Genomic DNA, 144,179 nt, shown 5'->3' on the forward strand with positions numbered 1-144,179 from the left:
TAACACTGTTGACACTTTTTCAGTAGACTTGACAAGGTTGGTGACTAGGTTTTCCAAGCTGTCCGGTGTGAATCTGAAGGTATCGATGAATCGTAGGTGCAGTTGCTGGGAAATTTGTTTGGTGAATGATATGTACTTTTCTGATGTGCTTGAGATGACAGACAGCTGCTTTTTATCGGTTCCAAGGTGCGGTATGATCAAGTGAGTGTCATAATTGGAAGAGTTGTGAAGAAAAACAGGGATGAATGTTGTACAACATCTTTGAAGGTTGCACTTGTTGCACAAAGTGTTCCGGTAGACTCCTGTTATATGACAATGGTCATATACCTTGTCACCATTGAATGGTTTCTCGCAGGCTTCACAGTTGGTGGCAGCATTGTGTCTGGCTTTCTCCCTCTCAAAAAGTGGAAGCATCTTTATTTGATGATGATTGATTGCCTCATCCAGATCTCTCGCATGCATGGTCAGAGTCTTGATGAAGTGTTTGGCTGCATCAGGTCCTCTGTAGACAATTGGTTCCTGAGGGATGAGGTTGGTGATTGTCAGCCATGATAGTGATAAATTCTTATTTCTAGCAAAGTAGAGGCAGTAGCTCATTGCTGTGTGACGCTGGATCACTTTGGTTGCCTTCCCAATCCATTGCTGCTCTTCCTCAGGCTTCTCCAGTAGACATTCAAAATCTGCATAGGCCAACAATGGTAGTCTAAATTTATCCAAATGTTTCTTAAATTTCAATGTTGGTGAGCTTCCATCTTCCTTGAGTTGAAGCATGATGATCCTAGCAGTCTGGTTGTTGGCACAGTACTCCTCATGATCTTTCATCCTCTGCTCCCCATTATTGTTGATGGTGTAGTGTGTGAAGCATCTACGACAAATGATGATGTGGTGTTCATCTCTAGTGAGCCGAGATCTCACAAGTCTCTCAATGTTTTTCATGAAACAGTAGTGACTGGTGATATTTTCCTATTCTTCATGAGTGCTGGTGGTGGCTTCACTGATGTCCTGAGTGATGGTGGTGGCTTCACTGCTGTCCTGAGTGGTGGTGGTAGCTTCACTGCCATCATCAATGTCATGGAGGAGTAGTAAATCAAAATGATCCTCCTTCATTTCTTTTGCAACATGTCTTGGATAAATAATACACTTGAATCCATCCTATATATATTAACAGGTACACTCAGATTATCCCTCTCAAAACGGTCAATTTGATTGATCATGGTGGGGGAAGAAATTCTGTTGAAATTGTATTTCCCAACGAGCTGATTATATCTATCATTGATTCATTCAGGATGTGCTCCTTGCACATGTTTGGCGAGGATTGCCCACTTGAAACATTGTTGATCGCTATTCTTCAGATTGATGATGGCTTTTGCTGCAAATTTGGCTGGCAGTTCAATATAGGAAGATCCTCGAAGTGGTTTGTGCTTGTTTATGCATATGAGGAGACCATCAATGATGAGAAGGCTCCATCCTCTAGAGTTGCCCTCAAACTAGGCCTCTTCTTCCAACAGCTTCTTGCACACCTCCCTGATAATTACTGCAAGATCGTTGACATTTAATATGGAATAGTTCGGAGTCTTGAAGGCCACATTCTGAAATTCCTCCTGCTCAATGTTCTTCTCATCAAGGTGGCTGCGTTGATATGTAGCATCCAACACCAGGTTGACCTTGATTGGCCCGTGTGTCTGGAACTCCTGACCTATCACATCAACAATCTTTGTCTGCAGGCTGTTCAGCAGAGAGTGGAAGTCCTTTGCTGGTTTGGGTGAAGAGATGTTGTTGTAGAAGAGTGTCTGAAAGTTGTTGTTGAATGCCTCCTCCAATGTACAAAACTCTCCTGACGAGCTGGCATTTGGTAGCTTTGTTCATCTGTAACATACATACAAGAAGATTAATAATAGGGTGCAATGTAGGCAGCAATCATCTAGAGTGACACAGTCATCTTGAATGATATGTCTTGCACACAATCTAGATGTTCAGCATACAATTATTACTACTATATATGATACTGAAACCAATCATAGGATGGTGGTATGTTTAGAAAAAACAATGTTTGAAATCAATATTTTGAGGTTAGGTTAGGTCAGAAGCAGACCTAACCTAACCAGAGTTCATTGTCTAAAATTGTTGACTTATTGTTCATAGAGCTTGTGATGTACCAAAGGATTGTACAGCCCTTGAATTAAAATAATTTTATGTTTATTTATAATATCTGTCTTATATTATTGCATGGAAGAAGAATGGGATATCGACCCATAACCTCAACAATATGAATTGGTAATTTGAAATTGTGAAAAGAATCAATCCCTTCAGCCTGTATCAAATTAAACAGCAAACCATACTTACTGATTAATGTAAATCCAGCCAAAATTAAACGTTGTAAATGTTCTATGTATAATCTTGTGTAAGGGTCATTCAGGACAGGCGGTATCAAATGAAAACATCAACTCAGTACACACGATTGCTCGAATGAAAAGTAGCCGCAAATTAGCTACCCGATTCTTCTGACGAGCCGAGAAGAATGAGGTATAGTAAGATGAAATCTGAGCATTGTGTCAAAAGTTATAAGTGTTTGAAATTTTGATCCTTGAGGTGTCCTTAAGCGTGCCTCTCCACTAGGAAATACTGAAATGAAGTGTATCTAATGGGTGATTCTCATAGAACATGATCTCATGAACTTATGTCATTGTGCGAAATATCAATGTGAGGACAATGTAGTTGGTGATGATGGTTGGAGCTGAAAATCAGGTGTTTTTCACAATACAAGGAGCATTGTTGTCAGGTGTACCTGGAAATCTATTTGAGACAGAACGCTCTCCCTGATCTCAGATTGTAGAGCACAAAAATACGCCCAAAGGGATTTTGAATTATACATCTAAAATGTTAACAATCGGAAGATATTGTTGATCAAAAACTAAAGTTCATCAAAATTGATTTTTCCTTCAAATTTCACTCATTTTTGAAAAATCATAACTCAGTACTCATTGGAGATAGAGAGTTCCGAATGATCTCATTTTATTCATAATTTTATAATCTAAAAAAAAGGCGAGAGCGCATTTTTCTGTCCGATTACGAGATTTGGCAGAAATAGCTGAAAACTGGAAAATGAGCCGAAAATACGAGGTTTTTGGACCACTTTGTATCTAGCACAAGGAAATTTTGCATGAAGAAATTGGTTCTGGACTTCTCTTATGTACCCAAATAATATATTACAAAATCAGAACTACAATATAAATTGCAAGCACACCCCCTTTTTTATGTCTATATTGACTGGACTATAAAGTTATTGTGGAATATAGGGACTGTATCATATTCAGCTGTTATCACTCTCACAAAAATCTCTTGATAATACCATTAGACTAAGCTAATAGGTTATAGGTTGTGGTTATAGGTTAGATCTGTAGTAATCCTTGCAGTTTATTATATCAGTTCATCAGTTTATATCCTCATATATAAATAGCAGTTTTATATAATTAGCAGTTTATATCCTCAGTTCTATCTGAGAGTTGGCTGAAAGCAGACGCATTTCGTTCGTTATCCCTTATCAGCTACCGTTCAAGTTATGAACCGTTAAGAATAGTCGGTCATCTTTTCGCTTGCCGGTTACTATAGTTATTAATTCCAGTTTGTGAACCAAAAATTAAATAAATTACGTGATTATTTTTTCTTGTATATATATCGACAAAAAATGAGTGTGTGCGCGGAATGTAAGTTGGCTGTTAATAGATCTGGCAAGAACACGGCGATAGTTTGTAAAGGTTGCAGTTCGATTTTCCACGGAAAGTGTATTCGTGATGAGGCGAACGGATCTCTGAGTGAAGCTGAGATCGAGATTCTGGCGAAGGGTACCTGGAGGTGCGACGGATGTACGAAGGGACTTCGGCTCCAGCGGGCTACTGACCCGAAATCAACCCCCGTAAAAAACCCTGGCCCTGGTTTGCCGGCTCATTCCTCAGGCTCTGTGGATCTCACGAATTTGTCGTTGTCTGACTTTAGGACCGAGGTTATGAGCACTCTTAAGGATCTACAAATATCCCTGGATATGTGCAATAAAAAACTTGACGAGAATGCAAAGACTTTGCTCAAACAGGGAAATCTTATAGCAGCGCAGCAGGAAGAAATTAAGGCTCTGAAAAGTGACAACGAAACACTAAAAAAACAAGTGAGTGATCTGAAAAGTGACTACGTAACTCTAAAAGAACAAGTGAGTGATCATGCGATGCGAGAGTATGATCGGGAACAATACGGGAGGAGAAATACTCTGGAGCTGCACGGTATTCCAGTCACAGTTCAAGAGGACGTCTCCAAAGTTGTGATTGAGACCTGTAAAGCTGTCGGTGTTGGGATAAAAACAGAAGATATTGATATATGTCACCGTCTCAAGAAACGACCGGACTCTCGAAACCCGCCGCCGCTCATAGTAAAGTTTGTGCGACGCACCATCACCCACGAGATAATGCAACGAAAGCGCAGTGTGAAAAAACTGTCAACTAATCACATAGGCATGCAAGGTGAGATCCGTCCAATCTACATCAATTTTTCTCTGACGTCTCAACGAAAAATTTTATTATCTAAAGCCAGGAAGTTACAGAGAGATTTTGGTTTCAAATATGTTTGGGTGGACAAAACTGGTACTATAAAGATACGTATTGTTGAAAACGGTGAAATCTACACTGTAAAGTGTGAGAAGGACTTACTTGCCGTACCAACTACAGTAAGGGTCTAGTTGAGTGATAGGGTTCCTTCTTTAATTGTTTTTCTCTATACTGGTTGTAGGTCTGTCTATTGCTTTTTTTTTTTTTTTTTTTTTTTTTTTAATTTTGCTCGTTAAATACCCATTATTAGATGAGATTTGGGACATTAGACTGACTTTTTACTGATCTTTGACCTCATCTTACAATATATATCGTATATTTGTATTAGCATAAGAGGGAAAAACACTTTCTTGAAACTATTAAGTGATTGATCATAATGAGAGTAATCTTATCAAGTTATGATTAGTTCATAGTTATAACTGTTCTATATAATGTTATCTGAAGTCTAGTGACATTCAGATCGAAGCGAAGGTTTTATAATTTAATTTCATGTTTTTATTTTTTTTTTTATTCTCTGTTTCTTGTCTTACAGAAAGCTCACTTCATGAATGTAATAATCTAAATAAATGATTGCCAACTTCATTAACGATTGGCAAAATATTAATATATTCAAAGCGAATCAATCATAAGAACAAGAAAAAATTTTCCATTTTAAGTAGAAATTACTACTGAAATTTACAAATAGTATAATTAATGATAATATGGATGAGGTCTGTACGTACCTCATCTTTTCTCTCTCTTTCATCCGAAATAGCTAAATTTACTGCCTTTAATCAGCCTTAACCTTACATACTTTCTCTTATTACAGTATTTTTCTTTCCAACTTCAATATGCTTGTAATTAATTATTAGGCTATATCATATTATCAGATATCAATGAAATATAGTAGCGTGGGCTACAGTAAAAGGACCGTTGTCTTTGAACGGACAATTATGTGGCTACACGAGATTGAGCTGTGGAATAAACCAATCTTTTAGAGGTCTGATTGCCAATAAACAAGAAACTAATCTTATCATTCTAAACGAATTCCTCTGCTTATCGTTATTACGGCTCTTTCGTCTTCATTTTGCGCTAGTTATTCTTGTTTTGAGGAGGCTAGTATCAATACAGAATATGGCAACAATTTTAACATTTATCAATATCAACCCTATCTTGTTTATCATGGCAACTTGGAAACACTTTGTGCTCTGACATCGGTTCTCCACTGGTTAATCTTTTAGTAAATAAATTGATTTTTCTTCTTTCCGTGACATCTATTTACTGACGCTTAAATTTTATCTTTTCATTTATTTTTCACATGAATAATATAGGTATTCACACGAATAATTTCAAATTTTATTTTTCGGAAATCTTTTTATTTTATTAGTACGGTTCAGCAATGAATTTTATCACCGGTAGGTTGAGATGATCGACTTATCTAAAAAAACAACCTTTTTTACTCCTTTTCCTTCCAAAAAGTTTTTCTCCTCTAACTAATATTTCCCCTCCTTTTTTAAAAATAAATCTAACTTTTACTTCAACATTATGTCAGTTTTTGAAGGTGATGAGGGCATAGGCTATCATGATACTACTGAGATAGATGACATATTCTTATTCGAACCACAGAGATATGAATTAGGCCTAACCAATAACAACATGTTAAATGTTTTCCATACAAATATTCGGAGTATAAATAGGAACTTTGAAGAGTTATTACACTATTTAAATAATGTTAATTTTAAATTCCATGTGATCACTTTGTCCGAGACTTGGATTACAGATGATGCACAATTTACCTATAATCTTGAAGGCTATAATGTTATACAGAGAAAATGTAAATATACAAAATGTGACGGAATATGTTTATTCATAGATAAAAATTTTGATTATGAAATCATTGACTTGAACATTGATGAGTCTAACACCATATGCATCTCATATTCATTGAATTATAAGAAATACACAATTATTTCTATTTACCGATCACCAGCTCGTAACATAAATAATTTTATTGCAAGTTTGGATGCATGCCTGGAAAGAATAAAAGAAAATTCCAATGTAATTATACTAGGTGATATTAATATAGATATTCTATCAAATAATAATTTATCAAATGAGTATTTGAGCGCCTTACACATGAAAGGATTCAAGTCTTTTATCAACAAACCAACTCGGATAGGTAATGTGAATGGTTCATGTATTGATCACATTTTTTTCAAGGAGGATAAGAACAATAGAGATGCATTGTATGGTGCAATTATAAAAACAAACATAACTGACCACTTCAGTATTTCACTGCATCTGAGTGAAACCATTAATAATAATGCCATCAGAGAGGAATGGACAAAAAACATAATAGATTACGATGGACTAATTACAGATTTACAGAGAGAAGACTGGAACAAAGTTTATAATGAGGAAAACATTGATACAATGGTTAACATTTTCATAGAAACACTAACTACACTTACAATAAAAAGAACAAAGACCATCAGATTAAAAAAGAAAAACCAGCCACTTAAAAAATGGATTACGCCCGGTCTAGTGAATTCAATACGTGAGAGAGATAAATTACACCGTAAACTTACAAGACAGCCAAACAATATTCAACTAAAAACACGATATAAAAACTACAGAAATACTCTTACAAATTTAATAAAAAAGGCTAAAATTGATTATTTTAATGAGAAGTTTGCAGAACATGAATATAATCCGAAAAAAACATGGGAATATATTAATGAACTCCTGGAAACTAAAAAAAGTACCAAGGAAATAAAATTAGAAGCAAGTATTTTAAATCAATATTTTGCTAACGTAGGTGAATCTTTTGCTAAAAAAATTACAGAAAATATAAATAATATACCAATTCCTCAATCCCTATCTAACATAAGTCAACAAAGTATCTTCCTCTACCCAACAAATACAAATGAACTAAAAACAATTATAAATCAACAAAAAAACAGATCTACACCTGGGCCAGACAATTTGACACGACATTACATTGAAAAAATATCAGGGGTAATAATTGAACCATTAAAATATATATTTAACAAATGCTTGAGCGATGGGTATTTTCCTAATAAATTCAAAGAAGCCAGAGTTATTCCTATCCCAAAAACTGGAAACCTAAATAAACCAGAAAACTATAGACCAATAAGTTTAATAAGCAACCTTTCAAAAATATTAGAGAAAATTATAAAAATTCGAATTTTGAAATTTTTAGATAAAGATAATGTAATATGCAATAATCAGTATGGTTTCCAACAGAACAAATCCACAAAAGATGCAGTCATCCATTTTAACAAAATAATTTTTGAAAATTTCAACAGTAATAAAAAAACCCTGGCAGTATTCATGGATTTATCAAAAGCGTTCGACACGATACCCCACAATATATTGTTGGATAAATTAGATAGATCTGGAATAAGAGGCACAGTAAAGAGACTTTTAGACACATATTTGGGTGGAAGAACACAATGCCTCTCTCTCCATGGACAAACGGATGTCAGATATACAACAAGATTCGGTTTGCCACAAGGAACTGTGTTATCACCGCTTCTTTTCCTGATTTATGTAAACGACCTTCTGAAACTAAACTTAACAAATTGTACAACTTTATCCTTTGCAGATGATACGGTATTGGTTTTCAGTGGCAATACTTGGGAAGAAACTTTCAACACTGCAAACACAAACATAAAAATTGTATACAAATGGCTCCAAGAACACATATTGACACTAAATGCAGATAAAACAAAATACATGACTTTTTCACCCAACATAACAGGTCAACCATCAACAGCTTTCAAACTTTCTATTACAATGGAGACACATGAAAATAACACAGCATATAATCCAGAAGTTGCAAAAACCCTAGAAAGAGTTCAAACAATAAAATATCTAGGTATTCTACTGGACCAGCATCTCAAATGGGATAAACACATTGAATACTTATGTTCCAAATCCAAATACCTCATCTATGTTTTTTATAAAATTAATAGATTAAAGAACCTTGATATAATAAGAAAGATATATTTTGCTTATGCCCACTCAATATTTCAATACATTATTGAAGTTTGGGGAGGTGCATATGATACACATTTAAACAAATTGTTCATTATCCAAAAACACATGATAAGAGCGGCGCTTGGTAAACCTAGATTATATCCAAGTAGAGAAATCTTCCTTGAGTTTCAAGTTCCAACGCTAAGACAAAATTATGTAAAAAAGGTCATTCTCCATATAAATAAAAATAAGTCTCAATATGTTTTGCGCGAAACGCCCTATAACACTCGTCCAAACAATAAATACAATATCAATCTCATAAAACTTACAACATGCAGGCATCAATTAACTTACTTTAGCAATTACATGGTAAACAAAATTCCCAATGATTTTATAACCAAAAAAATCACTCTTGCTCTACACATCAGTATGGATAATTGGATATACCAAAATATTTTCTTTAAGCTAGCTGTATAGATCTGTGATTTGGATTAATATTATATTTTTTAGATATTTAACATTTGGTATATAAATAATAAACAATCCGGATTTAATCCTACCCAACAATTTTATAAATTCTTTAAAAAAATCATGGTGGCCTCCCTACATCGACTTTCAGCTAACTTTTCCTCTTTTCTTCTTTTTTTACATCTCCTTTTATGTACTTTCGTTTTCGAAATCATTGTCACTGCATAGCAAATAGTGTAAATGAACTACAACTCACTGCCAACACACAAGTGTTACTTATGTTGGCAGTGCCAAAAAGGAAAATTGCTTTTACAATGAAGTTAACTGAACATTTCATTTCATGGAGTCTTTGTACCATGTGACCGAGTTAGCCAATCAAAATTCCAACATAATTTTATGTCCAAATTATGATTACATACAGTATCTATAGCATTGACAAGTCAAGACCATAGAGTGAAGATACTGTTCAAGTATCTTTTATTGAAAGCCTATTTATTTGTGTCTGTCAAGATCTTGTATTATTTGCAGGTGTACTGCAAATAATCTAACTTTCTCCACTAACTCTCCCCTTCTTTTTACTGCTTGTCATTTCATTTGTGTTTAGTGGAACTATCAATCAGCTTATGATAATTAATTTGACCTCAGAATGGGTTAATTCATCCAATTTGGGTAATGTGAGTGGGTAATGTGAGATGACTCAGACACAAGCCTCTCCATGCAAATCCCTAAACAAATAATAATTATTCAGAATACGAATTGCATGCTTGAAATAATTACTTCATACATTATCTCTGATGTACAGTATCACTAAAAAAAAAAAAAAAAGGGAGATGATGATAGAGAGATGGAGGAGATGATCACTTAGAAGACGTGATACGGCTACAGCTCGCAGTTCGGTTGGCATGCCTACGGACTGATCCAGCTGAACCTGTTTTTCGCCTGCAGACGACGGGTTTCAGCAATCTTTGTCCCTTCATGGCTAATGATGTATTTGAGCTAAAGTTTTCTGAAGGCAATAATGAATATTGAGATTCTCATAGCCTACAGAATGAACATAAAAAACAAATATGAAAAATAAAATAGCTCATAGCCTACCTGTATTTTCAAAAAGCTCTGAATCAGAGTCGAAATTGTTGCTGACTTCCAGTTCTGAATCTGAATCATCATATAAGATTTCAAATAATTCTTTATTTGAAAGGATTTTTTCATTCCCAGACATTATACTTTTCCACGGTCTTAGAACTAGACTAGGTCTAAGTTATATCAAACGATAAAACGCCAGGAACACGTTGGTTGTTGATTGAAAACTAGGTTATAGACCAACGTCGACTGTGAACTACAGAGAAGAAGAAAAGAAGTAACAGCTGGTTTTCAATGATGACAAAGATAATATATAGAATGGCCTGGTAATAGTTTTGAACAGCCTGAGAACGAGTATAATACGTAGTGAATCATTTAAAAATGTGATGTAGGCTGTGCGAGCCAGACTCGCACTGCGTCTGTGAGTGTAAATTCTGAACTGCGAGCTCTAGCCGTAGCACGTCATTTCAGCCATTTAAGATGTTTCCGAGACAGTCCGAAATGTGTAAATAGAATATTGTAATTGTGAGTAAAGTGACCCTGCCCATAAATGTTCATTTGATTATAATAAGGTGCACGTTATGATGGCAGTGTAGGAAGATAGGAGAAAAGGGTCGCCAGATCTCAGCCTTGCCACCCAAACAGCTGATACTGGTATATCTTGAATGAAAAAGACTGAGAAATTGTCAAAAAACCACAGATTTATTGATACTTAGAAAGACCGGTTTCGGTTAACAATGGTGTAATAACCGAAACCGGTCTTTCTAAGTATCAATAAATCTATGGTTTTTTGACAATTTCTTAGTCTTTTTCATTCAATATGAATAATTACCACAATATCAACTTCTCAACTACACAAAAAGTGACTGGTATATCTGATGAATTTAACTGTTCATTATTGTTGAAAATAGTTAATTTGTCAAGAATTTTTTAAAGATGTAATAATAAACTTTCATGATTGAGATAAAATATTTTGTCAATTAGTTGAATTTCTACATTGTTGATAAACGATGTGGCAACATCGCAAAGCGTGAAAGAGTAATTGTTCCATTTGTACAGTTATTATTATATTAAAAAATGTATTCCTTATTTCTAGAATCAGCTCCCAGATGATAAATACAGATTATAAAAAAGCTAATTCCCATTTCAAGAACTTCCTAGACGTTCCTCACTGCATAGGGTGAAATATATTTTTGATATAACAAACATTGGATAGGGCGATGTTTTTGGTGTGTAGTTGTAATATGTTTCATCATTGAATCATTCACAATCCCAACTGATTGCATTATTTCAAATCAACTTCCATTTAAATTATTTTAATGGAAGTATAGCTACTAAGTTAAAGTTACTCAAATTTTCAAAAAAAAAATGTTGTCTTAGGAGCTTAACATTTTCATAATATTACTGAATAATTTCTTGTTTTCAAGTAACTGAAAAATAGCAAAAAAACAGAAAGTATACGCCATTATTTTTTAGGAATATTCAATAGTTGAATTAGGGCCAAAATTATATTCTTATAAAGTACAATACATAGGTGAAAGATTCCGTGAAGAATCTCTCAGTTGAGCACTAAAACATCAAATAATTGGACTACGAATTGGATATTGTAAATAAAAAATATTCTTGTTTGTAAAAATGGTATATAATTATAAAGATTTCTCATCATTTACATATGTGATTTTTATTATACATAAACACATTTCAAGGGAAGATGATCATTAATACTATTTAAAGAATGACGTTGATTATATTTCTTGAGTATACTGATTGCAATCTATATTGATTGATTTCACACGAAGCAAAAAATAATATGGAACTAGAAACCATACTAAACAGCATACAATGTGAAATAATAAGCTGAAAACATAGTGTTTTTGATAAAATGTTGAACTAAAAAGTTTTCTTTCACAAGAAGCAAAGGAAATGATACACAAATTTACATTTGATTGATTAATATAGAACTAGAAACCATGCTAAACTGTATAGTGAAATAATAATGAGCTGAAAACATTTTATATGTTTCGATAGTTTGTGGAACTAAAAACTTAATAAAATAAGAATTGGTTACCTATAAAGAAAGCAATATCAAATACATGGTAGTAAGAGTTGCAGTATATAATGCGTTAAAAAATAAAATTATACATAATAGTCAATATCCTTATAATATGATTCAATAAATTACAAATTCATATTCTAAATAACAAAGCTCAATTGAATATTATTGCTTTGCTATTTAAGAATGTGAGCAGTGAACGTTACAATTTTGAGTATTGAAGATTGCCAAATTATTTTTTTATTATATTTATAGCAGAATCATACCCTGGTAAGCTAACTTATCCAGACACCCAACTTCCTGATAAATGAGGACGATTGAAGTTTTAAACATGGTTCCTTATAAAGTATTGAAATTACCTGATAACATAAAATCGTTATGAATAAAAGCTTAAGAACCGAACTTGTATTAGCGGAGAAAGCAGGAAATATTTTGAACAGCTGGATGTCGAAATCAAGAGCTACCAATGCTTATTGTTATACAAAAACGAAACAAGAAATTCACAAGGTAAGCAAAACAATATAAATTCCTTAATAGTATTTGCATGTTGGCCTAATAATAGTAACATTGGATAAGTATAACGAGTCTGATGAATGGTCAACTTGAAATACTAACATTTACAATATATATTACAGAAAGTGATTACACAAGGACTTTACAACTTCAAAAGCACCTAAAACATTAATCAAATTACAAACATAATTGAGAGGTGACTTTTTGTTTTAAAACACAAAATAAACTGGAGATTGACACTCTACAAGCGCCACGGTAGAAAGTTTTGTTTAAATGGAAAGTACAAAATGTGTGGAAAGACTCCTAGTACAGCAAATCAAGCACAAGTATATTCCAGGTGAACAAGTATCCTTTTATTTTAAACACGACGGTGCATTAACTCCTTCACTGTAAAGTTTGGAATTTCCTACATGAAAATCTTTTTCAGATTCAACACCGTTGGATTTCTCACTGTGGGGTTTCATAAAGAATAAATTATGTTTGACATTAACTAGAAAATTTCAATGACTTGATGAATAGTTAGATGTTATGTTTGATATACTGGAACAAGTGTGGCAAAAAATCAATTTTAATCATGGGTATCACAACAAATCAAAATGACACTGACGTTACATTTGAAGTTTCAAAAATTCCATATTTCTGAGTTGATGTTGTTTCAATCAATACTTATACGCTACGGAATCGAAGTGATGCAATGATCCAGTACCTCTTTAGATTAGTTGTAGAAATTTCTACAGTTAATTCTGATTGAACGGAAGGTTATTAAAATTGGCAGAGTCAACTAATCACATTAAATATGTATCATGGAATGTCTCATTAAAAATAATGATAATCGACTCCAGCTGGAGAATAATTAAAATTGATATTTAACAGATTTTTAGGCTAATTGAAATTTAGAACATTTCTAATGCATCTCGAGTATGCTAAAACATATTAGAGGAAAAATTCAGGTAACTCATAAGTTGTTAGCTACCATACTTCTCATGTATCATGGCTAAGAATGGTATTCAATCTAACTATAATATTTTTCTCAAAAATCATACATTTTCCATCCAAGAAACATTGAAGTAGACAAGGCTACGGTAACTGATCTGATTCAAGAACACAAATGTATTGTTTAGTTAATATAATTTATTAATAATCATAATTCCAGGATAATCAAGAGAGATTTACAATGAATGAATTTTACTCAATGTTCAGCTCTTGGAGTTTCCTCAATGTTCATGTGTTTCAACATTCAAGGAGTAGGCCTACTGGTGTCTATTGTCTCAAAGTTAAGCTCATAATTTATTATGCAGCCTACCTGCACTGAATAAAACAAACTGCACTAATATTAAGTGGGAAATCTTTGAAAGACGGGAGAAACAAGGTATTAATTATTAAGTCGGAAAGATAGGAGAAACAAGGTATTAATTATCAAGTCGGAAAGTTCCAAGTTGGCAAAGGGACTACAATGACCTATAGTAGATTACCTCCCATTTTCAATTCAACGTAAACTGCACTAATATTAGGTAGAAAATCTTTGAAAGATTGGAGAAACAAGGTATTAATTATCAAGTCGGAAAGTTCCAAGTTGACAAAGGGACTACAATGACCTATAATAGATTACCTACCATTTTCAATTCAACGAGATTTTTTTTCAAGAACTACACAGACAACGCTAATCTATGCAAAGCGATCTCGCCTATTATTCAAATTTGTTTGAACTTCCAGATGGACAATTTCCAATCAAAATTGAAGCAATAGATAAAATCAAGTTGAAAAGAGAATTCGTAGTTTTCCAAATAAGTAATGCTTCCAAATTAAGTTTGAATAGGACATTTGAGTTTAGAATACGTTTGGTTGATAGATTGTGGTGATCATATGACATTTAATTTAAATTTTGCTACATTTAAAAGTCAGAAGCTCCAGTGACAAGCTTTATAGTTATTCAACTAATTGACAACGAACTGAAATTTAGCGTGTAGAGTAGATAATACAGAAATAATTCAATAATTGACAAAAGCCAGATTGAGAAATAGACTCAATGAGAACACTATCTTAATAATTCCTTCCATATTATTATATTATGCCTAATCAATGAAAACGTTCGTCAGGAAAGGATTGGGGATTTCAATAAATGTTATCTTTATATACATTAATATTGAAATAAAAGCGTAAAAGCTTTGTAAAAATGTAAAATTCCAGTAAAAAATGCATCCTCCATGGATGTGTAAAAGAGGCACAATACTTGTTCTGACATTCAATCCTGTCAATAATAATCACGAATTAGATAACTGAAATAAATTCAATATGCAAAGCTCAACTATTCTAAAATGGTGTTTACTTTATTACAGCCCTGATCCTCTTCACAGTTTTAGAGAGATTTAAATATTAAGCTATGTTCAGCTATGTTTTGTGGAGACATCTGGAGAATTTCACTTTACAAAATTATCCGCGGAATGAAGATTTTTTTAGAAATAAGCGACATTAAGTCATAAACATTCACAACATTATCTCAACACAGCTACCATTAATTAACTAACACTTCCTTAATAAACTATTCCGATGTTTTCAGCTTCGGAATGTAATCTTATCAAATTGATGTATATTAAGTGCATTCCGATTAATAAAACCAATGTATTATTTCATCAACTCATACCGTACACAACTATTAATCATAACATATAATGAGACATTAAATATTCTACAATATATAGGCTAGTAAAATAATAATTGAAAGTATTATCAGAGACGAATAATGCAATTAACGGTATCTTTTCTCTATGATATTATGATTTAATGCACACTTTTATTATGTATACAAGGTTTATCAATAATTATTGATAAAATTACCATTCAGGTGTAAATTGCAACGAAAATTACAGTAATATAATAAAAGAATAATAATGAGTGGCCCAATAACAGTACACGATTCAATGAACTCAATTTCAAAATAGATAAAACAAATTAATAAAATAAATTTAAAAAACCAATAATAAGAATGATGAATGAATCACAGGCGGTGTGTATTATCTGGTAGTTGGAGTTTCTATGAAGTTGAATCTTGTATGGGAAAAGGTTCAGTATAAGTTCTCAATTTAAAATTGTGAGATCAATTCCCCATCCCGTCTTTTGAATTTTACAGCAATATCTTCCAAAGGGCAAAAATGTTAACAAATTCAGAATCGTGCACTCTTATTTCTATGATATATTCATTACATTCTTTAAACATTACTTTAGTTCCTTGGTTGGATACTATTAATAAAAGTTCATAACTTCTAAAATAGATAAATTTTCCTATCATGTTTTTTTTATACTCGTTTGTATAGCAATATTGAAATTATAGAAACGGCATTAAATTCATACAGGAGAGAATGCAAGGTTCACAAACAAGCATCTAAATTTGTATTACAATTTACAATAAGCGTAAATTCAAATGTTTCTACAAAATGAAGCTGAAAATCTCAACCACCCAAAAAAGGTCGTTCTGCTATTGAATGAAGTAGCAGATTTTCTCTATCCAATGTAATTTAGACCTACTGCACAAGCAATTCGACTACATTCTTGAATACATCGAAATTAGGCTGAATCCTTTTCCTTATTAGGCTGAATTAACCCGAATGCACTTGAAATATTAACTCAGATTAAGCAACTGATAACATTGAAGAATTGAGCTCAGATAGCAGAACAAAATGATGATCACATGAATATCTTCGACCATTGTCTAGTTATTATGAAGTGTTCATCTTCTCCTCTACTATCAGCTTCAATTCATAATTATAGATATTTACACTTGCAAAACACGCTATATACTTCACATGCCATGCATGAAAATGCTTTCATTGTGGTACACAATTAAAATGTACATGAGTATTTCCATAAATGCAACCGAAGTCATAACTTCTATCTAATAAAACTGCTAACAACATTTGCTTTTTTTCGGTTTTTGTCTAGGTCTTATGATGACTGTATCAGTAGGACGCTCCTTTAGTTCCTTCTTAGTGCGCAGTACCAGCCTAGTTATTGCCATAAACATCTGAAAAAACAATACATCATTGGATACAGCAAAATCAAAGAGTTCCTTACAGAAAAAAGTATAAATCTGAGTACCCTTTTAAATTACTTAGTCACATGTTTCGGCTACTAATGCCATTTTCAAATTATTTGAAAATAAATAAATACTGTATTTATTTACAAATCTATTGATTCATATTCAATCTACACATAACAATCTATTATGATTTATCATAAAATCAATCCAATTTACATTGTAATCTTTATTCTTGTGAATATTATTATGTGATTGTATGTATGAATTTGCACAAAGAACAAATATAAGCCAACATGTTTCACTTGAAACATGTCAATCACTTGAAAATGGCATTAGTAGCCGAAACATGTCGTGACAAAATAATTTAAAAGGGTACTCAGATTTCTATTTTTATTTATATTAAAAGTAGGTAGCCCTAAAGAAAAAATACATTCCTTACAGAGTACAGAAATCCGCACATTGAACATTCATCAGGCAGTTTTTGCAGATAATAAACGATGCAAGTTTAGGGCTTGACAGTTGAAAGCATTTCATTAGATTTGAGTTTGAAGAAAAATAGGAAATTTGGAATAAAAGGTAACAATTACTACCGTATGTTGGTGGTCGGCAACCCATCTACAAAGGCAGGACAGTTTTAAAAATGTTGGTTCATTAGGCGAAGGTTGCACAAAAGCCGGTTAAATTTTAATCGTGATTAATTCCACGACAACCAATCACAAAAGGCGTTTTTAAAAGACGGCTTCTCAGATTGAGAGACTCCGTCTTTTAAAAACGCCTTCTCTGATTGGTTCTTGTGGAATTGATCACGATTAAAATTGAACAGACTTTTGTGCAACCGGGCCTAGGTGTTGAAAGTTACAAACATTTCATAGACACAACTTTTACCAAAACATCTGAAAACTTTAATTCGAAGAACATTAAAAATCACGCCAATTTTTCAGAATTAAGTAGTCAAAGATTACGGATAGATGAAAATTAACTTCAAAATTTTAACTAAGGAGAAATACAAAAATGGAATTTGAACAATATCCTAATAAAATATGAAATTTTAATGTTACAAATTGTACTGTGCTCAAAGAAATAAATTTCAGAGCATGATAAGAACCGACTTTGACCAGTTTTTTGCTTTTTGAACACGATCGGATGATGGTGAAATCCCAAATTCAAATAAAACTTTATCATATTAATATGTTAATCATAAGATGATTAGGTTCCTACATGAGTAGGTTCTACTACCAAACTACACTAAAGCAATAATATTACTGAAATTTTTAACTAAATATACTGTTAGCTTCCACTCTGGATCTAAGTTACATAGGCCCAGTTGCACAAAAGCCGGTTAAATTTTAATCGTGATCAATTCCACAAGAAGCAATCAGAGACGGCGTTTTTGAAAAGACGGCTTCTCTGATTGGTTCTCGTGGAATTAATCACGATTAAAATTTAAGCGGCTTTTGTGCAACCGGCACATAGACATTTATCTGTTTGTTTTTACTGGGTAGCTATCGAATATTTTTCTACGCTTTTTTATTTGACTTCATTTTTCCAGTTAGGAAAGTTACATTTGATGACACAACGTTTACAAAAACATCTGGACGCTTTAATTCGAGGAACATTAACAATCACGCCAATTTTTCAGAATTAAGTAGTTCTGATATGCGTATTTTTTTAAAGATAAATGTTCAGAAAAAAAATTCTAATAGAACTGAACTTGCAGCCAGGACAACCTGAAATGATATGGAGCAACGCGCACTAGTCAGACCGCGCAAGACAAACGCACGACCACAGCAGTAGGCTCTGGTCGCACACAACAATTGCCAGACTAGTATATTTATTAATGTAAAACTTTGGTCTTGGTCTTGGTCGAGGTTGTGGTCGTGCTGTTCCAGACCAGTACTGGTCTTGGTCTTGGCCGTGCTAGTGCGCGTTTACCCTTACCCTTCAACTTGATTAAGGATTTCAGAATGTCGTTAAAACATAATATAAATAAATATCACCAGTGGCGAGGTTAGTATGGAATAGCATAGATTGGCATTATATAGAGTGGCGAAATATGGGGGAAATTTTGAAATGGCATTTCCAAAAAAAATTCCATAATACTAGTAGATTACACATGCACCCATAATGTTACTACAGTCAAAATGCCCAAAGGTACTTCTTTACTTTCCAAGATGACATCGAAAGATATAATCAAATGCGGTGTTCACACCCTGGGTGGTGCAAGGAAACGGGAGACTTTGTAAATAATGTCAAATCCACGAATAAATTCCAAAAGCCACTCATTACTTTTCAAGATGACATCGGAAAGAAAGATTCGACGTTCACAGCCTGTTATGAGTGGTGCAGGGAAATGCAAGAATGATACTGAATTTGGTTCAAATATATTCCTTCAATTTATGCATGGTAGGACATGTACGATGTACTTTGCCTTCAAATGTGGTAATGACGTCATAATATTATCTGTACAGCAGTTATATCACCGCTATAAAAAATGTATATTAAATGCTATCACCGCTGTTGCAAGTTCAACAACAGTCCAAAGATCCATGATTCAATGCGTTATTCGTAATTCGAACAGTCACAGGCTCTACAGTGATGCAAACTGTAACATTCAAAATTTCCTGTTTCCCTGCGCCACTCTGTAGTACAGCTCGGATATGAGCTAGTGCCCAATCAGCGATGGATTTTGGCACTCCTTGCATGTTTACAATCACTTTCCGTCTTTCAGAGGAGACGATAAGCCGTCGGTCCCGACTACCTAAAAAGTAGTCGTCATCTCTCATCATCATCCCTCTCACTCATTACCCACGCACAAGTTTGAGAGTTTGTGGGCATCACCCTCAGTATAAAAAAAGTTGAGAATTTTATAAGTATTGTTTAAACTACAAGTCAGGAATGACTCTGCGCAACTTACAGATTTGAATCATCTAATGATTCATGCCCATATATAAAATTTCAAGGTAAAAGTTTAGGGCAAAAGAATACCACAAAATTCCTGGGATTAGTGATAGATGAACACCTGTCATGGAACAATCACGTCTGTCATGTGGTTAAAAAAATATTACCAGGCCTGTATGCTCTTAGGCGAATGTCCAATGTGTGCGGTCTCAACGCTTTAATAGCCATTTACCATGCATTGATACATTCTAACATAGCTTACGGTCTATGTATCTACGGCATCACTTCCGAGAGAAATCTCGATAAAATACTAATTCAACAAAAAAGAACACTAAGAATTATTATGAAAATCAAAAGGAATGACTCTGTTGAGCATATTTTACCCCGACTAAGAATATTAACAATTTATGGGCAATATATTAATGATGTTATAATGTACTATAGAAAATCTACTGATTTTGAACTAAGAAATAGTAAATCACATTGTCATAACACTCGATCAGCAATTGTTCAAAGACATAACTTGGAAATCTTTAAAAAGAGGACAACTTATAGGGGTGATAGATACTTTAGCATGCTGCCCAGTAATTTTGAAATCTATAGAAAATATAAGTTTTTTTTAGAGCTCATCTGAAGGACTATCTGGTGGGAATGTCTTTGTACTCCTTTCAGGAATTTGTTCAGGAATAATTTTATGCGATTACGACATTGACTGTATTTGTGTGTTGGTTTGTTCTTCTAATTTTCTCTGTTTAATGTGACAACATAAGTAATGTGGAAATATTCAATGTACTTGTACATTTGATGAATAAATAAGATTGATTGATTGATAATCTATTTTGACTACTGTAATAGAATCAAAGACAAATAGTAACTAGCCTATATACTAGATATAAATGTCATGAAAAATTATTGGTGTCTCGCTTTTTGCTAGCACTCTGACTTGTCTGACGCCGTTGAGGCCAACCAGACATAATATATATCGATCTAAGAACAAGCCATAGTTTAAGGGATTATGAACGAATAAAAAAAACATACCTCGAGGAGGCGATAAAATAATTAAATAAAACTAAACTGAAGGTTAACTTACTTCTTCAACATTAATGTTATCTTTGGCACTAGTCTCAAATAGTTGTATTCCCATTTGGTCAGCGAATCTTTGGGCATCTTCTGTCAAAACTACTTTCTGGTCGGGGGCGTCGTTTTTATTACCAACTGTAAAATATAAAATAATATTAGATTTCAACACATAAATTTAAAAGCCACACAATCCAGTTGATATAAACTGAAATAAAACAAATCATAACAAATTACTAGACCTTATACAGGAATGACTCCTGAATGAGTCCAGAATATTAGTTTATGCCGATAACGTAAAAATATTCAGACATATGAAAGATGCAAATGACAAAGCTACTCTGCAGAAAGATATAAATAATCTGGCTCAATGGTGTCATTCTAATAAGCTCAAATTGAATATTAAAAAATGTTATGTAGTTAGTTACTCCAGAAAAACAGACCCATGTTTCATAGATAATAAGTATTCGGACAGGAATTGGAGATATGCAAAACAACAAAAGATCTTGGCATCATTTTTGATGAAGCTTTTAGATTTGATGTTCATATTGATCATGTCGAGAATAAAGCTTTCAAGATTCTGGGATTTGTGTGTAGGCAGAGTAGAGAGTTCAGAGATAGTGTCCCTGTTATTAGAGTGTACAGTGCTCTGGTGCGCAGTGGATTGGAGTATGGTTCAGTGATTTGGTCACCTTACCGGACCGGTACGGCTCACGACATTGAAAGAGTGCACAACAGATTCCTGAAATACCTACACTGGATAAAATATGAAATTGTATGTCCATTTGATTTTTCTGTAACAGGTCTCAGAGAACAATTCCAATTACATTCGCAGGCTTCTAGAAGGGATATGCATGGCATTACTTTTCTATGTAAGCTAGTGAATGGTGCAGTGGACAGCCCTTCCCTTTTATCATTGATTAATTTCCATGTTCCGCGATTGACAGCTAGATCACGCAATGCATTTTCAATTGCCTTCTGCAGAACGGACTACAGTTATTATGAACCAATTAAAAGGATGCAGCGCCTATTCAATGTGAGCTGTGTCGGTCTGGATATATTTGGTGGGTCGGTTAATTCGATTGTGCGCGCGTGTCGAAGTAGGGTTGGTGCCTATGTGGTCGGTGACGCATCAGTTGTTTGGCCTGTCTCTTGATGGTAGTTTTTAATTGTTATAACATGTATAGTATAACATATTATTACTTTTTCTCTTCTATTAACTGTCTTTCTTTGGAGTGGAACGAAATTCTGTTTTATTGTACTCTCATATTCATAAATCATATTCTGTCTTATTTGTTAAATTAGTACTTATTTTTATTCATATTCTTAATATTTCTTATTTTTAATCATTTTCAATTTTTCATAATTCTTTTTTCTTGATAATTATGAAGAACTTTGTGATGTTGAATCGGGAACAGTTTTGGGCTATAATGCCTGTTGTTCCCATACCTGTATGTATTTTTTTGTAAATAAATAAATGACCACAAGAAACAGATGGTTCTGAATCACTTGGCGGCTGGTGGAGGGGGAAACGCGCCGTCAAGTTCATTTGACTCCCCATCACCAACAGTCGCTATCATGCTGCTGTGGTCGAAAGATAATCGCGTGTTTGCAGATGACATTTATAAAAAGTGGCAAAACAATATTTGAAACTCAACTCTAGTCCAATAACGACAGTTCTGTTTATTAGCAATTCCATTCAGATGAAAATGAGCTTAATCATTCATTAACACAGTCAATTCTTCATTCTCTTCGAAAATGTGTTACATTCCATCAGCATAGATAGATACGACGTTGTTGATACTCCACTGGCTTCAACTTTTGGATATTGATTCACCACTTTTATAAATTCATATGCAAACACGGGATGGAACAATCATTTAAATAATACACTGCACAAAGCAAAATGGGCGCTTATGACGTCCAGGAGATTTGCAGGCTCCATGTGGGGGATAAAGCCTCACATAGCTCTGTGGCTGTACAAGGCAGTAATAAGGCCTCAGGTAACTTATGGATCACTGGTCTGGTGGACATTTACAGCCACAGCCAAACTCACAAGTCTACAAAGGATGCAAACACTTCAAGTCACTGCAGCTTTCAGGAGCAGCAGCCCGTCAGCAACTCTTGAAGTTGCTCTTAGCTTACTGCCATTGAACATTTTTATCACGGCAAAAGCACGAAAATCAGCCTATCGACTGAAAGTCGCAGGTCAATGGAGAGAAGGCACTGCACAATCACCAAAGCTGTTGCTCACAGCCCTGTGCTTGAAATAGCTTCAGATGTCATGAGTACACAAATTGAAATTGACAACCACTTTTATTATTATAGAATATTATAATATACACAGAACCTGATTTCGTGGCTTTACAACAGTTGCAAACAAACAGCTGATGATGTGGCTGGTAAAGCCACGAAACCAAGTTCTATTATAGTATTGTATAATAATAAAAGTGGTTGAAAATTTCAATTTGTGTTTTCATTATGGAAAAGTACCACAACATCACACACAACACAACTGGGAGGACTTCAGATGTCATGAGTACAGAACTGGTTTTCACTAAGCCTTTTTCTGTTAAATTCTGCTCCAGAGAGGAGTGAAAGTCTGAAGAAGGGCCCTATCTCAAGAGAGGCAGCCTTGTCTGGTGCACAGACGGTTCTCTCATTGAAGGGAAATCTGGCACCGGGGTGTACAGCGATTCACCCAGAACAGAACTCTGTGAAAGTCTGGGACAACACTGTACTATCTTTTTGTCAGATATTTGGGACATCATGGCTTGTACCAATATGGGCATTGCCAAACGTTATTGCGACAAGCACATAGTAATCTTGTCAGATTGTCAAGCAGCCCTCAAGGCTCTCGACTCCAATGAAATCATTTTTATAATGGCAGAAGCACGAAAATCAGCCTATCGACGAAAAGGCAAGTGTCACAAAACACACAGAAGGCTTACAACACGCAACTCTGTGTATCTTGGTTGGGTACCTGGCCAAGTAGGCCAGGGTAGTAACGTTCTTTGAACCTTTGGATCCTTGAATCCGTCCCTTCAAACATAACATAACATAAACACGGGATTATCTTTCGAGCACAGCAGCTTACTAGCGACTAAATGACAGGTTGTCGGGAGTCAAGTGACCTTGAAGGTACGTTTCCCCCCAACACCAGCCGCCAAGTACTGCGCGATTCAAAACCGTCAGTTTCCTGTGGTCCACCCTGTAAATGGTACAATCTATATGCTTCAACATCCATTGTTATTTTATTCATTTATTTCTTAAAGCAAACAATACAATACTCGGAAAAGAAAAATCTGGCGATTCCCCAAAACTTCTTCAATTTCCTAATTTTGTTTTAAATTGTCCAAATATTATGTAGGTTATGTCCATTTCAATTTATACAACAAATCATCAATCTGAATATACAAATAAGAATAAAACAAACAATTATGGTACATAAATTGCATAAGTTACATAAATTGTTGAACGCCAACTGAAATATTAAAAGGAATTTCATGTGCACAAAAATTCGACACTTTTAAAAATGTAAGAAAATTTACTAGTGACTGAACATTACAAAAGATATCTGTGAAATATGAATAACCTAGATAGTTGAAAATAAATATAGAGTATATCTGAACGTTTCATCAATAATAATAATTTTCAAATTATGGTATTACAAGAATTGATTCTCCAATATCAATATATTTAAACCAGTGACCTTTTAAATCGGATGCAGAATCACTACCACTGTGCTACTTCTTCACTCTACAGTTGGTATATTTTTCATAGTACTGCATGAGGCAAGGTCAATTTATAAGCTTTGTAAAATCAATAATTCAAACTTCACCATTGATCAATGATTCTACCGTTTTTCAACGCTTTACATTCAACTAAATGAAACTGTTCAACTGTCTTCTTGAAACAAAATACGTTTGTGACGATACAGTACAGAAACCTAGTACTGAAAATCACCACATGCAATTTGAGCTCTCTTCTATCTTTACCTAATTAAAATGTTTGTCTATAGAAAATGAAAAATATGCATTTTCTTGGTCCTGCTCTTGAAATGGAACAAATTTTATGTCTTTTCGCACCTATTTGAAGCAAATCGCATGCATATTGACTTAATATAAAGGCAACATAGGCAATGATTAATATTGCGAAAGTGTTTCAATTTATTAACCTACTAAACTATTAATAATTAACCTACTAAATTATTTTTTTACCTACTCCAGAACATGTTACGCCATAGTGGAGTAGGTCAATTTCCACACAGAAAAAAACTAAACATGTAGAGGACATATTATTAGAATTTTTTGCAAATAACTATTGTATGTAATTGTAATTTATCCAAAATTTTCTGTATTTCATGTTGTAGTTTTAGTTTTTTTTTTTGAAATAAACATTTATTTATTTATTTTCATTTATTTATTTTATTAAGGTATTATGCATTCATGCTTCAAGGCTTTCATTTGAGAGTACTAATGAAACCAGACATGCTGCTAAGACAAAATTATATACTATTCAATTCTAACGCTATTAAATAATCCGTTTTGAACTATTTTCGACGATAGAATGTAGAATGATATTCTAAATAGAATGTATTAGAAATAGTTCAAAACGGATTATTAACTTGCAGTTCGTCATGGATAGTGAAATAGATGAGTACTAACTGTACTATTAAATCGATTAATTAAATTTGAACGCGCAACCAATCAATCCTTTTTTCCACACCATCGATGAGTTACACTGAGCATTAAATTAAGACTCACCAAGAATCCGGCTGACAACTTCACAGTTCTGATCGATTTCATGCAACCACCGCTTAACATTGGCGAATGATTCACCGCTGGTTACATCATAAACTACTATGACTCCATGAGTCCCTCTATAATACCTGTGAAAATAAGTGATTGTTTATAATAATATGCATCAACATCTTGTCCCTAGAATCAGAATATTTTGGACAGATCACAATAAAAAACTTTCCCAGAGAATATTAGTATTAATGCAGCTAGAATTTAAGACACTGTTAACTTATTAGAATGAAAAGGATAGGTATAATAGAAGCTCTTGAAATGGAGCAAACTTACTAGGTGTAAAGAAAGCGTAGCTTAGAAATACATCTTCGCAATACGTAGCCATCCTATCTCCCAATGTAACATCTACGCTACGCTGTGTGAAATGGACACAGTGATTATTTATTTTTCATTTATCTATTTCATTTACATATTTATGCATATATTGACATTGGGAGATACAATGGCTATGTTTACCGAAGACTTATTTCTGGCTACGCTAAAGTGAGGAGTGAGATCCACGTTATAATGGAAGTGTTTGTTTAGCAATGGTACCCTTGTCTATCATTCAACAAAGCGGATAGCGCTATCTCTTTCTCGCTTTGCTTTTTTGCCAGATCGTCTTTTAACAATGTAGAATTAATAATCAATTAACAAAATATTTCATCTTAATTATGAAAACTCATAACATTATTAAAAAATATAATTTCTTGTTAAATAAAATATAATTGATTATTTCAAACGAGAATGAACCGTTAATATTACATTCAATAAACCTGTATCAGCTACCGTATATAGAAAGCATTGACAAGACAGAGGATCGGCAACGTTATTTTCTATATTTTTCTACTGCTATTATAACGTGGACCTCACTATAGGTGTGAAAGACCTTCCAGTATAAAATACTTACGTTGATGTGATTGTTCTAAATCTTTCTTGTCCAGCGGTATCCCATATTTGTAATTTTACTTTATCACCATCTATTTCCACCGTACGGATTTTAAAATCGACTCCAATCGTTGTGATATAATTTCCTGAGAATGTGTTATCTGCAAATCGTAGGAGCAAAGAACTTTTCCCAACACCTGTAAGCACAAAAACAGCCTCTATTATGCAAAACATTCCTTGATTTGGAAAAACATATGAATTGAAATTGAGTTAATATCTTAGTTGAAAAGTTTTATACACAGTGGTTTACACAGTTTCAGCCGTGATGTTGTGGTTCACAGTTACTTGTAAATAAAGACTAGTGACTTCATGTCACAACATAATGCAGCATTAACAATCAACTGTTGACTTGGTACTTGTTTAAAAAACTCCCAAAAACAAACTAGAAAAACTTTCACGAACATTGATGATTTATCATTGAGGATTTCCTAACTTTGACAGTTGATTCCGGCCGAATAGTTGAAGCTAAATGTGCCAATTTGGTTCTATCAATTCAGTACATCTTGCCAATTTACCATGAAAAGTTATAGCGTCCAACAAGTACAAATGATAAGATTGTTTTATCAAAACAATATTTTTTTCTGTGAGAGCAATGTCAGACTATTATCACTGGTTCGCTGTACGAGAGAATGTGCAGGAGAATCAGCGGCAGTCATCACACAGACATTGACTTCAACTTGACCTGTGAATGGAATCTGTTAAAATCTTTGGTTATAATACTAGATACCAACATAACTTGGACATGTCACATCGGTTGGGTGTGTGTACGACTCAACAGGTTGGTTTTTCTTCTAATACGGCTGAAAAATCATGTTCCTCATCAGTAATTGAGAATTTCATACTTTGTTCAAAAAGTGTAAAAATGTATCCGGAAGCAATTCAGAGATAAGTAACATTCTGCGGGGAAAAGATATAGTAAGATTCATAAAGTCTAGAAGAATCAGCTGGCTGGGATATGTGCAAAGAATGGAGTACAATAGGATGCAGAGGCAGATGCTTTTGGAAAAATGGAAGGATCGAGGAAAAGAGGTCGCTCGAGAACACGTTGGCTGCAGGATGTAGAAAAGATCTAGCGTGCCTAGAAGTGAGAAACTGGCTAATCAGAGAGATGAATTGAGGCGAATTGTTGAGGAGACCAAAGTCCACGCAGGGCTGTAGCGCTTCGTAAGTAAGTAAAAATGTATGGGCTCATTCGGCGTCATATGTGACATGGCCCAACGTACTATTCCAGTATTTATTGGCAAATAAAATATTTCTCTATTTCATACATAGTTATTTCGCGCAAAAGCGATATCAACTGGCTACTGAAAGATCGTGTGACTTGACTCCACTAAACCTTTCTTGTAGGGCTATGACATTGCTTGACAAGGGACTATACCAACAAGGCATTAATCATCTATTCCCGGAAAGTCTAAATTATTCAAGCCATCAATGAGATTCAGCATGATTTGCGCGCCTTCTCAGATCTCAGCCACTACACAAATCTGAGACGACCATAAAAACGTTATCATATTCCGTGCATAATGGGATTGGCAGATATTTGATTGATTGATTCAAGATGACAGTGAACAGTCTTGCGAGTCTTCATGTCGTAGTTGTTCGAAAATCGTTAAAAATAATGATAATGCTTTGGAATGTGATGGCTTTTGTCATATTAGATACAAGTGATATCATATTAAATGTGCTAAAATATCAGGGTTTTAAACATAAACAGATCTCATCAATAGCTCACAACTTGTTTATTCAATTTTAAAGATAGGTGCCACTCAATGACAATAGAACAAAATTTAAATTTTACAACTAACTTACATTTCAAAGCAATAGAATTGCTTCAAACTATAATTTCAGTTTATTTCTCAACATTTGAATGGATCTATAACCCAAATTTGTTTGAAACAAGTGACGATGTGTGTGACTTATCGATGGATCGATCATAACCTTACTATTATCATAACCTTACTATAAACTTTATATTCAGTTTTGTTAATTTGAGTTTGAATGGAAGTTAGGTAGGTTATCTTTTTTTATATGTAAACTCCTAACAAACGATGCCAGATTGAAATATATGTGAATTTTACATTAGAATGTTTCCAAAATATTGTATTGATATGGTCCATAGCATATTATGTTAGGTATCAAAGAGTGATTCATCATAGCAAAATGTTAGGTTACATTGAACATTTCAACATAACATTGTTTAAAAATAGTGAAACCATATTAAATTTTCTAAATTGAAGTAGCCAGTAATGAGAAATTTGTCACAGATCAGCAAAGGTGGGAATTCTATGGTGATCGTCAGAGTACTTAAAAAATCAAAGTAGTTTTCAAATTCACCTTTCAATTTGGAACAACGTTCTCATGGATCATAAACTAGGAATTCAAATTCAATACTAACATTAGCCTACAAAACTCAATTTCAATACTAGTTGGTAAAGAAAAGGTTAAAACAAAAAATTGCTCCAGCTGTCACTTGTTGGACCTACAAAATAACCTAGGCTATGTACTTGATCAACATACCACTATCTCCGATTATCAGCAATTTGAATAGGTGATCATATTCTCTTGCCATTGTACTGAAATTGGAATTCTCAATTCATTAAGGCAGATGAATTGATAAAGCTGGGGGTAAAATTACACGATATTGAATACAATAATGGAATAATTATTCAGACATGACCATTTCATTCTTCCTCAAAACATGACTTCACTGTTCACTGCTGTGGCTACTGCTCGTGTTCATTCTCCATGATGGGTGAGTGATAAACAGTTTTGCCAACAGGGAATATATAATCAAACCGATTGGAAATAACCTTCCAGTCAAACTGAATTATCCAGTAAATTTCCAAAAATCAGTTTCAAATCTCACATTCTCATTATTTCCTCCCATTTCAAAATTTTCTAGCAATTCCAATTTTCTATGGTCTGTTCATATCAGTGCCATTTTGATCACCGCCAATACTTTACTACCCCAGTGCAACGCGTCTATCGCACGGAACTTGTTGCCACCTTCAGCGCTCCAGGTGAGCGTTTTGTTAACTACAATGGAAAAAATCCTTATTTTCATCCTGAAATGATCAAATAATTCTTTATATTACTAGATTATTGTAATTTGAAACCTAAAATTTAACATTTTAGCCTGCAACTTATCCTTCCTTGAACATAACCTCATATTTTCCACAATCTACGCATGTGCAATATGAATACCAAGGTGCGGTTGTACAGTCACCATATTTCTTTTCACAGCCTTTTCTCGTCGCCTGTCGTCAGTGGTTAGTCCCCTCGCATTTCGCATTCGGCGCTCCATTTGTATTCTGCTTTCTGCTTCATTTGAAAACATGGCGTGGTTTAGGGATGAGTGAAAGCAATAATTTCTGGCGGTTTTTCAATTGTTGTGTGAATTATTTTGGGTTCATCTGTAATTTCCAGTTGTTACTGCATCTGGTGAGTTCATAGTTATTCTCTTTCATCATTAGCCATTATAAGCGTTAGCTTAGCCATTCGGCTATTTTTTATTGGTTAAGGCTCATGCGAACAGACGGCAGACATTCTATACCGTACCTATCCTACGAACAAAGACCTTATATGTTGATGTTAGTATCATGAATATCCAAATTGTCTTTCTTGACTAACGATTTTCCCTAAGTCTTACCGTTGGGAATCACATAATTAACTAATAATGTGTTTCAAAGTATACGGTAAGAATAGACCATAAAATATTTGTTCGATTTGGGTGTTTAGGTTATAGGTTATTGCAAATCAGTTCATAGTATGTCGAGTAGCTGCTTATTTTTCATTTCTGGCATTTAAACAGATATAAAATTTAATTTCTAGAAATGTAATCAGTGAACCTCCTCAAATCATTCGCCGCGGCTGTAAGAATGTCATTTAAATGATGGTATATACAAGCTACTTGACATACTATAAACTAGTCTGCAATAACCTATAAAACTCAGATCCAACGAATATTTGATGGTGTAATATAAAATATCTAGATAGATAGATATTAATAACATTCCTATGTCCGCCGCGGTTAGAGTAATGCTATTATTATGATGTAATATACATTTTTATTATGTCTGTTAATCGCATCTGTTGAATATACATTTTTATTTGGCCTGTAAACCGCATTTGTTATACATATTTATAACTTATTTTTTATTTACCCCTACAATTCAAATACAAGCTTGTAATTTGAGCCATAAGATATATAGATTGAATGTACTTCATACCTACATTTCTTTAAAAATACCAAAATGTATTCCAAATTTCCCTAAATAGGCTACTAGAAAAATAAATACTCTTTGATGTTTCAAATATAAAATAATATAATATTAGTGAACTTTCAATAAAATACTATTAGTAAGTAGCCGATGAATATTGAATAAGGTCAATAATCTGAATCATGTTAAATGATACATTATTTTAAAAACTTCTGGCTCTAGTACTCTGTTAGAAGCATAGTTGAAAATGGCTTTTTGTTGTACATGTGATTAATATATATCTGAAAATGAATATTCCTCAGTTTTATTAAATCTCTAAAAACTTTTGTATTAAATTCACTCTTGAAAATTACAGAAATGTTTGAAACATGTTGCCAAAATAAATACTAAAAGGGTGCTATGATTTTTTTAAATTTTCATTGTACACATCAGAAGCCCTAAATAACAAAATTAACCGTATTAAATTCCAAGCATTGCTTTTTCTTTTTCATCTACTCCCTCTTCACTGAAAGTTTCTCCTTCTGAAAAAGCACTGTGTTCTCATGATGAAAAATGTTATGTGTTCATTCAGGATATCATCATATTGTGCCAAAAAACATATTTAATTTCAAATAATGACAATCTCCAACGATAAAACCGTTATACACTATAGTGAGGTCCACGTTGTAATGGCAGTGGAGAAGGGAAGATCAGCGTTGCCGATTCTCTGCCTTACCATTGCCTTCTATAGAAGATAGCTGATACCGGTATATCTGATGAAATATCAATTGTTTATTCTTGTTAAAAATGATCAGTATTTAATTCGTCAAGAAAGTATATTTTTTAATTATTTAATAATAAATTTTCATAATTGAGATTAAATATTTTTTTCAGTTATATTTTTACATTGTTGAAAAACTATCTGGCAACGTTGCGGAGTTAGAAAAGGATAGCACCAATGTTAATCATACACTGCCATTATAACGTGGACCTCACTATATGCACACAGTTCCCATTTGGGAGCATCATATTTCAGATTATTGTGGATAAAAACTATTATTTTTTGTAGAAACTTGAAAAACTAACTTCTGTAATAGTTGAAAACATCAAACAGTATCCTGTACTCATGAAAAGCTGAGAATATAATGCTGGAATAATGTGATGCAAAATAGTTTCAATATCGTATTCTATTGATTAATTAGAGATTTTTCAAACAATTGATTATTCATTCTCTTTTCCGCCTCCATTGAATGTTGATTTATGAGGTGTGTGTTAGATATTGAATTAATAATACTCTTCATATCAACCATCTTTATTTTAATACATTCAAAACTGAACTGTTATTAATGTTTTGGCAACTAGTGTATTTAAATAATATGATAATAATAATCATCACTTGTTAACAGTGTGGGCGCCTTTCATACAAAAACGTAACTGAACATTTTTCTTTAGAATTCAACTATCTACAATCTCCTCTGATTCAAAATAACATTAAACAATAAGTACCTAGTCAAATCCCTCTTGAAAAATCAGTGTTTCTTCATAGTTTCCCCCATTATCTCAACAATAATATTGAATATATCACAAACTTCTAATTGGGCTTATTTGTTTTCTCAGCTGATTTTACATAAGAATTGATCATCTCAGTACCCTCATGAGTTTTCCAAAAAATAATAAGTTTATAACTTGGAAGAAAAATATTCAATATTCTGCAATAATTATCTCGATAACAAAGCATTCTAAGGTCCTTGTTTACTGGAGATTTTTTCATGTAAGGAAACTACTCACGAAGTTTCTCGGTTTATTTCAGAAACACTCTGTTTACATACATTAGTAAATTTAGAATAAAAGTAGGTGAATAGTTATATTTAATTATTTATTTCATCATGTGTAAAGAGTGAAGGGTGAAAGAACAGCCAGGATGTTTCAACTGTGTTCAAATATTTTTATAATTAATTTGATGGGTTATCAAGAATATCTCTTTTTTAGAAGCGTAGTATCTCTTGTTAGTGAATTAATTAGTGTCGCAATCTCTTAATTTGTACTTAAACTCTTTTATTTGTATTTTTCTTTAAAAATAATCACAATTACTTACATATTGCATTGAAATATCATGTATTATATGTAGTCCCTATGTTAACCTATGGATTTGCATTAATGTGTCAAGGTAATTAACAGGAACAGATTCATCTCCATAGATCCATTATCAACTTTCATTTTTATTTATATCTGTATTCACGACGTACGGTGATAGTACTTAATCATTCAGACATCATTGTCAAATGCGATACGGCACTGGACTGAACAATGTACCGGAGCTTCTCTGGTGACCTGGTTTATTGAGTGATACTTTCACTTTTGCCGATTCAAATTCATCCTGTATTTTTTAATTGATACTTATCTTAACTCCAACTGTTATTGGCTCTGATTGTATCAATCCGTATTATTCTCATTAAAGAATTTGTTTACTAGTTCAACAGGAAATAATTTGTATTATTTCTTCTATGTTTGGTTTTGAAGCATCTAAATTTGAATATCTGATGTGTGAACATATTTTAGGACTGAAAATTTTGTGAAGTGAAGAACTAAAAGACTTGACCTATTTCGGACTATGTGTAACCTCATCTAAATTTCGGAGAGGAATAGCACAAGGTTGCCTTATTTTTGCTCTCTCTATCATTTTGATGATGTAGTACTTACTGTAAGAATGAATAAATGAAAAAAGTAAAAAATAAAAATCTATTGATGGCGTTGCTATTCCTCCTCATAACTACTTGTTTTCTATGAGGATTTAAATCGTTGCATATGCTATTTATTACTGGAGCAAGAATCATTCTATTTGTAACTTTTAATTAAAATATTGTCCACTCCAGTTTAATAATTGCTTTTAATATCCCAGACATTAGAGAAGTTATGTGAAAAGCATCACGAGTAATAAATAACCTTTTTCTCATTCTGTGCAGCCTTTCCCTTGTTCAAGCAATCGTTTTATCAAAAAACACGTTATTTCTACTCGAATTAAAACTAGAAATAATTCGGGAATTTGAAATGATTAGGCTATACAAATTATACGACAAAAAAGTACAGCCCATTGCGAGATTCGAACCCTCATCACATCAAAGTCATCAACAGGTCGAGAATACACAAGTCAAATAATTTATTTTGCAATATTTTGGGTTAGAAACACTGCACAGAAACTAGCTTATTCATCCGTATTAAATGCCAAATAAATCAAATATCAATAGAAATCTCGAAAATCGATTTTGGTTGGCATAATTCGTATTAAGTCGACTCGCTAATTTGAACTTATTGATGATTTGATTTTTTATCTGGCCCCTTTGAAAACTATATAATATGGAAAAGTCCTTGAAATTAGGTCCCTTTGATAATTTGAAGCTATAGAATACCATCTTAATTCTTGATATCATCAATATTCTATGATTCAAATTTCTGTCCCCCACACTATAATTTTAAGTCTGATTTCAGTCACGCCACTCTGTAGTTTGCTCGATGAATCATATGAACATGTTGTGACATGTATTAATCTATCTACTTTAGTGAACATTAGTGTTATTAGAAAGCTTCCTGTGGTGTGTTCTTCTGGCATTATTGGTTTGAGGTTTGAGGTTTGAGGTTGGTGCTCTTTTAAATTCAAACAAGAAGAACGTTAATCTCAATATCATCTATAAGAAGGAGGGATTTATTCTGAGAGAATTTGGCAGGTAATGTTTCAAGCAACATTCCTAAAACTGAAAATTCATTGGACAACAATAAATGGGAGCTATTGAATTAAAATGATAATACTTTTTCAATACCTTGAAGTATTTCAAGAAATACTGCCAGTATTATTCAAGTACAGTAGTGATAGTATTACATGTAAATTTTAAATTAATTAAATAGCTCAACTTGGCAGACGACCAACAGGTCATGTCATAAAATATATATTTTTGTAATCATAAAACTATTATTGATTGTCATGTTATGTTTTTCTTGTATCAATAAAAAATATATTTTCTATTCTATTCTAGTAATAAATATTTTCATACTCTCATTACTGCAGTTTGGAAGGTGAAGTTTTAATCAACTCTTGTTCATTTAAATTTCTCTCTCGTTAATGAACTTTTATTGAGGCCCCTTGAATTTAAAAATACTGTATCGAGAGTAGACTGTAGTTGCAGTTGTAGCTTCAGATATTGCCTTGGACCTGGATGGTTGCTAAGGCTCGTTGTCTGCACTCAAAACTAGGTACATAGTTACTAGTAGTTCTGTGAACAGTAGACCTCGCGCTCAGTAAGCTACATTGAACTTTTGTTATGTTTTCTCGAAAATTAATAAATAATTTATCAATTTAAAATGTCTAGAAAAAATCCTAAATAAACATAGAGCTTTCTGTCCTATCGTGCCGTGACTTGTCGTTCCGGAATGTGAGTGTGAGCGCTGTTATCAGAACTGGTTGCCGTGATACGCCAATCCAATCAACTCATCAGAGAACATTCTGTGTTGTCGTGTTGGCGAAAAATCGGTGTGTTGAAATTAACAAAATAAGCTACCATAATGCTGATTTCCCACAAACTTCATTTCTCACTTTTCATGATTCTAGAAATCAATTTATTTTTAATAACATATTGGTTGCAATTTCAATCATCAGATTAAAAAAGAAAATTTAAAAAAAACGTTTTCTTTCAATAAATCCAAACTCCAAACTAGAATCATGGCCTCAGCTTATGGAAAGACAAAGTTAGTAGACAACTGTCTACTAACGTTGATGGAAAGATACATGTTCAAGATGTTCGATGTTTTTGAACGGGTAGTATTATAGTCCACTAGACAGCTGATTTATGATGAATAATTTCTAAAGTCTGATTTTTACGGCGTAAATATTGGCGTTAAAAGGAGACTCCTTTATTTTTGTATTATCTTTGAAATGCAAAATTTCGAAAAACCGTATGTATACGTCGACACGAAATTCAAAAAGGAACATATCTGTCAAATTTCATGAAAATCTATTGCTGCGCTTCGCTGTAAATGCGGAACATAAATATAGACATAAAGAGAAATGCAAAACCGTCGACTTGAATCTCAGACCTCACTTCGCTCGGTCAATTACAACTGATAATAACTTTCATGGTATGGGTCTCGGATCTGAATCTAATAAAACCCTTACACCTGCTACTCCCGTTGTAAGGGTAAACACTTGAAGAACCTAAATATAATTTATGATTTTAAAAATCGCTTCACGGTAGTTCGGAACTCACCTGAAGCTGTAGTCCACTCACCTCTCATCATAAACCAATTCATTACCCACGCACAAGCCTAGAGCTCATGTGGGCATCAGAATCAGCTAAAGAAAACTAGTTTTATACCACCGGTAGTAGTGTCTGTTCAAAAATTAACCCATATATTATAAATATTGTTGCTGATATTTTACGCGTTGCATTAGTTTATTTCTAATTTTATCTACGAGGTACTAGAAAATTGTCTTGAAATGTGTTATCGTGATCTATTTGGCTAGTATGATGTATATTGGCTATGTCTATTGAAACTAGACATTCATAATCAATGAAAATATTTGAATATTTTCGAATGCACTTTTCATTTTGAGAGCACTGCAGGCTAATGCAGTCACATTTTTAACAGTACAGTACGTTTTTCTTTTCTTATTTTTTGACGCGTTATTTTCCTGATTACAAAATTAATAACATCTGACATTTATTAAACACGCTAACATTTGTTTGGATGAAAACAGCTTGTAAATCGGTCCAATAAGCTTGTAATCGGTCGAAGAATACTGTTGGTCACAGTTCTGAAATATTCTGCTAATATAGGATGTTATGTACACTATGTAATATAGGCTGCCCAATAATTGTTTCACTATAATTATTATAGTGGTAATGATTTTAATTCTTTGGGCTGCAATGTCTGGCGACCTTTTTGTTTTCTACATTATTATTTTATGTCATTCATTTTTAACTTTATTACTTTCACCCTACACGCTTACAAACCATTCTCTACTGATATATTTATCTATATAGAATGATATACTGATATCTCATTCTATAAATATATCTTAATTTCATATGTCTAATGAAGTTTTAAACATAATTTTTTTATGTTACTTGGAACTTTTCTAATTGATGTTTCACGCCAATGTACCAATATTTCTTAACCAAATAATTCCCTTCATCAACATTATCCCGTTGATTTTACAGGAAGATAACAATTTAAAGCTTTATAGGCTGAATAAAGGAATATTTCATCTGAGTATAATCTCGTGAATTGGTTCGACGTTATTTTAGCTCATTATTTATTTTCCATGATTTAAATGGCATTGGGATTCAATTGACTGAAAATCAATTCAATGTCAAGTTATGCTTTGTTGTAAAGAGCACGTGAGGAGGAATCATATATGAAATTGGACATTTCCAATCAAACAAATGTGTTGGAATGCAAAGTAGGGCTGAGATAGTGACTCGACTATTTAATGAATCATACATTATCTTTTCATCAACAACTAACATTTTATTATGTCTGGGTTTGGAATGAGTCACTGACTTCACAAACAGTATCGTGCTGAAAAATGCAATAAATACTTCCGGGCATTCAAATGAGTAAACTGTCTGTAATGTAATCTGATTCAAGTAGCTATGATATAGTTATTTGATAACACTTATACTTTGAGTTGGCATTTGTACGTTGAGTACAAATTGAACTCAAATAGTTTTAAAGTTTTAACAAAATTTATATACATTAATCTAGGTGTATTTCTTTCCATTTTTTATAACGTCCTTATAATACCTTATAAACATAGTTTCTTCAGTGAAGATTGGAAACAAAATAATTTTATTTGTGTTATTGTCGTGCTTATTTGCTATGTTCCAATTTCTAGTGTGTGTTGATTGTTCCTTGAGTTTTCAATATTTTTATCAGAGCTTTGTAGTGTTGTATGTGTTATCTCTGACTCTCTAGATATTTTTCTTGAGCTTCGTTGTTGCTCTTCACTCTTCAGATAGAATATTTCTTGAGTTTTCAATTTTTTTATCAACATTTTGTAGTATTGACTCTGTTATCTCTGGCTCTTTAGATATTTTTGAATGATTTCAACAGACATTATGTACGTAAAATTAGTTTTAACACCAGTTTATATTTTGTCCTAGATTTTGTAGTGTCAACAAATTCTGTTGTTGTTGATTTGGAAAATCTCATTCTTATTATTTGGGCTTATAAAATTTTTTTCATCTTTGGTAATCATCTTTTACTTACTATCCTTATGCTTTATAATTTTTATCTACATTTTTAATTTGGTTTGCTCTAGTACAGTATTGTGTAACGCGTCATGTTTGATCGTCATGTCATCTACCACTCTCATTAATTGAATACTTCCTCCTTTTAAAGAGTCTTGTTTTCCTGGAACTTATAATTTAGAAAACTGAAATCGCACCTGTCAAATCGTTATCACTATTTTTATTGTTTTTAAATGAGCTTACATTGAAAACGAATTATGTTCTAAGATTTTATCTTTTAGTGGATCATTGATAAGTTGATTTTTTATAGGAATATCATTCAGAGTATTTTTTAGAATACTGTCTGTATTGCTGGTGCATGACATGAAAATCATGAATTATTTGAGAAGAGAATCTTGTGTGAAAGTTTATATAATTTGTTGGCTTTTTCCTAGAACTATAGCATGTTTTCGCAAAAATAATCTTTCGTATCCATGTTTCTATTTTCTGCACTATTGACCGTAACGTTTGTTAGTTTTGGTGAATCAGCCAGAATCGAAATCATTGAACCAATTATTTATAGTGAGATTTGCGTTATAGTCAGCACCTGATTAATATTAGTTTGTCATCAGATAAAGCCATTAGCTCCATCTCTTTGTAAAGTTACCAGATTAATTTATACTATGTACAAATATAATGAACTACCGAAATTATCACTTTTTGTGTAGTTGAGAAGTTGATATTGTGGTAATTATTCATATTGAATGAAAAAGACTAAGAAATTGTCAAAAATTTATTGATACTTAGAAAGACCGGTTTCGGTTATTACACCATTTTCAATCTCTGATAAACTATAAACTCCGAAATAAAACTACCGAAATATTTAATCTCAATTATAAAAATGTATTATTAAATCATTCGAATTAGGCAATATTTTCTTGACGAATAAAATAATTTTGAGATAGGATTAAACATAATTTTAATAATTTGTTGAAGAAATGTTGACTTTAATGTATTATTTTTATCTTGACGAAGCCTATTGCATGTTTGTACAATTTTTAATGGCTAATAAATATATTTATTTATTTTTATACAAAAAATATGTGGAGGCAAACAGGTAAAACCCCAAAACTTGCCTCCTTTACACAAGTTACAAAATACAAATGTTATAAAGATATATAAACTTAGAACAAGAACTTATACATAAAAAAATCATAATGATAAACTAATTATTGTAAACATATACAGTATAAATATTTAAATAAAAAAGAATACAATGAAATGAATGAAAAAAATAATTCCTTCGAAAATATAATGGAGATTAAAGTAGAAATAATTTTTTAATCTGTACTGGGGAAAAAAAGAATGAGATTAAATATTAATTATTTCAAACTAGGAACTCTAATAAACGAAATTGAAATAAAGAAGATACTAGAGAGAAAAAAATGTATTAAAGAAGTTGACATATAGAAGCAGCTTTCAAGATGAACTGATTAATTTAAACTCATTGGATTACACTGAATGCGCTTTCCTCTTGAAGGTGTTCAGACCATCCGCAAAAACATCTATTCCATATCCGAGACTATTCATTAATCTAGGGATTCTATTTAGAGGGGAGAAATACCTATGAACTGGTTTTTAAACCTGGGGATGAAGAACAAAGAGTGACATCTACGGCTTAAGACTGGAACGGAAAAAAATACTTTAGAAGTGAGATACTGTGAATCAATTCTGTTGTGAAGGATGTTGTAAAAGACAAGAATAGAAAATAAATCTCTCCTGCTTTTAAAGGAAGGCATCAAGAAGGTCCTTCGCAATTCATCTGATGGGAAATCAATAGCACAAGACTGTCCATATCTCAGGAATTCATTTTGAACTCTCTCCAATCGCGTGGTGGATACTACATATATAGTGCGGATTCCAAACTGGTGCTGCATACTCCAACACACTCCTGACCAGAGTTTTATAAAAACTTCTTATTCTTGAAAAGAATTAACAATTAATATAAACCGGGATGACTTGAATGCTATCTGCGGTGGAAATATATAAAAGTGACAACCCTGTAGTTCTATAATTTTCCAGTGTCTTCATAACGTTGATTTATTTAGTGACATTGACTACTAACATAGGTACCCAAGCTTTATTAAGACTTTTAGCTATTTCTTGATATAATCATCATCATCTTTGTGTCTTCCAATAATTAGAAATAAGAAAAATCTTCAATTTCTATTACCATGAAGGAAAGTGTTTTATTTTATTTATTACTGAAAAATTACATTTGCTAAAAAACAGTGAAAATTCAATAAGAAAGCTATTTAGAGCTGTGAGAGTGGCTGAATAAACTTTTTCCGGGTGATATTTTTCAAAGTTACTTGATTTGGATACTATAAAATTATTAAAATGAGCCATAATGATATATTTAACCATATTCATATATAGCGAAATCGCGCTAGTTCTTAGGCCTAGTTGTTTTTGAAGCGACCATGTTGTTCTCAATTACATTTATATCACCTCTCCGTGGCGGGTTCATTAAAGCTTATTGTTAGTACTAACTTGGGCAAGTACCAACTACTATCTTGTGAACTCTCCCAATGAAAACGTTAATGGTAGAGTAGAGTCATGGTAGAGTACTAGTTTTTAGTGAGAAGCGGTGGTGGGGGAATGCAAGTGGTAGAGTACTATCCTACTCTACTCTACCATTACTATGCTAATGAAAACAGTGTCGAGCTAGTAGAGTAGAGTAAAATTACTGAGCTAGTACTTAATTTTTCGTTTCTTCTCCTTCAATAGCCATAGTTATCTCTGCAAGCAAAAATATCAGCCGCATATATCAATGTTTTTTGTAAAACTTTTGTGGCTGAACGGCGATAATGAATGTTTCGTATTGACATTTTAAGGTTAGTTCTGTTCACTAGACAACACACTTCACCTACTATTCTCAATTGTAGTGAAAACAGTTACTCGACCATGTGAGTAGAGTAGAGTTAGTATGCCAGTTACTCGACCACTAACTCTACTAGTGAAAACCAGGCTTGAGGCTGTTCGGTACACCTTTTTATTTTTATTTGAATTGGATAATATTTGTCAATATAATTGTTAAGATCATTATAAGAGTGAGAAAAAGTGGCAACTGAAATTTTTAAGTGGTCTAGTACGCGAGTTATGGGTTGTTGAAGTGCTAAACTCCGTTTTCTTTCCAGATCATAAACGGTTTCGAATTTTCCATTGGAGTTTCTTTTAATACATTCATCATATCATTGGCTTTGTTCTAATATGCGTATTTTCGCGATCAATGCCAAAATAAACAAGTTATCGAATTTACAAAAAAATGTTACTTTCTTATTTATGAACGAAATGGGGAATAAAATGTTTTAGTTTGGAAAGATACATTTTTTGAATTTTTAAGAGAAGTTGTGTTAATATAGTCGAAACCGATTATGATCATAACTCGCTTATTATACCACTTAAAAACTTCAGTTGCCACTTTTTCTCACTCTTATAATGGTCTTAACAATTATATTGAAAAAGATTATCCAATTTGAATATGAACAAGTGTACCGAACATTCTTAAGCCAGGGTTTCGATAACTTGTTTATTTTGGCATCAATCGCGAAAAAAACGCATATTAGAACAAAGCCAATGATATACTGAATGTATTAAAAAAACTCAAATGGAAAATTTGAAGCCGTTTATAATCTGGAAAGAAAACGGATTTAGCACTTCAACGACCCATAACTCGCTTATTAGACCACTTGAAAATTTCAGTTGCCATCACTTTTCTCACATTCACTTTTCTCACTCTTATAATGATCTTAACAATTATATTGAAAAAGATTATCCAATTTAGATAATAAAAAAGTGTACCGAAAAGCCTTAAAGCTTCAGATTACTATGCTGATACATCCAAGTCATACCCTATAAGATTTTTGACGAATTGCTTTTCGAAATGTACCTTAATTATACCACTACTAACATACCACTTACTTTTTAATATTAGATATACTTTTTAATATTCATTTTGTATATATTTTTTAATGCTCAGGTATTTGAGATTTATTTTCTATTGCTCCAGTGTTCAATAACTTGAAATATATTTGTTGTGTTGCAGAGCAGTGACCAAACGCTTTTATGAAATGAATGGAAAAAGTGTAACCATTTGTGTTCTGTGCCTGCTGTGTGCCGCTCACACACGGTGCAATGTCAACAATGACATTCACATTAAACATAATGTTTCCGGTAAACTATCACCCACAGATCTCGACAAACTTCTACATATTTCATTGTGAGTATAGGCTAATGTATTCCATGGTTTTTGTCAGAAATTATAATGTAATTTGTATACCACTACACAATTTCATAGTTACATGAAACCTACTGTAGTACAAATATCTACAGGCAAGATGATACTTATTGGGCCATATGAATAAAACCAAAGCATATGCTCATGAGCATGGAGCATAAGGTTTTGCTCATGAGCATTAGGTAGAAGCATAAGCATTTGCTCATTTTTATATGAATAAGCTTTACCAGAGAAAACTCCTGTAATTCTGTGGCTTTACCTTATACTCTTACCTTATGCTCCTGAACTCTGGAGCAAATGCTCACGTATTTTAAAGATTTTTCACTGATTCGCCTTTGTGGCCTTACTTTGTTTTTATAGCTCACGTAAGCGCTAAATATGCAAGTAGGAGACACCGCTTGTGTTTGCGTCGTCTGCTCTGTTTTCTATTTATGAATTGAGTTTTAGGTTAGTTGAGTTTAGAATTTTGAAATAATAGCGTGAAAAAATGTCATCTCTATAATAATCTTCAGCATGATCTTATAATCTCAATAGCCTTCTTATAATCTTCTACACATTCATCTTCTTAAATGCCTATTTCCTATTCTGTGATGGCTATCTTTATATCGGATAGGTATCTTTTGTATTTATTCTTTTGTAGGAATAATGATGATATATATCATGGTTGAATCTAAAAAGAGTTTTATAGCTCTCAACTATTGGTTGTGATTGTATTGGTATAGTTTCCTATTACTCACACGAATTAGTTGTGCCATTTTACTATGAGCAAAAGGTGATAAGCTGCTCCAGACTAGACACACCTTTTTTGGAGCATTTGCTTCAAAAGTTGAGCAAATGCTCAAACTATTTTTTTGATGAGCATGAACAAAAGGTTTTGCTTACGTTTATTCATAGAAAATGAAGCAAATGCTCCATATTTTAGAAGCATAAGAAAATGCTCAACTTTATTCATATGGCCCATTGTCTTCTTTCTTCGGGGCTACTTTTAATATAAATAAAAATATAGATCTGAGTACCCTTTTAAATTATTTCTTTAAAATAAAAGACCATAATTTCACAGATATAAATTCCAATATGAAAATACTAAACTATGGTAATAAAAGTAGAAAACTGTATGTTAAAGAAGAATTTCATATTTATGCGGTGGCAAAATTAAATAGAGATAAACTAAAATGTATGAATTCAGGGCTACTCTCTTGTATTTATAAAATAGAATTATAATACCCTTTAAAATTAATAAAATAATCAAACAAGAATACGTTTCGGTGATCACACCATCGTGAGGTTATAAAAATAAATCCCAATAAATGTTTAGTAATAGTTTTGTTAAAATTACCAATTAAGTTTACTAATGCTATTTTAAAATAACAAAACTATTAGTAAACATTATTGAAATTTATTTTTATAACCTGACGATGGTGTGATCACCGAAACTAGTAGTTACAATTTGTATTCTTGTTTTATTAATTTTAAACGCTACTATAATTCTATTTTATAGAGATAAACTAATAAATATTATTCAACTATACATCAATAACCCCATTTTTGATAGAATCATGCAAATTTTAATCAAAAATTTAAAGTCCTAGTTTATAAAATCCATATAAATATACTAACATAAAATCAAAAATAAGAATCCTCCATCAGTATTTATTTATTTTCAAATCGCTTGAAAATGGCATTAGTAGCCGAAACATGTCGTGACGAAATAATTTAAAAGGGTACTCAGATCTATATTTTTATTTATAAGATGGTACTTATTATTTTACTAAATAATTTAAATTAGTTTTGAACAATTATAGTAGTATTGACAACATTAACGTCCTATTATTTCAATTATGGAGAAGTACCACACTATATCTTCCCATACAATAATAATAATAATTTAAAAACTGGTATCTTACTACGGTGGCTGGAGTTTTTCTTCAATTCATTCTCATTTGGACCTGTTATTTCTGAATCGACTTCATTGAAATCTTGAACATCATCCTTGTTTGAAGGGTCTTGTACTAAATCTTCAGTCATCGTATAATTTACGTAGTAGGATACCAGTAATTTTTAAGAAGATTTCAAGTCAAACCGCACAACTACAGATAATAATTTCTCTGATTGCAAATGAATTGAAACCAAGTCTTTCAGTCAATATAGACACAATAAAGGGGGTGTGCTTGCAATTTTTATTGTAGTTCTGATTTTTTAATAATATTATTTGGGTACATAAGAGAAGTCCAGAATCAATTTCTTCATGCAAAATTTCCTTGTGCCCAAAAACCTCGTATTTTCGGCTCATTTTCCATTTTTCAGCTATTCCTGGCAAATCTCGTGATCGGACTGAAAAAATTGCTCTTCCTTTTCTTAGATTATGAAATTCTGAATAAAATGAGATCATTCGGAACTCTCTATCTCCAATGAGTACTGAGTTATGATTTTCCAAAAAATGAGTGAAATTTGAAGAAAAAAATCAATTTTGATGAATTTTAGTTTTTGATCAACAATATCTTCCGATTGTTACCATTTAGATTTATAATTCAAAATCCCTCTGGGCGTTTTTTTGTGCTCTACAATCTGATATCAGGTAGAGCGCTCTATCTTATATAGATTTCCAGATACACCTGACAAAAATTCTCCTTGTATTGTGAAAAACACATAATTTTCAGCTTCAACCATCATCACCAACTACATTGTCCTCACATTGATGTTTCGCACAATGACATAAGTTCATGGATTATGTTCTATGATAATCACCCGTTAGATGCATTTCATTTCAGTATTTCCTAGTGGAGAGGCGCGCTTAAGGACACCTCAGGATCAAAATTTCAAACACTTATAACTTTTGACACAATGTTCAGATCTCATCATACTACACTTCATTCTTCTCGGCTAGTCAAGGCGGTCCAAAATCATGCATCATAAGTCAAATTCGGTCGAAAAATGGAAAAATTATTGTTGAGTGTACTTAAGCCCATATTCCAATACACAAAAAATGGCACGGAAATTGGTTCTGGACTTCTCTTATGTACCCAATGAATATATTAAAAAATCAGAACTACAATATAAATTGCATGCACCAATGTATATAGTGACTGGACTAAAGAAGTTTATTTACAAAACATTATACATAATTATTTTAATATTAGATTTGAGTGTTTCGCGGATGGATATATTATATTATATATATTATATTATATAATATGTAAAATAATTAATCAGGTACATCCGTTTGTTTTGACTTACTTGAGACACAAATAGAGACTCAGGTCCGGTTAAATTTTAACCGTGATTAATTTCACGAGAACCAATCAGAGAAGGCGTTTTTGAAAAGACGGCTTCTCTGATTGGTTCTCGTGGAATTAATCACGGTTAAAATTTAACCGGCACTCAGTAACTCAGAGACTTGAGATTCAGTTATAGTAGATAGTAGTAGTATAGTAGATATAGTAGTAGATCAAACGGATGTACCCGGTTAATTCTTTCATAATTATTTCACAATTACTATGTCCTAATTATGATACCACACTATATGTGTTGTGTAACTATCAAATTATTATTAATTTTACTTATTAACTCTAAACTAAAATGAACCGTTAATATTACATCAGATATACTGGTATCAGCTATCCTCTATAGAAAGCAGTGGCAAGACAGAGGATCTCAGGGCAAAGCTCTTCTCCTATCTTCCTTCACTGTCATTATAACGTGGACCTCACTATGAAACGAATAAATTTCACGTATGAACTGATGTATTTTAGATTATCCGGTGTCAAAGATATTGATTCTTTGGTAAATGTTTCATTGACGTCCACTTCACACCTTCCTTGTAGAATGTCTCACACCTTCAACATTTCCTTCAACATTATAGAATGTGGTTCGTTCTGTTAATCGTGAAATTGTCAAATTATTCGCCTATTGATTGGCTTGGTGGGTGACAAGTGTGACATCATATAAACTCGCATGATGCCCCTTCCATCCAATGCTCTATCGTTTGAACGGTTCAGTTGGTTTTCTTCAGCTTACAAGTAACTCATTCCAAATTTGTGTGATATCAGGTGTAACACTACAGTTTTCCATCGTACATCACCAATTTTGGTTCGTTAAGTCACTTGAGATACTAGTGTGAGCTTTCCAGGCAACTGACTATCGAAGATGCATTTTGCATTTCTCTGTTATGCATCTCTATTGATTCTAATGAATTTGTAAGTTTTGTATTTTCATGGCTCATTGTTAATTATTATTTAAAAATCATATCTTGTCTAGAAATTTGAATCGAATCATTTTTATTTGAAAATAATGCAATCGATTCTAGAATGCGACTTATTTTATTAGTTCAACACTATTTCGCTATGGATCAGATTTATTTATCCCTGCACATTAAGGCCCGCCGCAAATTAGACCCACGAAAAGCAACCCACGCCGAAGGATGTTTTGTAAACCATTGCTAAGCTTCTCCAGACATCTGTGTAATGCATGCAATGAATAATCCACTTGTCAGCTGAATTGATTATGAATAATTCTATAGCAATGGTGCACAAAACATTCCACTGCGTGGGCTGCTTTTCGTGGATTAGCGTGGGTCTACTTTGCGGTGAGCCTTATGGAGGAAAATCTGCTCCTTTTTTACACAAGTTTCACGGGGTGAACTATCTCAAGATCGATTCCCACACATGTATACCTCTACATATTAATTTACTGATTTTTGTTCCATGTAGAAGCAGCACTGACAGCGAAAACTTTTCGGTTGAACTAGTTGACAGAATTTTCGAAAACTTTGGAAATGGAAATTCGTTATCGAAAGAGGGATTTGAAAATGTAATGCAAAGAATCAAATTGGTTTATTACATGTCCAATAAGACTGTTCCTGACCACAAAATCGTGTTTGGTGAGTATCACGTCAGTTATTAATTTCTGTCACTCAACAAGGATCATTCATTTGGCTTGGTAATGGGAACAATTGAATATTATTAATAATGACAGGGTTGATACGGAAGCTTGATTCCAAGTATTGAACCCAATTCAATTCTAATATTATCTTTATCAATTCGAGTAGAATCAGAATAGAACTGTATTCCAAAACTAAGATAGTTGAACCTGTGTTATATTTTATTTATGTAACAAACAACACTGATTTGAAAATAGATCTTTCAAAAGAGCTTCATTTTCTTGGGTCCTAAATTTTTCAGTAGTCTGCCCGTCGAGATTAGGAATTCAAATAATCTTAAATCTTAACAAATCTAAATTACACCTACCTATAGTTGATTGATCGTTCTCCGGTTGAGATTAATGTGCTTTTTATTTTTCTTAGATGAATCACCTTGACAGTCACTTGTTTCAATTCTTTCAGTATTTTATTAATAATTATTATGATTTCTCCATGGTGTGTGGGTGTGTGTGTGTGGGATGAATTAAATTTAATTAAGATAAGTATTTTCATTTGAGTTTATAAAATAAGCATTTTTAGTTGAGTTCTGAATGTATTTCACTCCTGTTTGCAGACAAGATTTTTCTTAAGCAAACAGTATTGTATTCGATGATCTGTAATATCATTTGTCATTTAAGCGATATCATTGAATAAATCTTGATTTGATTTGAAATATTTGTGGATAAAATACTAAGACAATCCTTGTGTTATTTTCTCTTCCAAATTCAGGTGAAGATAACATTCCAAAAAGTAGGTTAGGCTATGTATCCTTCACATGTACAATTTTCAGTAAAATCACATAACATGAAATTTTGAATTTATATAGATTGAAAACCAAATTGCTTAACGAAATCGCAATCAATAAGTACTAAAAACTGTAAAAAAATTCGATAGCGCAAAGAATTTCGAGTGATACAGTTGTCAAAACGATAAAAATTATGTCAGAGCTTTAAAATGTATTTTTATCGTATTGAAGAACATTTAAAGCTTACTTCAATAATTATTGATAAAATGACTCATTGAGCTGAGTAACTGTTCGTGCTTAACTTTCACAGTTACATTTTATTATCTGTAATTATACTCGTAATACATTTTACGCGTTTAAAATCATCTTAAGATGGCAATTATTATAGAGTTTTTGATAACATTTTAGTGATCACAATTTGTGAACTGTAAGTCACGCGTCTGTGACATCAAGTCACGTTATTACTCATTCGTAATTAAATTCACCCATTAAAAACAGCGCTTAGCTGTTGATTTTCCCCTATAAATACACGGATTATGATATAGCTTAGAATTATGATGTAGATGATAGATCTTATAGAATTTGATGCACTTCTCTCGAAACAAACCATATGTAAACCAAATGTTTCCTATTTTTTTTTAATTTTTTTTTTTTTTTTTTTTTTTTTTGTTGCAGAACAGAGTTTATACTGTAATAATTACTCTGCAACTGAATTAAACTATTCTTCATCAGTAATCGAAAAAGGTTATACAACCTTGTCTCCTTAAATAACCTTATTATGATAGTCCTTCATTTTTCAATATATCACGTTTGGTTCATCACTGATTTTAAATTTCAGGTGGTGAGAATCAAACTGACCTTTTCGCTTCAAATGAAAATGTAAAAAATTATGGCACTGACATGACTGTAAGTATCCATGACTGCGAACTCCAAATTACAATAATTTCTAAATCCTGTTCTGGATTTCCTTATTTACCATGCTGTTATCAAAATGATGAGTTACTCAATTCAAAAATTAGTTTAATTATAAAATTTTTGCGTATGAGCCATTTGATTATCATATTCCTCGATGCTTTAATTACTCGATATATTTCTATTATATTCAGATTTCATCAGTTGTACAGATAATTTATATTTCTGCATTCAGTGTTTTTAATAATTATATTATTGTGAAAACATAATAATTTCTGTGGATGTTGGACGACACACCCAGAGGAGTTTATTTATAAATTCAAGAACATTACATATTTTTATACGTTTTCAAAGTTTTAAAAAATGATACCTCACTATATAATATAATATGTGTCGAGGCTATCATCAAATTAATACAAAATTATGCTAAAGACAGATTAATACAAAAAATTCCGATAATCTAAAACTATATCTATTACACTAACCATCACCTATAGTGAGGTCCACGTTATAATGGTTCTCCTGAACAGTGTTGCCGAGCTACCTTAATTTATTATGTTTCTACATTGTTAAAAACGAATTTGGCAACTTCGTGTAGCTATAGAAAGATAGCGCTATCTGTTTTGTCGAACGATAGACAAAGATAGCAACACCAATGTTAAATCAAATACTGCCATTATAACGTGGACCACACTATAGTACAATGATACTAAACCGAAAAACTATTTTTTACCTACAAATTACCTCAAGTATTAAGAATACTACTTTCACCCAAACCCTATTTATTTACTATTAGTTCTCACTACTATGTATTCCAATGTCTAATTTTTCTTTTGAAACTATTGAAAATTTTCCTCTCTTTTGATTTCTATTGGTATTCTATTAAATAATGTTGGTCCTAAATATCCTAGTGATCTTTGCCCAGATGCTGTATACATTCTTGGTACTTCTTGGTTATTACATTCTCTTATTCTAGTTCTTTAGTGAACCTTTAAGATTTTTTTTAATTCTTAATCTATCCTTGACTGAATGCTTGAACTTGATGCTTGATTAGATCTACCTACGTATGTTTATATTGTTACAGGACCCGAATCATCACCATCATCATATGCATATCAATGATGGCTCCAAAGACATGGCTGCAGGTGATTTTACTTTTATTTTTTAAAACTGCACTATATTCTCACATCATATTATTTCCGATCAATTGAGAAGGCTTATTAATTATTCAATTTCTATTTTAAGTTTTTTTTTAAGTTGTACCTACCATATTCAAATTTCGCTTTATCTCAAATATATTAATTTTTAGAATTTATCCTTCCGGCAGTCGCGCTGTTGTAAAAAGTAGAACAGTGTCAGTTTTTTTGCTGCACAAAACTATCCAGTGAATGAGTCACCTAAAAACTTTCTCCCTATCACTCCACTGAGTTGTAGTATCAACCGAGCAATGGTTCAGTCTTTAGTTGCCATTTAGTCGCGACAGTGCATAGGTTGCACTGTGCATAAGATAGGGAAAGACTGTATACGGGGACTGTAAACAAACCAATAACACAGAATTGATGGCTTTGCTTGGTGTACCTTATTGGGCTATGAAATGGTAATCATCCAAATGTTCATAGGCGTAAAATAATCAAAGAAGATGGAAAAAGTGATTATACAATTAATTAATATGTTTTGGCAGTAAACAGAGCACATAACACAACAGAGCACAAAATTGGGTGTTATAAAAAATACAACACGCGACTTCTCGTGTGATTGAGTAGGGCGCGACTACCGGAAAGTTAAAGTAGGAAATTCTGAATCATAGAATAAAAGCTACTATACACTTGAAGCTAATGATATTATGTTGAGTCAAATTTAGTAGGTCTGGTGAGCAGTAGTATTTATCTTATATTAAAAAATTCGATGAAAAATCTATGCCACTGGCTTGTTAACATTTCTAATCGAATCCATTTACACATCTTACATAACTTTTATTAGCTACCTAATCTAGTTGAAAAATCATTTATGTATTATTCAAATTCTTTATTTGTTTTATCTTTGCGATGTTGTTTGTAGTTGATTTTGTCAACGTTTTTATTTTCAAATCAATTTTTTTCGATTTATTTCTTCATTGAATGAGAAGGACCCGTTTTTGTCGAACCAGTGATTTATAAAAACAATTTTAGACACTAGTTTCGGCTGTTATACCATTTTCAATCTACAGTAGAATGGAAGCTTTAACACTGAGCAGCAGAATACATATAGTGAGGTCCAAGTTATAATGGCAGTGGATAAAGATAGGAGAACAGCATTGCTGTATGTCTGCCGTGATTAATTACATTTTCACATTGTTAAAAACGGATTTGACAACGATGCGGAGCTAGAAAAGGATAGTGCGATCTGTTTTGTCGACTAATAGTCAAGGATAGCACACCAATGTTAATCAAATACTGCCATTATAACGTGGACCTCACTATAGTATGGATGAAGCTCATACTAAAAGCTTCTGTTCAATGAAGGTTGAGCTCTACTGTCATTGGGCAAGACACTAAACGCCACAACTATTCCAAATATGGTCATCAGAACCGGTGAACAACAACCAATGAAAAGAAACTGATTAACTAACAAAACCAAATGGATAATAAGTGTAATTTTGTTAGTTGAGCTCCATTTGGTTTTGTTAGTTACTAAGTTTCTTTTCATTGGTTGTTGTTCAACGGTTTTGATGACTATATTTGGAATACTTGGGGCGTCGTGTCTCGGTTAATAACAGTAGTGCTTAACCTTCATTGGTCAACAGCTATTTGCCAATCGTAAGGCATCATCCATTCTGCTGCTCAATGTTTAAGGTTTCAGTTCAGTAGAGATATAGTGTAACTAAAGGAACTAGTTTCTCAAATTGTTTTAATAAAACAGTGGTTAAGAAAATATCAAGTTTGGTTTATTCAATTAAAGAATAAATAATAAATCGAAAATAATTTTATTTGGAAATAATTAGTGTGACAAAATCAACTTCAAACGTTGCAAAGATATAACTAATCATAGAGAATCTTATTTTTTTATAGGATTAAGATGTAAATAGAAGCAATGTAAGATGTTTGAATGGATTCGATCGGATATGTTTAAACTTTCAGTTTACTAGAGATTGATAATGGTGTAATAAAAAGTAGCCATTAGTTCTAGCTAGTGCAAACATTCAGTTGAATAATCATGTTCTTCTTCTAGATAGATGCAAGTAAGAGTAATTGAATAATCATGTTCTACTTCTAGATAGATGCAAGTAAGAGTAATCACATTTTTCCGGAAATTTCTTAGGGTATTTCCACTTTCACTAAGCACTCCTGGAGGTTTACACCAGATCTGTTGGCTTCTTCCTTTCCAATCTCCTCGTTAATGTTGAGTTGTCCAAAAGCTGGATTGCCTCAACATTTTGATGGTGATGTAGAGCCTCTTCATGGGTCCTTGCTGTTTTTACAATCTTCTCCTTGACTGTCTCCACCTGAAGGTCACTATGAAAGTCGACGTTCTTGATGAAATATGGAGCATTAACAGCATTTCACAGAAACTTGTTTTGGAATCGTTGGATGATGCCAATATTGCTCTCTGCTGTACAGCCCCATAGTTGTGTACCATACAACCAGACAGGCCTCAGTATTTGTTTGTAGAGTAGAATTTTATTATAGGTTGATAAGCTTGAATTCCTTCCTATCAGCCAATACATCCTACTATACTTGTCGTTGAGCTCATCCCTCTTTTTCTTGACATGGCTTTTCTACTGAAGTTTGACATCCAAAGTAATACCAAGATATCTTGCCTCATTTGCATATGGTATCACGTGGTTGTTGATTCTGACTGGTATGTAATCATGCGGTCTATTTGCGAAGGTCACATGCACAGACTTTTCATTCAATTTAATTTTCCAGTCTATGGTCTATTTTTCAATTTTTGTGAAACTTACTTGGATTTTTCTTGTTGTTTCTTCATTGCTGTCTCCTGGAGCTAGGACTGCTGTGTCGTCTGCATAGGTGGCGATGATGTTTTCTTCTGGTACAGGAAGATCATTTGTGTAAAGCAGGTAGAGAATGGGCCCCAAAACACTTCCTTGAGGCACTTCTGCTTCAATTTTCGTTAATTTTGAGTAGCTATCTTCTTCTTTTACCCTGTAGTACCTGTTTGAGAGATAGGATCTCAATATTGTTGAATACTGGATGGGTAGTATTTTCTGGAGTTTTCTGTTCAGCCCTCATGCCATACTGTATCAAACGCCTGAACTACATCAAGAAAGACTGCTGCACAGAACTTCTTCTCCTCAAGGACTTTTTCGTTGATGTCAGTCACCCTGTGGACCTGCTGGACAGTTGAATGCTTACTTCTAAACCCAAATTGATGATCTGGAACTAGCTTCCTTGTTTCGATTATTGGCTGCAGTCTCCTGAGTAGCTTTTTCTCAAATATTTTTGACAAAATCGGTAAAAGAGATATTGATCTATAAGATGAAGTCTCGTGTGATCATGGTTTTCCTGTTTTTGGAATCATTATGATTTCAGCAACCTTCCTATATGGGACCAACAACCAACCTATATGGGATGTACCTCAGTCTTAAAGCTGCATTGATGATGTTTCTCAATTTTTTCAGGGCTTTATTCCTGTTTAGAAGTTTTTTGAGCTCTGCACCAGTAATAAGGGCATAACCTGGAGCCTTCTTGCAATTTATATTTATGATAAGAACTTTCAGCTCATTTAACAAAACTTTTGGAATGCCCCCTATTTCTGTTGAAAATTCATCCTCATTAACGCACTCTTCTCCAGTTGGTTCATGTGGCTGAAAAGCCTCTTACAAAAGTTCAGAAAATCTCCTAGCTTTCTGGTTCTAGCCCAATCGCCATTTTTCCCCTAATAGGAGTAGCTTGTACAGATGGTTTCTTCAGATACTTTAGTGCCTTCCAGAGTGAATAGTCAGAGTTTTTGTCACTGCCCAGGTTTCTGAGATATTCGCTTGTAACCGAGTCCTTATGCTTTCTAATCCCATCTCTCACTTCTTGAACAAAAAAATGTAAATGGGTCTTGTCTTGTAGATTTCTTGTTCTCTGCCACTTTTTCCTAGCTAGGCTCTTCTCATGGATGAGATCCAATACACTTTGAGGATAATGTGTTCCATCTGGCCTTTTTATTTGGGGTGTGCATGGTGTACTTTCCCAAGCTGCCTCTTGAATATCTTGTGTGAAACTTTTGACTTCAGAATCTAGTTCCTCTTCATTCCTAATATTTACATTAAGGTCTATTCTCAGCTCTAGGGTCTTTTGGAATTTTCCCAGTCTGTTTCTTTATTCACTAGTTCTAGCTGACATTCTTTCATTATTAATTGTTCACTAACCTCACAAGTAAGCATTCATTATTAATTGAAACCATATCTTGGACTTTTTAAATGTTATCTAAATTTGGGAGAAAAATGGTACAAGGAATATCCTTAGTTTTTCTCTCCCAATCAGTGCTACTTTGTAAAAATTATAAATAAATAAGAAAGAAAATACCTCCAATATAACAGCGGTGTGATCTGAACTTAAATCATCTAATGACTAGTTTTTATTCATTGTGTTGATGTGAAGATGATGTGCTAGTAAAGCACTCATTTATAAAAACAATTTTAATTATAAGTTACGGTTATTACACCATTATCAATCTCCAGTAAACTGTTAGCTTAAACATGTCCAATCGAATCCATTTACACATCTTACATTGTTGTTTATTTACTTCTTAATCCAGTTAAAAGATACGCGTCTCTATGATTTGATATATCTTTGCAACGTTTGTAGTTGATTCTGCCACAGTATTTATTTCCAAGTCAAATTATATTAAAATTTGTTGAATGAGAATTGATATTGTGGAATTTTTCCATATTTGAAAAAACACAGTTTTATTTTGTCACATCCACATTTATAAGACATTAATACAGTACTGCAGTTTCGTGCATCGGAGAATGGTTTTCAACATGGTTTCAACACGAAACTGCAGTCCTGTATTAATGTCTAATAAATGTGGATGTGATAAAATAACACTGTTTTTTTTTTTTATTATAATCATACTCTTAAGCAGCTGTTGCTAGGATTTATCCACATGTATTGAGCGGTTGCTAGGGTGGCCCGAATATTTCTAGTTCCACCTAGGCCTAGTCAGTGCTAGCCAACATTATTCTGCCGACCTAATGAGTATTGTTTAATTTGTTTGAGTTGTTTGTGTTTTGCAGTGTGGCTGTACGCAACTGCCAGTATTATTGTGATAAGTTTGTGTGGTTTGGCGGGAGTGGCTGTGATCCCAGTAATGCAACAGGTGTTCTACCAACATCTCCTTCAGTTCCTAGTCGCCCTGGCGGTCGGCACTCTATGTGGTGATGCTCTTCTCCATCTCTTGCCTCATGTGAGTATCTAACTAGTAGCTCTGTGAACAGTACACCTCGCGCAGTTGAAAAATCACAGCCTCGTCCATCACAGTAAATTCTGTCCTGTCGGCGAGATATCGGTGTGGAAACGGCCAATGGCCTAGTAGTTCTGTGAATAGTACACCTCGCGCAGTTGTAAACCGCAGCCTCCTCCAATACTGTCCATCAGAGTGAATTCTGTCTGTCGTGTCGGCGAGATATCGGTGTGGAAACGGACAATGGCTGATTGGGTTGGCGTATCAACAATGCTAGTCATCAGATTAACTATCACCAAATTTTCTACATGACCTACTGTCAACTGGTCAGCCCGAGTCGAAAGCAGAGAAAGGTCGAGACAAAATACTATGTTACTTTGAGTTATTAATTGCATGCAATTATTAATAATCCACTCGACAGCTGATTATTTGTCCGAGCATTATGTCGTCTAAGATTAAAGTCGACGGTTTTGCATTTCTCTTTATGTTTGTATGTAAGTTTGTTCTGCATTTACGGTGAAACGTGGCTATAGATTTTCATGGCATTTGACAGGAATGTTCTTTTTTTAATTACGCGTCAATTTATATGTAAGTTTTTCTTGAAATTTTACATTTCAAGGATAATATTAGAAGAAAAGAAATTCCTCCATACTCCAGTATTACTGTAAAAATCGGACTAGAGAATTATTCAGCTGTCGAGTGGATTATAAAAAATTGCATGGAATGAAACATGCGATTAATAACTCAAAGTAATATAGTATTTTCTCCCGATCTTTGTTTGCTTTCAACTCGGGCTGACCAGTTGACAGTATGACTTGAAGGAAATTACCTTCTGATGATAGTTGTTTATAACATATGATTAGCATTGTCGATTTGCTAACCCATTCAGCCATTAGCCGTTTTCACACCGTCATGATACGACAGAACATAATTTTCTCTGATGGACAGTATTAGAGAAGTTTTATAACTGCGCGAGGTATACTGTTCACAAAAGTTCACTAGTTATGGATAATTCTATCCATAGTCTGATTTTTACAGTAATATTGAAGTATGGAGGTAATTCCTTTTCCTTTCATATATCCTTTAATTGCAATATTTCAGAAAAAAAACTACGTATACATCGACGCGCAATTCAAAAAGGAACATTCCTGTCAAATTTCGTGAAAAACTATCGCCGTGAAACATACATGAAGAGAAATGCAAAACCGTCGACTTGAATCTTAGATCTCACTTCACTCGGTCAAACATTCTATAGTCAGGTTCGTGTTGGGACACACTGCCTTCTATAGTAGACAACTGTGATTCCGGTATTTCAAGGGCCAATTTCATGAAACTTACAGGGCATGTATTACTGGTAATTTCCCTGTATTATTAGTTGAAATTAAAATTGTGTATTGTAATACCTGTAAAATAATTTACAGGCGATTCACCTGTATTACAGGACCTGTAAGTTGAATAAAATTCGATTATTGCACCATAACAGTTTTACAAGTATAGATTATTCCGTTGAAATATTTATGATTGCTTGGATTTTTGAATACCTATAAAATGTAGAAATGAGTAAACATTATCTTCAGAAGTGAAAAATTATTATTGTTCAACAATATTCAATCAATAACTCAATTCAACTTGAAATATTTTATCTTGATTTTCCAATATTTCAATCAGTACAGCTGACATATGAACGACATATGACATACGAACGAGTTCTCCAGCCTGGGGTACTCACTAGAAATACCAAAAGCCCGGTTGCACAAAAGCTTGTTAAATTTTAATAGTGATTGAATGCCACGAGAATGAATCACAGAAGTCTTATTTTCAAAACAGCTGTCTCTGATTGGTTCTCGCGGCATTTAATAATGATTAAAATAATAATACTGAGAGTGAAGCCCACATAAGCTCTTAAGCTTGTGCGTGGGTAATGAGTGAGAGGGATGATGATGAGAGATGACAACTACTTTTTAGGTAGAAAAATAAGAGCACAAAGGTGTTACCGAGCCCAAGATTCACTCAGAATACAGGAGACATTTTACATGTGATTTTAGGATTGAAGAATATTTTTTAAGAAACATATATTAGAAGAATTGTACTTTTTATTTCAAAAGTACTGTAATGCAGGCACTGTATTACAAAGCTTTTATTAAACGGGCCTCTGATATAATATTAATCGCTGATTCTTGTTTAAAATGACAAAATTAATATCTTCAATGATTAATGAGTTTTTAAAAATAAAATGTGCACAATTCAGTACATTCCCTGAAATAATTGTCATAATTATCTCAATTGGATAGATACTTTTTTGGTGGCACTAACATTTTCTGAAATGGCTAAATCTTATATAAAATCTGGTTTGGAGTTCAATGCAACCGGTCTCAAGTTCATATCTTCAATGGTAAATTTGTTGAATGAGAATTGATATTGTGGAATTTTTTCATAATTTAAAAACACAGTTTTATTTCGTCACATCTTATAATTATTTATTAATATTATTAAATTTTTTAAAATTATTATTAAATAATGTGGATGTGACAAAATAAAACTGTGTTTTTCTTCAATGGAAATTACAATCTGCACAATTCTGTACATTGCATCGAATATCCTAGAAATTATAGTCATATCTCAATAATTTTTGGTAGCACCAATATGTTGTGAAATGGTCAAATCTTATGTAAAATTTTATTTAGAGTCCAATAATTGAGTGTTTTGTCTATTGGTTGAGTATGTTAATGTATTGTAGTTCAGTTAGAATGAGTAAAGTTATTCTATCTTTTCAGTGACATAATGAATTTAGAATACAGCCAGCCCTCCTCTACACATACTTTAATGCTGGTTCTCATTATTTATTTAAAACTTATCAAGCTATTCAATATTGAAGAGATGCGTTTTCTTAGAACTTGACAGCGTGTTGAGGATAGACAGACGTGTTAATTTTAGACTTCACTCCTGTCAAGTTACTGTACTCATAAAATATAATACATTGTGTTTCAATGATATAACTTATTGATTTTAGCGGGTCTTCTCAAAAATGCTTGCCCACAACAATCAAAATCAAATATTTCTCTATTCATCATTATTTTTGTACAAAATAAACAGGGTAAAATCACATATTAAGCGAGAACAACGATTTCTATTGAAAAATATAAAACATTTCAATTATTTATTTCCAATACAAATAAATTACAAATCAAGTAGACGACAAAATTCAATGAATTTATGAATAGATGATACATTGATATAGTGGTGCTTATTTATAATTATATCAATATACCGTTTTAGAGGGAATACAAATTAATGTACAGAACTTCATTTAATAATGTATTTCTAATATTCTACAAACAAAATGTAATATTTTTTGAAAACTTGGGAAATAGAGACTGAAATAGTAAGTATAAAGTCGCAATAATTATATTGTCTTCTTGAAAAAGAGAATAACTCTTGTACCAAGGGCTAACTAATTTTTAAACCTCTTCGTTAATGTTGGACCTTCTTTCTCTGTTATGCTCAGAAGTGGTTGGTTGAAAAATGTATCTCTCAAATAAGAGGAGCTCTTGCTAAGAATATCTACTATATGCTGTTGAAGTAATATATTGACACAGGACACTTTTTTCAATTGTATTTTATTTCTCACAACATGTTTCAACTTATCATGTCATTTTCAAGTGAGTGAATAAATTTAGTAAATAATTATTCCCCTCAATCACTTGTTAACGACATTATATGTTGAAAAACATGTTAAAAATAGGATACTTTGATTTTTTTAATTTTCACATAAATACTAGTAGCTCTTAGGTTCAACTCACACTTACACGACTTGAGTCAAAGAGAGACAGCGACCCTAGTCTCTTCTCGACGCAGCATGTGTTTTCAAATGGTGATACTCGACCAGTCGATTCTAATCTCCGCGACCTCGCGACAGTAACACTGAGTCGAGCGTCGAATCGACATGTTGGTCGAGCCTCGACTTGAGTTGCGTAGTACCATGCATTTTGAATGAAAGTGAGGTTATGTTTTATGAACGTGATATTTCATCATATTAGATGAGACTATAATGAGAATTAGATAAGACAATATATTGATAATTTTTATTATAAAATATGTTACATGCGCAGAAGTGACGAATTGGATCTCATATTTTCAATAATGTGGTTAGAAATAAAAATAGTAATGAGGTTAGAAATGGAGTAGCATGGAACTGAAGTAGTGACAATGAGCAAGAAAGTCGTAAGGTCGAGAGACTGGAGTATCCTCGACTGGAGTCGTACGATTTGAGTCGAGCAGCTAGTGTGAGTTGAGCCTTACCAAGTGAATATTATGAATCATTAAAATTATTAGCCTGTATGAATATTATGAAATCATTCATATTATGAATAAAAGTGAATATCATGACACATTATTGAATAATTTAACGATGAATGCTATTGAATGATTTGTTTATTTTACAGGCGATGCTTTCAACTCATTCGCATTCACACTCAACAGTCATTCCAGCGGTAGATAATCATGACATCAATATGTGGAGGGGCTTCGTTGCCATGGTGGGAATCGTATTTTTCTACATGACTGAAAAATGTCTGGCCATGGTAGCCTCGTTGAGAAAAAGAATACAGAGGAAGCCAGAGGTAATTCAAATCAAATCAAGTAATCTTTATTCACAAAATAAGTAAATACAGCAGCAGAGACAAAATATACATAGTGAATATTCCCCACAAAGACAAGTCTGGGTGTGGGGAATGAGCTTACAATAACAGTTTAAGATTTTTACAATAAATAATGAAACAATAGAATAAGTATAAGGTAGAATAAATAAAAAAGTGTTTTTAAAGGATGAGGAGAGAACTCAATGCTATTGACCTTAAACTCCTGTAGTATTGAAAAAATTACATGGTATTGAAAAGATGTAGTATTGATAGCATGATACGGAACTGAACAATTTCAAGAGACATACAGAGTCCATCATATCCTGACGAACATTGATAAAAAGAGGTGATGTTGAATGGATATAGGCGGATTGGATGAGCCGCGATGCGGCGTCCCTACCAATTTCAAACAGCTACCTCTTGGTAAAGGTTTTAATGCTGACAACATTTTCCATTCGCTTCAGATGTCAGAACCCAACAAGCTTCTTTGTTTTGGTCTTGAATTTATGCTTCAATGGATAAAGTGGAACCTTTATTACTATCCCTATTATAGTACATTTTACTGCAGTCCCTTGAAACTTTCATATAGCTTTCAACCTTGATATAGTACTTACCTCGGAATAGTACATTTTTGAGCGGTCCCTCGAGGTCTACTATATCGAGGTTTTACTGCAATACAAATTGTTGAGCTCCCAATATAAGTATGGGAATATATATATATATATATAATATATATATATATATATATATATGTGTGTGTCGTATGGATATAGTGGCATAGACAAATAATAATAGGAAGAGATGAAGACAATTAAACAATTCATACAAGTATTTTCAATTTATCTCTTTTCTGTATAGGGCTACTTTCTATGGAAATAGAAAGAAAAAGAAAAATCTCAGTACCCTTTTTGAATGATTATTTAATCACAACATGTTTCGGACATTGATGCCATTTTCAAGTGATATGAAGTGAATAAATACTGCTGGAAGATTCTTATTTTGATCATATGTTAGAGTATTCATATGATTTTATGAACTAAAACTATAAATTGTGGATTTAAATTCGCATGATTTCATCAAAAATGAGGTTATTGGTGTCTAATTGGATTAAGTTTATTATTTTATCTTGAGTATTTTCAAGTTTTTGAGTCAGAGTATGGCCTCGTCATCTGCTACATGCAATTTCTGTAGCCCTCCCTGGAAACTTGACAAAGAACACTCCGTAATGATGTGGTTCATGCTTTGCTCCTCATCACATTCACAGAGAGGGGTATCTGATATGCCCCATCGATGCATGTTTTTTGGCATCTCCCCTGTCCTGTTCTAAATCTGTTCAGTCTCACCCACACCTGTCGAGGCAGCTCAAAACCATTCACCCTCCTAGTTGGATCATCAACTATGTCCTTGTTTCTCACTGAAACAGATTGCCAAGCTTCGGTCCACAGTTGATGTGTTTGAGGGTTTCCCGCCTGTGGGGGGATCTGCCAAAAAGGTTTTCTGGATTTGAGTTTCAGTGGAGTAGGCAAACCAAGGAGCAGATCTTTGTGGATTGGGAACTCGTTTAGCTTGCATATCTTGCTCATTTCTTTGCTAGCTAACTCTTGCCTCCTGAGATGTGGTGGAGAAATGTTACTGAGAACAGGAAGCCAGTCAGTCTGCATCAGTATGGGAGTACTAAGCAGTAAGAAAACAAGGAATATCAAGAAAGAAATGTATGTCGAAGCGAACCAAAGTAGCCTAATCCTCGTCAGAAAAAAATTGTAAGACATAAAAAATTAGATATGCTAAATTATCAACCCTGTACATGTTTTTAGGGATGGAAATCCGTGCAGCTTCACGTTTTTTTAGTGTCAATTCCAAGTGCCGGTTGCACGAAAGCCGGTTAAATTTTAACCGTGATTAATTTCACAAGAACCAATCAGAAAAGGTATTTTTTATAAGACGGCTTCTCTGATTGATTCTCGTGAAATTAATCATGATTAAAATTTAACCGGCTTTAGTGCAACCGGGGCTAAGAATATCTCCTCCACCTAGACTTGGTTCGAAACTTGTGTTGTTATCAGTATTAGAAAAGAAACTCTGCAATAAAACAAGACTTATGAATCTTATCAAGCGAGTCACAACTGTTTATAAAGAGGTATTGTTTTTTTAAAGATTTAGAAATCTATTTCTTCTCCGTTTAAAGCTAAAGGATGAATAGCACTCGATATCTTATGAAACTATTCACAGGTTAATATAGCTCATAATACAGGATTGGGCAGAGCCGACTGACAAGTTTTTGAATTTGAATTTATTACTCATTGCATGTACAACAATAAAATTGTTTGGAAATCGTCACATATTACAAACCAAAATATCACAACAAAAAGTGATTCGTGTCATAAAAACCCTTATCACCCAGCTAGTCCATCAATTTTTTCTTGAGCTGCACTCTATTGTCAATGTCCTTAAGATGGTGCGGCAGGGAATTATCATTTTTTGGCTCATATGAATTGGATTTTTCTCGTAGAACGATGTCCTTTGTTGTTGTATTCGATAGGTGTTCCTTGAGCGCGTGTTATAATTGTGAACCTCTTGTTCACGTCGATGCATGCTTGAGACCAAAATGCTACAGACTCCGGAATATACAGACAAGGTAGTGTGAGCGTCCCTGTTGATCGGAATAGTTCTCTACATGGAGTTCCAGGCGGTTTTTTGTGCATTATTCTAATTATTCTTTTTTGTGCTCTGAATATCCTGATAATTTCTGGTGACGTGCCTCAGAAAAGTAATCCGTAGGTAAGAAGAGGCTGAAAGTATCCATAGTATGCGGAGAAGACTATCTGCTGATGCATTGTTCTTGCTAGTGTAGAAATTGCGAATGTGGCCTTACTGAGTCGTTAAATCAATTCGTCGATGTGATCATTCCATCTCAAACCAGAATCCATTTTCAAACCCAGGAAGCTGCACACATTTTCTGGTTTGGAAGGCTTATAAGTAATGAACCGTTCAACTTGGAAAACAAAATTTAATGGGTTCAATTCAGTTTGAAATGTAGTTTTTATTGGTATTTTTTTGAAAATGATATCAGTTGAATGGCGGCTATTAGCAGCAATACACTGATGTAGCGTATTTTTGAAGTTTTAAAACGCATTTTGGCACACTGCGATTGGTAAGGCCTGGATCTCTTCTCGGATTCGCTTCTTTAGTTCTTCCAAGATGTGTAGGTGATCTTTGAAAACTTTATTTTTGGAGTAACCCCATAGAAAAAGCCCATATTCTTAAATCGGGTGAGCGTGCTGGCCATAGTTCTTTGAGAATGGCAACACCACCGTCAATGTCACCTCCCAACGTTATGTGACAATTCTACAAACGTTTCCGCGCCCCAAATTGGAAGAACTTGCTGAGGAACATGACTGAGAAAAATATGGTTTTAGCAGGATGAAGCTACAGCCCAAACTGGGCGCATTTCAACGAATATGTTGAGACAAATGTTCCCAGGACGCCTTATCTCACTAAGGGTGGACTTGAGGTACTGGCACGCTCACTCGATTTAAGCATTTGCGATCTTTTTCTATGGGGTGACTCCAAAAATAAAGTTTTTTTAAGATCGCCCACACACCTTGGAAGAACTAAAGGAGCGATCAGAGGAGAAATCCAGGCCTTACCAATCGCAGTGTGCCAACATGCGTTTTAAAACTTAAAAAATACGCTCTGCTGATGGCCGCCATTCAACTGATATAATTTTCAAAATTTAACAATGAAAACCACATTTCAAACTGAATTGAACCCATTGAAGATTTTTTTCCAAGTTGTACGGTTCATTACTTGACCCTTCCAAACTCGTCAATCGGTTCTGTCCCACTCTGTATATTATACTGTAATAGTTATGATATTGAAATAAATTTATTGTATTTATTTTTTCCCACGGAATTATGCTCGTCTCCACGTGGACCATTGTCTCGTTGGTGGAAGGGGAACATAATTTTCATGGAAAAGATCAGTTCCAATCAAGTCGCGGCCGGAATAAATACTTTCAAATCTAGAGGTAGCCTTGGGCCTCGAGGGCCCAGAATTAACGTGTGTTTGGAATTATTTGTTTGCTGTTTAAATTTGTTAATATGTATTATTTTCCGCCGTGAGTTATGTTGAAGTAGTTTATTAATTATTTGAAGTTAGTGTGTGAATGTTTGTTGAAGATTAATATTAGTGAGTCAAAATTCCTTTAGTGTCAAATTCAATTAGTGTAGTGAAAATTCCAATAGTGATGATTTTATAAATTGAACGGTTGTGAGTGCCATTATATTTTGTAGCTCATGTTAAAATCCCCATATTGGCAGAGTCCCCAATCATTCATTTTAGTAATAAAATTGATAAAGTTCACGCTACCAATGTAAACAGTTAGAATTCCAGACGAACAGTTAGCCAAATCTTACAGGCAGTTTTATAGAATGTTTTCGATTATTTCTTGTTGAAATTTCTAGTAGATTAGTTCAGTCAATAAAATTTCACAAGTTAAATAGAAAGACAAAGTTTGTTGCTAATAAAGTCCCATGACTCGTTCTTTAGAATTTAGAGATCTCTCTTATAACCTCATCTGGGGAGGTTACAATACATTTAATTGGAGACAGAAAAAATGAAAATGGACTTATACCTGGATGCTTATAACTCTGTATAATTCAACCCGCGAATATCCTCGAACGAAAATGTGAGAAAATCTGTGTAAATATGGTTGAGAAAACGACTGCGGTCTGTTGATGAAATGTTTTATTCACTAGGCAATTTAGTATTTTTTAGTGTTGTGTGTAAATTTGATATTTGAGTTATTTCCAATTATCAGAGCTAATCTTTGGTCGATCAGTTTTTATATTCATTGATTGTTATTATAGAACGGGACAGTTCCTAGAGTTCGTGTGATGAGAGACTCCGAATCCAGTTACAAACCGGCCGTTGGAGAAAAATTGTCCAAGTACAGCTCTTATCCGTATTGTTATGGCGAGATAACAAACAATACAGGTTAGTATCAGAATTAAAATCTATTTGTTTCGATTATATAACAAACAATACAGTAGATCATTAGTTAATAAGCATTACGGGTTCGTATCAGATTGAAAATAAATTCTGTTTCCATTTTTATTTTGTATTCTTTATAGTTTATATTTACAGGATGTCTGATAAGTCACTCCCTATTTTTATACAGCTATAATTTCTTTATTTATGAACCAATTTTGTCAGAACTACATTTGTTAGATAGAGCACTACTTGAGGTTGTGTTTAACACCGATTTTCATTTGATTCAGTTAAAAAATGCCCCCTCTTTCGACTGTGGAAGAACGAGCCGAAATAGCAGCTCGTTATGTGGTCTGTGGATCTGTGGTGCGAGTACAAAGATGGTGGAGGGCTGTACGAGGGATCCATGCAAAGCTGGATGCAAAAACTGTTGAAAATTTCAATTCCAAATTACTATCAACAGGGAGTGTTGCAGATGCAAGACGATCAGAAAGACCATCAATGTCAAGGACAGCAGAGAATGTTGACAGAGTTCGTGAAATGTTTATGAGGAGCCCTAAGAAATCACTGCGTCAAGGATCTCGTTAAAGTGGTCTTTCACCTTACTCTGTTGCATCGATTCTTAAGAAAGATCTCAATGTTTTTGCATCGAGTGTTGCACGGATCCCTCGTTCAGCCCTCCACCATCTTTGTACTCGCACCACAGATCCCCATAACTCATAACGAGCTGCTATTTTGGCTAGTTCTTCCACAGTCAAGAGAGGGGACATTTTCAAACTGAAACAAATGAAAATTGTTGTTAAACACAACCTCAAGGTCAACCTCTATTCAACAAATGTAGTTCTAACAAAATTGGTTCATGAATAGAGAAATAATTACAGCTGTATAAAAATAGGGAGTGACTTATCAGACACTCTATATTGTATAAATATCAAATTGAAGAAATTGGGTATTACCTGTTCAAGAAACTGCGAATGATGTAAGACCTGTTTCATATATCATCTCAATAATCGAATAATTTTGATGAAATGTTTAGTTTTAGCTTCCAAAGTGATATTGGTAAAAAGTAATCTAGTATATTATTTTCCCAAATCCAATGTAATCTTTATTTAAGCATTTTGAATTCCTAAAATTTATTGCATTAAGGGGTTCGCCCTCTGAACGATGGTATCAGAAAATCATGAAACACTTTTTATTTTAGATAATCTTCAAAAAAATGGCAGCACTGATGGAGTTGATTCCAATTTATTACCTAAGCCACGAGAAGAGAATGGAGCTGCAAATAATTATGATGTTCGTCTCAACCAAGTTAGTAAATCTTGTGAATAACTCTTATTTTAATACACTACTTACAGCATTGTGCTGTCCTAATCCTTATATCCTATTATATTAAGCGAGCAATTTCTGTATATATTTCGTCATTTATATATCTGGTTATATATTTGGGAATTTATTTATGTCCAACAGATCTCGAAAACGGCTCTAACGATTATCACGAAATTTGGAACATAGTAGGTTTATGATATAAAACTTCGATTGTACTAGGTCTCATCCCTGGGAAAACTCGCTGAAGGACATGAAAAGGATAATTATTAATCCTTGGAAAAACACATGATAATTTCGTCGTCTGTTGATAACGGAAGATGCGAGTGCCTGTGTGGGAGAGAGACAGAATTATGTTCAGCTATTGAACTTTTGAAATCAATGAGTGGATCTCATTAGAAGTATCATCTGGCAATTATAGATATACCGACTTGATCAACCTTATCTGATTTTTTGACATGACATGACCATTGTTTTTTTATTTATATTACAGTACCTATATCAAAATTTTCAAAGCTAATCATTATTATACAGTTTTAAGTGATTAGTGTTCTTTTATTAAATTTGGTTTGTGAAAAATCTAAATTAGAATTTTTTTGTTTTGAAATGTTTGGACTAAAAATTGGAATTCAAAAGTGTGTGGAATATAAACCTACTTTTTGGACTACCGTATTTGTAGTGTATACATCAAAATTCGTGGAAGAAACCGTTTTTGGTTGTGCCTGTGGGTCCTTCCCCAATCAATTGAAAGAATTGTGTTCTTTGTATCAATAAATAAATATTATAATCTATGCTTTTGTATTCCGGAGCGAAGCTCGGTGCCACGATATTCTTGTTTAATAACAAGACAACCTTACACCTTCGTCGTTTGAAGTAATCATGAATGTTTTAAACCTTGATAGCTTCTAAAGTTATCGATAAGACACTTATCAGTGTGTCGATAAATATAAATTTTACCTTTTTATAACAAAAAGTATATATCTGTAAATGTTGTTTTCACTTTGCTATTAATTTCCTATACCACGATCATCTATAATTTGACCGTAGATTAAGTTTTAACAAGCTTAACTGTTATTTGATAATTTAATATGTGATCACTTTAAACCATCTGCTAAGAGTTGATTTTTACCAAGTTTACAAAAAATAATATACAGGTGATTATAAAAGTGCAACTTTGAAAGCACATAAATATTATTCAAATTACTTACAGAATTGAGAAAGGTGTCATTTTTCTACAAAACACTTCAAGTTTAAGGTGTGAGTGCCATTTTGGTTGGATGTGACAGCCGTTGGTAATGCGACATACATCCCACCGATAATCGATTTCTTGCCACACTCGTACCAGCATATCAGGCGTAACTTGTGCAACCGCAGATATCTTGATTGTGATCCGATTTCGGAGGTCATCAAGATTGTCTGGTAGAGGCGGAACAAAAACCTTATCCTTAATGAAACCCCACAGGGAGAAATCCATCGGTGTTAAATCCTGTGAGCGAGGTGGCCATGCAATTTGACCTGCATGGCCAATCCAGCGAAGTTGAAAGCGATTATCTAGAAAATTTCGAACTTCTCGGTGGAAATGAGGTGGTGTACGTACATGCTAAACAAGATGTACAAGTGCCCTTTTACTTTCATCATGACGGCATTATCTCATTTCCACGGAGAAGTTCGGGATTTTCTAGACAATTGTTTTCAAATCTATTACAATGTTTGTTCACTTACACTCACTTCCAGGGCCATCCATATAATTCCTACATCTAGCAATCAGATTTGATCCAATTCTTTTTTTATTTCCAACTTATCTGATAGGTCAATTCACTGGATGAGCAATTAAATGATTCAAATCGAATAGGATAAGTTATTACAACTTGGAAAGATTGATAAAACCCGTTGTAACAACATGCAACAATAATTTTAAAATGAAAATACAAAGGTTTATTTTTGTTTTAAATACACAGTTCTATTTTATTTTAAAATGAAAATACACTGTTCCATGTTTGTTAAATCTACATTTATTGAATCCACTAACAGAACTGCAGTTCAGCTGAAGGTGTGTTGGTGTGTAACACGAACCTGCAGTTCTGTTAGTAAATTCAATAATTATGGATTTGATAAAAATGAAAATGTGCTTTCAATTATGGAGAAGATCAACAATATCAATCAGCAATCTTCATCAATAATATCAAACTTTGTGCTGTGAGTTGTTCATAAGATTTTGCTCACCGGTTACATACATAATTGCATAATTTGGTTATATCATGATGTGTTTGAATTGAGGCTCTCATGTTAACAAATGAATAATATTGTAATTGGTATGGATAACTTGACATTCATATATTTATTTCTGTCTCTATACAATAATGTTGTACTTGAGTCGTATGTATGTGAGTTTTTGAAAATCTGAAAAATGACCAATTCATTTTTGTCGAGCTCAAATTCTCTTTTAATGTAAATGCCTGTTTCAGAAAGCGCCGAGCGAAAATGCGGAGACAGAAGAAACTCACAATACCAAGGAAAGTGACTGCAAAGAGCCATCCAACACAGCTGACGATGGCTTCACGATTATTATCAGGTGATTTCTCACTTTATTACACTTCTTCCCAATTATTAACGTCTAGTATCTGTTGTCTCTTTTGTTGCATACAGTATTCTACAGCTTAGTACCCGGCTCACAGACTGACACTTTTGGAAAAAGGACAATATTATTCGGGACTGAAGCTCTTCAATTGTCTGCCTGAAAGAATAAGGTTATGTGGTAGTCATAGGCTATTCTTGTCTTCAATTACTAATGTACTTGTAAAAGCGCGTCCCTATACTACGGAGGAATGTTTCAGTGTCTTTACACCTTTGAGTTGATACCAATGCATACACTTTGCATAGAAAAATGATGATGACATGTTACATGCCACTTGAGCTGTGCCAGATTCGTGGCTTCACGTGAAAAAAAAAATAATTGGTAAGAATGTACAATATCGATGGAGATAGCTCAAATGCTTTAGTGAGGTGCACGTTATAATGGCAGTGTAGAAAGATAGAACAGCATTGCTGGTTCTCGGTCTTGCCACTGCCATAGAGGAAAGCTGATACCGGTATGTCTTATGTAATATTAATTCTTGTTTAAAATAATCAATTATATTGTATTCGTCAAGAAAATGATTGAATGATAAATTTGCATAATAATTGAGATAAAATATCTTGATTAATTATATTTCTACATCGTAAAAAGCCTATCTGTTTTATGACTGATAACGATGTACTATTTTTGTTTTATGACAGACTAGCTGGCCTGGCGAACTTCGTACCGCCAAAAAGTCAATGTATCTCATGTCACACTTGACTTTATTTGGTGAATCATGAAAGTTATCTGACAATCAATATTTTCATTTACATCTCAATACGGACTTTATATGTGCTTAGTCATGCAGCATTTATTATTCCGAAAACATATTCTTCTCAATCAATTGGTAGTAATATCTATCAGTAAAGTGTTGAATTAGAAAAAATAGATAGGTTGAATCAGTGTTTCAGAGATGAAATTAATGCGTTCATAGTTGTTGATTGTCAATAGATGGTCCAGGAAATATGCAATGTACGATGAATCACACAGAATTCCATATTCTTTCCATCTTCCATTTTAGGAAGAATATAAGCTAAGCTAAATTCAATAAAATTGTAAATCATTCTTCAGTAATTAATGAATGCAATATGAACAACTTTCTTTCATGAGGTGAATATTTTTTCCAACATTTTCCAGTTTCTCAATGATGGGGTAGTGATAATATTATTTGTATAGGTCTTTTAAAGAACCATTATCTACAGCTGGTACCAATCAACTAAATTTCAACTCCAAACTACCGTATTAATACCAGTACTCAATCTATCTGTTTATTACAGCTGTTAATTTTAGAAGCTAAATCATATTATCACAACATGATCTTGAATCATGATCATCTTTCCGTTCTTCGGTAGCCGCTCGGCCGACAATTTCGATAACATAGGTTCTGTAAAATGGATTAATAAATAATTATTATTTGCCCCCCAATTAAAATTTCTGGTCAGAAACCATCCCCAATATTCACACAACATATTCCAAGCTGTTCTGTCAAGTTGTTTTCAAGTCTATAGGGAACAAACAAACACACAGACATTCATTTTTATATAGATAACAATGTACTATTTTTGTTTTATGACAGAGAACACGAGACTACACATCACGGACGCTCACACACGCACGGCCACGTACATGAAGCGCCCAAGTCGTTGTCGTCAGTGGCGTGGATGGTTGTGATGGGCGACGGCTTGCACAACTTTGCAGATGGCGTCTCGATTGGAGCAGCTTTCTCGGCAAACATCGCTGGTGGATTCAGTACAGCTCTGGCCGTGTTCATGCATGAATTGCCTCATGAACTGGGTAAGTCCAAAACAAAGGGGTCCAGAAGACAGTAGGCGTCCCGTAGCTTTGCCTCCGTTACTTTGAAACGGCATTTAAGCAAGGTATGGTTCGCGGGGTGATATTCAGTGCTTTGCAAGAACATCAGGCTTCAGAGACCCTAGATACCATCTCTAGATAGAGGAAACTCCCTAAACACAGAGATTCTTCATGAATAAGACAGTTGCAACATATCACCAACAATGGAAAGAGCATGTTGAACGAATATTAGCTGATAGGCTGTGTTGTGCTAAAAGAACATAACTCCAAAAAGCTCCTTGTCTATCTTTTCGGGTGCAACACATTACTTTTGAGAAGATACAAAAGAGCATCTGTTGCTTATGGAAAGATACATTAAAACTTATTGTTACTTTCTGAAATAAGTAAACTCTTCATTTGTAGAGCTTTAATCAAATAAAATTGAACATGACTTTCTACTAGTAACGGATCAACAACATTTGATATTTATGAATGAATCAATGACAACGAAAACATATGGTTTATCATATCATTCTACCCGGCTAGATTTTCGTGTTATCTTAGGGGCAAGATGACGGAGCGACACAGTGGACTCTTGTCCATCAGGGCGACGAATGTGAGCATACTCTGGGTTTGCCTCAATCAATTCAACTTCTTCTACTGATGAATCTTGCTTTGAATTTCGGTTCATTTTCTTCAGCCAAACTGGTCCTGGGCTCATTAGCCAAGATGGTAGTGACTGTCCATTTGTTGAGGATCTCATGTGTAGGAACATTCGTTCATGAGGGGTGCAATTTGTTGTAGTACACAAAAGAGATCGAATAGAGTGAAGTGCATCAGGCAACACTTCCTCCCATCGATTTGAATCAAGTCCTCGTGATCTTAGAGCTAGTGTTATTGCTTTCCATATAATTCCATTATATCGCTCTACTTGACCATTCCCTCTCGGATTGTAAGGCGTTGATCTACTAGTTGCTATCCCTTTTGAGCCAAGAAAGCTCTTCAACTCAGTTGACATGAAGGATGTTCCTCTGTCTGTGTGAATATAGCTTGGAAGGCCAAACATTGATATTAATGAGACCAGGCAATTTATGACTGTTCTCGCAGTCATGTCTGGACAAGGAAATACAAAAGGGAATCTTGAGTACTCATCAACCATCACCAGTAGGTATTTATTTCTTGTTTTTGATTGTACGGGTCCTTTGAAGTCCATATTAATTCGTTCAAAAGGTTTTGTTGCCTTTATGAGATTTCCTTTTGTCTTCATATACTGTGGTTTTATTTCAGAGCAAATTGCACAATTGGAGCAAATTTTCCTTACATCATCTACAGTATAGGGGAGATTTTTCATTCTGAGCCAGTGGTAGAAACGAGTTACACCAGGGTGACAAAGTTCATCATGGTATTTTGCCAAAGCTGAGTTCAATGTTGAACAACCAGCTGTAATACATATACGAGAGAGTGCATCAGCTGGTGCATTTTCTTTTCCAGGTCTGTAGACTATGTTGAATTTGTATTCAGATAATTCTAGGCGCCACCTTTGTATCTTTTCATTTTTTATTTTTCTATTGTGTTGAGTGCCATACATGAATGTGACTGATTTTTGGTCAGTGATCAAAGTGAATTGTTTTCGTAGTAAATAGTGTCTCCATTTTCTTATAGACTCCACAATGGCATAGGCTTCTTTCTCAACAGCTGAATGCCTGGTTTCACTTTGGGACAAAGTTCGTGAGAAAAAGGCTACTGGTCGAGAATTTTGTGTTAATGTTGCACCAATTGCAAAATCTGATGCATCTGTCTCAATTATGAATGGTACATTTTCATCAACAAAGAGCAGTACCGCGGAAGCAATTTCATTTTTCAACAATTCCAAAGTTTCCATCTGATCTTGAGATAGAGGGAATTTCTGTATGTGGACAAGGGGGTGAATCTTTTGAGAAAAGTTTTTAATCCATCGGGAGTAATGAGCCAGTAATCCCATGAGTCGTTTCATTTCTTTAGCATTTCTTGGGGGTGGAAAGTTCATGAGTGGTGCAAGGCGTTCTGGGTCAGGTTTAATTTCTCCATGTTTTATCTCATACCCAAGGAACTTCAATGATTTTTTTGAAAATTTACATTTTTCTTCATTTATAGTCAAGCCATAGAATTCAATTACTTGTTGAAATTTCTTAAGATTTCTGTCATGTTCTTCTTGATCTGAACCGCAAATGACAACATCATCCAAATAGGCAAAGCAGTCGTTCAAATTCTCTCTTTCTATAAGTCCGTTTATTGTACGTTGGAAGGCAGCTACTCCATTGGTTACTCCGAATGGTATTCGTTTGAACTGATAAAGTTTTCGGCCTACTTCAAAGGCAGTGTAATGTCGTTCATTCTCAAGAATCGGTATTTGATGGTAAGCTGACTTGAAATCTACAGTACTAAAAAAGTTGTACTTGGCAATTGTGTTTACAAGATCTTCGATCAATGGGAGAGGGTATGCGTCTAAATTTGTGAATTTATTAATAGTCTGTGAATAGTCTATGACCATTCGTTTCTTCTGTCCATTGGTTACAATGAAAGGCTGGGCACGCCAACTGGACTGGCTTTCCTCAATTATTCCTTCTGTAAGGAGGCGATTGACCTCATTCTTCATGAATTCATAGTCATCTTGTGGGTGTCTTCTGGATCGGGTAGTTATTGGGTGGCAATCGGGAGTCAAGTCATTGAAAAGGGAACATGGTTTTATCATGGCCTCCACCAAGAGGCAATCTTTCAAGGGTGGTGTGGTTGTAGAATTATTATCTATTACAAGAGGCTGTTTATTACCATTGAATGCTAAACTTATTGTAGAGTGATTCATCAAAAAATCGTGACCAAGTATCACATTGCAACAGCATTCTTTTAATACCAAGAGTTTAATATTGTTGTATTCATTTCCTTTGTACACAATATTGCTATAAACACTTGCTTTTGTAGCGGTGTTATGTTGAACAGATGCAAATCTTATAAAACAAGAATCTGATGCAGTTTTAAATTTATTTGTTTTTGCAAATTTTTCATCAATAAAACTGGCAACACTTCCGGTATCAATAAGAGCTGGTGTATTTATTCCATTCACCGAAACAATAATTGTAGCTTTAGAAAGATTACTGGCTATACCAGCTGCAGTAATAGTTGACGTAGTTAGTTTTTCTTTGAGCGTTTTACTTTTACACACATGGGAAAAGTGTCCAATTCGGGAACATTTATGACAAGTCTTTCCTATTGCAGGACATTCTTGAGAATTTGAGTGTTTTTTATATCCGCAACGTTGGCATTGAACGGATTTCTCTACAATTGCCTGTCGATTTTGGGTTACAGCATTAACATCTGAGAAAGATTCACTCAAGCTTATGATTTTATTTTCTTCAACAGAGTTTGTATAACAAGTACTTTTAAAGGAGTCGGCATATGTTTTTGCGGATTCAAGAACACGTGCTTGGGAAACGGTTTCTTGTAGACTCAAATCTCCTTGTTGAAAAAGTTTCTCTTTAATTTCAATAGAACATAACCCTGAAACAAGAGCATCTCTAATATGCTCGTTTTTGTTTTCATCGGCTGACACTCTAGTGAAGTTACATGATAAGCTTAATCTTTTTAGTTCAGAATAGTAGTGATCAATGGACTCACCTATTTGTTGTTTTGCATTAGCAAGGCAGTATCGTGCATAAATTTCGTTCTTCGGTTTAACGAACATATCTTCCAACATGGATATAGTTTCTTCATATGAAGTATAGCTTTCCACAATTTCGTATAAAGCAGGTGATAAGAAGTTTACCAATATTTTCATTTTGTCTTTGGTTGTCGTTCCTTCTAAGAAATTTTCGAACGTCTTTTTCCAATGTTTCCACTCTCTCTCTCTGCCGTAGGCGAATCTGGGTCGATAGATAATTCCTTTGGCTTGAGAAACTTGTCAATATGTGATTCCATCTTATCTTCTTCGTAGTTACGGTTTTCAATCGTTTTTGTCTTTTTCTTTGTCGGCATTTTATTTGATTAAATTGAAATAAGTAAACTCTTCATTTGTAGAGCTTTAATCAAATAAAATTGAACATGACTTTCTACTAGTAACGGATCAACAACATTTGATATTTATGAATGAATCAATGACAACGAAAACATATGGTTTATCATATCACTTTCCTTGCCCTATTACCATAGGTAAGGAAAGTATTGCTTTCCAAAAAAAATTAAGGTACCCCAATTTCAAGTTTTCTATACGTTTCAAGGCCCCCTGAGTCCAAAAACAAAAACATGATTTCTGGGTGTTGGTCTGTGTGTGTGTATATCTGTGAACACGATAACTCCATTCCTAATTATTAACCGATTTACTTGAAATTTTAAACTTAAGGTCCTTATACCATGAGGATCCGACAATAAGAAATTCAATAAAATTCAATCCAAGATGGCGGAAAAAATTCCGGATAATTACTAAAAAAACCATGTTTTTCACGTTTTTCTCGAAAACGGCTCCAACGATTCTCTTCAAATTTATACCATTGATAGCTATTTATAAGCCCTATGAACTGGAATGAGTCTCATTTCTGGGAAAATTTCAGGAGCTCCGTTTATTCTTGAGAAAAATGGAGGATGATGACTAAAAAACCACGTTTTTCACGGTTTTCTCGAAAACGGCTCTAACGATTTTCTTCATATTTATACCATGGATAGCTAGCTATTCATAAGCCCTGTCAACTGACATGAGTCTCATTTCTGGGAAAATTGCAGGAGCTCCGTAATATTCTTGAGAAAAATGGCGGATGATGACTAAAAAAACATGTTTTTCACGGTTTTCTCGAAAACGGCTCTAACGATTTTCTTCATATTTATACCATGGATAGCTAGCTATTCATAAGCCCTGTCAACTGACATGAGTCTCATTTCTGGGAAAATTGCAGGAGCTCCGTAATATTCTTGAGAAAAATGGCGGATGATGACTAAAAAAACATGTTTTTCACGGTTTTCTCGAAAACGGCTTTAACGATTTTCTTCAAATTTATAGCTATTCATAAGCCCTGTCAACTGATATGAGTCTCATTTCTGGGAAAATTGCAGGAGCTCCGTAATATTCTAGAGAAAAATGACAGTTACTAAAAAACCATGTTTTTCACGATTTTCTCAAAAACGGCTCTAACGATTTTTTTTCAAATTCATACCATGTATAGTTATTTATCAGCTCTATCAAATGGCATGAGTCTTTTTCCTGGGAAACTAATGGGGGTCCACCCCATCCTTGAGAAATGGACTTTGTAACTTCCTTCTCGTGCATGAGGGAGGTAGGTAGAGCAGTTTATAAAAAGAACACAGTCATAGTCAAGATATTTCATCTGTAGAACAGCTGTTTTGACGACTTTAAAAAAAATCATCGAACTTCACAATTTACACAAAGGAAAAAGTACTCTGAAAACACATATAATATACACATTAATGATTTGCCTAATATTATTAACTCTTGTAATGACGATAGTGCTTCGTATTTGTTTGCTGATGACTTAGGTTTAAAGGTAGCTAATAAGAATAAGGATCATTTGTATTCTAGCATACTGAATATTACCTCTAAAATTGAAGATTGGTGTGCAGCAAACAATTTGAGCATTAATTCCACAAAAACAGAGGATATAACTTTTAGCTTTGACAGAAAAATTAATGACATAAACTCAATTAAGTTTCTTGGAGTGAAAATTGATACCAACCTGACTTGGAAATGCCATATAACATATATTTATAAAAAAATCAACAAGGGCATCTTCCTTTTACGTAGATTATGTAATATTGTAGATATGTCTGTTCTAATGAGTGTTTACTTTGCCCATATTCATAGCCTTTTGCTATATGGAATCCAGCTGTGGGGCAATGGCTCAACTACTGACATCTTGTTTGAATGTCAAAAGAAAGCAGTAAGAATAATTTGCCACAAGGCTCCTCGTACTCCATGCAAATCATTATTTATTGAACTCGGACTATTAACACTGCCATCTTTGTATGTATTTTCATGCTTGATTTCAATGAAGAAAACTGAAAATGAATATGATGTTAACTCTAGGATACACCAACATAACACTAGACATAGGAATAATATAAGAGTCGAGTATTGCCAATTTACAAGTTCTCAAAAAAACTGGCAATACATGTCAATAAAACTTTATAACGCTTTGCCTGAAAATATCAAAAGAATGAGCTTTAATAGTTACTGTAAATATTTGAAAAAAGTACTGGTCAATGAATGTTTATATAAAGTTGATGATTTCTTTGTAATAGATTTTTTAAATTGATGTTTTCTGTCTTATTAATGACGTTGTTGTAACATTTTAATGTTGTGTGACAATAAATAATTTGATTTGATTTGATTTGATCATATACAGTAGTCTGATCGTAGTTTCAAATATGTTGCCGCCAATCGTCATTATGTTATTCCCCGTTTGAGAATGAGGCTTACAGTTCAATGGACAAGGAAAGTTGTGTGAGTGTACCACACCAGATTTTGTATCTTTTCGGATGCAACACGTTGCTTTTGAGAAGATACAAAGGAGGATAGCACAGATTTTCTTATGGTATAAATTTGACAAATCCATATACCCCTTTTGTAGGAGGTCAGTTGGATGAAATGAAATGAAATAAATAAATAGCATCGATTGCTCATGAAAAGATACATTAAAACTCCTTGTGTATCTTTTCGGATGCAACACGTTTCTTTTGAGAAGATACAAAAGACCATGCATTATTAAGAAGATAGCACAGATTTTCTTGTGGTATAAATTTGACAAATCTATAAAGCCTACCCCTTTTGTAGGAGGTCAGTGGATGAAATGAAATAAATAAATAGCATCTGCTGCTCATGGGGAGATTCATTAAAACTCCTTGTGTATCTTTTCCGATGCAACACGTTGCTTTGAGAAGATACAAAAGAGCATCTGTTGTTTATGGAAAGATACATTTTCAAAAATGTTGGATGTTTTTGAACGGGTAGTATTGTAGTCCAGTGGCCCTCCACCGATAGGCAAAGCTACAGAACCCGGACTGTATACACTCTTTGACACAATGAATATCTCGGTCTCACACTGGCAGGTCATCTCAGATCGCCGTACGTAGTTTGAGCTAAGTCTTTTGAGGTCTCTTAATGCCAATAATCTGTTCATTTCAAATCATCGTTTAAAGTCTCTGACGCTACATTTTCCAACGTAGCCGTCGCTACGTATCTCGGCCAGCGCATGCGCTCTGAGCTGAAAAATAACACTCAGCCACAACTCAAAATATGTTAATCTATTCTATAATAAAGGAGAGAACTGGCTTATACACGTACGGGATAGGAAATTCTCGAATGACGCATCATCACGTCTGAACTACTCAACTGATTAACTTGAAATTTTGCCAATAGATTCTTAATTCACCGAGGGTGGTTTTATAGGCCAATTTTAAATTCTACAAAATGTCAATAGGTCATGTTTTCAGTTTGTCAACTGAACAAGCGAAACTTGACAAATGTAAACCCTACTTTAGTGTTGAAACTTGATGAAACACAGCAGCTTGTAATCAAGAAATTCAAGGCCCGGTTGTACAAAAGCCGGTTAAATTTTAATCGTGATTAATTTCTCGTGAACCAATCAGACTCTTTTTCAATCACCAGAACCAATCACCTTCTTTTAACCGGCTTTTGTGCAACCAGCACTAAGGGCCGGTTTCCGAGCTCGGGATCTATAAGTTCTGGACTTTGTAAGTCCAGAGCAGGAGACTGAAATAAGCGCTCGAGTCTAAATCGACTTTCTGAGTCACGATTTTATCTTCTAAACTCCGGGGTCTATAAAGTTCTCGACTTATTTGAGTCCAGGACTTTAATGTAGTAAACATGAGAGAAATTCACAATATTTTGCTGTTATATTGTTGGCATTATAGCAAAACGAAAACAGCTGATTGCAGTGGGATCATTCAAATGAGCATGCTCTCCAAACTATTTTGTGAAAATATGTTTCGATTTCTTTGTAGGCCTATTCAAAGCAAACCCTAATCTTTTGAAAGATGAATGGAAACATTTTATTTTACTTTATGCTATTATTGATCATTGATCCTAACCAGTGATTTTGGAATAAGAAATTCCATTAGGCTATAGAGTTTGAAAACGTATTTATTTATTTTTATTTTTTTTTGAAAAAAACTGGAATAATAATTTATTATTGTTATATTAATATGTTGAATATGACATTGATTAGTAACATTCAGATGGGAATATAAATTCCAAGGCAATCCTTGTATTATTTTTCTTGAACATTTTTAGGTTATGTAACAGTCGTGAAATAAGGTTAGTTTTTTACGCATAATTCTGATACAATTTTATTCCAAAATAAACTTGCAAACTATAAATTATGAATTTAGATGGACTAATCCAAATAATTAAGGTATTCCATGACATCTATTTGGCTTTTCATCTACTCCAAAACAATAACTGAATTGTGTTTGCTCAGTTAAGTCTAGAACTTAAATTTAAACCCTACCCCAGTCGAAGGTTTAAAATTATGCTGTTTTAAGTTCTGTTCTTAACGATGTTTAATAAATCCTCGACTCGGAAAGAGGCAAAAATCTAATTTAAGTCCTGGACTTATAAGCCCTCCACTCAGAAAGCGAAATTATAAACTCCAGGGTCTAACGTGATCTCTAAACTCCAGAGTCTATTTAAGTCCTCAACTAACGCTCTGACTCGGAAAGCCAATTTTCTGAATCCAGAGTTTAAAGCCAGTTAAAGTCTAGAACTTAGCTTAATCCTGAGCTCGGAAACCGGCCCTAAGTGATCCATGTTCTTTACTTTATTTTTAGTTATTTTTTTAATTGAGAATCTATGTTCTTTACAACACTAGACAACACAATAACCATATGGGTTAGGATACCAGATTCATTCACGTACCATTTTCACTTTTTTTAGCTTCAGCAAGCAGAGTAAATGTTTTTACTACAATTATTGAATAATACACCTTTACTGGTAAAATAAAGCTCTGCTCCAACTCTATTAATGGCCTATTTATGTGTTTGTTCCAGGGGACTTTGCTGTATTGTTGAAAGCAGGAATGAGTGCCAAAGAAGCGGTTTTTTACAATCTGCTTTCTTCCATTTTGTGTTTTATTGGAATGTGTCTGGGTGTGTGGCTGGGCCATAATGAAGAGGCCACTCAGTGGGTGTTCAGTGCAGCAGCTGGCATGTTTCTCTACATTGCCCTTGTTGACATGGTAATTATAAAATATGGGTTAAAGAAAGGAGACGGGACCGCCGAAAACAATGGATGGACAGGTAGAAGTTCTAGAGACCTTTCAGTGGTCACCTATTGTTATTAAATTTCGAAATTTCCGTGGTCTATTGTTAAGGTTTCCACTCCGAGCAATATATTGGAGGACCAGTGTGGTTACTTGAAGGCACTTTCAGCTGTAAACCAGTGGCACAATACAGTGATTGGATAAACACACACACATTACTATCGATTACAAGTACAAATTTAGTCAAACGTACGTGGTGTGTAAAGCCCACATCGATTTTTGGACGTACATTTGTTATTGAATTTCGAAATTTTCGTGGTCTATTGTTAAGGTTTCCACTCCGAGCAATATATTGGTGGACCAGTGTGGCTACTTGAAGGCACTTTCAGCTGTAAACCAGTGGTACAATACAGTGATTGGATAAACACACACATTACTATCGATTACAAGTACAAATTTAGTCGAACTTACGTGGTGTGTAAAGCCCACATCGATTTTTGGACGTACATTTGTTAGCCGACCTTATAAATTCTACGAGATTGAATGGGGCTTGACAAACACATGATACACATCATATATATGTTTGCCAAGATGTGTTCAATCTAGAAGAATTTGAAAGGACGCCAACAAATCGTAAGTTCAATAAGTATCGAATTGTATGTAACTCAAGTTAGTCTGTATACAGCTTGTGAGCAAGTTGAGTTTCATCAAATGAGCCATTGGGAAGAATACAATAATTACAAGTACTTGATCACTGATTTACATTCAATAATTGCAGAAAATACAAGCAACAGAAAATGTAAGGTGCAAAGTAATAGATAAGTTGGTGCTACCAGCTACAATTGCCTTCAAGAAAGCACACGGGGCCACTAATGAGAGTAATGAAGCGGAATTAGAGGACAAAAAAGTATGCTAGTCGAGAGTTAGAGGATGCACCTTTTTGGAACAATAGCCCAGTGCACAGGTAGCGCGGCCCCGTCTCCTTTCTTTTACCCTAAAATATTACTATTAACAGGGTGTTCCATGAAAGGTGTAACAACACCGAAGATCATACATCCTACATGGAATTCGCAACAACAAATGATCAGAAAATATTCTTAATCGACCCTAGTTTCGAGATATATCGATCTTCCTATATTTTTGAAAAACGTCAATAACAAGAAAACTACAAGTCAATTTCTAATTGGAAGAATATATTGGAAAGATGAAGAAATTTCCAATATGATTCATATAATTTGATCATTTGTTTATTGTTTTTGAACTTTTTATGAGCGTTTAAACTGTTTGAAATTTAGCTATTAACTCGACGAATGTACTTTTTAAACTTTGAGCGCACATAAAAAGTTCAAAAACATCAAACAAAGGAATAAATTATATGAATCTTATTGGAAATATCTTCCTCTTTCCATCCATATCCTTAGAATTGGATTTCAACTGATAGTTTTCTAATTACTGACGTTTTTAAAAAATATCGAAGAATCTATGTATCTCAAAATCCAAGGTCGATATAAAAAGTTTTAATGGACATATTTTGTTGCAAATTACATGTAAAATCTATGGTCATCGGCTGCTACATCTTTTTTAGGATACTCTGTATATTTTCTCATCTTGCAAATTTTTTTTGACGTCTGTGTTGTCATTTTAACAGTTTATAAAATAAGTTGCAGAACAGATATGAAACTCCTGTTTGAGCCATGACACATGAGGCGTTTTTCAGGCGTTTTCAGACGAATCGGCAGGGCAGGAAGCTCTCCGATTGGCCGATTATTAGCTGATTCCCGAACGCCAACCCAATCAACTGATAATCAGGAGAATTCCTGCCCTGCCGACTCGTCCGAAAACGCCTAATGTGAACAAAGCCAAACCTAAAAAAAAAAAAAACAATTTTTCTTTAAGCAGTAATTGAGATACGAAAAAGTACACAAAATTATTGAGACTACATTTTTTTAGCATTGTTACGATTACAATAATTCTCAATAAGGTTATTAATTTCAAATTAATATGGTAAATAAGGAGGTATCTACTAAATTTATAGAATTAAAAATGTGTAATAGATTGATGGAGAAATAGTAGAAATATCAACCTGAGGCATGACGAAAATTCCGTGGACTCCATATTAAAAATTTACTTATGTAAATTCAAAAAATTTTGATCATAAACTACATTTATCTGCTGTGGTTGATGAAACAAGTTTTTGGTGTTCACATGTTTTTTTCTAAATATTGTATTTGTTTGTCCTATCCAATAAAATAATTAAATAAATAAATTATAATTAAAACTGTTAAACTTAGACGATGAGTTTCACCCGGCAATCTGCTCCTCATAATAATACATATTCTATTAGTGGTGTCCCATTGGAAAGGGTGGAATTGTTCAAGGACCTGGGGGTGATATTTAGCTCTGACCTCTTTTACAACTCACATGTTGAGTACACAGTAAATAGAGCCAATCAGCAGATGGAATTCATCTTGAGGACTTGCTCGCCCTTCAGTGATGTAGAGTCTTTGATACATCTATATAAGTCAATTGTGAGAAGCCTGCTAGAATATGCTTGCGAAATTTGGAATCCATACTATAATGAACAGATTTACCTACTGGAACGTTTACAGAACAAATTTTTAAGATGAATTTATTACAGAAAACATAATATCTTTTGTCCCTTTGATTATCCTTCCAATCCTTTGGTTTTACACAGACATTCTTTCTCTCTTCATTCTTTCTTATTTTTTTCTCTTTCTATTTTCATCCATTATTATTTATTCTATTTTGTTTAATGAGTATTCTTTCATTTTTAATTTCTTGTATTTCAAATTGTATAATGAGTTGAAAATATTGTATTGTGTGAAGGAGGCAAAATGGGTTTCATCCTGTTGTCTCCATTAAAAAAAATTATTAACATTATTATTTCCCATTTGATAATGAAAACACAAATTGAAGTTGTCAACCACTTTTATTTGTGACGATTTCAATTTGTGTTTTCATTATGGAAAAGTACCACAACATCGCATACAACACAACTGTAATATTTGGTAATGATATTAGATGTTGTATACCACTTATCAGATGGTCGCAGCGTTCGACATTTATTGTTGAACATACAAACCAAGCATGCATGTAATCTGTCGAATCTTTGTGAAGTTGGAGCTTCATTATAAGAATATCCTAAAAAGCAGCATTAATCCAATTGAGATTTTCATTTTATTTGATTACTTTGTTCACATTATTTGATTAGCTGCAATCCTCATTTCGTGGTCTGACTCCTTCTGTTGGAATTTTCCACTAATTTTGTATGTTTGCAGATTCCTGAATTGTCGAGCAGCCCAACAAAAGAGCTTGGTTCTCTTTGCCAGTGTGCGTTACAGTTTGCTGGTCTTTCTTGCGGAGTTCTCATAATGCTGCTTATTGCATTCTATGAAAGAGATTTGAAAAATGTTTTCAAAGACGATTTTTGAGACCAGGTGAGTTTTGCTTAGTTATATACTTCTCAGTTGTCTAGCGATCAATCGTAGCATTTCATATTTCATAAGCAACAGTTTTGGGCTTTAAGCCTGTTGTTCCATTCCCAATCACTCATAGTTGAGAATTATATTTAATCTATCAATGTACCGGGTGATTCGAAAAGGACTTTACAACTTTGAAAATTCATATAAATCTTATTAAACAAGGTACTGAGCTGGTTTTGGTGTTGTTTTAAAGGAAAACATTCCAAGTGTCTAAGATGTTCTATGTGACTTCCGTTGGTTATCCTGCAGACATCCCATCGATAGTCGATTTCTTCCCAGACTCGCACTAGCATTTCAGATGTAACTTGTTCAACAGCAGCGTAAATCCTTGCTCTAAGTTCAGGTAGAGTGGCAAAGGAGGTACATACACCATATCTTTCATGAAACCCCACAAGAAAAAATTCAGCTGTGCTAGTCTGGGGAACGAGGGGGCCATGCAATTGGCGCATTACGGCCAATCCACTGATTTGGAAAGCGGTCATTAAGAAAATCCCGGACGTCAGACAGATAGTGTGGTGGTGCGCCATCTTGCATAAAGAAAACATTTCGTTCTCGGTCATCCTCATCGATCTGTGGTAGCAAAACTTTTTGCAACATATCAAGATACACTATGTCGTTTTTCAAACCAAAACACACAGCTAGCACGCTCGGGTCCAGTGAAGGCAGCCATCTTTGAAGTAACTGCCGCTAGCGCTTGTGCGGCGCGACCAGGCACTAGCGGACTACGCGAGTCAAAACTTGGAGTTTTTTCCTTTAAAACAACACCAAAACCAGCTGTGTACCTTGTTTAATAAGATTTATATGAATTTTCAAAGTTGTAAAGTCCTTTTCGAATCACCCGGTATAAGTAAATTATTATTATTATAAATATTTCACAATCGTTTATATTCATCATAATTTATGTTTTTTTTATATTTCTATTCAATTCAAAACATTGAGATTGGGATTGTAAAATTTCATAGAGTTAATGTCCATATTGAAATACAGTTTGTGATTCTTCTAACTGAATATAAGACATATACAGAGGAATCCAAAAAATGTATAGGCTACACTAATATTGACAGTGAATGTAAACAGAACAAAGTAACGTACAGCTATGAATCTCACGTGGAATTATGGTTCGATGTTTTGTCAAAAGATAGTGTGCCATGGGTAACCCGCATACAAACTGTAAGGCTCAACTCACCCTTACGCGACTCAACTCGAGAAGAGACTGCGACTCTAGTCTCTTCTCGACACAGCATGTGTTTTCAAATGGTGACACTCAGACCCGTCGACTCTAGTCTCCGTGACCTCACGACTGTGAGACTGAGTCGAGCGTCGACTCGACATGTTGGTCGAGCCTCGACTTGAGTTGCGTAGTACCGCACATTTTTAATGAAAGTGAGGTTATGTTTTATGAAAGTAATGTTTTATCATTTTAGGTAAGACAATGTATTCATAATAATTATTATAAAATTTGTTACATGCGGGGAAGTGACTAATTGGATTTCATATGTTTATAATGTGAGGTTAGAAATGGAGTAGCATGAAACTGAAGTAGTGACAATGAGCAAGAAAGTCGTAAGGTCGAGAGACTGGAGTATCCTCGACTGGAGTCGTACGATTTGAGTCGAGGTATTGTGAGTTGAGCCTAAGGGTCTCTTTACACTCAGCTTCGCTATCGCTATGCTGAAATACGTCCTATCTCCCAATGTTGAATTCAAGCTACGTGTCTGTCCCGTTCACATCAGCTTAGCGTAGCGTAATGTGAAGAGACCTTGAGGATGTTCAGACCGCCATTGTCGCGTCTTCAGAGTATTGATACGCAAACTATCAACCGTTCACACTAAAAAATATTCTTTCATTATTGTATTTTTTATCACATTTTGTGTTGTGGTCGAGTGTTATTGTCAAGCTCATGCGCTGCCCAAGATACGGAGTGACGGGTTACGCCAATTATGTAGCGTCATTGACGCGATGCTACGCTGGTTTGACAGATATGGTGATACTTCTTATAAAAAAATGACGCCTTCAAAAAACGTCACTGAAGCAAGGTGGTCTGAAACGGCTCAAGTTTATGGCGATCACGTCTGAAACAGCCTACAGTTTGCATGAGGGCTACTCATATCACACTACCTTTTCCCAAAACATCAGAGTAATTTTCATAGCTGTACGTTATCTTGTTCTGTTTACATTTAATGTCAATTAGTGTGCACACTTTTGGGCCCTGTATAGATATTCTGAGTATGAGTTGAAATGAATGTCAAACTGCTTATCATATTTTCTTATTTCGTGTTGTTGATATTAAATTGAGTTTCAACCTTCTTTAACCTCAAAATTGTTCCAGCAATCAGTTTTTTACTTGAATATGTGTAACGCTAGTTCGCCTCCATGGTGCACATTGAGTAACGCTAATGGACTAGCAAATAATACAAAAACTACACAACATCTTGAAAAATATAGTTTTTATGTAGACATTTGAGACTCATGAGCTTTATATTTGTTGTGTATCTGCCATAGCTAAATAAATAAATATTAAATTAATAAGACTTGACTGTTGTTTCAGATGTTGGACCTTCGCTAACAGCATTTAATAAATGCGGATTCATGAACTGATGTTTTAGTTTTACTAATAAAAGTCGTTAGTGGTGCTTTTTCAAAAGAAGAACTTCAATAAAAATTGGTAGTGAATCTCTTGTTCAAAAATTGTCTGTTATAATATTTTATTACTTATTAATATGATATTTTTGTAATAGAAATGCCAAAGGTTAGTTTATGCTTTTAGAACTCGACTAATAATTAAATTCTACTATTAACTAGTAAGTTATTCTAAGTTGAAAAGTTAGCGATCTTCCTATTAGGTAATTTCTGGAAACTATTATTTATCCTATCCAAATTAGGCTAAGCCTCGTTTATCAGTTATAAGTTGTTGGCGTCTCAATGCGTTTCAATTGATCATCAATTAATTTTCAACATAGAATTTTCTAGAGCTTCTATTTGAATGAATTCGAAACTTGAATGAAAATTTCAACTGCCATCACATAGTGTAGTATTTCCTGTCACATATTTTATGAGATAAAGTATATAATATACCTTCCAATGCCAGTTTAGTAGAATTAAGTAGAATCACATTAGACGTACGAATAACGTGTAATAAAATTTAACCAGTGTTTGATTCAATAATAGAAATACAAAAAAAATTTATTGATTTATAGCTGTTTTATCATGACTTGAATGGTATTATTTAGTTTTAATTTACTTTGTATAAATATAATTAGTCCAATTGATGAAATGATTGTAATGAAGTCATTGTAATACTTCCATTAACATAATTGCATATCTATCGAAGTTTTGCTATTTTTCCTATATTGAATTATTCAACAAGAATAACATACTTTATTCGTAATATTTGAAATCCCATGTATCAATAATTTCCATATCTATATTCGTACACGTATAATCTTTTATATGATTCCATAATCGGATCTTCCATCTTCAATTACATTTAATAATCTCATTTCAATATTTATTGGGGTTTCATACAAGTGCCCTTATTGGTGTTGAAAAACAAACTACTAATTCTAGAATTATTTTGGATTATGGAAGCTTAATATGGGAAACTTAATATAATAACATGAAAGTGAGAGTAAATTACTGTAAAATGAGAAAAAATATAATTGAACGAAAATTTTGTTTTTCAAATGTACAAAATCAGTTATTTAATATGAATTGTTATTCATATCTCGATGTAACAGAAAATTAACCATTTTATAAAGCTTGAAATGCAAATTTTAAGTGATATCGATGATGTGTTTTTAGATATGAATAGTGTTATTGATCAAGTGATATTCATAAAAAAGCATAAACTGGCCTTTTACTGTAGTTGATCCTTTCCTGTACAAAGGCATCAGTGCATTTCAATACTTGACTCGTAAAAACCGTGTTTACAGTATATTATGTAGGACGCTGCGAGTATTTTTTATAGTTACGACTTTTTTGAACAGACATTTTTGATCCTTTGTAGCAAATGTGAAGTTTTATGAAACAAGTCTGAAACAATAATTGAGCTGAACTTTCATGTTTAGGTATTTTCTAAGCTATTATATGATTGTTCTGTAGAATAAGTATTCATTTGTACCTGTTGTTAGTTTTTACTTATAGAATTACACTCGGGAAGTGTCAATGCGTTTTGCTCCAATGTGCGCTAGTGTGATTTCTAACAGTTTCTTAACAATTGATTCTAAATAAACCTATTCACTGTTATATAATACTCATCGATTGCTATTGATACAATGTTGATTTATGGGATTCGGTTTTGCATTCATGCTTTATTATAGTAATTGTCCCTATCCTAAAAAGGATATTTATTTATACGAAAATGTGTGGAAGCAACAGATCGGTGAAACATATTGCTTCCATGACAAAAACGCAATCGAAAATAAGTTTAGAATTGAAAATAAAAATAAAAGATAACCAAAAATACAATACAATAAAATGAATAGGACATACAAAGTTTATATTGATAAATTATACAATGCAAATAATTTGTTTGATAATACTAATAATGTTTTCAGGAAAATGAGACGGAAGATATAAAAGTTGTACATAAATAAATTAAATTCAACCATATGAAGAAGAACAAAATTAGAACCAACAATTTAAATTTCAATTAACAATTGGGAAACATATTATTGATGTTTGTCTAAAACATATTTGCCTCATGTTGGGTTAGCTGCATAAATTGTTGAAGAGTTGGAAATTTGAAAATTGCTTCCCAAATGGTCAGGAATTCCTCTTTCATTGTATGTATGGAAAACCTGAATCAATTAGCTGAGGCTAAAAGTATTGAAACTTATACATTTAACAGAAACTGCAACTTTGTAATGTATGAAAATTTATGTAATGTATGTAGTGTACTACACTTTGTAGTATGCAAATCGATTCTGGATAGTATAATTCTATCTGTGCAAATAAGGTTTTGATTTCTGGGTATTGACTTCCACTTGAAGCCTTCAACGGTTTTGTGTGTCCATTGTTAGCCGATCACTACATTAAAATGTAATACTAGTTTATTAATTAACAAAGACACAAATCGTAATATCATCAAATAATATATGATCGGGAGAAGATAACACGATAAACACAAAACTGTCTCTCTTTCAAATTTTTATTATGACAATGAACAATATTTTACAATAATATATAATTATCATAATAAATCATACCTAACTATCTAATGAAAAGATAGCTGCTAAGTTGAACATTTACTTATAGGCAATTAATAATGATATCTCATATGCTAAATTTATCAATAGAAAACATTATTCAAACATTTTCATTGCATTCTAGCCAGAAATAGGATATTATGAATATCTGAGAGATCAATAACTTTATTAGTATTAGGTTTTCATACTTACTTTGTTTTTGTCAGTTACAGAATGATCAGGATTTATAATGGTTAATGGCCTTCTGTCAAGGTTTATAATATTATTGTACTTATTATGTCACAATAAATAAGTCGAGTTAATTCATATTTGAACAAATTATTTGATATTTCAATAATGAAAATTGATACTTGTTATTAGTGTATTGGTTATCACTTGCTTTAATATATTATGGTGTTTTGCTTTATTACAAATTTCAAGTACAGTATTCTTTATTTAATCACACTGAAGCTGCTCTTAGGCGAGTACTTAATTCATTCGGCTTCTTAACGAGATGGAGACGTTATTATAATTCAGTATGAATTGATACTGTTTAGTTTAATAAAATGCTTTGCAATGAAATCCCGTTTAGAAATAAAATGATTCTTCATCACATTTTTATTTAAATTTTCTATTAAATTGTTGAATGGTTTGGTTTCAACAAACTAACTTTGAAATATAAAACATTGATTAGCATTCCTGGAATTGGATAATTTTATCCCAACATGTATGCCTCAACGTGGGAAAAGGTCATACTTATTCATTTTATTATTTCAGTATAGCCTTGTGTTGATCACTCAATCGCAATTTATTTTAGAAAGTTTATTTTCAAAAGAAATATATTGTACTTCAATGAATTCTCCACTCTCGAACTAATTCTACGATATTGATCAATTATCTAATTGAACTGTGATCAAAATTAATGTTTCAAATTTTATCATTTAAAAACAGCAATATTGTGTAGCCTTATTAGAGATTACGTCATCTACAGATTTTTGGAACGTGAACTGTTTGATAGTACAAGGTTTTTATAAATAGTTATTGAGTTTTGCTATTGAATTGAAATAATTTATGAGCTATAATAGTATTATACTGGTCAATATTGTGTATCTTATGAAAAATGAATCATAATAATATTCGTAGACTGATAAATGTGTTTTTATGTTGAAGATATTGGTAAAATAATGGTGGTAGTGTGCTTGATTTATCGATCATGCTACTGGTTACTTGTATTACACCAAGCAATTTTGTACAGAATCGAGAAAATGAAACTGAAAATAATCAATCATTAACTCGTGTTTTCTGGAATATTTTATGGAGTTGATCGATGTTTGGGATCTAATTTTTCTTTGAATCTATTTTATGAAATTCAATGTACAATGATATTATTAGTTACAATATTTTCAAATGTAACAGAAACTTTGAGCATTATTGATAAAGAATCTTTATTTCTATCTATGTGTTTGATTTAATTGAACCAACTGGCGTAATAACAGAATTCCCAAACCAATTTTTTGCCACCCCAAATAATAATAATAATATAATAATAATAGTTTATTTTTGTCAAAGAACAATTAGAAAATTGCATTAGACAATGTCAGAGAATTTAAAAGAAACAATACATTAATAATTTGGGTGGAGACCCACTCAATACAAATTTATACCATCTAGGTAACTCATAAATAACAAATATAATCTTATACACATACTAGTATAATATACAGTATTTTATAAGACAAACATTAATTGAAGGAGTTTTCATAAAATTCAGTCAAACTATAAAATGGGTTGTCACTTAGGAATTTGTTTATTGCCTTTCTGAAACTAGGATGAGGTAGATCTCTGACATATGATGGCAAATGATTGAAAAGTCTTATTCCCACATTAAAATGGCTTCTCAAAGTCCTTGATAGCCTTACTTGAGGAATATGTAAATTTCTATAGCTACTAGTATTATGATTGTGCACATTAATATTACAATCAAGGTTTCTTTCCTTCAATTTTATATACAAAAGCAACGTATATATATATATATATATATAATATATATATATATATAATATATAAATTAAAACAGGAGACACGATATAAATAGATTGAAAACACTTAAAAACTTACATTAGAAATGGGGGAAATTTTCGGAGACTGTGTCTCCTTTCTCAACCGAGAAGACTGCAGCCTTGCAGTCTTCTGTTATGTGCTATATATATAAACAAATGACAGTCATGACTCTAGTTCTGACAAATAGCGGTTTGCAGTGAGCTCTCACATTTGAGTTAGTTACTATTCTTATCGCTTTTTTTTGCAGAACCAAAACTTCAGACACCCGTGAACAATTTCCCCACAGAATAACACTGTAACTCAAGTGGGAATGAAACAAAGCATAATACATATTTAAAACATAGTTGAATGGAACATGATATTTTAAGAGTCTTCAACAAATATATAGACATTGATAACTTGCTGCACAGTAAATCAATATGATCACTCCAAGTCAGATGGTAATCTATTTGTACTTTTAATTATTTGATTTTTTTACAAAATTGTTTGACAATTCATGTCTATTATTCAATGTGAATATTGCATTTTGCGTCTTGGATTCATTGAGGAGGAAACCATTTGCTTTGAACCATGAATTAGCCTTGTCTATTGTTTGATTAGCAACTCTGTTGAGATTTTGATAATCTCTGTCAATAGTAAGGAAAGACGTGTCATCAGCATACATTATGGTTTAGAAGATGTTAAACACTTGGGTAGATCATTTATCATTACAAGGAACAACAGTGGTCCCAGAACAGAACCTTGTGGTACTCCAAATTTAAGATAAGAAATGGCAGATAGTTTTCCATTGACATCAACTATTTGTGATCTATTCTCCAGATATGACCTAAAAAAATCTAGACACAAACCACGTACTCCAAAGTGACTCAACTTGTGAAGGAGTATTGGAGTGATCAACACAATCGAAAGCCTTGCTCAAGTCACAGGCAGTCATCTGAGCAAGGCATTTATTCTCGAAAGCTTCTATTATTTGATCGATAATTGTAAGAACTGCCCCTGTTGTGCTTTTACCCACCCTATAACCAAATTGGGAGTCACTTATAAGATTATAACGACCGAAGTAGGTACATATCTGAAGCTTTACAACATGCTCTAAAATTTTTCCGAAAATTGGAACTATGGAGATAGGCCTATAATTTTTTGGTGTAAGTCTGTCTCCATTTTTTTAAACAAAGGTACAAGTCTCGAAATTTTGAGTTTTGTTGGAAAAACTCCTTGTTGTAGACACAAATTTATACAGTGAGTCAATGGAACAATAATAGACTGGATTACACATTTCAAAACGTGGTTGGATAAATCGAAAATGTCCCTGCTTCTTGAGTTTTTCATATCTATGACAATTTTATACATCAGCACATGACACTTGTGTCCATTTGAATCCTTCATGTGTGGACGGTAGATGCTCCATGAAATCTCTTGCAGTAACCTGCGGCTGCTCGATGCCATCTTTTGCTTCCTGGACGGATGATGTATAATACGTGCTGAAAAGATCTGGTGGAATCTCAATATTTGTGCGTTTTGATCCTCCACTCCTCACTTTGTTCACCAGAGTCCACGCAGCTTTTGATTTGTTATCCGACTCTTCGATACAGTTGGCATTAAAACAGAGCTTCGCTCTATTTATTTCCCGTTTATAGATCTGTTTACTCCTTTTATAAGCCAGTTGCGCATCATCACTATGTCTTATAAGAAAAATGGAGCGGAAAGTCATCATTTTGTTTTTTCAATTCCGCCAGTTTCTGTGTATACCAGCCTGACTTAGCTACATTTCTCTTCATAGCGTTTAATCTCAAAGGCCTCTTGGGACATATTTCATCAAATATTCTGTAAAAGGCTTCAAAAAATTTATTGAATGTCAATTGAGCATCTTCTTCCCCATCCAGCATCTGCATCCAATTCACCAATATCAATCGCCGTTCCAACACTCTAATTCTCTCCATAGACAAATCTCTTCTTAAACTTTTAAAAACAGGCTCTTTTCTTCTTCTAAACTTTGTCTCAAATGTAACAGTAATTCCAGAGTGATCAGAAAAATCAAAATCAAGTATTTCCATATCATAGTGCTGTTGATCCATTGTTGTGATGACATTATCTAAACATGCACTATCACGTGTTGGCAAGCTGTTAATGTAGTGCATATTGAATTCTGTCAGCAGGTTTTTAAAATTTTTCACACAGGATTGATCAGTTGTCACGTCAAAATGCGCATTAAAGTCTCCACCAATAAATATATCCCTTTTTAGTTTAAAAAGGTAGAATAGGAGCTGTTCTAACTTTTCTAAAAAAATGACCGGGTCCCCCGACGGTGATCTGTACAAGCTCACTACAATCACTCTCAATTCTTTAAGGTTAACTGCGGCTGCTTCAAATATCCGCTCTTCACATAACCAATCCAACTCAATCTCCTCATATGCTAGGCCTTGTTTCAGGTAAACAGTCACGCCTCCTCTTATATGAGTTTTCATGCAATAGCTAGATGCTAGAACGTAGCCTTCAATTATCTCATACTTTAGCGCATCACTCCGCTGCCAGTGCTCACTAAAACACATAACGCTGAAATTTTGCTGGTCTGCCATTTGCGTAAGAATGTTCAATTCTCCAGACATACCCTGTAGATTCAGAAAACATACTTTCTTATGAGTGCTACTTTCACCACAAATTTCATCATTCAAATCAATTCTGTCCGGGCAGTTCCATTCAGTCCGGTCATCTATACTAAAAAAGAACCATGAAGCGGAATTGGCGGCGATACTTCAGAACTTGTAATATGGGGTTGTCACACACTGAATAATTTTATCACATACATACTTTTTACCATATCCATTCAGGTGCATGCCATGCGATGTATGGAATCTTTCCTATGTTGCTTATGTCTATGAAATTACAATTTGAGAAAAGTTGACAAATATTCCTCATTGCTCTATTAGTTTCTGTTATCAACTCGTTCACACAGGACCACTTCACCAAAAATCTTGATAATAGGCTATCAAATAACTTGGTAATAATCAGGAAGTATTGATATCAGTTATTTGAAAAAAACTTGGTGTGGTACTCTTACACAACTTTCCTTGCTCATTGAACTGTAAGCCTCATTCTTAAACGAGAATAATTTAGGGGAATAACATAATGACGATTGGCGGCTATATAGCTACTACGATAGCGGCTATATTTGAAACTACGATCATATTATTGTATATAATTGTTTACAGAGTACATTTTCCTTTGTGTAAATTATTGTGAAATTCGATGATTTTTAAAAGCCGTCAAAACAGCTATTCTACAGATGAAGTATCCCGACTATGTGTTCTTTTGAATAAACTGCTCTACCTACCTATATACCTCATGCACGAGAAGGAGGTTACAAAGCTATCCAGGGTATAAATTTGAAGAAAATCGATAGAGTCGTTTTTGAGAAAACCGTGAAAAACATGGTTTTTTAGTCTATCCGACATCTTGAATTGAATTTCTTGTTGTCGGATCCTCTTGGGATAAGGTCCTTATAAGTTTAAATTTCAAGTTAATCGGTTAAAATTAGGAATGGAGTTATCGTGTTCACAGACATACAAACACACAGACCAACACCCAAAAATCATGTTTTTGGACTCAGGGGACCTTGAAACGTATAGAAAACTTGAAATTAGGGTACTTTATTATTTTTAAAAGCAATACTTTCCTTACCTATGGTAATAGGGCAAGGAAAGTAACAAGTGAAAAAATTAATACACAGTTTATAATCTTGACTTTTTATTAATCTTGTCTTGTCTCAGAAACATCTCAATATAAGTTAATGCACACAATAATAGCTTTCATTTTAAAAAAATCGACAGTGGAACAGTTCAGAAATGTAACGAAAATCAAAGAAAGAGCAGACCTTTTTGTCAAGTCATCTTTGAAAACTGTATTTCCTCAGATTTTTGAACTGTACCGGTTGTATTTTACAATCCCAATGAACACAGCTTCCTGTGAAAGATCGTTTTCATATCTTCTTTGTTTAAAAACTTACACTAGAAACACAATTGACCAAGAAAGGTTGTCATCATTGGCCCTTCTGGCAATTGAAAGGGATATTGACATCGATATTCCCAAAATAATTTAGGTTTTCAACTCGAAAAGAAATAGAAGGCTTCTTTTTGTTTGAAAAATTATTATTATTTTAATAGAATTGGTTTTGAATAGAATGCTTCAAAAAGCATTGTTTATTTTAATATGATTTACACAACCCAGAATTTATACCCAACAATTTCACTATTTTTATGAAAGAATTCATAAAATTATGATAGAGTCTGAGACCTAAGATTGAAGATTGTATAGAAAAATTTATACGGTAATATTGATCATTCTAACATTTGGACTCAATAAGTTGCACCAAAGTAATTTCAGGGACTTTCAATTCTCAGTACAAATTTTCCGAACTCAATAAATAATAAACAGACCAATAGGTATCAGAGTCGACCATTTTGTATATAGTGGCCTGTATGCCATCTCAATTATTAATGTTGTTTTTGTTTACACTTTATACAGAGCATTATTGTACAAATCTTGAAATCTTTAGTCTTTCACTTCAGAAATTCTAATGTTTAAAGTTAGCTTGAAGAAGCGAGAGTCAAAAAACAATAAATGCAATCACTATAACAAAACTCAAGACGTAAAATTTATTGGAAACTTTACATTTTAAAGACATTTAACAGCCATTTAAAACAAATCATCAAATCAAATCAAGCTCCATAAAATATTAGGAAGAATTAAAATACAGTAGAAACAAACGCATTGAACCAATTAACAAGCAATTAAATATTCAGTTACCTACAAAAATATCGTTCAGTATAGTATCATAGCAACAATAACAAACAACAAACACAGAAAAAGAGCCATAGAGACATGGCTGAACTTGAATTATTTCCAATCTTTGACTTATATAATAATCAATTTCATATTATAAATTACATTTTTCCTACAGTTACCTTGAAAAGTTACCATTCCTGCACTGATAACAGAACGCAAAGAATCACTTTTCCGCTCAAGTGCGCAAAGACAAAGTATTACTTTGCGTACTCTTAATACTTTGCATATTATCTTGCAGCCATCCCAATCAGCTGTTGACATTGTTGGCATGTAACTCATTAAATTATACATTTTGAATATTATTAATTATTCATTATTTCAAATAATATTTTTTTCATTCATAAATTGATTGGTTGACAAATTATTTAGAAATTTAGATTCACTCAAAATTATTCAAATTATCTAATTAATTGGATTAATTTAATTTTAAATTTGAATAAATGATTATCAATTTTCAATTGGATTATCAAGTTTAAAATAAATTAAAGTTGTTATTAATAACAGCATTATACAGAGAAGCATTTGATGGATTTCAGTCATCATTTTACCCATAATCAACCACTTTTCATATTCAATGGTAGCCTAACTGTAAGAAAAATTTAATGTGAAATATGTACGCAAAGTTCCTCTGCTGCACTCAAGAAACCATTCAGCCCTCGCCTAAACGTGCGTAAACGTTTCTGTCGGTGCAGCAAACTGTCACTTTGCACAAATAATACTATTCTAACACTTCATACACTAAATTCAAGTTCATATATTACATCCCTGATTAATGAATCTTCCTTTTGCCGGTGTTTTTGCCTCACCTACTGTACTTATGCATGTGAGCATAAATTAAATCTTCATTTAATAACTATTATATATAATATCATGAATAAGAATATCATTTCGTTATTATATCTAAATAAATTAACATTTCCCTAATTTTTAGGTATGTATCTTAGTTTAAGTGCAGTAGCATATACTTATATTTATTCATTGTAAAGCTTTTTTAAAGCCTCTATCAAGCTTCCATGCTGTTTCTTTAATCTTTAATCATACCAAAAGTCCCTACCCCCTGTGCTAAGGAGGTGGGGGTGGTTTGAAGGTATCATTTTTTGGTTTCTCGCATAAAACTCAAAACCAATGTATCTTAAGGACTTGACAGTCATAACAAATTGAAGCTTACATAATTTCCTACAATATTCAGTTTACAACTTTTTTATATCTCCTCTAACATTCGAGGTATCCGCTCTGGAAGGTGTGACATTTTTGAAAAACACGTTTACCACCAACTTTTTTCTATTTTTGCTCTTTTAACTTTTCAAGTTTAAACTTTAACTTTGATGAAAATTTCACCCCCTACATTGAAGCTGCTATAACAATAATGAAAACTTGGAGTAGTGAAATAATACATCATATCAAAGAGAATTCAACGCTCTGCAAACCTACGTTAAGCATCAGTTTTTATGATGCATTGTTGGAGAGTTATAAGACCTGGAAGAGTAAAACATTGGGTTAAAACCTGTTATTTTATCAATTACACACCTTCAAGCGCTAATATCTCGGGAACTGTTGGGAATATTACAAAATTCCACAAAACAAAAAGTGTAGATAATTTATCAAGCTTCATTTTTGAATTATTTATGTCTGTTGAACGCTTTTTTCTCAAGATATGAGCGTGAAAGCAAAACGCTGAAAATGCAACTTTTAAACCACCCTCATCCCCTTAGCACATGAGTTAGGAATAGGGACTTTTGATATGTTCTACTCCCAACTAGTGTCAACAAAGCTGCAAAGTCAAACATTTTGTTCAGAATATTACCTACAAATTCCTTTGTTAAAATTCACAATGCACTCACCTTGTATATTTTATATTTTAATTCGGTTATTGATGAAAAATTTTCAATTTTGACAGCTCAACTTAACTTGATTACTAGAAATTTTTCAATTCACCAAGCAGCATGTAATGATCCTCCTGTAATTCCTGATGAATCCATAAATTCTCATGCAAACTCTCCTGCTCCACCACCCATGCCTTTAGCTAATCAATGTCCACAACCTGAACAATCTCCAGTACCCCTCTCTTTTCCTGCTCCTCAGTCACAATGTAAACAACTCGATCAACCTACAGTTCAAAATTTCATTCTTCCTCCTATTCCCCTCCCACATTTCAGTGGTGAGCCTGGGAGTTGGATTGACTTTCGTTCCATTTTTTCAAATTCGGTTGTTGACAATCCTGCACTCTCATCATACACAAAATTTTATTATTTGAAGCAGTCTCTTATTGGTGAGGCTCTCATCCAAATTCAAAATGCTGCTACTGGTAAAAATTATTTTGAACAGGCTTGGAGACTTCTTGGTGAACGATATGACAATTCTAGATTGCTTGCTGATTGTGAACTGTTGGAATATCTTTGGAACACCAATGAGAATGCATACTTCAGTCCAAGCCGATTGTTGCGCCGTGTCAGAAGAGTGAGTTCATACTGATGTATTCTAGTCTAGTATAAAATTCCACTTTAAAAATAATATAGTTGAATAGTTTGGATGTATGGAATCTCATATGACTAATTAACTGGTCAAGTTGAATTAACATCAATTCATAAAATTTTGCTCATTGTGTCTAATTTTATTGCTAGTCTTTGATGAAATAATATTGATATTATTTTCAATTCAGTGATGTTGGTTCAAGAATATCTTAACTGCATTTCTAATAGATAATTTCATGGAATTCAAGGGGACGAATCTATTTTTTTTATTGTGAGCTGTTAAAACGGTTAATCTATCAAAAACTTCACTGTATTGTGAGCTATCATGTATAAGTGTATAAGCCAGTATAGATTGTAATTTGCAAAAGAAAAATGAATGAATCAATCAATGAAACGCATGGATTATAGTTAATCTGTTATTTCATTGCCCAAGCACAAGTTATTGGACATCATCCAGCAAAAATTCAGTGAAGCGAAATTCAATGAACAGTATTTTTGTCTTTGAACAATCTTTGTCATCGACAGAAAGATTGTTTATTTTATTTGTTGTCAATATTAGCGTAGCTTCTCTTTGTTTCTAATAACAAACGTGTCGCCTGTGCGACAGATAAAAATATGTACTTGAAATGGCTTTCATGTTTGGCATTGACTGAGTTTATATTAATACCCAAAATTTAGCTTTTGGGGCAGAGCTCGTTCGTTAGGACTGTGAGTAAAGTCCGGCTGATCCAGTGAAGAAGGCTAAATTTCGTTTCGTTTTATAATAAAGTTATTCTGTCACAGATCGGGCAGTTTAAAAATAATTGTATTATCAAGGGAGACGAGTTCTGAGCCTATTCATTGGTTCAGTTAATTTTTTTTTTTTAAATACTAACTGTAAAGTCTCGATTAAACCAGTGGATGCCAAAGGTGGAAGCCATATTCAAAAGGTAGGTGACTACTGGATAAGATCATTGTTCTTAATTTTCATAGCCACAAAGATTGAATCATCGTAAGCTCCAGCGAGTTGTTTTCTCTATTATTCAACAATAATTAGATTTGTTCAATCAATATCCAAAATAATTGAATTTTCCTTTATAATTGACTAGGTAAATCCGACATTCCAAGTTGGCAACCAGCAAGACACTGCTGAGTTTTTGACGATCTTGCTCAACCTATTACACCAGGAGCTGAAAACTTTAGTGCCCCAAGGTAAGTGGGTAAAATAAAAATAATTCTGTTTGATTACCTTCCAATAAAACCGCACTAACTGGTAACTTAGGTAAGATGGAAAATTTTCCATTTAGAAAGTTAGTTTCATCATAGTCCCATTCTCTCTTTCTTTTGAACTTGAAAGATCCTGTTGAACCTCTGTGTTTCTTGAAGCTAAATTTAGATCTCAGATTGAAAAATGAATTCTATTGATTAATTGAACTCTGTTGTTTTCTCATAATCATGAACATTGTATTGTTGTTTTGAACAAATGATTCAATATTCCTCAAATTCATTATTGCTTTTAATCTTGTATTTTATGTAATTCGTGCTACATCTATGTACAATCGTATTGCAATTTGTGATTAGATCAAATCAAAATTTATCAATGTAGAATGGAGAATCTATAAACAGATGGAAATTAGTAGACAGGCTGGCTGCTGTGGATTAGTATAAAATGAGCACTGCTATACAGAGAGTGTCAGTTTGGCGTTTGGAGATTGACTGGTTAAGCACGCCTGACTGGAAATTAGGTTAGTCCTCAATAGCTCAGCTCATAATATATTATTTACTACATTTAGCATACAGCAATGACATTCACATCAACAGTAATAGTCAATAAAATTTGGCTTTGCCGCCTTAGTTTGTGATTGCCACATATCAGTATCAGAGTCGCAGTGAAAATATTATCTCCATGAACTGTAATGGGACTATTCATACTCGGGCTCATAACGGGAAGAATATTAGCACTGAACCGGATGCGGACACTGATAGTGATTTGTGGCAATGCAGGCTGTGTAATGATGAATTAGATTTGTATACACTGTAAGCTTGGCTCAGCTTTCTGCACAATTAAAGATACATCCTTCAATGTCAGTGAATATTGCATTGAGGGGTAATGTGAAATAGTGGTTATTGCTTTTCCTAGTCAACATTCAGTTATGGCCTTTGTATATAGAACTCCTAGTTCTAATATTGAACTATTTACAGATAATATCAACCATTCTACTTCGTTGCTCTGTAATTCAGAGAAGTATAAACATTTTAGAGTGGTTGTAACAGGTGACATAAATATTGATGTAAGGCATACTTGTGCAAATACTCAATTTTCTTAATATGCTGCGATCAACAAATTTCTACTGCCTTTCAACTACGAACAGACTTGACTCAACTCTTGTTTGGACAACGTTTCTTCAAACATCAGTCAGGGTGAAATTGAGTGTGCAGTGGACTACATCTGTCAGACCACCAAGGTCTTGGAGTATATTATATTGAAAATCCAGTTATGAAATCTATGTACCACCTACTCACCTAATAATTCCAGTTAATTTATTGAATCATTTTCTGTACCCAGGAACAATGCCCTAGAATATTGGTAAGGAGTTCGGAAACATTCTGTATATAAAAGCGAAATTGCACTGATTCATTCGCTCAATCACTCACTCTGATTCATAAATCAACAGAACTGAGAATCTACTGACCAAATACGTTCAGATGTAACCTTTGAGGGTTCCTTCTTACGAATTTTCAAATAACTTTTACAGTAGTTCTTCTAGAATTTTCAAGAAGATTGAAACTTGAAAGGGTGAAATGGATGTTTTGTAATCTCTGTACAATATTTGTTTTTTTTCTTACACATTTTTTAAAAATAAGCTACATAATTAATATCAACGTTTTCGAGAACTGATGTAGGCCTATGGAAAATGTTCATATTCGGTACAGAGGCTCAGCTACAGTCTAAACATTTGTTTATAGAAAGAGCTTCATAAGTTCGCCACCGATAAGATAAAAAATTGGAATTCTCCTGCGTGGTGTCAGTCAACTGGTGATTGAATAGTCTCGACTAATTACGGGATTGTATTTGACTATTTGACTTGAGGAAGCAAGCTTAAATGAAGAATGCTGGCTGGTGGTGTTTAGAGCTTCTATGGTTATACAGTAGATCAAAATTACTCTATTTTGATTGAATTCACTAATCGTAGCTGTGAGCTCAAAGAGCTTTACCAAGCAACATCTGCTCAATTTCTGACAAATGATTGAATTTTGTTCAATTTGCAGGTGTGGCAAATGCGCCGCAGCCCGTGATGGGATAACATTTTCCAAAATTACACAGCTACCGGAGGTACTGTGTATAAACCTCAAGAGGTTCCTGCCGGACTCGAAAAAAAAACTCAACAGGTTTCATTCCCGATCACTGAACTCGACATGACACCTTTTGTTCATTCTGGTAATTATTCTCTCTCCTTGTCTAGAAACTGATTGAATTTTCATGTGATTTCTACAACATTCCATTATTTCCAGTTTTGTCATTGACAATATGATGTTGGACATAGTCAAATAGATGAAGCCAATCAATGACGAAATTCCACTTAATGAATGCCTGTAGTACAGAATGTGATTGCTTTTGAATAATTTGTTTATTACTTTCAAACTTTAATGAATCCGTCAATTTCCAATTAACAAGTGTCTCAATTGGCATTTCTCAATTATGTTGGTTAAATCAAAAATGTTTTGAGTTGAATTTTGATATGTATTTGCTTTAGTTGTTTCGGAGTTAATCTATGTGAAATAACTGAGCAAGGAAAGAGCTCCAAGACAATGCATCATTCGATTATTGTAAGGCATTATTCGATTAAGGTGAGGTATTGCAAGGTAACATGTTTGACTTGTTTTTCAGAATGCCAGTCGGAGGTTAAAACGTACCACCTTATGGCAGCTATATGCCACAAAGGCGAAAACTTGAATAGTGGACATTACATCTGCTATGCACTAAATGACGCAGAAAAGATCTGGTACGAATTGGATGACGACCATGTGACCAAAGTCACAGATGAAAATGTTTCTTCATGTGAAGCATACCTATTAAGCATATGGAAGCATAGCTGCCATAAAAGTGTCTAAATTTCAGATACTGTTTTTGGTGAGATATAGTGATATTTATCCATAATAAAGCACTGGAATATTGTCTACATATATCACGAATTTATTAAAAAGTTACAAACAAGTTTCAACGCCCATGGTGTGAAAATTTTAAACTTTCATTTAGATTTTGAATTTTCACACTGAAGATGACACAATAGGTTTATAAAACTTATAGTTTATTAATGTACAGTGCTATTTTGTTTTTGACCACTACGGGTCTTGTTAGACTGTGGAAATCGTCATATTGTATAAATAAATAAATAAATAAATAGGTGTTGAAACATGTTTGTAACATTTTGATAAATTCGTGATATATGTAGACAATATTCCAGTGTTTTATTAGTGTCCAGATTATGTCAAGTAGATGACAAATAGATATTTTTAGCTGTAAGACTTTTCCTCTTACAGTTTGAACTCACAGTTTCTAGAAAACCCTCCTTGGAGTAAAATGTATGTTGTATGCATGTTTCAGGAAACGTGACAGCCCGGCAACCCGGGAAAGAAGGGAGGGGGCCTTCAAAACTTCCGATGAGCTTCAACAAGCTTCAACATTGTATGCGATTTCCAATCTTTGGCTTAGCAAATTTAAAAATTTCGTCGAGCCCGGCGCAGTTGAGAACAACGATTTATTTTGCTCGCATGCCCTCTGCGTTTACAAGGACCATAAACAAATGTCTGTTCAAGTTACAGCATCAGCTTGGGAGTCTATTTTTCAAAAGTAAGTTATAGAATTGATGGAATCACAAATATTATGTAATACTGCAAAGATTATGACAATAGAATTGCCGCAGTCGCAGATAACAACCATTACTCGAACTCTGCCTCCTATAGTATAGGATGAAAATTTGTATAACGCACAACAATTTGGGATAAGAATTTATAGTATATTGCGTGATGAGGCTGGGAAGCGGGGCCGAGCATGAAGTTTCCAGTCGAGGCGTCAGCCGCGCAACAGACATTCACGGCCAAGTAACGATATTTTCCACCACACAATCAGCAAATAATATATCGATGAGTAAATAACTGGAGAGAATCTTTCTAACCTAGAAACTGTCCGGGAATGTACCGGTACGGTATGTTTTCTGTGCATTGTGGCGAAATCAATTGTTTGCATTAGTTAATCTGACAAGTAGCCTACGGCAGTTTCCTCCTGAAACAATCTGCTGTAAACTGATCCATGTGAAGTTTTCTTGTTTCTCGAGAATTATTGTTTACTCTCGTTTTTATTAGTTTAATGACAATTGAAAGTTCATAATTTTACATAGTATGATCTATCAATACTGAGGGTTCTTCTTTTGTTAATTCTTCCCTATGTTTTCTCTCTCATACATAATTATTATCTATTTTAACTGAATACTCTCAGTAATACAACTTTATTACAATCATGTGAAACATCTGAAACTGTGGAAATTCCATATTCATTCCTTACAGCTTATACAACAATATTGTGTCAGTGTTTTTATAATTTGAGAACTTTCATATTAAAATGTACAGTGAACCATATCAAAAGTGAACTTAGCTAAATCCCGAGTTCGGAAACCGGCCCTTAAATAGAGAATTCTTTCAAATTTAAAGCTTTCAATCTGACTTGGAATGTAGACAATTCTACCTCTCACAAGTTCAATTATTGTTTTATACATTATATCAATCTCCAACTGCATTAATCAGCTTTAGAATTCAAGCAAGTTTGAAATAACTCTTATCGATTACAGAATAATGATATTATTGAGAGTTCACTTGAAATGTTAACATGGAATAAATTTCGTCAATTCTATGAATTTCAAAACAAACTTCTTAATTTGAACATAGCCTACAACTAATCCGAATAAAAAGGGACATTGCATATAGTTAACTCAAGAAATGATCCCTTACTATAATAGACAACTCCTGATACATCACACTCTTATTATATCAAGTTCTACAATATCATAATACAGTGTGAAGTTTTCTTGTTCCTCGAGAATTATTGAAGAGTCTCGTTTTTATTATTTTGATTACAATTGAATGTTAATTCATTATTTTACATAGTATGAACTCATAATACAAAGCATTCCTCTTCTGTCAACTCTCCCCTATGTTTTCCCTTTTGAACATAATTATTATTTTTTTAAAGTGAATACTCTCAGTAATATAACTTTATTACAATCAAGTGAAAAATCTGAAACTGTTGAAATGCCACACTCATTCCTTACAGCTTATACAATAATATATTGTTTCAGTGTTTCAATAATTTGAAAACTCTTATATTGAAATTCTGAGTAGATTTTTGCCCACACCTTCTTCTACTAGAATTCCCAGTGTCGCTCTGGGCCGGCAAGACTCAGTCGGCGTCTGGGGTGGGCCGCAGAAGGGGCAGGAGTCTTGGTGGGGTGTCCGCCAACCGCCCTCGTTCGAGTCGGGGGTTGAAACAGGGCCTTGAGCACTTTAGAGAAATGTTTCCCTCTTTTAGGTAAGAGGGGCCGTGCTCTCGCACTGCCAAACAGGGTTGGGCGTGGAGTGAGAGGAGTAGGTATGCTGCGGTGTCCGCAGTGAAGGAGGTCTCTGTGACGGGAATAACGTTCCCGATTGCCACAATGTGTCCTCTTGTGTGTCTTAGATCTACTAACTGGAGTCGCTCACCGGGTCACTATTCTCGGGAACCAGGTGTTTTCCGGGTCTCCGGATTGAATTCGGGGTTCTCGCAAAGGCTTTCTCTAGCCTCTCTCGAGCTCCTCTTGCGATTCCGGATTGAATCGACAAGCTGCGGGAGCCCGCGCGTCGGACTTCCCTAAGTCCAAGTCCACGGGCACCAGGTGTCTTCCTGGGGCCCGGATCGTCCTCGGAGTTCTCGCAAAGGCTTTCCCTAGCCTTTCCCGAGGTCCTCTTGAGATTCCGGATGGTATCGGCAAGCTGCGGGAGCCCGCGCACCGGACTTCTCTAAGTCCTAGTCTTCGGGCACCGGGTGTCTTCCTGGGGTCCGGATCGACCTCGGAGCTCTCGCAAAGTCTCTCCCTATCCTTTCTTGAGGTCCTCTTGCGATTCCGGATGGTATCGGCAAGCTGCGGGAGCCCGCGCACCGGACTTCTCTCCTGATCACTAAGTCCAAGTCCTCGGGCACCGAGTGTCTTCCTGGGGTCCGGATCGGTCTCGGAGTTCTCGCAAAGGCTTTCCCTAGCCTTTCTTGAGGTCCTCTTGCGATTCCAGATGGTATCGGCAAGCTGCAGGAGCCCGAGCACCGGACTTCTCTAAGTCCTAGTCTTCGGGCACCGGGTGTCTTCCTGGGGTCCGGATCGACCTCGAAGCTCTCGCAAAGGCACTCCCTAGCCTTTCTTGAGGTCCTCTTGTGATTCCGGATGATATCGGCAAGCTGCGGGAGCCCGCACACCAGACTTCTCTCCTGAGCACCAAGTCCAAGTCCTCGGGCACCGGGCGTCCTCCTGGGGCCCGGATCGATCTCGGAGTTCTCGCAAAGTCTCTCCCTAGCCTTTCTTGAGGTCCTCTTGCGATTCCGGATGGTATCGGCAAGCTGCGGGAGCCCGCGCACCAGACTTCTCTTCTGAACACTAAGTCCAAGTCCTCGAGCACCGGGTACCTTCCTGAGGTTCAGATCGAAGTCGGGGTTGTCGAAAAGGCTTTTCCTAGCCTATCTCGAGGTCCTCTTGCGTTTCGAGGTTCTGGCGATGATGTACCAAGATGTCAGGTTTTGACCAAAACCTGACGTGTCGCTGCTGGTTGTAACAGGCAGGTTGATGCCCAAACTTGTTGAAAAAGTCAAACAACACTTGTCCAAGTGTGTGTTGAACTGCGGAGCTTCCAGTGTCTGAGATTAACCACCTTTAACCTCAGACACAACTCCCGGTCGTCAAAGGATTCGGAGTACACTCAAAGTACGAGTTGTACTATGCTGCTAGCTGCGCGCTGCTTCCTTCACTCTTCTATCGACTGCTCGCACTGGACACCCGAACTAGACTGCCGCCTACTAGCCTTTCACGAGCCTCCCTCAGTGGCCGAGAGGGAGGGGAGTAAGGATGCGCAGCACTGCTGAGCGGTAGCCCAGCGGCTGCCTTGCTTGTTGACCTCTGTGATTCCATCAGAGATAACCGAGCGTCTTATAATGAGCCCTAAACTCAATTCCCTTCATTAGTTACGATATACATCATGACACACTGTTCCTACTAAGGGAAGGGGGGGAAAAATGGGGAGGAAGGAGGGAGGTGAGGATGGAAAGGGTATATGGCTGACAGAATGTCCCAAGAGACTGAGTACATTCTGCCGCCTCTCCACCGGTCGTAGAAGACCAAGCAACAACTGAGCGCCAGGTTGGCTCCTTGCCAACCGGTGACGGTGCATCGGCACCGACCAAAGAAAAACAGCAAGCTATCTGGCCATGTCCTCGGCCTAGCTTTCCAAAGAGATATCGAAGAACTGCGCCGTGCGCCGTGCTTTCACACTGCAAAGGGGATGCTGTGCTTTCAAGCTGCAAGAGTCGCCGTGCTTCTGCACTGTCAAAGGACGCCGTGCTTCCGCACTGCAGGTGAGAATCGCAGTGCTTCCGCACTGCAAGGAGACGCCGTGCTTCCACACTGAAGATGAGAATCACGGTGCTTCCGCACTGCAAGGAGATGCCGTGCTTTCGCACTGCAAAGGGGACGCCATGCTTTCGCACTGCAAGAGTTGCCGTGCTTCCGCACTGCAGGTGAGAATCGCGGTGCTTCTGCACTGCAAGGAGACGCCGTACTTTCGCAATGCCAAAGGACGCTGTGTTTCCGCACTGCAGGTGAGAGTTGCAGTGCTTCCGCACTGCAAGGAGACGCCGTGCTTTCGCACTGCAAAGGGGACGCCGTGCGTTTTTACTGCAAGAGTCGCCGTGCTTCTTCCGCACTGCCAAAGGACGCCGTGCTTCCGCACTGCAGGTGAGAGTCGCGGTGCATCCGCACTGCAAGGAGACGCCATGCTTTTGCACTGCAAAGGGGACGCCGTGCTTTTGCACTGCAAGAGTCGCCATGCTTTCAAACTGCAAGAGTCGCCATGCTTCCGCACTGCAGGTGAGAATCGCAGTGCTTCCGCACTGCAAGGAGACGCCGTGCTTTCGCACTGCAAAGGGGACGCCGTGATTTGCACTGCAAGAGTTGCCGTGCTTCCGCACTACCAAAGGACGCCGTGCTTCCGCACTGCAGGTGAGAGTGGCGGTGCATCCGCACTGCAAGGAGACGCCATGCTTTTGCACTGCAAAGGGGACGCCGTGCTTTTGCACTGCAAGAGTCGCCATGCTTTCGAACTGCAAGAGTCGCCATGCTTCCGCACTGCAGGTGAGAATCGCAGTGCTTCCGCACTGCAAGGAGACGCCATGCTTTCGCACTGCAAAGGGGACTCCGTGCTTTTGCACTGCAAGAGTTGCCGTGCTTCCGCACTACCAAAGGACGCCGTGCTTCCACACTGTCAGTGAGAGTCGTGGTGCTTCCGCACTGCATGGAGACGCCATGCTTTTGCACTGCAAAGGGGACGCCATGCTTTCGCACTGCAAAGGGGACGCCGTGCTTTTGCACTGGAAGAGTCGTCGTGCTTCCGCACTGCAGGTAAGAATCGCGGTGCTTCCGCACTGCAGGTGAGAATCGCGGTGCTTCCGCACTGCAAGGAGATGCCGTGCTTTCGCACTGCAAAGGGGACACCTTGCTTTCGCACTACAAGAGTTGCCGTGCTTCCGCACTGCATGTGAGAGTCATGGTTGCTATACCCTTAAACTAAAAGGAACGCCGTGCTTCCCCAATGCAAGAATCGCTGTGCTTCCGCACTGCTAAAGGACGCCGTGCTTCCACACTGCAGGATAGAAGGGTAACACAGAACACAGAAACACATAAAACATAAAAGGTGAACAGCACTTCCGACTGGCTCTGAGAGCTTGAGTCGCGCAGTGTGTACACGCCCACTGACTTGCCGGGAAAGTGGCCCCTGCTTTTACACTAGGAAACAGAGCTCATGCTCTGCTGGAGGGCTGTGTTTGCACACAGCAAGGCACAAGGATTTTCGCCTCATCTGGACAAGCCATGCTCGCGCACTGCAGGATAAAGGTAACACAGAACAAAAAGCCGGGCTTTCACCCTGCATGCCGTGCTTGCGCACTGCGTGCCATGCTTGCACACTGCGTGCCATGCTTGCGCACTGCGTGCCGTGTTTTCACACTGCCGCGGTGTTTCCACACCACGAAGGTGTGTGTCCGCATAATGACAATCCAGACACACACTGACCGATGTGTCATGTTTGCACACAACGATGGACGAGCTAGCAATCTGGCTGCAGTGTTCCCACACTGCTGTGGTCAAGCTCGCGCAGTACCTTTTCTGGGCTTTTGCCCTGCATGCCGTGCTTGCGCACTGCATGCCGGGCTTGCGCCCTGTGCGGCCGTGCTTGCACAACTGCCTAACCTCACCGTGCTTGCGCACTGCATTTGCCGGGGCTTGCGACCTGCGCGGCCGTGCTTGCGCAACTGCCTAACTTCGATGTGCTTGCGCACTGCATTTGCCGGGCTTGCACCCTGCGCGGCCGTGCTTGCGCAACTGCCTAACTTCGCTGTGCTTGCGCACTGCATTTGCCGGGCTTGCGCCCTGCGCGGCCGTGCTTGAGCAACTGCCTAACTTCACTGTGGGGCACTTACGGCTTTACCCAAGCCCGACGTCCATCGGGAAGTCGCACCCTGATCCTCGGGTGCCCGGAGCGAGGGCGCTTCCCAGGGCAGAAGGATTGGTGGATCACCTTCTTGACCGAAGGTCGGTCCCCATTGTTTACGAGTGCAAGGCCTCGTCCGTGGTCGGTGGCGGTCAGGTGGATAGGTGGCAGAAGCGGAGTGTGGCAGAACTTTCCTCCTCGTCCCTGGAGGAAAGTTCAATGATCTCAGGTGCTCCATGGCTGGCGGTGGCGGTGGTGCGGGGAGGTGTCGTCAGTTGGCTGCAGGAGACTGGTAGCCCACCAGCACTCTCAGGAGGTCTGTGTGGTCCGGCAGAGGCTGCTCCCCAAGCTGAATCCAGCATGGGGTGGGGAGAGTCGGGGTTGCCAGCCTTTCAAAAAAATTTTTGAATTTTTTTGAATTTTTGTCAAGGTGCAGGGAGGAGTTGTGGGTTGCACAACCTCCTCTGGAGTTCCATATGCCGGGGAAAGGGAGAAGTTGCCTCCTCCTCCTTCCAGCAGGGCATCCTCGTCCTCCGTAGGGACTTCTGGTATCTCCATCAGTGGGCTGGCGGCAGAAGAGGTCAAGAGGAGATGAACCTCGGCTCGGTCTGAGCCAGCAGGGGTCTTGGAAGAAGACAGACCCCCCGTGACCACTACAATGCGGTCGCATCCCGTTCGCAGAGTGGGGAGGACCTCGAACAATTCACTTGAGGCAGCTTCCACCAAGGTATCCACAGGAGGGGTTCGTCGTTGAAGGAGCCGGAGAAGCTGCTGTCCAATAATCCTCTCAGCTTTCCAGTGGGTCAGGCCTTCTCGGACGTGTTGAAAACACTGAACGTCCCATCCCTGGACGTGTTGCAGTCTTTTCACTTGGCAAAAGTCTTTTTGCCATGACGGCGTGGACTGCATCATAGTCCTCAGTGGTGGTCCTGTGTCCCGGGTCAAGGATGGTGGTGAGTGCTTCCTTCCGATTCACTACGGCGAGAGCGATGCCTCCTCGCCGAATCAGTGGAAAACCAAGGAGGGTGTCGCTCCTCAAATTTTTTAATACTTCCCGAAGTCCTTCCAGGGAGCAACCCGCATGCCGAGTGCGTAGAGCCTGGAATGGTGAAAGCCTTCCTTTCTCGGTCAAGGACAGCCGCTCCATCTCACGAAGCACCTGGTTGGTGAATGAGGTGCGGAAAGATGGCATTTTCCACAGGGCAGATTGAGAAAGAAAAACGAAGTAAAATCGAGAGGAAGGTGATAAAAAGAGAAATGAATGGCACTGAAGAAATGAGGAAGCCGACGATGGCGGTTATCAATTTCGAAGTAAATACAAGACAACTAACTAGAGAAAAATGAAATAGGAAATGAAACAGAGTTTGTATAAGAAGTCAGAGAAAACAGTACAGTGATGAGAGACTCCAAAGAAGTAATCAAAAAATCACAGTGTCCAATAATAATAAGCTGCTCCACAATAGCTGGTAACCTGATGTTGACTGCATGGTAGCTCACAACAGACTGACAGAGTGGAGTCAGAGAAGCAACAATAAACGGGAGAAAAACAGGAATAATCTGGAATTATTGGCTTGAATAAAATGAAAAACAATGCAAGATCGGACGAGAATAATCTGTATAATAGACAAAACAAGTTGATTATTTTATCTTATCGCAAGCGACGACTGCTCAACAGTCACGTAGCACTGAGATTCAGATTAAACTGGCAGAACTGCAGAATAGGATAAACGCTGTTTCCTAATGCCCATTCTAATATGAGAAGATGACAAAGTCTTTTCTTATTAAATTCCTTAATAGAATTGATTTATTGAAGATAAAAATATAGCCACTGAATATGTCCACAAGCACAGGCCGTGAGAAACTTGGATCCGTCTACCGAACGTGACTAAATCACAATTAGAACAATAGCACAATAGAACTTCGACTACTGCAATACCAATACAGCTCCAGCAATCTCCAAAACCGAGATGGAATTAAACGAGTTGAAATAATGAAGATTTTATTTCACTTAATACAGGCCTTCTGGTCCTTTTCATTTTCAATAAAATATTGGAGCAATTTAATCGTATTTGAAACCAACAAAAATACGATTGTAGTGCATCATGACTCCCAATCAAACGCAACTTATTCAATTACCATGAATAATCCATTGCAACATAATTGACTTATATCCACAGAAAAATAACTCCTGTTATTTACTGCATCGTAATTTACTAATTACCACGGACCCAAGCAATTATCGCCGGTTTCACTCTATTATCATAATAAATATTTAATCCATAACCTCATGGATAAATAATATCATTCAGGATAATCTGACAACTAATTTACTCCAATGACATGAATCGTCATACAGTTCACAGGCTGCAATTGACAACATGAAAAATAGATAGTACAAATTCCACCCCTTCACCCGTGCTTGGTAAGGGGAATTGGATTAGGAGTTCCAAGACGACAAAATGGCGATTTTACTGGAGATGAAAGAAAAAGCAACAAGATTTTTCCAACTTGACAGATAAAGCCCAGAGACTGATTATCTGATTAATTAAACTTAAATGGTTGAGTTGCCACTCAGCTTAATTTTGACTCTGATTAAACAGGACAATTTACTCGGAAAAATTGTTATGATTGCTACCTTTAAATATAGGCCTAATATCAATGTATTTCTCTCAACCAAGAAATAATTATTTCATCCTCCAATATCACGGCTAGTTTCAACTAGTACCAATGCTATTAATTATCTCGAACCCCATAATTAAGCGTGAGCTATATTTCAAAAAGTATTTCCCTCAAATTTTGATGCTATTTCTCCTTCTGGCCACTCACCTTATTACTGATGTTGAATTACCCTTCCTCGGTACTCCATCAGCCGAGTGGGCAGCGTCACCCAGCTTATGTGATTCCTCCTGTCGTCACTGTCCTCCTCTGCACTGGCTCCTCCATCGTTGCCCTCTCGGCCATCGCGGCCGGCTCCTATTCCGCTGCCGTCTCCTCCATCTTCCTCCTCTTCCTCCTCGGGAAGGGGTGGCAAGATCTTTATATCTTTCACGTGAACAGTCAGCCTTTTACCGGCAGCTCCTTTTAACAACACTACAGAAACGCTCAACATTTTCTCTACCTCATAGGGCCCAGAAAATTTCGGAGCTAGCTTAGCCGCAAACTGGTTCACTCCGGATGAGAGATGATAATCCCTCTTATACACCAACTGGTCCGTCCTTAGTTCCAGCGGTCTTTGCCTAAGATTATAATACCTCCTGGTATTATTATAGGCCTCGTTTAGGTTATCTAAAACGAGCTTCTGCGCACGCTCCAGTACTTGCAGCCTTCTCAGCTGGGCTGCTCGACTCGTGCCTCCATCCTCCTGTCGGGGATTGCCTTCCTCCTCGCAGCAAGCATCTCCTGGTGCTCTCAATTCCCTTCCGAAGTTGAGGAAAGCAGGAGTATACTTAGTACCGACGTGTACTGCTGTATTCATGGCAACACAAAATTCCTCCACATAGCGATCCCAATCTGCATGGTGCTCGCCCATATAGAGCTGTATCATAGTCTTCATGACTCTATTAACCCTCTCCGTAGGGTTACAGCTCGGTGTATAAGGTGGAGTGTAGAATAATGAGATGCCATTATCTTTACAGTATGACTTAAAAAGTCTACTTGTATACTGTGTTCCATTATCACAGATTAGCAGCTTTGGCACCCCGAATTTGGTGACAACCAGCTCTCTCAAAGCTCGCGCTACGGCATTGCTGTCTGCCTGAGCTAGCAGCCGAGCTTCCGTCCACTTCGTGAACTGGTCCTGAAATACCACCAGGTATTTATTCCCTCTCTTTGAGCGAGGTTATGGGCCTACAATGTCGGTGCTGACAGTCTCCCAGGGTCGCACCACCTTCCTCTGGCTATTCATCTGCCCGTATGGAGGCCGCTGCTCCACTTTATGCTTCATACAGGTCTTGCAGCGCCTCACATACTTCGCGACGTCTGCATACAAGCCTGGCCAGTAGTAGCGACAGGCTATCAGGTGATAAGTCCGGAATACTCCTTGATGGCCCGCTGTCGGTGCATCGTGGCTGTGTTGAAGTATTTCCGCCCTTGCACCTCTCAGAATACACAGCTTCCAGCCATCGCCCTCCGGCGCATCAGGAGGTTGCGGACGGGCCCATATATGTCAAAACAAAGCCTCACCCCTCACCATATAGTCGGGGTATTTCTCTGGATGATGAAGTAGATTGCTCTTCATCCTCCTTATCCATCTGTCATCTTCCATGACGATGGCGGCCACTGCTCCTGTGGGTTCCTTCTGGACTTCCTGTGTATTGGCCAGTACGTCACCTCCTGGCAACGCTCGTGAGAGAGCATCAGGGACCACATTCAGCTTTCCTCGTCGGTATTTGATGACCAAGTTGTACTGCTGCATCTCTAAGGCCCACCTTGCTAGCCTTCCTGTCGGGTTGGGGATAGCTCTAAGCCACTTTAGAGCCTGGTGATCTGTGATCACTGTAGTCTCGTACCCTTCTATATATGGCTTGAATTTTCTCAGGGCGAAAATCACAGCCAGGCATTCCTTCTCGGTGGTGGAATACCTCAGTTTGGCCCCCTTGAGCCCTCTGCTTGCATAGGCGATGACCTTCTCCTCTCCATCGACCTCCTGAGTAAGCACAGATCCTAATCCATACTCCGAGGCATCTGTCTGGAGCGTGAACGGAAGTTCGAAGTGAGGATACGTGAGCACTGGAGATCTAGTGAGGGCCCCCTTTATCTCTTGGAAAGCTCTCTCCTCTTCTGGTCCCCAGTGCCACTTCACTCCTACCTTCAACAACCGGTTTAAAGGGGTTGCAAGGTCTGAGAAATTCGGGACAAACCTCCTATACCAGGATGCCAATCCTAGAAAACTCCGGAGCATCCTGAGCCGCTGCGGAGTTGGGAACTTGTTCCCTCTGCTCTCACTTGTTCCCTCCGCTCTCACTGTTTCAGGATCGGTCCTGAGTCCTTGCTCTGTCACTATGTGACCCAAGTAGCATAGCTGCCGCTTCAAGAACTGGCATTTCTCCTGGTTGATTATCAAGCCAGCCTCTCTCAGCCTACTGAACACTCTAGCTAAATTTAGCATATGAGCCTCCATTGTTTCTCCCAGGACGATGACGTCATCTAGGTAAGCGAAAGCACAGGGTTTCAATTCCGGTCCAATTACCCGGTCTAGAAGACGCTGAAATGTAGCTCCAGCCGAGTGTAGACCAAACGGCATCATCTGGAATTGGAATAGCCCTCTTCCAGGAACCGTAAACGCTGTAAGCAGCTTACTCTGCTCCTCCAATGGTACTTGCCAGTACCCGCTCTTCAAGTCAATTGAAGAAATGTATTTAGTGTTCCTTAATCGATCCAAAATGCCTGTCATATTCGGCGAGAGATATGCATCTCGTTCCGTGAGTGCATTAATCTGCCGGAAATCGATACAAAATCGCATCTTCCCATTAGCCTTCTTCACCAAGACAATTGGTGAACTCCAAGGGCTACTGCTCGGCTCGATAACCCGCTGATCGAGCATACTGTCCACCTCCTCGTTTATCACCGCTCGCATAAGTGGATTGCAAGGATACGGACGTTGTTGGAATGGCTCAGCTCCTTCCTTCAGCCTGATTTTATGAACCAGGAGGTGAGTCGCACCTGGCACATCTCTGAATTTTTTCAGCTACGTCTCCAGGAATTTTTTGAACTCCTCCTTTTCTGAAGTAACTGCTGCCACCTGTCCCACCAAAGCCGGAGGCAATATCATCCTCCACTGCCTTAGATCGAGTCTTGCTTGAATCGCTCTCAAATGACTTAATCCCAAAATCATTTCGGATTCCAACTCCTTGATCACTGCCACCCTCCAGTAGACTCGTCTACTACACACCTCGGCGGTCAGCTTCAGCTCCTCCACTATGGGAAGCTTCTCTCCAGTCACCAAAACAGGTTGATGACTAATCGGTTTAATCTGGCAATCGCCAGACCTCTTCAGTCGTTGTGCTGCCTCTCCAGAGACATAGGACAACTCTGCCCCAGTATCGACCAGTGCATTGAGCCAGACATCTCGAACATGTACCAGCATGAAGACGCGCGTCTCCTGGGGCTGCAGACACTTTCCTTGCATGTCTATCACAGCTGCACCGAACTTCACCTCCCTTCTTCCTCTGGCTTTCACAGTTTTCTGGGTGGTTGGAGCACTCTTCTCCCTGGGTTGGGGCTCCCACTCCACAGTGCAGGTGCAGGTGTCGATTTTCACCCTGTGCTCCTGCAGGAACTGCATACCGAATAAAAATTCGGGAGATAATCCCTCCATGATCGTCATCACTGTGGATAGCACTTCTTGGCCGACTATCAGGTTGATTTCCACCTTCCCATATAACCACGCCACGGTTCCATTTGCCAAGATCGCACCTCTCTCTGTCGGAGTTCTCCTTGCACATCCAGCTGCTTCTAAGCTTGCAAACGTTGCCAAGCTTAAGTAGTTGGATTCAGCTCCTGTATCGAGTAGAGCTCGATATTGGTGGCCAGCTACCTTGACTGTGGTATACAGCCTATTGTCGAACTGCGACTCCGGTTCAGTTGAAGCTGGTTCCTGGTTCTCACCACGGTGGCTTTGTCTGTCGTCCTCTTCAGATTTTTCTCATAAGTGCAACTGGGACGAGGCTTCCCACAGGTCGCGCAGAGAGAAACCTCAGGGCACTCTGACCTCCAGTGACCCGCCTTCTTGCACTGCCAGCACACAGGTCCCACTGGAGTCGACTCCACTAGTCGTTGAGTTGTTGTAGGCTCTGGCTCAGGGCGCGATTTCACAGGTTTACGAATCTCCTCCTGTTTCACAGCCCGCTGCCTCTGCTGAGCGCTTTTCTCCTCCGACTTTATCCTCTCATACTGCCTGGCCAGCTTGAGCAGATCGTCCACCGAATAGACTTCGGCTTCTCTGATGTACAGCTTGTACCGAGGTAGGAGATTCTTGTAGAGCCTCTGCAGCTGGTGGCTGACTGAGAAATCTCCTCTCCTCCTCATGAGGGTCTGAAGTTCCTCCATGTAGTCGTGGATGGCCTTGCCTTCACGCTGCCGTTGACCCAGGATTTGAGTATCCAGGTCATCCTCGTAGGTTGCTGGATAATAACGAGACCGAAAGTCCCTTACAAAATCGTTCCAATGATGCCAGAACCCTTTCCGGATCCGCATCCATAAGGAACATCTTCCCGCTAGCATTTCTGGAAGCGCCGGGAACAACTGCTCCCCTGTCAGCCCATAGGCTTGTTGTAACTCCTCAAGGCACTCTAGGAAACTAGGAGCGTCTCCATTGCCATCATATGACAACCTCCATCCCCGAACTTTATCACACACCGTCCCTGGGTCCATAAATGGAGTGTCAGGGGCTGCAGCTTGGATCGGTGAGCGTGGTGTGTGTCGGGGCCTGTACTGGTGAGCAGATGACACCTCTGGTCTCACTAATGCAGGTCTTGCATGATACAGTGGACCAGTATCTGCATGTGCCGGCATTGACCTCGGCAGCGCTGGTTGTATCACAGCCTCTTCACCTGGAGGCAGCGGTAGCATTGTGAGACATCGCTGCCGCTGCTCCATTAACGCTCTCCGCAACTCGGAACAGGTGCCGTCTGTGGGCACCGAGTCCAGGAGCAAATCGACAGCGTCAAGCGACTCAGTCGGCGTCTGGGGTGGGCCGCAGCAGGGGACAGGAGTCTTGGTGGGGTATCCGCCAACCGCCCTCGTTTGAGTCGGGGGTTGAAACAGGGCCTTGAGCACTTTAGAGAAATGTTTCCCTCTTTTAGGTAAGAGGGGCCGTGCTTTCGCACTGCCAAACAGGGTTGGGCGTGGAGTGAGAGGAGTAGGTATGCTGCAGTGTCCGCAGTGAAGGAGGTCTCTGTGACGGGAATAACATTCCCGATTGCCACAATGTGTCCTCTTGTGTGTCTTGGATCTACTAACTGGAGTCGCTCACCGGGTCACTATTCTCGGGAACCGGGTGTTTTCCGGGTCTCCGGATTGAACTCGGGGTTCTCGCAAAGGATTTCTCTAGCCTCTCTCGAGCTCCTCTTGCGATTCCGGATTGAATCGACAAGCTGCGGGAGCCCGCGCATCGGACTTCCCTAAGTCCTAGTCCTCGGGCACCGGGTGTCTTCCTGGGGTCCGGATCGGTCTCGGAGTTCTCGCAAAGGCTTTCCCTAGCCTTTCTTGAGGTCCTCTTGCGATTCCAGATGGTATCGGCAAGCTGCGGGAGCCCGTGCACCGGACTTCTCTCCTGAACACTAAGTCCAAGTCCTCAAGCACCAGGTGTCTTCCTGGGGCCCGGATCGTCCTCGGAGTTCTCGCAAAGGCTTTCCCTAGCCTTTCCCGAGGTCCTCTTGCGATTCTGGATGGTATCGGCAAGCTGCGGGAGCCCGCGGCTACCAAGATGTAGTCAGGTTTTGACCAAAACCTGACGTGTCGCTGCTGGTTGTAACAGGCAGGTTGATGCCCAAACTCGTTGAAAAAGTCAAACAACACTCGTCCAAGTGTGTGTTGAACTGCGGAGCTTCCAGTGTCTGAGATTAACCACCTTTAACCTCAGACACAACTCCCGGTCATCGAAGGATTCATAGTACACTCAAAGTACAAGTTGTACTATGCTGCTAGCTGCGTGCTGCTTCCTTCACTCTTCTATCGACCGCTCGCACTGGACACCCGAACTAGACTGCCGCCTACTAGCCTTTCACGAGCCTCCCTCAGTGGCCGAGAGGGAGGGGAGTAAGGATGCGCAGCACTGCTGAGCGGTAGCCCAGCGGCTGGCTTGCTCGTTGACCTCTGTGATTCCATCAGAGATAACCGAGCGTCTTATAACAAGCCCTAAACTCAATTCCCTTCATTAGTTACGATATACATCGTGACAAAATGAACAAAGAACCATATCAAAAGTCCCTCTAAAATTCTAAACACAATATAAAATAGCCATGTTGCTTCAAATTGTAGAGAGTTCTAGCTTTCCTTCCTTAGTTTTGCTGTAAACACCACGGGAGAGGTACGAGGTTTTTGAATCATTGTTATATTTTTTAATAATAACACATGGTGTGGAGAGTGCAGGGAATCCATATAGATCTCGCAGAAGAAGGTACCACTGAATGTTATATTAGTAGACAGATGGTTGATCACTCCACAAAGTAGAACATTCTCTTCTCTGTGATCACTCACAGGTGTGAGATTCAAAGTGGTGGGGGGAACGCCAGCGTGACGTTACGTGTAGTAAATAAGTGATGAGTAGGCCCTAACTACACTGAGCATACAGTTTATTCATTGTAGCTTCAAATACATCGTCTTTTGACACCCTTACAATTCAGATAGAACATTGAAATTCTCTGTACTTATAGCGAATGAATCACTGATTCTAATAATGTAGTTTAATACATGAATTTGAAGTTAATTCAAATTGTATGAATAAAATAGCCTATAGTTGGAAGTTTTCCAATGCCAAAAACGTGATATTATGAAGAATTTAATAAGCTAGGAAATTATCAATTTTTGGGTAGGCAAGTTTTGTTAGCGAGAAAGTTCAAGATGAAAAGACAAATTTGAAATTTCATTTGTTTATTTTTTCTCCAAGACTAGCCTTGCCCTTATAGAATATAGAATATATAGAATAGAACAGAACTTTATTTGCACTTTTTTCAACATTACAAAAATGAAAATAATACCTCCAATTCAGTTCAAACTCAACTAAATTTTACAAATAAATTGAACAAGCATTCTTTTCATCATAAATAAAAGTTCTTTAGGCTTGGCCGAGGCCGTCAGCCGAGTAGATAGATTTCTTTATTATACATTATACTAATATTGAATAATTATTATTGTTTTTGTGATTACATTATTCATAAATAATTAATTATTTCTCCTTATCATTCCTATTCGATTCCTCCTTCTTCTCATACCTAACTAATTTCTCGTAATTATCATAACTAAATGTTGTAACTCAACTTTTAAAAAGCAATTCACACTCTTAAATTCACCCTCTTTTAGGTATGCGTCAATGTGGCTGGACTTATAAAATATACAAACAACATAATTATTAACTTCACGAAAAAAAAACCAAAACTTTAAAATTTAAATAGAGTCACCTCTTACTTTGTACTCTACAAAAATAAAATTGAATTAAAATACAGTCAACTTTCAATTAATTCATCAGTAATCTAAATGAGAATACAGAAACAAAAGAGAGAAAGAATAAATAAATAAAACAAAACCTCTTGAAAATCTTAGAATAATTAATCAATTGAGTCATCTGCATTGATCAAAGCACTACTTAATAATACATAAAGTCTTGCGGCTTCTCATGTTTATGATAAAATACTACTTTTATAGCTAATAACTCCAATAATAATACTAAAAAGACTTTTCCACTTCAACATTAAAATGTACATTTCACAATTACATAACAAGATATCAATAACAATAAAGAGGAAATGACTCTTATCGATTATAAACTCCTAAAAATTGAATTCTGTTATCAATTCTCGCCTGTATCTCACTGCCTCCCTCAAATATCCTACTAGACTCGTCCAACATTTTCCATTCAGATACTCAATTACTGTCTCTCTCTCTAGCATCGCCCCTCTCAGATATTTCTTTCTTATTTCACCCAAAATTGAACATCTACCGATGAAATGATAAGCATCTTCCGTTTCTCGGCTATTGCACATAGAACAGATACCTATCCCCTCCTCTCTTTGCGGTGCGTGATTGAGCGATAATAGCCCTCCTCTGGCTTTGAAAATCATCGAGATAACATTCCGTTTGGACTCATCATTCATGTAATTTCTCGTTACATCGTCAATTTTTACATCTGCGTAGATTCTGTGAAACTGTGACCGCTCTCTTCTCTCTAGCCACTTACTTTTAACTTTAACTTTTATCTTCTCCATTGCCCTCTCCCACGTTGCTTCCCCCCCTTAACTCTAACTTTTATCTTCTCCATTGCCCTCTCCCACGTTGCTTCCCCCCCTTAACTCTAACTTTTATCTTCTCCATTGCCCTCTCCCACGTTGCTTCCCACCCCCTCCTGAAATTCGCTGCTTGCCAGTTGTCCGCTGTAATCGGCAATTCAATATCAAACTCACTTAATATCCGTCTCCATTCAGAATACCAACCACACTTTTCTCTTAAACAATGTCTTGCGATCAATGTTCGATATCGGTCGCCAGGTATCTCAAAAGAATTCAATACATATTTTATATGAACGCTCAAAGTATACAACCACAAAATTTCCTTTCCTGTCTCTAAGTAAACTATATAATTTGGCGTATTACACGGTAGTCCAAATATTTTCTTGACAAACAACCTGAGAAATTTTTCTAGTTCTTCTCTCTCCGCATATCCCCATACCTGCGCTGCATATGTTACAACTGCTTTACTTATCGAATCAAAAATTCCCCATTTCATTGACAGAGGTGCTTCATCATTCAAAATGCGTCTTCGCCATACACTATTAATCCCAAATCTGGCAGATGTTATCTTACATTTAAAATGTGCGGTTAGGGCAAGTCTTGATGAAAAAACAACTCCCAGGTATCTGTACTCATTCACTGTTTCAATAACTTCATTTCCATAGTACCACTTCTCTCTTTTTCCCAATCGTCCTCCTCTTCTGAAAACTACAATCTTGGATTTAGCCATGTTCACTGTGAGATTCCACCTTATGCAATATTTCTTCAACTTATTTATCATTAACTGCAGTTGTCGAGGATTCTCAGACATCAATACCACGTCATCAGCATATAACAGCGAATTTATCAGCCTCTGCCCAACATATCTCAAAAGAATTCAATACATATTTTATATGAACAATATATATTTTATATAATACCTCCACCAATAACATCATTCAAATCATTCAAAAATAGTGTGAATAGCAACGGGGAGAGTACGCATCCCTGTTTTAATCCATTTCTGGTTTCAAAGTATTCTGTTAAGTTACCCTCCACGCCATGCAATATACAGTAGACTTCGTATTTCTATATAGACTCCTCAACATCGCAATAAATTTAGTCGACACTCCCAGTTCACTCAGTTTAAAAAATAAAGCCTCTCTGTCCACACTATCGTACGCTCCCTTGAAGTCCACAAAGAAACAGTACAACTTCTTTCTAGGTCTATTCAACGTTTTCATTACTATATTGAATAGAACAAAAATATTATCAATAGCCGAATAATCTCTCCGAAAGCCACACTGATTCTCTTTAATAATCTTTTCTCTTTCCTCCCACAACTGCAACCTTCTCAGTAAAATAAATGAAAATACTTTAGCAACAGCGTTTATAAAATATATGGCTCTATAATTATTCACATCATCAGTATCACCTTTTTTATGCAATGGAAATATAATTGAATGTGAAAACCCTGCTGGTATCTGTCCACCTCTGACAATGGTATTGAAAAAAATCAAAATAATCTCTTTGTAATTTTTTGACGCATTCTTGTAAAACTCAGCAGGAATTCTGTTATCACCTGGAGCCTTATTGTTGCGCATTGTCTTGAGGGCACTTTCCAATTCATTCATATCTATGTCTTTGTCAAGAGTTTGATCTTCAACATTCCTCGCCGCATAATATGTGACTACCTCGCCAACTGATCCAAACACTCGTCTGAAGTGTTCAACCCAATCCTCAGCACTCACAGTTCCCGAAATCTTGAACTCTCTACACTTAAATTTCTTTATCAGAGCCCACAAATCACTGGAATCCTTGACTCTTCTGAATTGTTCTTTTATATCGCTGTAATACGCTTGCCTTTTACTCTTACATAGCAGTTTGTATTCCTTTACTACCTTCATATAATTTTCTCTCACCTGCTCCGAATTTGATTTTCTAAACACATTCAATAGGCTGAACACTCGCTTTCTCATAACCGCACACTCTTTGTCGAACCACTTTTCCTTCCATCCTTCTCTCTTTCTATCAGGTTGGGGCACATAATTTGCAGCTCTATATACAAGATTATTTAATACTTCATAAGTCTCCTCACTACTCTCGGGAAGACCATTTATTTCTCTACAAGCATTGGTGAGTTTAGATACATATTCATTCTTCCTCGCTTCCTTCCATTTCAACTTCGGTAAGAGTGCCAAAATTGTGCTCTCTCTTTCTAGAGTATCAACCGTGATTAGCGTAGCTTCAATTGGGAAATGATCAGATAAAAATTCTGGCACAATAGAAAATTTTCCAACCATTTGTGCCAACTCGACAGCCACGCAACATAGATCTATTACTGAAGCCCCTCTGCCTCCCATGAAAGTAAAGTCTCCCCACCTATCTCCACTTATCCTTCCATTCATAATGATCAAATTAAAAACCTCACAGAACTCCAATATTTTCTTACCTTTCATATTAATCACCTCATCCTTTGACTCTCGCTTATTACTCAGTGCATTTCCCAATTCTATTACATCTGTTAATTCCGACAAGTCCTGTCCATTTCCTATTCTACCGTTAAAATCTCCAATTAAAATCATATTATTTCTATTATGCTCTAGCAGTATCATAAACTCCCATGCTGTATTGAATTCTCTCTCCCATTCCATATCTCCTCCACCACTCAGGTAAATTGGAACTATATATAATATTCATCCCGTTGTCCTGCATTCATGTGAATAACTTTCCTCTCATGCCCATCGATTACCTTACAAAAACTCTCTATTCTTTTTCTAATTCCTATTAACTTTCCTCCCTTTGCTCTACCCCAGTTTGATTCTCTAACTGCGAATTCCCAGTATGAATTGTAATCTGGAAAACAGTTTTCAAAATACAATTGCTTTCCTCTTTCAACAAGCGTCTCCAATAGTACAAAAACATCATAACCACAAATAAAATTATATACTTGAACAATCTTACCACTTAATCGAGCCACATTGTACGCTACTATACTCAACTGTCCCTTCTCACACGGACTTACGGCGTTATCTCAGCAGTTGCGGTCTTCGTCCTCGCCGCCTCGCTCCTCCTCATCACACATGCTCCCGCTCACGGCCCGCATCACACTCTCATCGAACATGCTCCCGATCTTCTGCAGCCCATCCTCTCCCTCCGAAACCAGTCCATTCTCCTCATCCAGCGTGAAAACCCGACTATTCACGATTAAACGATCCACTTCAACCGATACTCTCACTCCCGGAACTTGTTTCTTCAACTCGCCAAGCACCCGGAAAAGCTTTGATCGTCGTTTTCTTGTGTCGAAAGCAAAGTCTTTATGGATCACAAACCGTGTACCCTTCAGCTTCCTACTGATTCTAGTGATGAAATGGATGTCCTGATCGTCCGGAAAATGCGCAATGATTGGCCCGTTATCTATTTTCTTGCCCAATGCATGTGCTCGATTAACCCAGGTATCTGCTCGTGCCCCCAAATGACTCACACAAAAGTCGTTGACAGTTCTCACGTAATCCACTGTTGCACATTCATATTTCAGCCCACGAAAAATTAAATTGTTCCTTCTCGATCTATTTTCAAGATTTTCCACCTTCCTGATTATGAGATTATTCTGAATTTCTTGAGCAACAATTTGATTTCTTAACTGTTCATTCTCGACAGAGAGTTTATTCACTTTTTCAATTAGACCACCTAAATCCACCTTTGTAGCCAGCAGCGCGAGTTTTTCATCCATAGCCTTACTAAACCGCTTTTCAAAACGGTCAAATAGTGATTCAATAAAGTCTGAGTCCACATTACCGGAAGCTTCAACACTTGGGTCTAAAGCACGCTTTTTCTGTTCCATCTTTTCGAGCTCAGGCGAACTTTTAGCACGAGGTCTCTTCTTAGCACTATCGTCCGGTGAAGAGTATTGTTGGATACTGTTCTTACTCATTTAACTTTGAATATTTCGATTCACTTGAGAACAATTTCACAAATAAAAAACAAATTGATAATTCAATTTATTACGAAAGAACTTTTAGCTCTAAGTCTCTTTTTAGCACTACCGTCTGGTGAAAAGTATTGTTGGATACTGTTCTTATTCATTTAAACTTTGAATTCACTTGAAAACAATTTCACAAATAAATAACAAATTCATAATTCAATTTATTACGAAAGAACGTTTTAGGTTAAACATGCACTAAATGAACCGATTAAGCACGACCCGTCCGGAAACTTGAGATAAGAGAGCAAAACAATTTTGCGACCGCTCCGTTCAACAGCTCACTATCAACCCTTGCCCTTATAATCAAATATCATGCTCTTTGGTTCCCTTGAATTTTGTATTCACTTGCATGAATGTACAAACTGAATGTATTTCTTCTTATTTCTTCGCTCCTCACTAGCAATTTTCAGTCTCTCGTTCATGTAACTGGGTCGAATAAAAGTTCTTGTACGCGCAAATTTTCGTAAGATTCTATCTTCACTTCTGGGAATGTTTTTTTTTTTAAATGTTCACATATTTTCCAATCACTTGTTTTGTGTTTGAGACCGTATTTCCGTGAATTTTCATAAATATGTCATTCGCTTGTTGAATTCATCAGTAGGACATGTTAAACCTCCTCTACTCAAGGCTTCAATCCAATTACTGTTCGAGTACATTGCTTCTTTGTACTAAGAATAAGCTTCTTTATGAATTACATATCTCGCAACATATTTGAGGGCTTCTTCTTCTTGTGTGTTCAACAAGGGACCTTCATAATTTTATTCAAAACTGCAGCTTAAATGTTTGCCTTCATCGTATCTAGTTTCTTCTTCTGCTTCTTAGAAAGGAATTTTTAAAGCATTGTACTAGTCAGAAAATTTGATCCATCTTCTTCTACATCACTTCCAGTGGAAATAGAGGGAAGATTTGCCTCAATAATCAAAATTTTTAATCTATTTTTGAATTTCACTGGTGTTGGATGAGAGTATTGGTTTCCAATCCCCCTTATTCTTGAGAAGAAATTCTCCAACACATCATGATTCAGCTTATGGGTAAGGATGAATTCAAAACCATATGACTTTTGTAGATAATTGAAAAGTCCCTTCATAGATGATATTGTCATCAATATACCTTTTTGGAATGGCATTGATGATTTTTTACTTCCCATCCTTATTTCAAAAATCAATAATTCTTCCATTCGATTCAATATGCATTCTTGCTCAGTCAACTCAACACCAGATGCACTATGCCACGGTTTTCTTCGATCATTCACAAATCTAGAAATCATCATATCAAAAAATGTATCAACCAATTCAAAAAAATCACTCCATTCAGGATTTTTTGGATGTTTCAATTTGAGGAGAGTTGCTGAATGGTGTGAAAATAATTGAACCGCCAAGCTGACCTTCTATCTCATATTTCCACAAACTTCCAAATGTAAATTCGTCAATTTTGGAGCTAGCTTCAGTTCATCTCCTTCTATGATGCTCTTGATATTATTTTTCTCCAACACTTGACCTTTGGGAAAATTTATTCCATGATCAAGGAAGTTGTTCCTGAGCAATTTCAGAAGATGTAACACATCATTAAATACCAATATATGATGAGAGGTTATTGATGGGTGATTGAAGAATGATTTTGCAATTGTCACATTCAATGAATTCCATAGACTTTGGTTTCCTCCGCCCATGTCATTCACTACACTAACAACTTTGAAGTCCGATTTTTGTAGTTCAGAAATAAATTCAAAAAGAATATATTTTGTCATTTTTTGATCAAATGCATAATATATTATTATTTGCTTCCATTTCCTACATAGACTCCTAGCCATCACAACCTGAACTTTTGAGTGTGGTTAATTGGTCTTCTCTTTTGTCATACACTACACGTGAATACTCATCTCATCAAAGCTCAAGATAGTCAATTTCTCGATTGTCTCCTTAGCTTTCAATTTTGCTGTCATGAATGTGAGAACTTCTTTTATAAGTCCTGGAAGACATTTAATATTCCTTGTCCACATTGATAGAGTTGACAATCCTGATAATGGTAGGTTCATTTTTAATCTTAGAAAATTGTATGCTCTCCTAGATAAAGAACAAAGTGTTAATGCTGGAACAATATCACTTTCACAAGTCAGTATCAGAAGTCAGTATCTGTTGGAAAAAACGGGATTGTGTTCCTTGTATGTTATTAGACAAAGCATATAACTTAGGTAATTCATTTTCTAACGCAGCACCGATGATAAATTGATGTAAGTTATGTAGAAGTATGATAAATCAGTCACCAGAATACTGAGTGTAATTCATGGAAACGTAAAATTAAATCATGAAGACATATATTTTATTCTTCTTCTTCTTCTTCTTCTTCTTCTTCTTCTTCTTCTTCTCTTCTTCTTCTTCTTCATGTAGATGTGTGCCAAGTTTTTTCGTGATCGGATATGGCATGTAAAATCTAGGGGCGCAGCTCACACATTCATGCTGGCTCAGCTCAACACATTCTGAGCGCAATCGGTAGAACCGGTTTTTCTATTTCCTTCTCCAGTTTCTCACTCGGCTATCGGTCTGATGGGATTCGATCATTTGCGACAAATTTCAAAACTTTTCTACCAAATGATGGGATTCGACTTTTTGCGACAAACTACAAAACTTTTTGACCTAATAGGATTCGACCATTTGCGACGAACAGCAACATTTTTCTATCAAATGGGATTCGACTGTTTGAGAATCGGTCAGATGGGAAAATCAAATTTTCGACCTTTTGCGACAGTTGAGATTTTCGGCCAAATGAGATTACTATTAAAACTTTTCGATCATTTGGGATTCGACCATTTGGGAAAGTAAAAGTTTCAATTGTATCATTTGTGATTCTTCAATTTTCGATCTTTTGCGACAAAATAATAATTTCGACCAAATGGGAATCGGTCATTTGACATGCCACTAAACTTGAACTTTCCCAAATGGTCGAATCCCAAATGATCGAAAAGTTTTAATAGTAATCCCATTTGGCCGAAAATCTCAACTGTCGCAAAAGGTCGAAGATTTAATTTTCCCATCTGACCGATTCTCAAACAGTCCAATCCCATTTGATAGAAAAATGTTGTAGTTCGTCGCAAATGATCGAATCTCATCGGCTAGATGGGATTCGACCATATGGGAAAGTATACTTTCGACCTTTTGGGACTCGACTATTTGCGACAAAATACAAAACTCTTCTACCTAATAGGATTCGACCATTTGCGACAAACTACAACATTTTTCTATCAAATGGGATTTGACTGTTTGAGAATCGGTCAGATGGAAAAATCAAATCTTCGACCTTTTGCAACAGCTGAGATTTTCGGCCAAATGGGATTACTATTAAAACTTTTCGATAATTTGGGATTCGACTATTTGGAAAGGACAAGTTTCAATTCCACCATTTGGGATTCTTCAATTTTCAATCTTTTGCGACAAAATAATAATTTCGGCCAAATGGGAATCGGTCATTTGGCATGCCACCGTTGGTAGAAGGTAGTTGATACCTGTATAATATCTAATGTAATTTAACTGTTCATTCTAGTTTAAAATAATCAATTATATTTCATTTGTCAAGAGAATATATTTCCCAATGTTTTAATAATACATTTTCATATTTAAGATAAAATATTTTGTCAATTAATTTTACTTCTAAATTGTTAAAAAACGATCTTGCTACGTTGCAGAGCTAGATAAAGGATACCGCTATCTAGTTTGACGAATGGTATACAAGGATAGCAACACCAATATTAATAAAAAACTGCCATTATAACGTGGACCTCACCATATAATATTATATTATGATACGGTACATAGGCGTATCTACGGGGGGGGGAGGAGTTTGTTTTTTCCTGAACGTTAATACATCCCTCCAAGAAATAGAGATAGGCCTACACAACCCGATACTGTATCTATCAATAATTTAGTCTAGCCTATAGAATAGATAAATAATAGTCTACGTCTATGTAGTAATTTGTCAAATAAAGGTCCAGACAGAATTAATTGCAATTGGCGTCTGTGAGACAAACAATTTCGTCATCTTTACTGAGAAATAAGCTTGAGATTATTCTTTCCTATAATTCACTTCCCACTTTCTATTCGCATATATTGCACTGCTTTTCCACAGTGTCTAAGTCTTTTCTACTTTCCACAAAATATGTTATTTATTCTAAACTTTTTCCGCCCTGAAAAGCCTAGATCTCAGGGCGGGGTCTGATCTAGACCTGAGGGGAATAGATTTATTCGGAACTATATGTTCCAAATATATATTGGAACATACAGGGCCGGTTTCCGAGCTTGGGATTGAGCTAAGTTCTAGACTTCAAACAGCTGGAGTCAGAAAACTGGCTTCCCGAAACGAGGCGTAGTCGCAGTTTTTTTTTATAATCTTTATTCTCTCATTTCTGTAATTGGAAACGTTTTTCCTTCACGAAACAAAATATTCCTGAATAATTCAAAATAGCTGAAACTTTACACTATTTTATTTTCAATTTACTACTTTATCGAAATTTAATTTAAAATCCTCGTTTACGAGGACTTTGACTACGCCCCGTTTGGGAAAGCCAATTTTCTGACTCTAGCTGTTTAAAGTCTAGAACTTGGCTAAATCCCGAGCTCGGAAACCGAACCATAGTGTTCGAATATAATAAGGAAATATATTCTATTAGACTATATATAATCATGAACATTATACTCTACTAAACTTTATTTTATTAGAGAATTTTATTTCTCGGGGTCAGATCTCTAGGCTTTTCTGCTTTTCGGCTAAAGGAGATTTTTTCTTGTGTGTAGGGATGTTAGAATAGAAAAATGGAACATTCAAAGCACCCTCATCCCTATAGCACTAGGGGGTATAGTGAGGTCCAGTTATAACGACAGTGGAGAAAGATAGGAGAACAGTGGTACCGATTCTCTTCCTTGCCGCTATCTTCTATAGAGGAAAGCTGATACTGGTATATCTGATATTAACTATTCATTCTTGTTTTAAATGTAGCAATTATATTTTATTCGTCCAGAAAATAAATTTTCCAATGATGTAATGATCGTTTTTCATGATTATGATTGAAATTTTTTTTAATTAGTTATATTTCTACATTGTTAAAAACCCATCTGGCAAAGTTGCGGAGCTAGAAAAGGAGAGTGCTATCTGGTTTGTCGAATGACAGACAAGGATAGCAACACAATGTTAATCAAATACTGCCTTTATAACGTGGAGCTCACTGTAGAGGAAGCATCACATATAGAGAAAGGTCGCTTCCACTCAGGGCTTTCCTTCTCCTTCAAGAGCTTTCTCTTTTCCTCATCCTAGAGCTAGTGATGGCAGAATTTTCCAAGATATATCTATACAGAGTGTTGCTAAAATAGACTAATAAACTCAGTACGGTATTCCTCACATCAAAATAATGGAGAAGTTCTTGTAAACTTGGGTTCTAAAACTAAAATGCTTTGTTACCGAGATGATATTGGCGGAAGATTTTATATTTTTCTTCAAATTTTCAATTTTATTATTTTGTGGCGGTCTCATAAGAAGATGAGGGAGAGGAAGAAGAAGAAGAACCACCACTTTAAATCAACCACAAACGTGCTCAGTAGTTTCATAGAGTTTATCGGCATAATTTATTTACTCAGATACCTAACATATAAAATTGAAGAATTGAACCATTATAGCACGACACTTGTTAGGTCAACCTCTATCCATAGCCTGAACATCATCCGAATCTTGGAGATCAGAATTTTTCATGAAATCCATGAATTAATTTTTGCAAAAATGGTCAATAATAAAAATCGCTCAAACTCTCAGGAATGATATAGTACTTGACGAAAGGACCAATAATGTCATCACATTGGCGAAATTCACTCCTTTTCTTGAGTTATAAGAATTTGAAGATAGTGATTTTTCTGATCTGAGAGATTTGATGAATCATACTTTAGAAGGGAAAAAAGCTGTTACCTGGAGAACTAAAATTGAATTTTTCCAAGGACTATTTTTGTTTAGTCACTTTGTATGGTGATACTTGTATATCTTTATCTCTGAAGATCAATTCTAAAATCAGACCCCATTTATAAATTTTCCGATATCAGGAAAATTCACAAAGGTATAAGACATATTCAGTAGGTTACAACACCAGACACTAATGTAGTGAGCATGACACACGGTTGGCTATTTCATAAATGAATGAATCTTGAACTATGAATCATTGACATAATCTGGAATAAATGAATAGTTTATTTTTATGAATTTTATTTCAGTAAACGACTCATTGTTATGTTATTTTGTACTTAATCTGAACTGAAACAAAATAGAGACAGTACTTGGTGCCGCCGCCAGCTCATTGATTTTATTTTTGCTGAGGGTGATGCCCACAAGCTCTAGGCTTGTGCGTCGATGATGCAGATGATAATGAGAGATGAATGGACCTACAGTTCTACGTGTGTTCCGAACCACTGGGAAGCGATTTTACAACTAATGAATCATATTCAGAGGAGTTGGCTCAAGCGGTCACCCTTGCAACGGGAGTTGCAGGCGCATGATTTTTAACTTATCTAAGAAATAGCTTATCAGGGCGACCACTGAATCAAACCGCTCAAAAATTAATTCTTCTTCTTCTTCTTCTTCTTCTTCTTCTTCTTCTTCTTCTTCTTCTTCTTCTTCTTCTTCTTCTTCTTCTTCTCTTCTTCTTCTTTGGTGTCTGGGGGCACACAGAGTCAAATACTATTCAAAAGTTTAGCCGCAGAACAGAAACTGCTCTGTCATTCACAAAATAATATCCCCCATCTTGCAATGTATTTCCATATTTTGACAGGTCATGAGGTGTTGAAATTTATTCTCAATAAAACAATACAATACATTTGCGTTTTATACAACTGAGAACCAAAAAACATTATTTATACAAACCTTGAGTTGATTCAGTGTGTAGTCGGCCATATTCACATAATATATTTCAACCTCTATGGAAACAATGTTAAAAATATGTTAATTAGACAATAATAAGACAGCAGAGCTCTGCATAGAATAGAAAATAGGATCGCTGCCTTTATTTTGACCTAGGGGGGTGGAATTATACAACACCTGAGTTGATGAAGCGTGTAGTCGGCCATATTCACATATATATTTGAACCTCTATGGATACAGAGTTAAAAATATGTTTATTAAACAGTAATAAAACAACATAGCACTGTATAAAATGGAAAATAGAATCGCTGCCTCTATTTTGACCTAGGAGGGTGGAATTATACAACACCTGAGTTTATACTTAGTCGGTCATATTTATATGTATTTTTGAATCTCTATGGATACAGTTTTAAAAATATGTTTATTAAAAATAAAACATCAGAGCTCTGCATAAAATAGAAAATAGAATCGCGTCCTTTATTTTGACCAAGGAGGGTGAAGGGTGGTATCAACACCTGAGTTGATACACCACGTTCTGCATATATTTTTGAATCTCTTGTACGAAAAGTGTAATTAATATAATAAAATATTAAATAAAGCTGATTTCACGCATCACCCTACCAGCTACAACTGTTGCAGCAGTTATATTGTTGAGTGTGAATTCTTCAGTTTTGCAACAATAAATCAATTGACAAATAAATTTAGAGGAATGATTAGAACTCAATTTTTGATTTTGCAGCCTTTTTGGGACTAGCATAAAAAGGTAAACATATCAAACGTCCCCATCCCTACCCCTTGTGCTAAAGGGATGAGGGTGATTTAAAATTTGAATTTTTTGGTTACACGCTCATATCTTGGGACAATGTGTTCCATCGACATTACTATCCACACAAATGAAGCTTAATCAATTTGCTATAAGTTTTGCAAAATCCAGTTTTTGAGATATCCGCTCTTGCAAGTGTAAAATTTATTAAATAACACTTTTTCATCCAATTTATTGTTCTTCCAGGGTTCATAACTCTCCAACAATGCATCGAAATAATAAATACTCATCATATACCGCATCTACAATCTCGCCAAGTGCGTAGGCCTACATACTATAAAATATAAATTACTTTTATATTATTTATACATATTATATTTTTGAGGACATTACAAAAAATACGGTCACCTTAAATTAACCACATTATAAATAATGAATATTTCTACTCACCAAATTCCCTCAATAATATCACATGTCAGTTTGTTTTTTTGGAATAATAATAATTTCTGTGGATGTTGGATGACTCATCCAGAGGAGTTTATTCGTAAATTCAGGAACATTACATATTATTTTTTCATGCATTTTCAATAATATAACAATATTCAAGGTTTACAAAATGATACCTCACTATATAATATATTTGTCGAGGTTATCATCAGATTAATACAAATTTATACTACAAAAGATAATACAAAAATTCCAAAAAAATCTAAAACTATATCTATTACCCTAAGCATCACATGCCTATTACAAGCATGTTTATTATACAACAAGTAACTACATTGGAAGTAATTACAAGTGGTTACATTGGAATCATCCATCTCACATATAATATTAGTCAGAAGGAACCCCTGAAGTAAGGGTTGGACTACGTTTAGGGGAGAGTAGAGAGTTTATTGTATATTGACAACAGCGCAAGGCCAATTCAGCCACGATCTGCTCATGCCCTTTTAAATTGATCGACCCCTGGGCGTGGAATTTGGGGTTGTTGTGATCCAATAGGACAGCCCTATAGCCCTACAGTGTACAGCCGGTTCAAAGTTCAATGTGCCAGATGTGAAAAAGATGCCAGAGCTCAAATCACACACCGTGTTGTTGTGATATTGTAATTCAATGGAAATGAAATTATATGATAGAATTATGCACCTTGGCCAATTAGCTAACTAGGCTGTCGAGGCCTAGTAGATAAGGCCTATAGGCGGAAGGATCTCAATAGATGCTTTGCAACAATTAATTTATTTATTCTAGAAATTTGATCGCGATCTCCAAGTACAGTCAAGTACTTACAACAGTTTTATAATTTTCAAATGTGAGCCTTCACCAGTTCTAGTCTAGCCTCTAGCAATAGGTACTATACTCCGTACAAAATTACTTTGGACTTGGGAAGGTCATGCGCAGCAGAGAAGGCATACAGAAGTAGGGATACAACGGCGGCGAAGTTACCGTTCTGAACCGGCCAGCATTCTCTAATTTTTAGTGAGTATTCCAGCGCTCACGTTAAACTTATGGAGTTTCCTCTCTGAAAGCATTCAGTCGACTGACTCTAATCGACAGATAATTGGCAACTGCGCTTCTACCTATGACTATCCATCACTGTAATGGGCTGATCTCTCTCCATTTCTCTGCGCTGCATATTACTCCAAGTTAACAATAATTTTGTACGGAGGCCCAAAAAACCAGAAAGGTTGTTTTTTTATTGCTAGAGAGATAGCTCTCAAATTCAAGTCGAAATGCAAAAAAAAAAAATTGTCATGCTCGTCACTGAAGATCAGAGGCAGCACATCGTCAGTGATGGGAATTATGTTGTGTAACGGAAAGCAGAGATTGGAACAGAAGTTGAAATGTTGATTTCAAAGTTTGTCGAATAATAATTTATAGTTAATAAAAACAATATGAAAACTTGTAGTGCCCTTTTATTATAAACTTTATTGTTTTTATTAATTTGAATAAAGTAGCCCATATAAGTGAAGTGATTTTTTAAAACAGTCTTATATTATTTTAATTGAATATTTATTGACCGAGTGAAGTGAGGTCTAAGATTCGAGTCGACGGTTTTGCATTTCTCTTTATGTTTATATGTTTCGCATTTACAGAGCAGCAATGGATTTACATGAAATTTGACAGATATGTTCCTTTTTGAATTCCGCGTCGACGCATACATAAGGTTTTTTTGAAATTTTGCATTTTAAGGATAATACAAAAGGAAAAGGAGTCTCCTTCGAATGCCAATATTACCGTAAAAATCAGACTTTAGAATTATGCATCATAAATCAGGTGTCGATTGGATTATAAATTGCATGCAATGACACATGCAATTCAATATCTCAATGTAACTTGGTGAAAAAACAGCTGTTGTGTGGACTATTAATTGCATGCAGTGAGGCATGCTATTGATAACTTGAAGTACGGTAGCTTAGTATTTTCTCCCGACTTTTCTCTGCTATCAACTCGGTAAGCTTTTGATGATATAGCATAGCTGTTTACATCAAATTATTAGCATTGTCGATACAACAACCCAAACACCCATTAGTCGTCTATACATCGATATTTCGCCGATAGGACAGGACAGAGTTTACTCTGATGGACAGTATTGGAGGAGACTGTGGTTTATAACTGCGCGAGGTCTACTGTTCACAGAACTACTAGTAGTATTGAGAAAACATCAATAAAGATGAGTTTATCCAACTCAATTAAGACAGTCGATCAACAGAAAGTCAAGGGCTTCAAAAGTCACTCCCTATACTGATTGAGGACCTCCTAGGTACCTGATAATCTGATTTCATTCATCTCTTATTATCATCATCATCCCTCTCTGCACAAGCTTGTAGGTTTTATAGCTATAATCCTCAGAAAAGCCCTCAAGAACCGTTCAAGTTTTCTTGGTTTACTTGAGATTCACTGGAAATATCCTCTTATGCCTGATATTCAGTAATTTCCACAGTTATCAGCAGCGATTTACCAGTTTTTTTCGGTACCAGTTTGGTCCAAATGATTTGAAATTTTTATACAGGTACGGTACCTTTCACCTACATGTTTGTTTAAATTGAAACCGATTTCACAGTCAACCACACTAAGCGACTAGAGCTTGACAGGAGGTAGCGAGCCAGACAAAACAGTGTGCAGCCCTCACGCAGCTGGTTGTCTTCAGTGAGATTTACTTGTACTTTGAGCATTTCAGATGCTTCCCATTCAAGAAAGTGCAGACAGCTTGAATTGAATATCGTCACAACATCGGTCTGTCTGCTGCCTCATCACAGCAGTCCCTGTCAATAGGTTTAACTCCACTTGAGTTATCCACGATGGAAAAGCATTGGGCTTATGTTTTCATTGACCACTAACGCGGAAAAAGGGTTTCTTTCAACACTCCCTAACCTTCTAAATAGTGAAATTGTTAAGCACGGAGCACACTGGAGACGCGCCGCGCAGCCGTGGGCGCCGTGGAATTATTCCGGTTGAATACTTAGCATGTAAATAAGTTAGAATAAGCCCACCGGAGGCGCGCCGCGCCGCGCAGCCGTGGACGCTGTGGAATTATTCCGCTGCCAGAACTTTTGGGAGAATACGGAGCAGAATTTTTCCAGCTGACCGTCCGTCTTTTGCCTATCACCAAAACCTAAATCACGTAAAAATGAAGATAGAGAAATAAATTGTGAATTCAGATTCGGATTCAGCGCCCTCAAATTAATAAAATGCCTCGCGAGTACTTGAAAATGAGCAAGTTTTTTCTCGATTGTATATAACGCCATTTTACCCTTTTTTCTTTCTTGATTCTCATGATACTCTCAGAATTTGATGTTGATATTATGATGTACTATCATGATAATACTAAGATGTTCTATATTGTTGATATTGAGAATACTATCTACAAAATTTCAATCCATTTACAATCACTGTGTCTCGAGATATGACATGTAAACAAAGCTGCGATTAGCAGTAATATTATTATCTGTCATTATGTTGTTAATAGGAACTTCGAATAACGAATAGGAATCTGAATAACTTGAATCAAGATAGAAAGAGTATATTCACGAAATTGTAGCTCCTTGTTTTCACACCACTATCAGAAGAGGAAGTAATTAGGACTGTTCTGAGTCTGAATTGTATATTTTATAAAATAATATGTTTTTGTTAATTAGTACAAGACGAACCATTCCTCGATGCAGGCCTAACCTAATGAGGAGTGTACTTAATATTTTCATTTTTGTTTGTTTCAATGAAATTGTAAAATGAAGTTAATAAAGAAGATGAATGAGGAAGATATTCTGATTTTATTGAACCCCATGTGGAAAACACTTGTTTCAAAATCAAATCAAATTTTATTTCGCCACAACAAAAATATATTCCTCAATACAAAGTTGAAAAAAACATATTGATCAATATTTTAATATACACGAAAAACAACTTTGTCAAAACAAAATAACATGTTTGACGCTGCCTGCAAAACCGAAGTTTGAGTGCTGGCAGCGAGTATCAATAATTATTTTCAATATAATAAATTTCAATGAAGAAATGAATAGATGAAACAAGAATGAACATACATATGAAAGGAAATATAAATAAACATAGTATAAATAAAAATGAAAAGTAAATTCAAAAGTGTAATTTGAAGCACTAAAATATATAAGTAGCCTAATTACTGAATGATGAATTCCATTATGTGGCTTAGAAGATAAATATTACAATATTATTATATTTGTGGTCAGAAAAATAAATTAAAAATCTCAGAGTATAAGACAAAGAATGAATCTGAGAAAATATATTTGAGGTTTGGAAGAAAAATAAAAAGGTAACTGCAATAAAAGAAATATAGGATAATTAAGTGAAGGTGGAATTTACTAGTGCATTATGTGTGAATGAATTGCGAGATATTCACTGACTTTATCCATTCTGCTATCTTTTTAATACTAGTTTTTGCTTTTAAGTTATCTGGTATGAGGTTGATCAGTTTGTTACTTATGTAAGGCAATTATCTCCGGCATACAGTCATGTCTGTTCTATTGATTTGGAAATTACCCTGCATACGGAAATCGTAAGTTCTAATTTGTGGTGTAAATTGATTTATATTTTTAATTATATATAGTATTATATTCTTAACAAATAACTGTCTAACTGTTAATACTGGAAATTCAATGAAAAGGAGATGTGTAGGGTATCGTCTAGGTCGGCCAAGTGCTGCTTTTACTATGTGCTTTTGAATAAGATAGATTTTATTGAAATGTGTTTCTAATGCTCCACTTCATACCCTTATACCATATTGCAAAACCGACTGGGCATAAGCGTAGCTTATTAACAACAGGATATCTAGATCACCCAGCCCGTTCAATATATGGAATTTATGGATCACATGTTTCATTTTTTTGCAAGTATTATTTATGTGAGCATTCCATTTGAGTTGTGAATCCAACATGACTCCAAGGTATTTTGTCTCTCTCACTCCCTCCATCTCTCTCGCGCAAGCCTACCCACTCCCCATAATTGTTATTATGAGTGCAGTATGAGTAGTGGATTTTTATTCCAATTCGAAATGTATCAGTAGGGATAGGCCTTTCTGATGGAGAGAAAAGCATGTATACACTTTTCTTCACATTAAGTGTCAGCGTATGATGATCAAGTCATGACTTCACATTGGTAAGACCAGACTCAGTCAAACTCTTAGTCTCTTGCCAGCTGGATCCAGTGAAAATCAAGGCCGTATCATCTTTTTTTTTCAATCAATTTTTTTTTATAGCCATTCTTTTTTTTACAAACAAGTGAAACAAAAACATTCTTATAATGTTATAACTAATTATAATCTAAATTAATTTAAAAACATATTCAACGAATGTTTTCTTTTATTTTAATATTGAAATAATGGGCTCTCCCAGAAAAGCTAATGCTTGAGCTCTGAAAGAGAGTTCAAAAATGTTAAAGGTAATTAGGATGGATGTCTAATGCAATTTAATTAGTACCAGAAGAAACAATATGCTATATAAACACTAGAATATAAATGTATGTACAATATAACAATGTAAGCACTAGAACAAAAAGTCAATTAATCTTCTGAAATCTCAAGTCCGAAGTAAACTTTCCTACATACCCACTCTCTTATTTCATAAATTAAACACTTAGTAATTCTATTTAGAATGAATTTTTCAGGTAGACAATTTATTATTCTATGGCAATAGAAGGACAATTGGTGTTTGCAAGATGTAAGTCTAGTGAATAGGTTATTGTAGGTATTGAAAACATTTGGACGTATTAGATATGGTGTATTACGAGTAGTGAATTTGTCTTTGTTTTTATTAATGTACAGAATTGCGTTAGTTACGTATGTTTGTCTCAATGTTGGTAAATCAATTTCTTTAAATAGTAGTCTACTAGGGTACATTCTCGGTCTTCCCAGGGCTGCTCTGATAATATGTTTCTGTAGAACAAAAAGTTTATTGAAGTGAGTATCCTGAGCTGCCCCCCATGCCTCAATGCTATATTGAAATAAAGAGTGTGCATAAGCAAAATAAATGTTTCTAATAATACTTGGATGTTTAATTTTATTGATTTTGTAGAAAATATAAGTCAGATATTTTAATTTTGAGCAAAGGTGAAGTATATATGCATTCCATTTCAAGTTTTGATCTATAATTATACCTGAGTATTTAATTTTTTCAACTTTTTCTATAACTTTGCAAGAGCAGTCCACAGAGACTTCATTATGGTTATGCATTTTTAGCTGTAATCTTTTGGGAGGTTGTCCGCTATTATTTGGTGAGAATGCAATAAATTTTGTTTTGTCTACATTCAAAGTGAGAATGTGAGTTTGTAACCAGTAGTTCGTGATTGACAGCCCTCTATTTGCATTATCATAAGCTTCGTTCCATGATTCCCCTGTGAAAATTAATGCTGTATCATCTGCAAATGATACTATATTGCAATTTGGTATATTTAGCTTATATAAATCATTTACATAAATCAAGAATAATAGAGGTGAAAGTACCGTTCCTTGTGGAAGTCCAAATTCTGAGGTGTGTCTACTGTCAGTTTTTTTGTTAAGGGTGAGGATCTGCTTCCTGTTCACGAGGTATGAAGCAAAAATGTTTTTTGCTGCATCTCTTACACCACAATTTTCTAATTTATTTAACAATATTATGTGTGGAATGGTATCGAATGCTTTTGCAAGATCCAAAAACACTGATATTGTTTTTTTATTATCATTGAAATTACTGCTTATAATTCCGGTTAAGTGAAGAATTGCATTTTTTGTTGATTTTCCCGCCTGGAATCCATACTGAAATTTTTCTATAAAATTATTTTTATTTAGAAAGTTTAAAAGCCTCATTTTTAGTATTTTTTCAATTATTTTTGAAATATTAGTAAGAAGACTAATAGGTCGGTAGTTCTCAGGTTTTGACAGATCACCAGATTTGGGAATTGGTTTAATCACAGCAATTTTGAAAATTTCGGGGAATACACCATAAATAAAGCATTTGTTAAATATGAATTCTAGAGGATGTACAATGAAGTTGGAGATTTTTTTAAGACAAGTTCCTGTTATTTCGTCATATCCGGGTGAAGAGTTATCACCAAGAGTAGATATTATTTGTTCTATTTCAATTATATTTGTTGGATGAATGAACTGTTTCTTGAGGTTTCTGATAGCGGAGGAGGGATGATTATAGCAGCATTTGGGCCATTTTCATTCAATATTTTATCTGCATATTTACGACCCACATTAGCGAAATGTGAATTCAGTACTTCTGGCTCTAAGTTTGGTTCCCTACGTTCGTTTTTAACACCAATTATTTCTCTAATGTAATGCCATGTTTTCTTATTATTTCCCTTGGCCTCATCAAACTTGCCATCAAAGTAATTTATTTTTGTCTGTTTGATTAATTTATTTAACTTGTTCCTATAATTCTTGTATTCTTCTTTCAGTCTGTTATTGAAAGGTTCTTTTATTAGTTTACAGTGCATCTTATCTCGTTTTCTTATACAACTCAAGATTCCATCAGTCATCCATGATTTCAAATGCGTTTTCCTATGACTTATATTATTTTTTTGTGTTATTTGTAATGTGACCATTCAACGTTTTTATAAAATTTTCAGCTAAGATATTCACATCATTACAGTTAGATAGAAGAATGTTGCTCCAAGTCTCATTTCCAAGAGAAGAAGAAAGATTAGTATAATTTATTATTGATTCTGTTTTATTAAATGCACTATTATTGTTATTTCTCAATTTATTATGCCCTATGTGTATGGATGTACAGTAGTGATCGGTAATAGAAGTTTTCAAGACTGTACCAATTATATCACCAGTATTTGTGTTACAATTTTTGAAAAATATGTGGTCAATACAAGTACTACTCTCACCCAACTCTCTCGTAGGCTTATTTACAAAAGATTTAAATCCATTTAGATGCATAACGCTAAGATATTCACTTGACACATTTCCAACCTCCAATATGTTTAAATTCATATCTCCAACAATAATTACATTTCTATCCGTATCAAAATTGGTCAATGCTGCATCTAAACTATTTATAGAATCAAAAACGTTTAAAGAAGGAGAACGATAGATGGATATTAGAGTATAATTCTTACTGTCTACCTTGAAATCAATAAACATTGAAGTTGAGTAACCTATAATATCTTCTGATATATGAAATTCAATATTTCTATCCACAAACACACATATTCCATCACTTCTAGTATATCTACCACACTTTGAAACCGTCTGATAACCTTCTATATTATAATTGCAAAATTGGTCATCAGTAATCCATGTTTCAGTTAAAACAATAAATTGAAATCGGACTCTGCTTTCCTTCAGGTAGCAAAGCAGTTGATCAAAATTTTTGTTTATACTTCGTATATTCATATGCAATACATTTAAGAATAATGATGAAGTTAGTGCATATTGTCTTGGTTCATAGTCAGAAAAGTTATCTATTCCAATTGTAACATAGCATTTAAAATCAATTTCATCTAATTCATCTGCAAATGGCATTTAACAAAAGTGAGAGAAAAAAAATCAATAAGTGAAAATTAAATTAAATTATTAAATGAAAAATAAAACAATAAACAAATCGAGTCTTAGGCTACCTGTAGACTCCTATCAACTAATTAATATTATAAAGGTATTCTCTATGTATGTTTATACTGAAAGAGCTAAGATCAAATAAACAATACTTTTTGTATGAGATTCCTATCATGTATATTATGTACAATAAAAAATGCAACTACTGATTACATATTGTTAAATATCTCGAGATCCTCATCTTTTACAACTCTTATCGCTGGAGATTCTGGTGTTTTTCGAATAAAAAGTTTGCCTTCCCTAACCCATGCGAAAGCAATTTTTTTGTCTCTTTTCAATGATTTTATTCACTCTGGTCAAATGTTCATTGATATATATTATGTTGTCTGGTGAGAGACGAGCGTCTAGTGAAGTTGTAGTTAGCAGGTTACCTCTTCCTTTTGCTACAGCCAACCATCTAAGTTTTGAAGATCTCGATACAAATTTGCATATTATTGGTATGATAGATTTATTCCTGGTCGGTACCCTGTGAGCAATAGACACATCCTCGTCTTTGAATGGAATGTCCAAAATGGTTGCAATGTTATTTAGTATACTGTAGACGTTTTCATTCTTGGTCACAGGAACACCCGAAATTTCAATATTGTCTATGCGCGATCTTTGATTCAACTCATTTATTTCAAGCCGGTACTTATTATTTTCTGTTTTCAATTGTTCACAGTTTTCTTTAATTGTTTTATTTTCTACTCTGAGCTCATCCATGGTTAGTTTCATATTACTTATTGTGTTAGTCAGAGTAGCGATTTCTTTTTTAAATTCCTTGAACTTACCGTCGATAAATTCTTTTAATGCTTCAACAGTGTCCTCGGTATTTTCACTGGAATCACTAGAGTCATTCAAGCTTTCTTTTTTGGTCATGATACAATCCTCGCACTTCCAGGTCGCCTTACGTTACCTAACTTACGAAGATTTTTGCTGTTTTTCAGTCTCGTACACTCCGGATGAAAGCAATTTTTGCATACACTACACTCAATATATTTGTTAGCACTTTCAAATTCTGAACTGCACTTAAAACAATTTTTCTCCATTTTAGATTAAGTTAAGTTACTATACTTTTGTGGGTTAATTACTGAAATTATAGAGAATAGTATACTTTGTTATTTGACAGGAGCCAGCAGACCGAGCTATCGCGATAAGATTAGAAACATCCGTCCGCATCCCGGTCTGAACTGAACTTGATCTGCAAAGGAGATTGCATGACATCCGTTTATGTGGATTTTCAAGAGTTCATTGATATAGACTAAAAATAATATCGGCGAGAGAACAGTACCTTGAGGAAGACCATATTCAGACAATGTCACTTTGTTGGTTTCAAGGATCTGTACTCTTTTATGCAAGTAACCTTTGAATAAATTTAACACATTTCCCCGGAAACCTATTCTCTCCAGTTTATACAGAAGGACACTATGAGGAATGGTATCATAGGCCTTAGCCAGGTCTAGAAAAACTGCTAGGGTTTTTTTACTGTTTTGGAAGTTTTGCGTTATAATTCTTACCAACTCAGTCATTGCGTCTTCGGTGGATTTTCCCTCTTGGAAACCGTATTGGTTAGCAGCAATAAATTTATATTTTTTAAAGTATACCAATATACGTTTCTTAATTATCTTCTCAAAAATTTTCGATAGATTGCTGATAAGACTGATGGGGCGGTAATTCTCGGGCGCCTTCCTGTCACCAGATTTATAAAGTGGAATTATTTTTGAAATTTTAAAATGAGATGGAAAATGGCCAAATTCGAAACACTTATTAAATAACATTGACAAGGGCTTAGCTATGTACTCAGCAATATTCTTCAAGCATATGTTGCCTATTCCATCCATCCCCGGAGAGGCATTACTTTTCAAGTTCTTGATACAAAGTAATACCTCATCATAACTGGATGGGTGCAAAAAGAATGAATTGGGAGAGTTGGCCGCTGAACAAGGTGAGTACTGTGAGTTTAGCAAACTCTGTGTAGACCTATCCTGCATTTTCTCTGCATAATTTCTTCCTACTTCCGAAAAATATTTATTCATAATAGCGGGGTCAATTTCCGGTGGTTTATACTTACGTTGCATCTCTAGAATCTCCTCTATGCAGTTCCAAGTCTTTTTACTATTACCTTTGGAGTTTGATATTTTAGCTCTGTAATAGTCAAGTTTAGTTTTTTTAATGAGCTTGTTCAACATATTTCTATAGATTTTATAAGTATTTTGTAATTGGACATTGAAGGGTTGACTGTTCAATGTTTTATGCATCTTGTCTCGTTCCCTGATGGATCTTATCAACCCTGGAGTTATTCATTTTTTTAGTGGTTTATTTCTGTTTTTAATTTTAATTTGAACAGTAGCGGATTTTATGTACCGCATCAGTTTACAGTAAAATTCATTAATTTTATCATCTAAATACATATTATCGTCATTAAAAGAAGTCTCATTTTCCCAGTTTTCTTGTTTTAACTTGTCAATCAATTTATTATAATCAATTTTTTCAGTAAATATCTCTCCAATTCCCTTCGAACCTTTGTATGAGTTTCTTAAGTGGAAAGTTGTACAGAAATGGTCCGTATTATACGTTTTTTGTATAGAGCTAAGGGCATAATCATCTCTAAGATTAAAATTTTTCCAAAATATATGATCTATACATGTATTCGAGTTACCTGAAATACGAGTAGGTTTCAAACTAGTAAGTTTATTATTTTTATTTCAAGAACACTATCCCGAATGGAATAAAAACAAATACGAATCAATTTTAAGTTGAAAAATATTTTATAGATGGTGGCTACCAATTTCTTTTTGAGTTACATTTATATTTTTCTCGTCATATTGTATAAATGACTTATCTACTGTACTTCTTTAATCTACGATTTGTATTGTAAAACAAGATTTATTCTAGTTGATAAGGAACTAGACTAACCTAAATGAAGGCAGTGGTCGGGTGGAGAGTCAAGTCCGGTACGCGGCGGCGCGGCGCGCTCCGTGCTTAAACTGACAAGGCGGCGCGGCGAGGCGCAGCGCGGCGCTGCGCGTCTCCAGTGTGCTCTGTGCTTTAGAGTTTCTTTCAACACTCCAAAGAGTGGAAGTGGTAGAGGGGAAAGATATTCTCTTGTCTCTTGTATTGGCTGGAGGTGTATCATATCGATGGAAATGTGTATCGATAAATATGTATTTCAAAGAAATGAGGTATTTGAAATACATACCAACTCATCAACTGTATTTGATATTATTGATGGACTATTATTTAAATTGACTACTCGACTACTTGATTTCGTCATATATGCTATTTGCATATTGTGATTGATCCCCCATTTGTGTTCTCATTGTATTTTGTCTATTTGTTTTTCGCATACCGGTAGTATAGCAAATAATTGTCTATTTTTCTTTAGGGCTACTTTTTAATATAAATGAAAATATGAATTTTGTGACGAAATAATTTAAAAAGGGTACTCAGATTTATATTTCTATTTATACAATAAATAAATCTGGTATTTTAATCCAATTCTATATTCGATTTGATATAATATGAATTTTGATATTCAATCAACGGCCGATACTGCTGACTGTGTCAGATTCTAAAGCTCAGAGACAGAATTAAAATTATTATAAAACTTATGAAAACAATTCAGTGGAATAACAGCTAGCACACAAGTTTATTTAATGCTGTAGGATAATAGCCATGTCCCACTATATGGCTTCACTCACTAGCTATGCCCCACAATTTGCTTTCTTGACTGATTTAGTGAATCAGTGAATAATCCCATTTTCGCGAATGAGTTTGAAGATCTTATAAATAAAAAGGTTTTAAATACATCGATAAGATAAATATAAAGATAAGATCTTATAATATTGTGATTCACACTTTATAAATGTGTTGAAAGAAGTCTTATTCTTATTTTCAGCTGTATAAAATGATTATTCTCTGGAATAATTCGGGCTACATTTAATCTGTTCCGAAATTCTTTGTTTTTAAAGTTTAAAATTACGCCTAGTTCTATTGAAACAATAATTTTACAATCGATAG

At 35.3% G+C, this 144,179-nt stretch overlaps 2 protein-coding genes across 2 annotated transcripts; one reads left to right on the top strand and one right to left on the bottom strand.

Annotated features, from left to right (window-relative positions):
* Positions 1 to 11,744: 11,744 nt before the first annotated feature.
* On the bottom strand, positions 11,745 to 29,190 carry LOC111046963 (ras-related protein Rab-35). The gene is made up of 5 exons (XM_039442786.1): positions 28,954 to 29,190; positions 26,399 to 26,573; positions 25,462 to 25,586; positions 20,709 to 20,833; positions 11,745 to 16,705 (listed from the first exon to the last, which is right to left on the bottom strand). Exons 1-5 carry the CDS (start codon positions 29,003 to 29,005, stop codon positions 16,589 to 16,591), a joined length of 594 nt encoding a protein of 197 aa, XP_039298720.1. The 5' UTR covers positions 29,006 to 29,190; the 3' UTR covers positions 11,745 to 16,588.
* Positions 29,191 to 29,693: 503 nt separating this feature from the next.
* On the top strand, positions 29,694 to 88,279 carry LOC111046962 (zinc transporter foi). Its single transcript, XM_039442787.1, has 14 exons — positions 29,694 to 29,877; positions 41,964 to 42,137; positions 46,862 to 47,031; positions 48,654 to 48,721; positions 49,812 to 49,872; positions 54,954 to 55,123; positions 59,563 to 59,739; positions 64,626 to 64,752; positions 65,948 to 66,054; positions 68,535 to 68,641; positions 70,263 to 70,480; positions 79,523 to 79,710; positions 83,034 to 83,192; positions 85,786 to 88,279. The coding sequence occupies exons 2-13, from the start codon at positions 41,989 to 41,991 to the stop codon at positions 83,184 to 83,186; spliced, it is 1,695 nt and encodes a 564-aa protein (XP_039298721.1). The 5' UTR covers positions 29,694 to 29,877; positions 41,964 to 41,988; the 3' UTR covers positions 83,187 to 83,192; positions 85,786 to 88,279.
* Positions 88,280 to 144,179: the final 55,900 nt, after the last annotated feature.

The sequence above is a fragment of the Nilaparvata lugens genome, chromosome X (genome assembly GCF_014356525.2).
Source record: "Nilaparvata lugens isolate BPH chromosome X, ASM1435652v1, whole genome shotgun sequence".
Lineage (NCBI taxonomy): Eukaryota > Metazoa > Arthropoda > Insecta > Hemiptera > Delphacidae > Nilaparvata > Nilaparvata lugens.

What these genes read in the sequence shown, in the direction of transcription:
- LOC111046962 (XM_039442787.1), top strand. Translation starts at nt 41,989, where the DNA reads ATGAATGGAAAAAGTGTAACCATTTGTGTTCTGTGCCTGCTGTGTGCC. An exon ending in TGACCACAAAATCGTGTTTG is followed by an intron (nt 47,032 to 48,653) that starts GTGAGTATCACG and finishes TTTAAATTTCAG; the next exon opens with GTGGTGAGAATCAAACTGAC. An exon ending in TTCTCCATCTCTTGCCTCAT is followed by an intron (nt 55,124 to 59,562) that starts GTGAGTATCTAA and finishes TTTATTTTACAG; the next exon opens with GCGATGCTTTCAACTCATTC.
- LOC111046963 (XM_039442786.1), bottom strand. Translation starts at nt 29,005, where the DNA reads ATGGCAAGAGAATATGATCACCTATTCAAATTGCTGATAATCGGAGAT. An exon ending in GCTGATAATCGGAGATAGTG is followed by an intron (nt 26,574 to 28,953) that starts GTATGTTGATCA and finishes TTGTGCTTACAG; the next exon opens with GTGTTGGGAAAAGTTCTTTG. An exon ending in ATAACATTAATGTTGAAGAA is followed by an intron (nt 16,706 to 20,708) that starts GTAAGTTAACCT and finishes TTGTTTTTTCAG; the next exon opens with ATGTTTATGGCAATAACTAG.